We start from the raw sequence: 143649 nt of genomic DNA on the forward strand, positions 1-143649 counted from the left end.
TATATTTGAGAAGCTTAGAAAATATAATTATTTTAAAGAAAATGGAACAGGGGTTTGGACTTTAATATAAATGAGATATTAAAAGATCAGTGGGAAATGTACGAACATTATATAATATTTTATTTATAGTTTATAATATTCTAAATATATTGATTATACGTATAATATTCTATTATAGGACGTGACGACAAAGTAGAGGGATGAGCAGTCCCTCGTGAAATCGAAGCATTTTGGAATTTAAGTATAGCTAATTGGATTTATATATGTAGCTATATGTGTAGTATTGTATATATAATATATATATATATTGGTTTCTTAGATGTGATTATGAACTTGGATTTATATTTATATACGTGGATTATATATATTGGTTATTCATATATTTAGTTGTGGAATATTTATTGGATTACCTTAATATCGGTGAAATTGCTTCTATATGTCATATGTGTTTGTAATGAATGGACGTGAGAGTGGTATGATTGTGTCTGATCGTAAACTTGATTGTTGCATAAATTCGAATTGAGAAGTTATCACTAAGTGAGTAGGTATTATGGAGAAAATAATGATGAAGTAGTGATATTGCCGTTGTAACTTGAAATAAAAGATGATGCTTACCTAGTTGGGAACACAATCAATGGTTTATGATAATGTGATTGATCATGACGTGATTGATGATGTGATATGAAAAATATATGAATTAAGTTAGGTACCATGGCGCGTAGGGTACCGGGTTATTCTAGGCAGCGGAGAATATCCTGTGTTGTTAGCTACACACTGGGATGGTGTGGGAATACCATGCTTGTTGTGATGTCTTGTGTTGATATTGTTATACACTAGAGTAGAGAGTGTGGGGATATCACATACAACAGGTATCTTGTCCTGTATATGATATGACGTTGATGAGATGATGATGGCCAGCGAAACCATTGACTGATGTACTCCAACTAGAGTAAGTAGGACCTGTAGTTAATAAATAATAACGTCAAATATTATGTTGTGGGTTGGTTTACAATTATGGGTATATATTATTCCTTATATCTAATGTCGCTATATGACAATGACTGTTAGTCGATGTGATTGCTTGTACGTGAGTTGTTGCCTGTGTATATATATAGACTGATTAGCTATACTTAATGAGTAGGCAGCTCATTCTGCAACGTACATTTTAGAAGATAGGTCATACTGACTAGCTACATCGGACTTCAGGCCGTGCCGTGGTCTTTATTAGGTGGGTCAGAAGTAACATCTGAAACCAAAGTTTTTGTGTTAAATATTCTAGTCTTTTATCGGGTTTGTATTTAAAATTATGGTACTACTTTCCTTGAGGTTATGTAGATGAGGACATCTGGTGAGGGTAAATATAAATTTTTGGTGGCATCTATTATCTTTTATGATATATATATTATATTGATAAATTAGAATTTAAGTACATATTTTGACATTAAGTGGGGGGATATCTCAATTATTGTAAAGGACGTTTATGAGCTAACATGTCACATGACAATCTTGTTCTATGCCCTAATAGACAAAGAAAGAGAGAAAAGAAAAAAAAATACTTTCAAAAAAAAAAGAGAGACAAAAAAAAAGAAGAAAAAGAAAATTCTCTCTTTGAAAGAGAGACATAGTTCAAGTCGAGAAAAGTGGGACATGAAAGAGCATGAGATAGATTAATTTTGAAAAGCTTGGATTCCTACATCTATTACTTGGTGCTCTAATTTAGTTTCTTGGATCTTCACCTCAATTTTTTCCTAATTCTTCCTACCCCTAAACCAAAGCCCCATTACAACCAAAATATAAGACCTCTTGATTCAAATGTGTGCATATTTATAAGTGGTGGAGATTTTGGTGTATAATGGTGAAGCATTTTCATAACAAGCATTTGAGCGAAACACTCAACAACCAAAAATACTCGAGAGATTGGGAGATATGAGAGCATAGTCCACTTGTTTTCCATGCTTAGTTTTCATGAAGATCATCTTGTGAAAACTTGTTTGAAACTTATTCAGTTGTCTTTTATCATATGATGTGTCATTCTTTGAACACTTAACTAGATTCTTGCTTGTTACTTTCGTTTGCGATCCATAAAGTTTAAACTTCTTCAACTATTTTATCTCTATTTCTTTGCATCGAGGACGAGCAAAGGGTTAAGTGGGAGGATATTTGATAGGATCGCATTTTGTGCTTAATTTATATAATATTTTAGCCTATTTTATGACCAAATGCTCCTAATTAAATATTATTTTGCAGCATTAGGACAAAAGAAATGAAAAATGAAGAAAAGCACCAAAATGGAAATTTAAACAAGACTCAAACTCAATTTTTGGCAAGAGTTTGGAGCTGCTTGGGCTACCTCTGATGAAGGAAGAGTTTAACTAGGATTAGAATTTTATCTCTATAAGTCTTTTAGTTCAACTAGGAATCTACTTATAATCCTAGTAGAACTAGGTATCTAGCTATTATAAATAGGTGATGTAATTCACTTTAAGAGACAACTTTTGAACTCTTCTATTTCTCTACGTTTTTATATTATTTTGCTTTTCATGCGTTCTTCCATGAGCATGTCTAGCTAAATTTCTCATTCCGATTGAAGATTTGGTGAACGCTTAAATCCAACGGGTTGTGAGATCTAATTTATGCTTTCTACTTTTATTCATATTGGTATTTGTGTTGTTCTCTGTGCTTTTATTACAAATAATCTGATTTATTGTCAAGAATATTTGCCTAGCCAATTGAACTTTCAAATCCGTAATTGATTGTTTAGTTCGATAACTAGTGGTAACACAACATAATTGATTATGTAGAAGTTTTCGATTATGTTGTGGGGAATGCACAATCTAACTTAAATAAATCCTCGTAGGAATTTATTGGTTAGAATTGGACCTTTCTAGTTCATAATGTTGTCGGTAAATTAAATCTTGAGGACGTTCCCAAGGTTGTTTACTGATTAGGGATTTAGTCAACGGACGTTCCTTGACTATCCACAAGGTAAGGAAAGGTGAGGTTGTTAGGTCGTACCAATGGCCATAACCAATTTATCTATCATGAATAATTGTTATTTTTGCATCTATGATCAACCGTGGAATTAAGCGTGATCCTGTCTTTGACTGGAATACTCTTCTCTTATATTTATCACTTCTAATTTTATTAGCTTTTTAGTTTTATTCTTATTCACAATCAAAACTCCCCCTAATTATTTTCATTTTTGAAGGATTTTATTTTAAAACCAATCTCTGTGGATTCGACCCTACTCACACATCTACAAAAGTGTTCGTAGGTATTATTTTTGGTGGATTCGACACCCATCAGTCACCAGCATCTTCAAATGGTCCTCTTTGGGCTCGCCATCTTGCTTTTGTGGAATCTCTATTTCTTTGTTCTGACTTTCTTTTCTTGGCGTGCCCACACTTAGTGTCATTTTTGTCCATGTTATTTGCTGCAACTTCTTTCTACTGCGAAAGACAATAGCACTAGTGTTTTGTTTGGGATTAACAATATTTTTGAGAAGGTAACTTACCTTGGGATTCCAATCGACTGAAAAATGACGCCAATTGACTTATTAGAGATTCTAGATTTTGAATGCTCATTTGACTGCTCTGTTGAAATTGTTTCATATTCTAATGAAGTTGTTGCATACTCTTTTGAAGTTGTTGAGTGTTACCAATTGGCGTTTTCACGATATCTTCAAGAGACGTACCTGATTTAGAGTTGATGGAGGGGGTAATGCAGGCGGCCTATATTGAGGCTTCTAAAAGTTATAAGGTTGGGCACCATAGCTCAAATTCGGGTGATCCTTCTATCCAGGGTTGTAGAAAGGGTCATATCTCCGTTTTTGTTGTCCGAAAAATCCCCCCTATGGCATCAACTTGTTTGGTGGGTGGTTCTTGAAGTGTAGGGCACATGTCAGTGGCATATCCCAATAAAGTGCAGATGCCGCAAACCGTGACCTGTTGAGGCTTCCTTGCAACAAGTTTTTCAACAAGAGAAGTGACTTATTTAAATGATCATCGAAAGAAGCCATGCTTTTCTCGTTACTCCTTTCGAGTGGGTCATCATATCTGGTCCCAAACTAATGTGTATTAGGCGCTATGACCGAGATTAGATTGCATGCTCCGGTGGGAGTTTTGTGAAAGGATCACGTGGTATGGCTCAGAAATGCACTAGCGGAAGCGATAAAGCATAATGCGTAATAACGAAAAATAAACGCGAGAATTAAAAGAACTCAAAGGGTGTACCCTTGAAGTTCTCGGGCGTTCGATGTGCTAAAATAAAAACATACATGGGGTTGATGTAAAAAGCATCAAAATCGAAAACACAAGGGGGGAAAAATTATACCTTCCATTTTTCACAATCGCTTGAATGTCCTTCACTTGAGGCTCCAATGTAACCAGAGTTGGAATATTTATGTCCTCTTTGCTAGAAGAGAATGAGAGAGAAAAATGTACCAAGTGCATTGAAAGAGAGGGGCACCCGAGAGCATCATGGAAGAGGAGGGGATTTTTCTTTTGTGTAGTGTAATTATGATTATAATTATTTTCTAAATAATTACATGACAAATATATATATATACCTTTTTTGATAATTAAGAATATTTCTAAATACATTCTATTATCGATATATTTCTCTTTATTCCGAATAAAAGAACCCCAAAAATGGCTAGAATTGCACTTTCCAAAATTACAATTTGCTAACCATTTGTTTCCTTTCATGAAATTTTCCATGGGCTAAAAATAATAGGTTTGGCCGATTTTTACCCTTAAAAATACAAATGAATTTTTATTTAAATTCAATTTAATAAAAATTTAATTTTATTGAGCCCAATTTGTATTTAATCTAATTAAATATATAAGCCCAAATTATCCTTAATATTTAATAAGATCCAACTTATTAAATTATAAGGACAAACCCAGATATAAATTAATGCCATTAATTTATTCTTGGGCCCTTTTTTATCCAATGAATCTCTCTTTGTAAGTAATCCAATTACTTGTGGAATTAATTTCAAATTAATTCATTGTTCCTTTCTAGTGATTTGTGTGTGACTCTTTAGGTTCACCTTTCAACTAGACTTGGGCTAGTGTCTAACACCATCATTAATTAAATTTAATTTAATTAATAATTCTTGATTAACCCTTAATCAAGAAAGCCCGTTACCATGGGTGGCCGTCTAGCAACAGTCCATGGCACTAGAGACTAGAGACTAGGTGAATTATCGTGTGAACATTTAGGCTCTCGAGTTCATACGGGTATGGTCCTTCTATCAACTGTCTCCCAGCCTTAATTTAGGGCATGGAATTAGGTGTCGGTTCTCATCCTGGACTAGGTGTCTATGCTTAATACTTGAGATCACGTTGCGCCAAGTTTTTCGACATATGAACCTCCTTTTTCTATTCGATCAACAACTATCACCACAGTTTTATAGAGTGTTAACGCATCTTCAAGTGCATAGGAGATACCTCTATCATATACTGATAGGGGAAGGATCCTCTTTTTGGAACTCACCATCCTCGTTACATACTCCGAGTACACTGGATAAGGCTTATGATGATCGTGTGTGACACAGTCACCTCTCGCACAGACCCAAGATGCAGTCATCATATGAACGTACTGTCGTGATTCCTCAAGTTTGAGTACTACTCTCGTACTATTGGAGCCGGATAATACCTACCAAGCCTCTAAGACTTCCATATGACGATCCCCCGTGAGTCAATTCAGTCAATTGACTACCTTGTCAACTAACCCACTAAGTTTGCATAGACGTCCAACGTCTGTCACCAATGCAACACAACGCTCATCCAATGAATCCAATACTCAGTGCAAGTCTCAGTAGGACTCTCGATGCCTAGTCTCAAGGCCCTCAACTTGGAATATTTTAGGCAAACCCTCAGAAGTTGGTTTCAAAGCCTCTATCCAATGTGCAGCCCAACCACATAGGTTATTAAGTGGTCTATGGGCATCTATTATGACATCAAACCAGTGCTTGATGTAATTTGCTAATCACAATAGATACATGTGCCAAAGATGAATACTTACCATAATCGTTGGGACAATATTGCTTGAATAAAGATTGTTTGAATGGTTCTCAAAATCGCCAATCTAATTGGCTTTTGGTCACTTATTCCAATATTTTGTTGAACAAGGCACCTCTGCTTGCCGCATCCATCAAATTTTGGTCCATGCTTGATAGTCCTTCATAGAAATATTGGATCAGCAAGTGTTCTTGGATTTGATGGTGAGGATAGCTTTCCCAATTGTTTGAATCTTTTTGAATATTAGAGAAGACTTTCTCCTGCGAATTAACATGTCCCACTAATCTCCTTCCAGATTGTTGTGGCTCGTGAAGCAATTTTTCAAGAAATTGTTTCTTCAAATTGTTCCAATTCATGATGGATCCCAAGGTAAAAAGTACAAACAATCCTTAGCTTGATCGGTAAGAGAGAAAGGAAAGTCTCTCAATTTAACTTGCTCTTTGATAACCCCTTGTGCTCACATACCAGAACAGACCACATAGAATTCCTTCAAGTTTTTATGTGGATCTTCACCTGCAAGACCACAAAAGGTAGGAAGTAAATGAATAAGTCCATATTTTAGTTCAAAATTTATCTCCAAATTTGGATATTCGATGCAAAGTGGTTGCTGGTTCAGATTAGGTGAAGTCATGTCTTTGATCATCCTTTCTAGAATTAGGCCATGGTTTCTTCTTCGAATTTACTAGAAGACTCCACTAAATCCAATGTTAAACCTCTCTCTTCCTCGTAAGAAGTGGATGCCTCTTCGGTTCGTTGTTTGGTCTCCCAATGAAGTCTTTGTGATGCCTTCTCGATCTCGGGGTTGAATTCTAGTTCACCTATACGAGAAAATATTAGCACCAACAATGAGTACAAAAAAAATTAAGTAATAGAGAAGAAATTAACTTAAAAACACTAATTCCTGACAACAACGCCAAAATCTGATGGGTGCTAATACCACCAAAATTAATTTCCTAAGAACACTTTGGAGACAGTGGTGAGCATCTCGATTCCACACTAATTGGTTTTAAGTGGGTTCCTTCACAAATAGAAAGAAGGGGATTTGATTGTGATGAGAGTAAAAAGACAAAATTAAATAAGATGGATAGATATGTTAGAAAACTTCCAGTTAAAATCAGGTTTATGCTTAATTCCACTATTGATTCTTGATGCAAAAATGCCAATCCTTTTAACACATAAATTAGTTATAGCTATTGGTACAACCTGACGACCTTACCTTTTCTTACCGTTTCATTAGCCAAGGAACATTCGTTGACCAATTTTCTAATTAATGAACAAACTTAGGAACGTCCACGAGATATGATTCACTAACTGCATTAAGAAATAGAAAGGCCTAATTCTGACCAACAAAATTCTTTATGAAAATTTATTTAAGTTAGATCATGCATTCCCCATAACATAATTAACTACTATAACATAATCAACCGTGCTATATTGCTCTTAATTATTGAACTAAACAAACATTTACGAATTTTGCAAGTTCAATTATCTAGGCAAACATTCTTGATAATGAATATCATTCATAAATATCATTCATAAATCAGATAATATCTAGGCAAACAATTACAGATTATTTGTAACGAAGTATAAAAAATAACATGAATACCTATTAAACGAAAGTGATACGCATATATTAGATCTCACAATATTTGAGAATCAAGCAATCACCATAACTTTAGCGGAAAAATAAAAAGATTAGCAACACATGCTAATAGAAGAATATATCAAAGTAAAGTAGAATTGTATTAACAAATCAGGAATGTATTCAAAAGAGAGGATTAAAGATAGAATAAGAGATAGTCTAAGAGGTATGAGATACTTCCCTATTTATACTATTAGCATCCAATGAACTTGGACACAAAAGTGCGGTAGATATATGATTTCCCTAAAAAAGTTAACTAATCAATCTTTTACTCCAAGCAATCATTCCAAACAGAATCTTACTAAAATCGTCCAGCAACCATTCCATCTTCATAGCGAAAATTGCTCCTTTCCTTCTTCTACAGAGTTAACTATAGCATTAAGCGTGGACTCGTCTAGTTGAGTATGCAAATCTTCCACAATTTAATCCTCCTTTCTTTAAAAGTCTTCAAATGCTACTTTTGGCACAAGTTTACCATCTTTGCTTCCCGTTAAAACTTTTATGTTGAATATGCAATAATACTATATGATTAGGAGCATTTAGCTTTTATAACAAGACATTATCATCATCAAAATATGGAAAACTATGTACTCATCAAGTGCATTTATTAAATGTAATCTATATAGTCCGATGTAGTGTTTAACCGAAAAATTAATGAATTTGACTATTTAAATTAGTGATTAATTAAATATAATATTTGAATTAAGAATGTTATAGTTGATTAATTGAATTACTTGATTTGCTAGATTTAATCATTATTATAATCAATTTACTCAATTTCATCGGGTTTATCAACCAAATACTTAAATATATGTACTGGTATTGATTAGATTTTATAGTAGCGAGAAGTTAAGAAATTTATAGAAATATAAAATATTAGATTTGATAGATATTATGGTTATATAAAAGGGAATATGAGATCTTTATAATAATTATTAGAAATATTATCAAGAATGATAGCTATAAAACTAAGAGGGGTTTGATAAAATAAGTTTTTATGAACTAATTGATAAATTAGATATATATATGGGGGAGCATAGAATGTCTAGTTATTTAAAGAAAAAAAAAAGAAATAGAGGTTTGAATTTTGATATAAATCAAATATTAAAAGATTGGTGGAAAAAAACCGAATATTATATACTATTTTATTCACAATTTACAGTTGAAGAAAGGAGAGAGAGCAGCATCTGGACATCCTTGTATAGAGGTCCTTGACAACAACTTGAGAAGGAAGGAACTCACTATTGTTTGTGTTTACAATAGTGCCATTGTCTTTAAGTTTTTTATTAGTGTAACTAGCGTTTTTGTTTCGCCTTTTATTTCTTCACTTATAGAAGCATGTTAATGTTTTTAACGCTTAGTAACTTTACCAGCAACTTCTTTGCCTAATCTTTATTTCTTTTAATATTTTTTCATTACCGAATTAGTGAAGAGCATAATATAGATTTAAACATAAATATGGCACAAGATCCTGAAGTATTGAAAGTTCATCCCTCAGATAATCCAAGCATGAGCCTAGTTTCCACCCCTCGGTCGAGATTGCTTTAGGAACAAAAATGAAGCTTAGCTTCATAAATGGAAACACAAAGAAACCAGAAGAAAATGATAATACCTATGAGCAATGGATAAGGATCGACTATATGGTTATTTCTTGGATCTTGAATTCAACTCCAAGGATATAGTTGAAAGCTTTTTATACACAACCATAGCTAGGGAGTTCTGGGTAGAACTAAAAACACGGTTTGGAAAAGGAAATGGTCCAATGGTTTATCAACTGAAAAGGGAAATTTCCTCCATTTACCAAGGGACATTATCTGTCTCAGCATACTTTTCTAAATTGAAAAGACTATGGGATGAACTCGTTTGCTTGACTCTGTTGCCTCATTGTAGTTGTGGAGCCTCCAAGGCAGTGGCAAATGTCAACTAAAGATCAACTTATGCAATTTCTTATGGGACTAAATGATTCTTATGATAATGTCAGAAATCATATTCTCATGCAAGAACCATTACCTTTTGTTAGTAAAGCCTACTCAATGATCTTAAGAGCTGAGAAGCAAAGGGAGGTCAATTCAGAGCCCTCGCATATAGACAAACTATAGCTATGCAAGAGGGAGAGGGAGGTAACTTCACAAGACCTGGGAATGCCACAGGATTTTAGAAGAAGAAAACTACAACTGAAAAAGAGAGCTCAAATGTGTGAGCATTATGGCAAGAATGGACACACCAAAGAGGGTTTTTTCGAGATTCCTGGATACCCTGATTGGTACAGGAATCTGGTTAAACAAAGGAGAAGCGATGGTGCCGAATACAAGCAGAACTCTTAGATGAAGATCATGCACAAAATGCAGTAGATGAGCTTGCTATTTTTGAGATGATAAGGACTGAGATTCAAAATACATGGGAGATAAAGAATCAATAGTAACTGAAGTATAAGGCTACCATGAATTCTCTCGTAAAATTCTTGTTAATTCAATACAAGACTAAGAGAGTAGAGGCTATAAGAAGATTAGATGGAAATCCAGTATACAAGGCTATAGATTAGAGAAACGAATGAGATGCAATACTGCATTATCAGTTAGTGTATTTTCTTCATCAAAAACTCTCTACAACTCTACACTTGATCCTAGATCAATGAGAGTTTGAGAATTAGAGGGATGAGAGGGAGAGAAAGAGAGAGAGGCCGAGAGTTACAAGCTTGGAGAGGGATGGAGTGTGTGTGTTCTCTACACTTTTCACTATGTGTGGTCAATTGAAAATGAAGATCACACACATATATGCTTTGTATGGGAAAGTGGAAATGTGTTTAAATTATTCAACATAGAAAACCATTTCATATTCGATCAACAACTGTAGCTCGCGTCTCCAAGTGCACAAGAGATACCGCTATCACATACTGACAGGGGACGAATCCTCTTCTTGAAACCCACCATCCTCACACACATTCTGACTTCACTTGACAAAACTTATAATGATTATGTCTGTTACGCAATCACCTCTCACCAAATCCAAGATACAGCCATCATGTGGACATGACTGCCATGATTCCTCAAGTCTGAGAACTACTTGCATACTATTAGAGCTGGAGAATTCTAGTCATACCAATCAAGCATCCAAGATATCCATATGATGATTCCCCGCTAGTAAATTCAGTCAATCGATTAGCTTGTCAACTAACCCACTTAAGTTGCATAGATGTCCAACGCCTATTGCCGATGAAATACGACACTCATCCAATGGATTCAATATTCAATGCAAGTTTTGATAAAACTTTTTATGCATAGTCTCGAGGTTCTCAACTTGAAACATTTCAGACCAACCATCAGAAATTGGTTCAATAGCAGCCATCCAATGCGCAACCCAACTATATGGGTTATCTAAATGGTCTGTGGGCATTTGTTGTGACGTTATTCTATGTCTAACGTAATTGGTAAACACAACAGACACATATACCAAAGATGAATACTTACCATATTCATTGGGGCAATATTACTTAAATAAAGATCGCTTGAATAGTTCTCAAAACCGCCAATCCAATTCGATTTCTGGTCACCTATCCAACAATTTCCCACTTGACCTTAAAGCCAACTATCCATGTTTATCAAGAACTAATCTAATCATGAGCAATCTGCTATACCAGCTTGGTCTCGTGGGTCTACTGTAATTTCTGCAGATGTGATGAGGTCCAACCGCACGCCACATCTTCTTATCATCGCAGATGAGATCTCGGGCCTTTTGAGCTAATACCATAGTCTAGTTGTCATCTCCAAAGGTGACCACTAGCTTGGCAAAGCTAAGTACCACATCTAACGATTTGATGCAACTTTTCAATCCAAACAACTTTTAAAGTTGACATACATTCAACTCTCATAATCAAACTCCTTGTGGTACTCCACTTGGAACCTTTACAAGTTACCATATCACCATGAAGCCTAAACATACATTCGTTTTGAGACTAAAAATTATTCATATGATGCTGGAAGCTATTATCGCTATAGCCTTCCAGAATAAACTCTTTATTAATGTGCTTCAAGAATATTTCTTCAATCATTATTCAAGTATTAAAGATAGTTCTTTAACAGCTATATACTGCCTCATTGGTGCACACCCAATACTGCTGCTATGTTTAAAAGCATATACAACATTAGGTTTAGCGTTCCGAATAGCATTCTCATGCTGCCTACAGTAGAGACTTAGGGCATGTAAAACATCTAAGCTCCTCATTGATCTACCATGACTGAGTCTTGGACAACTTAACCCTATATGGGAATCTAATTCCTTTATAGAGAATTTACATGAACAACATTTGGGTTTAGTGTTCCATAGCATCCTTCTATCATTCCAAATGATAAAGATGTTTTAACACCTCAAACACTAAGAACACAATTAAGCTCCCATTGACCTTCCACCTTGTTCTTGACTAAGTCATGTACCTCATGAACTTTTCAAAATAAATATTCCAGAAACCGGATGCTCAAACCTAGTTTGAACTCCATGCGGATCTTATGGCTCCAAGCCATTTATCCAAATCGATGTCCTACATCGCTTCTTCTTGTACAGTCAGACTCAAAAATTCATACCTTTCAGGTGACTAAAGTTTTCTTATCGTCCCTTTCGGAGAACTAGAATATAGTCAGTAAAAATCTTGATTACAAATGATGTTTTCATTATTTTGTAATGAACCTGCACAAACCAGACTCCAAGTCTAGTTTGCCTCCCACTAGTCCCTTGACGTATGCAGGACTATCCCTCATACTCAAGAACTTTTGTAGGATGAAAGCTTACCAATCCATACGAAATATGGTGTCCGGATCACAACTTCAAAACACCATTCTTTATCAACTCGGAAATTTTTCAAAAGTCTACATCTAGATGGGAAAAGTAATTCATAAAACACTGACAGAACTATGTCCAATCAAGGTTAGATTTCTTCCTCATGAGAGACAGTTCAACATCATCTCTTCCAAGAAGAATTTCTCTAAGTGAGAATTACATTCTCATCAAGATACTTCAAGAATTCTAGCTAAATACACACCACCTCGATCCAATTGTAGGGTTTGAATCCGCAACCAGTTTGGTGGTCCACTTCAAGTCTAATTCCCCGAACCTTTCAAAGGTCCTTATACTTGTGAACCCTCCACTGGTATTGTGTATTTAGTGACCTACAAATGTCCATTTGGATCCAATCCAACAAATTGCTTGGCAAACATACTTTGTCCCACAAAGTGTTTCACGATTTTCTTCCTTATCAGGAAAGATTTATAAGCTAGTAAACTCAAGTTGCCTATTTCTAAACTCTTTAAATCTACCAACTTACTTATCCTAACTAGAGGAATATGGCCTAGCTCATGCATACCATTTTCTGTAAGTGTTGATTCTTGATTATCCGTTCAGCCATTTGTTTTGAGCGCACATAATCCAATCATGATATGGAGTATAACAATTTATAACTTAGCAGACTTATCGTCAAATAAAAGAATTTATTGATCAAATTTATAGTCTAACTTGTTCAACAATAGACTAATGAAAACTTTGATCATGTTGGGGTTATACAATTATAGTCTATCCTTACATGATTACCAATAGCTAAGTCCATTTAGCCCTATAGCTTTGGCAGCAATGGCCCTGGCATTGCCTAGTTTTGGGACTATCTGTCATAGTCTTTTACTCCTTTGAATTTCTGCAAACCATTTTCAGATATGAGCTTCTAAAGCAGGTATCAAATACCTAGGAGGTGAACTAGTAATCACATTGCTCATAACAAATGCAACACCTTAGGTGGAGAAGAGTTCACGACACTCCATTCCAATGCCCCTCAGCAATTTATGCAAATGTCATTTGCAATTCTTGACTGCTGAACCATCTTCATGTTTCCTTTACCCTCGTCTAGCAAGGCAACAAGAGCACTCAAAGCGCTTGCTGCGACCGACTCTGTCTCATCCTTCTTCCTCTTCCAACATCCAATACCCTTACCTTTCTCTCTTGAGGTCAAAGTCTTCTTAGACCCATTTATAATTCATGATAAACAGGTTGAAGGGGACTAAAGGATCACGTCAATGTACATCCTTTTTTCAAGATCAACATTGAGGTCCTTGAGCTTCTCTACAAAGGATAGCATCTTAACCCAATATTCAAGTATAGACTACCCTCAATCATCTTGGTTCCAAAAAATGCCTTCATTGTAGTATATCAAATATGCTAGTTCGGTGCCACATAAATTTGTTCACATGGAGTATTATCGAGCCAATAGTGTCGAACCTGTCATACTGTTTTTGTATCTTATTGGTCAAGGAAGCAAGTATGATGCTGCAAACCTTCTGATTGTCCTTATTCCTTTTCCCGAACGTCAAACGTTCTTTAGGCAAGGACCCATTTCGTGAATCTTATGGAAGTGGCTTATCCATGACACAAGCCAGATTCTCGAAATCGAGACAATCCTTAAATTTCTCAGCCAAATATTTATAATTTGTTCCATCGAATTTAATTAATCTCAAAAATGGTGGTAAGTGGATCTTAGATATACATTTAAAATGTAAAGCAGATTATAGTATTGTCTTCAAGTTAAGACTTGGTCTTTTAGTTATTAACCCCTCCCATTATTTCTATAAAAGCCCACCACTCTCAAGTGTGGTTTCGAAAAAACTATTTTCTAGTGAGCTTGGGATCCACAAGCACAATCTATCATTCTCTGTTTTTACAATTCATGTGAAAAAATGCTCATGGGAGGTATCCAATACTATTCTCATCCCATGAATTTTAAAATATTTTGCCTCACCTTTTCACATGATCCCAAGGACTCCAAACAAATCATGCTACTCATTGTTAGGTCCAATCTCAACCAAATCACACCTCAACTATTGCCCCCAACAACTTGTGAGACAGGAAAACAATGAGTGTGTTCCATTATTCACAATAGGTCTATTCTAAATGTGCCACGACTCGTGAGACCACTTCGGGTGGCGGCAGCTTTTTCACCACATTGTTGTGGATGGAAGGCTTGGACATATCAAAACTATTTTGGTCCAAGTCCAATGTGGGCCTAACACTTTAACTTGGTCTAACCAACTGAGAGTTTGATTGAGTATATAGACTGATACCTCATCACATTAATATTTTGCATGCATAAATATCAAATATTTAAAAGCACTTAGAGTAAATGCGCCGCATGCAAATAGACCTAGCATACTCCTATTGAATTATCATGAGCCCAACTTATGGGACCCACTGATCCCGTAGTGGGTCTATGATTTGTATTGGGTGGCCCTACATTATTACAAGTTTATTACCCATTATCAAGCTAATAGGCCTTATAATCTCTTTTGGATCTCCTCATGTTTCTGCCTTGGGCCTCCGTCCACCTTGTGCTCTCTTCTACGTAGGCTTGCTTTAATTACACAAAATAGTACCTCAGCAAAATTCCTATCTACTCTCTTTACATTCGAAAAAGAAACCTAGATCAAAAGTCTGGGGGCAGTACATAGATAGGGAGGAAGAGCAAGCCTCATTATTTCAAGGTATAAAACGAGAGATGAGAAGACAAACATCAAGAGACACACAGGCCCCACCCAATAGAAAATAAAATACATACATGAAGTCATGAGCTTAATGATCAGCCGTTACTAATTCAATTAACATCTAAGCAAAAGTATACCAAATAATCATGCTAATCACATATAACACATACCATGCATTATATAACCTATGATATCCAATATCTTAAAATTAAAATTATATGTAAAAAAATACAAGTTTAAAATTTCAATTAAATGGACAATTGAAAATTTGCATCCAATGCACAAAATATACCAAATTTATTAAGCAATTTAAGTTCAGAAAATATCCAATTTAATCCAAAAATTAAGTTAGAAAAATTAATTATTTAAGAAAATATGCAGAAATCCAGAAAATTTAATTTTTCCAAAAAACGGCAAAAAAAACGACCTAGTCCTTCAGCCATCAGCCCGCAGTGCACACAGATGGCGCCGCGTGCCATGTGCCTGCCTAGCCCGATCACTCGCGCAGTGCCCTATTCTGGCCAGCAGTGCGCTGCTACAGTACTATTTTCAGATTTTTTTTGCATATTAAACTGAAACAAAATCCATGTATTTATAGAAAATCCAATTTTCTTAAATACACTAAATGTCCAGATAATTACAAAATTAAACAAGTTAATTTCAAACATCAATGACCAAGATAAAGCAATAAAACATGCTTTAAAATTCGGTAAACATGTTTTTCATGCTCATCAAATAAAAAACACACATAATTTTATAGCCATACATCGAATCAGGCTCTAATACAACTTGAAGGGATTGGTTTGGGAATGCACAGCAGAAGCGCGGGAAAAAATTAAAAATAAAAAAGTGGTACTTAAATACGCATAATAAAATTAATTTCTATGACCATCCAAGGGGTGTACCCTTGGTGTCTCCGGGCGTTCGATGTAGCAAGCCCAATTCTCTACAATTAATAAAGCAAGCCTAATTAGACTAATTTAAATAATTTAATCTTCTGCTATTCATCCAATGGATCATCCCATGTGTAAATAATCTAATTAGTTACATCTTTTAGAATTAATTCCTTGTCTTTTCACGGTGATTTGTGTGTGACTCTTTTGGTGTTTGTTCCCATTATGAACTAAGCATTTATGGTTAATACTTGAGACCGCATTTCTCTAAATTACTCAAGATAGAAAATCATTTTCTATTCCATCAACAACTATAGCTACAGATTTGTGATGCATGAATGTGTTTCCAAGTGCATAGGAGATATCGTTGTCACATACTGACAGGGAACAAATCCTATTCTTGGAACCCACCGTCCTAACTACATATTCTGACTGTACTGCACCAGGTGACGCAATCACCTCTCACCAGATCCAAGATACAGCCATTGTGTGAACATGACTTCCATGGTTCCTCAAGTCTGAGGATTACTTGCATACTATAGGAGTCGAGAAATTCTAGTCGTACCAATCAAGCCTCTAAGGCATCCATATGATGATTCCTTGTGAGTCAATTCAGTCAATTAACTACCTTGTCAACTAACCCGTTGAAATTGTATAGACGTCGAACGCTTGTCGCCGATGAAACATGGCACTCACCCAATGAATGCAATATTCATGCAAGTCTCAATAGGACTCTCGATGCACAGTCTCGAGGTTCTCGACTTGAAATATTTCAAACTAACCCGCAACAAGTTGGTTCCATAGCCGTCATTCAAAGCGCAATCCAACTACATGGGTTATCTAAATGGTCGATGGGCATCTGTTGTGATGTTGAAGCGATGCTCAACATAATAGGTAAGCACAACAGACACATATACTAAATATGAATACTTATCATATTCATCAGCACAATATTACTTGAATAAAAATTGCTTGAATAGTTCCCAAAATCACCAATCTGATTGGCTTTCTGATCACCTATTCCAACGCACTGAGGAAGAGATCAAGGATGTCAAAAGATATTGCATTGGCTTTTTACTATCAAGGATCTAGGGAGTGCAATCCATCCATGATCACTGTAGAATTAAGTTTACTACAGAAGCAGGTAGTCAAGTTCCCAACCCAGAGGTCTATCAAAGGTTGATTAGAAGGTTACTTTACTTGAGTTTTAGCAGAACAGATATTTCACATGCCTCGCATCAACTTAGCCAATTTATGTAGACCCCTTGCCAACAACATTGGGATGTAGGAATGCATCTAGTAAAATATCTTCTCCAAGATCTACAAGTGCACATTGCCAGGCCTATCCCCTTTCTTTGTGACAATAAAGCAGTCTTACATATAGTTCCTAACCCTGTCTTCCATGCACTAAAGACCTAGATATAGATTGTCATCTTGTTCATGACAAGTACAAGAATGGTGTTTTAGCCCCTTCCCATGTTCCCTCACCAAACCTCTTTCAGGTCCAAATTTTCTTTCCAAGTTGGGATTGGTCAACTTATTACCAAGTCCCAATTAAGGAAGGGGTGAAGAAAGTTGGGAGAGCAACAGTTGAACATCCTTGTACTGAGGTCCTTGACAGCAACTGGAGAGGGAAGGAAGTCACTGTCATTTTTGTGTTTACAAAAGTGCCATTCTCTTTTTACGTTTTTATTAGTGTAACTAGTGTTCTTGTTTTGCCTTTTATTTCTTCACTTATAGAAGCGTATTGCATTTTTAAGGCTTAGCAACTTTACCAATAACTTCTAACTGACTTCAGAGCAAACAAGAGCTTTGGAGCTACTTCTTTCCTTTCAATCACTTGCAACTAAGTTTCTAGTCAGTTAGTGTCGGTTTATTTGTTGAGAAGTTAACTGCGAACCTGTATAAATACTGAAAGCTCCTCCCTGTATTTTTTTAATCCAAGAAATTTTACTATGAATATACTTGAATATTTGCCTCATTTCCATGGATTTCTTTTGTGGTTTTAATGTTTCCGCTTCTTTGCAATGATATTTAAAATATATCGATTATATGTATTATAATTTAGTATACGATCCGAGGATAAAGAAGAGGGTTGAGTTGCTCCTTAATGGATGATTGTGTTATATTATATTTTATTGTTGAATGGAGTTGAACGAGGAAGCTAATGATGAGTTTATTGTTATTTGAGATTAAAAAAAAATAATTTACCTAATTGGGGAACATTGTAAATGGTTTATGATGATATGATGGTCAATGATGATGATATGATATGTGATGTGGTAAAAAGAGAGAGAGAGAGAGAGAGAGAGAGAGACAGAGAGAGAATATAAAGCTAGGTACCATGGCACATAGGATACCGAGGTATTTCGAGGAATGACAATATCCTGTGGTTATAGCTACATACTGGAGTAATGTGAGGATGTCATGTTTGGTATGATGTTATGTGTTGATATTACTACGCACTCGGATAGTGTGAAGATATCACATTCAACGGGTATCTTGTGATGTATATGATATGACATTGATTGAGATGATGATGGTGAGCAAAACCATTAACTGATGTGCTCCGATTAGAGTAAGCAAGGCCCTAAGAATATAAACAATGATCTCAGATATATTGTACTACAGATTGATGTATGATTGTGGCCTTGATTATTTTGTAGTGTTCTAGTGATTCTGTATTGAATATTTGTTGGTTTGTGTCATGACATGAAATTTGTCTTATTTTATGTATCTATGCACAAATATAGAGTAATTAACTATACTTATTGAGTAGGTAGCTCACTCCTTGCCATATTTTTGTCAGGAGATAGATCACAAGGACTAAACACATTGAATTTTGAGTCGTGTCATTACTCTTATTAGGTGGGTCAGTCGTGACATCTGAAATCTAGAGCTTGGGCTATGTGATTATTAAATATACTAATATTTTGTCTAGTTTGCGTCAAAAATTTTGTACAACTGGATATTTCATTATTTCCTTTTTAGGTTGTGTACATAAATACATCCATGGAAAGTAAATGTGAACTTTTGGCAATATTTATTATTTCGTATGACATTTATATATTACACTGACAAAAAACAGAAATTATTGTATTGGTTGAATAAAAATTTCATAAAAAATGGGTCGTAACTAAAAAAAAAAGGGCATAATAATTAATGGTAATTATATATAGTACCATAGGGGTGCTACAAACTCCCTCTCCAATGCTTGGGGGCATAAAACTTATCAACCCTATGATGGGGAGAGAAATGGAAGATACCAAGTTCAAACTTTTTAACTGAAGACAGGCGTAAAAATTCCTGTCTCTGGGTGAGACTCTGTGGTAGCTAAATAATTTGCAGAGCCAACAGGAAAATGTAAAGAATTGGCAGCAAGTTGGCTCAAAGGAACCCTAAAGACACGAGAAACATAGGTATAAAAAGGCAAGATGGGGAGGCGAAGACCATCCTGAACTGGACGGTGAAAAATCATAAGCAATTTGGTGGCGGAAGTTCTGGCTGACTATCGGCATGGGGAGGACTATAGTGAAACACTCTGGGATCCTGTAATCCTCCTTTAGTCACAAGCATCCACGTCCCTAAAGGTTGAGAGCACCTATCTATCAAAAAGGGGCTAGTGGTCCTCACTCCCTCACCACCTACCAGTAGTGGCTCCTCCGCCCTATTGGCATCTTATCCAAGGGCCATCCTCTTTTCCTCATCCTCTCTTAAGGAGACCTCCCCCTCCATTCCCTCGCAATCCTCCCCTCTATGTCGAAGGGCAATGGAGTTGTACAACAATTGCCCACTGTAGGCTCCACTTTCAGGTCCCTCTATTGGAGAATGAACTTAGGTTCGTCCCTCTCAAGGTTGTCTCTAAGAGATCATTGCCTGCGGGAGTCTCTCCCACAAAACATATGCACTCGTTAGATGAAGCCATTAGAATCAGGGAAATCCTCAAAGCTGGAAATATAAAAACCAAGAAAAGAAGAGTGAAAGAGAAGCACGGTAATAGATCAACCACAAGAAGAGAAATAATATACTTACGGGAATAATAAAGGAAGAAGGGAAGTTGCTAAAGCTCTAACCTTCTCTCTTTAGATCGTGGGGAAGATGAAGGAAAAAGAGAAAAGCAGCAATAAGGAAGGAAGATGGGTTTTTAGGCTGTCACAAACCCCCAAGTGCATATCCAGATAACCATCTACAATTGGAGGTTACCCTCAATTGATGTCCACTCCGCCTGGAGGTTCGTGCCCACGCACTATCATGGCATTGTAAGCTATTAAATTCAACTAGCAAAATATATTTTTCAGAAACCACACTCATCCCAAGAAATGCGCTTGTTCTCCTACTGGGCAGGGAATGGACCAAAGCGAAAGCCTGGAGGCATACCCCTAAGGCAACGTATACACGCACGAAACACTGGTCTTTTAACCATTCTATTGCAACACTAAAATTCTCCATTGCTGTATTTTACTCAATTTTTATTCTTACAACTGCTTACTGACTTGAGCATAGGAATACTAATGTATTTTTTACAAATTCTCATTAAAGACTTGTGAAAAATCAGGTCCAATGATCTCAGGTCAGACACGATCCAAACGAGCAACTTTTTGCTCGCATTAATTATATTAGTTAGTTCTATAATATACTAGTTATCATCGTACGCGGTTCCTGCGAGCATATAAAAAAACTTTGTTGTGAGATGATAAGAAAATTAAATTTGTTAAAAGAATAAATTATAACAAATATGGAGAAGTAAGAATGAAAGAGAAATGTGGATATGTAGTGGGTAGTTAAGAGAAAAAAAAATTATAAAATTATTAAAAAATATTCAGATTACTAATTTGACCAAATATTTTAAAAGAGAAGAAATGAGATGAAGGGTAAATTGGGATAATTTAAAATTGATACAATCAAAAAATTTTCTTTCATAATAGTATAGATTAATTATTACTCCTAAGAAGAAATAACTATAATGTATAATCAATTTTGAATTAATTATATATTATAGTTATTCGGTCAATAAACTTAAACACAATGCAACAAGCCACGTGTAACAAATTTTTCAAATTTTTTAAATTTTTATTAAGGACCATTTCATATCTTTTTTTATATTTATTTTCAGAGACATATGAAGTATTAATATCGACGTAAAAATATATTTCAAAATGTTATGAATTTAGAGAAATTCTAAGTTTATTGGCCTATCACTCCTAATAGAATATAAAGTAAAATATATATGTATTTCTCCAAAATCACTTCCTTATTCTCTCCAAAAGCTATTTACAAATGGAATACATGGTGATATTTATAGACCACCAAAATTGTGGTTACAAAATACACCATAATTATTATAATTACAAATCATAATGGGGGATACAAAAGGGTATAACATAATTGATATTAAAAATGAATATGAAGAGGTGTATGCATTCGTATATACATATCATATATAATACTTTCCCTTGAATACATACCTCTTTATCATATACATCCTGCCTCATTAAAAATCTTGCCTGGAAAAATCCAATGGGATAAAAACCAAGGCTAAGGAAAAGAGTACGGTTGTATAATCTCCCCCTCAATTGAAGCAGATATCTTTCAGGTGTCGCATGCCAATATTATGTACGAGTTGTTTGAACACCTTTGTTGGTAATGCATTCGTAAATAAATCTGCTAAGTTCTGACTTGATGAAATTTGTTGAACATCAACTTTGCCTTCCACTTGAAGCTCGTGAGTGGAGAAAAATTTTGGTAATATGTGCTTGGTTTTGTCGCCTTTAATATAACCATCCTTGATTTGGGCGATGCATGCCGCATCGTCTTCATATATTACTATGGAACTTTTCTCGATTGATTCCAGTCCACATGATTCATGCACATAATGTATTGGTGATCTAAGCCATACACATTCACACCCAGCCTCGTATAATGCAATTAATTATGCATGATTTGATGAGGTAGCTACCAAAGTCTGTTTGGTTGAACGCCATGAAATAGCAGTTCCACCATATATGAATACATATTTAGATTGAGATATAACTTTATGTGGATCAGATAAATACCCCGCATTTGAATAACCAACTAATTTAGTTGTTTGGCATCATCATGCCTTTCAAAATATAGTCCCATGTCACTTGTTCCACGTAAATAACATAGAATATGTTTAACACCATTCCAATGTCTCTTTGTTGGTGTTGAACTATATCTTACTAGTAGATTAACTGAAAATGCTATATCTGCTCGGGTATTATTAGCAAGATACATCAATGCACCAATTGCACTGAGATATGGTACTTTTGGACCCAAAATCTCATCGTTATGTGCTGGAGGACGAAACGGATCTTTATTAACATCAAGCGATCGAACTATCATAGGTGTACTCAATGGATGAGTTGTGTCCATATGAAAACGCTTAAGGACTTTTTCTATATAGTTCGATTGATGAATGAAAATTCCACCCTTATTATGTTCGAACTGCAGGCTAGACAATACTTTGTAGTGCCTAAATCTTTCATCTCAAACTCACTTTTTAAGTAATCAGCTGCTTGTCGAATCTCTTCAGGAGATCCAATAATATTCAAATCATCAACATACACAGCTATGATTACAAATCCCGACTCTATCCTCTTTATGAATAAACATGGAGTTATTTGACTATGGCAAAATCCTTTCTTTATTAAGTACTCACTAAGACGATTGTACCACATACGTCCTGATTGTTTTCCAGGATCTTTTCAATTTGATGGAGTACATATGACGAGACTTTGACTATAATGCTTCAGGCATTTTTAATTCTTCTGGAATTCTCATATAGATATCTGTATCCAATGACCCATACAGATATGCAGTTACCACATCCATGAGCTACATTTGTAGCTGTTCAATTACTGATAAACTGATCAAAAATCTAAGTGTGGTTGCATCCACTACAGGTGAATATGTTTCAGTATAATCAATTCCGGGCTTTTGAGTAAAGCCTTGGGCCACAAGTCTAGCTTTGTACCTTACAACTTCATTTCGTTCATTGCTCTTGTGTATAAACACCCACTTATAGCCAATAGGTTTGACATCTTTTGGTGTTGGAATTATTGGTCCAAATACTTCATCTTGTATGGCCTTTTTCCAACTTTTCCAATCATTTCGATGTCTACATTCCTCCATCGTCTGAGGATCATTTTCATCTTCATCCATGATTTGGACGGCTACAGAATAGGCAAAAATATCATTCATTTCAATTTCTTTTCGATACCAACCTAAAATGTTATGAGCATAATTAATAGACATCTCGTAACTGTCATCGAGATCTTGCTCATTACTTTTAGAGTCATCAGATAAAACCACTTCAGGGATTTTATCCTTAGAGACACTAGAGGTCACATTAGCATCGTGATTAATTGAGACGATATGTTCCTTTCTCTTTCGAGGATTTGCATCTTTAGAGCCAAGTGGTCTATCACGCTTCCGGCGTATTTGTGACTCAGATGCGTTTGATTTATTAAGAATCGCTTCAGGGACTTCTAAACGAGCTGGAACATTTTCAGACGGAATATGTGATTTTGTGACCTTTTTGGTATCTATCAATGCTTCTGGTAGCCTATTTGCAACACTTTGCAAATGTATGATCTGTTGAACTTCAAATTTACTATCATTTGTTCGTGGATCCATAAAAGGCATAGATGTTGCATTTTATGTAATATCTTTCCTTTTAATCTCGTTATCTACTCCCTAATGCCGGGAATACTGTCTCATTAAATTGACAATCCAAGTACCTAGCAGTGAATTGATCATCGATCATTGGTTCAAGGTACTTAATAATTGAGGGAGACTCAAAACCAACGTAAATTCCCAGTCTCCATTGTGGCCCCATTTTAGTTCGTTGAGGAGGGGGTATCGGGACATACACCGCACAATCAAACACCTTTAAATGAGATATATTTGGTTCTCTTCCAGAGACCAATTGTAATGGAGAAAATTTACAGTAACCGGTAGGTCTAAGACAAATTAGAGCCGTTGCATGCAAAATTGCATGCCCCCATGCCGATGAAGGCAATTTTGACCTCATCAATAAGGGTCTAGCTATTAATTGTAACCGCTTAATTAACGACTCTACCAGGCCGTTTTGAGTATTACATGAGCAACTGGATGCTCTACAACTATCCCAATTGATTGACAATAATCATTGAAGGATCTAGAAGTAAATTCTCCCGCATTATCGAACCTTATCCTTTTAATAGGATAATCAGGAAAATTAACCCTCAATTTAATAATTTGGGCTAACAGTCTTGCAAAAACAACATTTCGTGTTGACAACAAGCTTACATGTGACCAACGTGTTGATGCGTCAATCAACACCATAAAGTATTTAAATGGCCCACATGATGGTGTTATTCCGCATATGTCTCCTTGAATTCGTTCAAGAAACATAGGAGATTCTACATTCACTTTTGTCATAGATGGCTTTGTAATTAATTTTCCAAGAGAACAAGCCGAACATATAAAATCACTTTTAACAAGGAACTTCAGGTCCTTTAGTGGGTGTCAATGTGAATTTTCAATCATCCTATACATCATTGTTTTACCTGGGTGGCCAAGTCTATCATGCCACAAAGTAAAAATACTTTTATCAACTAACTTCGGGCTAGTGATACTATGTGTTTCAACGGAGCTTATCAATGTGCCATATAAACCAGAACTATATGTTCTTATTCTTTCTAAAACTTGCTTCTGGCCAGTTTTATATGTTGTAAGGTACAAATATTCGATACTATTTTCATTCATGGTTTCAATATGAAAACCATTTTGTCGAATATCCTTAAAACTCAATAAGTTTCTTTGTGATTTACTAGAATATAAGGTATCATTGATATGTAATCTTGTTCTTTCAGGTAGCAAGATAGTAGCTCTTCCGGAGCCTTCAATAAGATTACTAACTCCTGAAATAGTACTCACATTTGTTCTTGTCATTAACAAGTTTGAGAAAAATTTCTTGTTTCTCATAATTGTATGCGTAGTGGCACTATCAACAAGACAATGTTCCTTGTCATTGAGATTTGTAATAGCTTGATCCATTCTATATAAATGAAATAGACATATAATAAGTAAAAGAAAAACTTCATTCATAAAATATAAAAGCATTACTAGATAAAAGAAATACCCTACAAATGAAAGTAAACATAACTAAATAATGGAAACATACTAATAACATTTGGGATAAATCTAATCAACAAGCATGTCGAAATCCTTAGTAATATCACCAAACTATAAGGGCAGCTTAGGCAGATTTTAATCATCGTTTTCAATAGACTGGAAAAAATCTGATGCATCCATGTGGGTATTGTCTGAAATTCCAACCTCAACAAGATTAGTCTCAACATCTTTACCCTTTGCTTTCATAGAAGCCTGGTATATTTTGACCAGATGTTGTACCGTACGACAGGTACGGGACCAATGTCCAGACATCCCACATCTATGCAAAGATCTCCATTTGTAGTTTTCTCTTGTTGATTCTTTGCCTTGTTTTCATTGTTCTTCTGAATATTGGGATTAATCTATGTATTGTGATGATTTCCACGTCCATTACCACGACCACGACCATAAGAATGGTCCCGTGGTGAGCCATGGTAACGACCACGCCCCTTTCATGAAGAAATAGCATTTGCTTCAGGCAATGCCGCTGAAATTTCAGGACGTGGTTTGGAACCAGTAGGTCGGGTGTGATGGTTATTCAACAAAAGCTGATTATTTTCTTCTGCAACAAGCAGGCATGAAATCAACTCTGAATAGGTTTTGAACCATGTTCCCTGTATTGCTGCTAGAGTACAAGGTTGGATGCATGAAAAGTAGAAAATATTTTTTCCAACATTTGTTCATCCGTCACATCTTCTCCACATAACCTCAATTTTGATACAATTCGAAACATTTCAGAATTATATTCAGCAATCGTTTTGAAATCTTGTAGTCGCAATTGTATCCACTCATATCTTGCACGTGGTAAGATTACAGTCTTTTGATGGTCAAATCGATCCTTCAAATTTTTCCAAAGTTGGAAATGACTTTTGACTGTTAAATATTGAGACTTCAGGCTCTCATGAAGATGATGACGAAGCAAAATCATTGTTTTAGCACAGTCTTGCTCAGAAGCAATAGTATTTTCTTTTATTGTATCTCCCAATTTGCTACTTGCCAAATGTAGTTCGGCATCAAGAACCCATGATAGGTAGTTTTTTCCAGAAACATCAAGAGCAACGAAATCCAATTTTGTGAGATTGGCCATTAAGCTACAACAAGTTAATATGCACTTTTAGCATAATATTCAACATATACATATAAGTAAAATGAAATGTATTACACATGATATAAAGTAAAAATGACATAAAATATTACTAACATTAAGTTAATATAAATTACCATGTAATTATTATGAATTATAATGGCATGTATACATGGAATTAAATATATTTAAGTTTGGCTTAAATCTTATAATGTTACAAATAGCAATTAAAAGGTATTCATGCCAAAATTATTTTCTTAACAAATAAATTTTGTTACACATAAATATATTAGCAAAACATGCAAAATACATACATAGGCATATGAAAGAAAACTATGTAGGTAAACTAAGTTAATAAAATTAACTTCAAGTTAGTCATATTTTAATAACAATAGCTATACTATGTTATCGAAAAATTATCATGAATCAAATAAACGAAGAAGTATCGGGCTTTTTGATCAAGCCATTATCTCAAAACACTTCAGGTGGTGAGAAAATTAAACATTATATTTATCATCGCTTCAGGGATGATATTGCACATAATTGGTACAAAATATTTCACCTACTACTGGAGATGATTTTAAATCATTACTTACTTCAGGAAGCAATGAAATTTTATTGAACACATCCACTTCAGGGGATTAAATCAAGAATTATATGCCTACTTCTGGAAGCAATTCACATCCACTTTAGGGGATAAAATCAAGAATTATATGTCTACTTCTGGAGATAATATTACATCCACTTCAGGGGATAAAATCAAGAATTTATATATATAAATATATTTATTTCTACTTCAGGAGACATTAAAATATATATAATATAATTACTCATATTTTATTATGAAGAATCAAGAATAAAAGTAACTATGATATTATAGAGATAAACAAACAAAGAATAAAAATTATACTAGAAAAAATTAACATTCTACCTTGATAACTAGTATATTATAGAACTAACTAATATAATTAATGGGGGGAGTATTACATATAATATGTATACATAATACAAAAACATTTATAAGTTTTTTAATTGGCACAAAATATATTTCAAGACTCTAGTACTATTTATTTCTTGGGGGTGGGGGTGGGGGGTTGGCACGTGCATATCGCGTGATAGAGCTATAGCAGTTGAAATGTGGCGCGAAAGGGGAGTCTAGAGGCATTCAGACAGTTGTATCTATCATTCTTGAAATTACTTACACTCCTGATCCTGAAGCCTCGCTCTTCCTTACATTTTCATTCAATGAGTCCACGCCCAAATTCATTTCCCCCGCCCCAAGAAACCCTAATTCATCCTCCCCCGTTCTTTTACGGTGGGATTCTTTTCAAGATCCCCGTTTCTTCTTCTTTCACCCGGAAGAAACCCAAAAAAATTAAAAATAAAAAGAAGGATTGTTTCAACAATTTACTGCATATAGAATCAGTTGATCGAGGTAATTCTGGTTAATGAATTACTGTTTATCATTGTCTTTTTTATCGTGGGCCTTGTTTGGTTGGCTTGATTTTCTCATGTATTTTTGTTTGGTTGTATGATTTTTGATGGGTTTATTCATGGATCATTTGCCGTTTGATGTTCAGTTATTGAGGCAGAAGATGATGGTTGGCGGTGTGGATCAGACTGATATTAGGCGGCTTCATTCAGAAGTCTATTGGTAAACAATCAGGAAATTGCTTAAGGTGAGGTTGCTTTCTCGACTTTTGTTTCCATCGTTAACTTTTTCATTTATCATCGTTTCAATTTGCAATGACAATCCGTTTTCTCTAAGGTTGTGATTTTTCCGGAGGTAGGATTTGGAGTTAAGGAGATGGCTTCATTTGCAATGACAATCCGTTTTCAAATTATCATGGATATGAAATCCACCAAAAATATAGCTCAAAATGAGTTCTAAAAGATTTCAAACCAACTATAACTTGAAATAATTCTATCAAGCTCAATTAATTGTTCTTGTGGATCTAAAATCATTACCTCCCGAATCTTTTCTCCAAATGCAACATAAATTTTTAAGTTTAGAACGTGGAAAATTGCTAAGTTGTGCATAATCAGGAATTTTAAAGAAGGAAATGAATGCTGGAAAATGAATTCTCACATGGATAATTTTTGTGAGAAGAAAGTGGATTGACTTTTGTGCATCAATAATCTAAGAGTCCCATATTTTTAGTTTGTGTCAAGCAGCAGTTTGTTAAATAGAATCCTTTTGTTATGAGTATGAACATGACATTGAATACTCTTAGTATTAAATTCTACGACAAGATATGTGTACTTAAATGGTTATACTCTTCTTCACTTCATGCGAACATACTGCGAGTGGCATTCTAAATTGTGAAAAATGAAGAGGAACACATTATTTAACTACATAACGAATACACTAGTGTATTTTCTTTCGCCTCGAGGGAATTCTTTCTGATTTCATTCAATTCATGTCTTAATCTATTCCAGTGCCCTTCCATTTTTCCTGACTCTTTAAATTGACCATTCTTTAATTGCTCACATGCATGAATAACTTGAATCTCTTCTGTTCTTTCAGTCAAATTGATTTGACAATCCCATTTTCTCGAGATCTCCTCTAAATATTGTGTGATGGTGAGATTATATAGTTTATGTTCTTATGTTTCATGCAGTTATGGACGATGAAGATGCACAAGATACAAATTTAAAGCCAACCACTGGTGCTTCTAAAACTAAACATGTGTCATTCACAGAAGTGGTTTCAATTGTCAATCCAGACCATGATTGTGGTAGCAGACCACATTCAGAGACTAATCGAAAAGGCATTCGACATGGGTCAGCCCAAATTTCTAATTCTTCAAATGCTGTGTTTTCATCGTTGTCAAAATCTTCCTCTGATGATCCTGTACTTCTGAAGTTCAGAGTACAAAACAACATTCCCAAGCCCAAATCATTGTATAAAAATGACAAACTTGATCTCTCGAGTGAAGCCTTGAACAAGTTGGAAGAATCTATTAGCGGGTCACAAGAATCCACCACCTCACAGTGTTCAGATATCACCCATGAATCTTCAAGTTGTGTGTCACTAACGCTATCCCCTCCCATCCAAGTGATGGAAAGGGGTGGAGGTTTCGATCCTGACAGGATTCCTGATTCTATTTTCAGTGGACCATTGTCAACACCAACTGACTGGAGTGCTGCTTCCAATGACTCGTTATTCAGCATTCGTATCGGGAACACTAGTTTTGCAGGGGATTATACTCCCAGGATCGGCGCAGACTTCTGCAAATCAGGGGAATTACCCAAATCAGGAGAAGCCTCCAAGTCTGGGGAACTATGTCAATCTGGAGAACCTTTTGAGGCTCAGGAATCATGTCAGTCTGGAGAACCTCACAAGTCCAAGGAATTGCCTCAGTCTGGAGCTCTTAACAAGTCTACAGAATCATATCAATCTAGAGAGCATAGTGATCTGAAAAGGTCCGGTGAGTTGGCTAGGTGGCGAACATCCCCAACTACTAAAGGAGTAGAGGCTGACAAGAACATAGAGATGGCAAAGACTGTTCATAAGGATATAAACCCTGGAGAAAGAGGACTGGCAGATGGACCAGCCAATGATGTTCCCAAGGCTCTCATGAATAACCAAGTCGAGAGAAAAATAAGAGAGTCCATGGATTCTTCTAGAGCCAACTGTCATTCAGATAAAAGTGAAATCAGTAGCTCCTCTTGTGCTTTGCCAACGTGAGTGTCATTCTGTCTCAAACAATTATATCAGTTTGTATAATTTATATCTAGTGCATGCTTGTTTGTAATTTGACTTGCATATCTGTGTTCCATGTCCCATTGTTATGCAGCAATATATTAGTAGACATGAGAAAATTAGATATATCTCGAATCTACATACCAAGGTTGCTCCCATGCTCATAGCTTCTTAAGTGTGTATATCTCTTACTCTTTCCAAGAACTTCTCAGCTGAACTTAACCAAAGAAGTCTACATAACTACATTGTTATTTGTGAATGACGAAAACTTTTGTGCATTCCAGAAAGAAGAAAGCTTCATGTCTACTTTGCCATTTTCCTGATTGTTTCCGGGTATCCTGTTGCTGCAAATGGTCAGCTTGCTCATTCAAACGGTGTCTCTGGCCAAGTTGCTTCAGGAACTGCTTGAGCTGGAAACATTGTTGTTGTAAGTGGCCAAGCTTCCATTGCAAGTGTTTGTCCTGGTCAAGCTGCCGTTGCAAGTGTTTGTCCTGGTCAAGCTGCTGCTGTAAGTGCCCGACCTGTCCTAGTTGTACATGCCCAACCTGTCCTAGTTGTACATGCCCAACCTGGCCTAGCTGTACATGCAAACGTCCAAGCTGTACATGGTCATGCTGCTACTGTTGGAAGCGTAAACCAAAAGGATCCATTTCAGATTCCTCTTCCATGTATGCGTCTCTCCTCTTCTTCTGTAGTATCATTTTCAGAACTAGGAACTGATGTAGAAGCATATCATTATTTGATCCATGCTTGTTTGTTCATGTACTGGTGTAGGAGTAGCATAGATGTGAACTTTTACCACCCCTTAAAATCTTGATTACAAGCATGTTGAAACAGTTTCTTTCAATGTTACTACAGTTTGCCAGGTGGGGGAATAACCACTTCTAAAAAAGGAAAGCCAGAGAATCAGCAAACTATACCACCAAAACCCAAGTCGTCATCCAGAAGGCAGTGCTCTTGCTTTACGTGTTCGTATTCTTGTTCATGTTGCACATGCTGGTCTTGCTCGTGCTGCTATTAAAGAAGTGAGAGTTTTAGCATGCCTTCTCTTTTTAACACATTCTTTTTAATAGGTGCTTCTAAAGTTATTGAACGGATTCATGGAACAAACTAGATATTGACTGGGCTTATTTGTAATCAAATACCTGTTTAGTAGTCCAGTCAACTTGAGGAGTAGAGGTGACCGCTTTTTCCCTATGATAGATCAATTCACAATCCTTTTGTACAAATTGCTGGTAAGAAGTAGTCAGTTCTCTTAGGGGAATTGAGTTGTACATTTAATCACCAGCACACTTGCAGCACATTTCCTTCTCCTGTAACTATGATTCTAATGCAATACCTTCTATTTATATTCTGTATTATAATATAAGTACTGGCAACAATCTTCTTAAAATTTTACTGTGTGAATAGATAATCGAGCCAATTGAATCTAAACGAACCTAGTTTCGGGGCAATGAGGCACACGCATATTTTGCGAAATTCTTGGATGGACTCGGTTTAGCTTCCCTGTTTCTGTTTCAATAATATTGTTCATAATCCCATAATGACAGCCACTCAGTGAATTCCGTATGAGCATAGTAATTATTTGATGAAACGTTCTACGTAAATATTTGCAGACCGTGTAATTTTGGTGACGTAAGTTGAAAATCATGAACCTTTTTGCTCACTATTTTGTAAGGATAGTTTTAATCTAGTTCTGCATTCATTTTAAGCTTTCACCAGACTAGGGTATAGTACCGTGGTTCGACATGCATTTCGTGCCCTGCACATCGTATATTTATTTACTTCTCCTTTCCAGGCAAGTATTATTGTATTAATCTTCACGCGGTAGTAGTAAACAACTGCAGAATTCTTGAAATCCTGAATCAGATTCTGGTAATCAGGAGAAGAAACATGTGACTGAGTCACACAAACCTGATGTCTTTACCCTATTACAATAATCTAGAGAAGATTACATGCCTGAAAAAGCAGCAGCATTTATGAACAAGAATTACATGAATGAGGTTGCAAGAATACGTTTCTCACTTCTTCCCATAAAAAGAAATGCCAGAATTTCAAGACTGGCTGAAGTCACAAAATCTTGCAAGATAATCTTGAAAGAGATTACTGCAATAAGCTCAGAATTTCAGAAAGCCAGACATTAATGCCATTGTCCCACTTTGCATATGGACTCCTACGGTTACAATTGGTTACCATCTAAAGGCAGGAAAAACAATTTCACCTTCCTTAAAAAACACTCAAGTTCTATAAATCCTATGTAAATATATAATCCCTTCACAGGGTTGTAATGATTTTGCAGTTCTTGCTTCTTACTGATGATAATTACTAACCTTATGTGAATATGAATCTGTTGAAAATTCCAAGATTTTGAGAATAACCCACGAAATTAGAGAAAGACAGTTATCATCAGATGAGTGCATCTCCTCAAGATTGTACTACTAGTCAATGATGCATCCAATGATGCAGATTCTCAACCTTGAGGAGTACGACGTCGTTTGGGAAGGGGCCCGAAATTTAAAACCTAAATCAGCCGTTACGTTCAGACAGTTAGTCCACGTGTGAGGTATCTTTGTCATGCCACGTGGACCAACAGATGGGATGACTTCAACACTCTGTTCGATTCTAACAAATGCCCGCCTAATGCTGCACCGATTTGCCCACAAGGGGCCCATTGATGGTGGCCAAAAGTCTACTTGAGGACCCACCTTCTCACGTTAAAATATTTGGGAAAAAGATTGTTTGGGAAAATATAGTAAGCCCACAAGAAGTAACAGCAATCTGCAGAAGAAGGAGAAGGAACAAAAATCTTCCTCTTTTTGCTAACACTCCAAGGTTTTTCTGCTTCTGAAAACCCGAAAAATCTTTTTTTGTTTTCTGCAAGAATTCTTGTTGATACAGAAAGAGACAAAAAAAAAAAGAATTCTTGATGATTTACAGATACTAAAGCTTTTGTTTTTTGAGATTCTGTGCTGCTGCTGCTGCTTCTGCTTCTTCTCTTGCTTTCTCTTTTCTGTCTTTTTCTGTTTCAATTTTCAAGATTTTGCTGGAAAAAGCAGGCCATTTAGTTCACATTCTTGTCCTCCAAGGGATAAAATTTTCTTTTGCTTTTCAGGGTTTTGTTCTTGTTTCTTGAGAATTTTGAGGGAATGGTTTTATTGCCTGAAATGGGGAAGGAGGGGTCTGTATTTTCCGCTTCTATGGATTTGCTGTCTTTTGTGCTGTTTCTGTGCATTTTTTCATCAGTTTCCGGGCAGTTCTCTGATGAAAGAATGAGTCTTCTAGAATTCAAGAAATCGGTTTCCGACCCATATGGGATTCTAAAAAGCTGGAATGCTCATAGCTTTAACCATTGCACTTGGTTTGGAGTAACGTGCAATTCAAATCTCAGCGTCTCAGGGCTGGAAATTGGAGGTAACATTTCTCTTTCTCCTTCTTGCTCATTGAAATCAGGCTTAGCGTTGCATGGCTCTGGAATAGGAAGAAACTGCTCTGATTCGTCTGAAATAAATGTAAAGTTGGTGGGGAGAATGTCAGCTGTTATAGGAAAACTCACAGAACTTAGGGTTCTGTCACTTCCATTCAATGAACTTGTTGGTGAGATTCCTGTTGAAATGTGGGGACTGAGAAATCTTGAAGTTCTTGATCTTGAAGGGAATTCCCTTGTGGGAGATTTCTCAAGTTATGAATTCAGTGTTCTGAGGAAATTAAGGGTGCTTAATTTAGCCTTTAACAGGATTTCTGGGCTGTTTCCACCTTCCCTTTCAAAATGCAGCAGTTTAAGGATTTTAAACTTAGCGGGAAACAGAATTAATGATATCGTTCCTGGATTCGTTGGCGGTTTCAGGAAGCTAAGAGTTTTAAATTTGTCGTTTAATAGGTTGGTTGGCTATGTTCCAGGTGAGTTGGGATATGATTGTGCGAATCTAGAGCATTTGGATTTGTCGGCTGATTCCCTAAAGGGGGAAATTCCTCGTGCTTTGGGAAACTGCAGCCGTTTAAGGACACTTTTGCTGTCATCAAATTCGTTATCCGGTGTTATCCCTAATGAGCTTGGAAAACTCCAAAACCTTGAAGTTTTAGATGTCTCAAAAAACAGTCTACGAGGTCCTATCCCCGCGAATCTTGGAAATTGTACTAATCTGTCGGTTCTTGTTCTGTCAAGTCACTTTAATGCTCTTCAGCTAAACAAGCATCCACGTGGAGAAACGTCTCATGGGTTTTCTGGTGAAGCATTCGATGAGTACAATTCCTTTCAAGGTTCCATTCCTGATGAGATTACAGCACTTCCAAAACTGAAGATTATTTGGGCTCCTGGTGCCAATTTTGAAGGCAACTTCCCAAGAACCTGGGGCGGTTGCAACAGCATATCGATGGTAAACTTAGCTCAAAACTCTTTTACCGGTGATGTTTCTGGTTTGTTTACAGGATGTGCAGATCTCCAATATCTTAACTTGAGTGCCAATAGGCTGACAGGGACATTGGACAAAAATCTTCAGGTTTCTTGTATAACAATGTTTGATATTAGTCGGAATCTGTTATCAGGGCCAATCCCAAATTTTACTGCCTGCCGCCATCTGCCCTCCATCAGAAAGAAGCTTGTCCCTCCATACAGTCCTGCTGTTGCTTACTTGTCATTTTTCTCATATAAGATGCTTTCTGAAAATACATTGCCCTTTTCCAGAGCACGGCCTTTAATGGTTCATGATTTCAGTCAAAATAAGTTCAGTGGTTTGCTTCCTGTACTTCCAATTGCCCCAGAGAGATGTGCAGGGAAAATTCAATATGCATTTCTTGCTGGTGGCAACAACCTTGCTGGATCATTTGGTGAAATCTATTTTCAGAAATGTGATGCATCAGCTATATTGGCTTTTAATGTGAGCAGGAACAGACTTTCTGGATCAATACCAAAATCCATTGGGGCTCTAAAGTCTCTGGCTGTGCTCGACTTGAGCTGGAACAACTTGACTGGTCAGATTCCAAAGGATGTTATGAATTTGCAGAATCTGGAGGTTCTTCTGCTCAACGGCAATCAGTTGTCGGGAGAGATACCTTTAAGATTGGCAGAAATGACTTCCCTTCGTTCATGTAACCTTTCCTACAATGATTTTCATGGGATGCAGATGATGAACAAGAATATGAGTATCTGTAGCATTGATCTTGGCAACCATTGTCTTACCTTAACTTCAGTGTTCGTATCTGCTCCAATAATACATCGGAAAAGTGGTAAGAAGCCAAAAAGGCATGTGCTTCCCAGACCAGAACATCATTCTAAAAGCAGAAGTAGTGGACTTTCTCTCTTTAATGTGGCACTCATAATATCTGCCTCAGCTATTATTGCGGTTTTTCTGGCTTTCTTGGCCCTATTTTGTTACACCAGAAAGGGGAAAATAATTTCAAGAATCGACATTCCTGCATCACCTCAAACTGATAAAGTTACTGTTTTCAACAACATAGGTGTACCTTTAACGTATGAGAGCATTGTTCAGGCAACTGAAAATTTTAACAGAAGAAACTGCATCGGAAATGGAGGATTCGGCTCTACTTACAGAGCCGAAGTCGCTCCAGGAAACACCGTGGCGGTCAAGAGACTCACTGCTGAAAGGCACCAAGGCGCCCCACAGTTCCATGCAGAGGTCAGCATTCTTGGGGGGATCAAACACCCGAATCTCATTACTCTGATAGGCTACTACGCCAGTCAGGCGGAAATGTTCCTGATATACAATTACCTTCCGGGAGGAAATTTAGACCGGTTCATCCGCGACAGAGCCAGAAGAGGCTTTAACTGGAGCATACTTCATAAGATTGCCCTTAATGTCGCCTCTGCACTTTCTTATCTGCATGACCAGTGCAATCCACGTGTTCTGCATCGAGACATCAAACCTAGTAACATATTGTTGGACAATGATAACAATGCTTATTTGTCAGACTTTGGATTGTCAAAAATTCTTGCAATTACCGAAACACATGCAACTACTCGTGTAGCTGGAACTTATGGATACATAGCTCCAGAATACGCACTGACAGGCCGGGTATCCAATAAGGCCGATGTTTACAGCTACGGTGTGGTACTGCTGGAACTAATATCAGACAAAAGGGCTCTCGATCCCTCATTTTATTCGCATGAAGACGGCTTCAACATTGTCTCATGGGCTTGCATGTTGCTAAATCAAGGTCAGGCAGGAGATGTTTTCACAGCTGATTTATGGGAATCGGGTCCTCAGGATAAACTGGTGAAGATGTTGCATGTGGCCATCTTATGCACCGTTGAATCACCTTCTGCAAGACCGACTATGAAGCAAGTCGTGCAACGGCTGAAGCACATCCAAGCCTCCTAGCGTCTAAGCTAAGCAAAGGAAGTCTATAATTGACTAAATAAAAGAGACTTTGAGTTGTAGTTCTATCTGTCATAGTGAAGATGGCCAGGTATAGCTAGAAGATTGCCTTTAGTCCAACAGTATTTATGAAAAGATTTGACATATGCGACTGAAAACGTCAAATGATCAAAATATCTCTCAATGCTTGTATCTGATTCCTTCTAAATTTTGACATGAACTCAAATGCATGCCATGATTGCGTATTATAGGTTTTTATGCATCTGTTTCTTTATAGTTTGATGCTAATCTATGAGAAAACAACACGAAGCATATACCTCTGACACTCACGAACAACGCCATGCAGTAATACAGAAAAGTTTGTTCATGTTCATCTACAACAAGACAAAACTTAACAAACAGATTCACAGAACAGACAACATCATATTCAAGCCAACTGCTATAAAACAGCATATGTGCTTTGTGGCATGATTTTTCTTAATCTTTCTACAGTCATTATGGACTAAAATTCTGTCCCTCATTCAGTTTTTAGGTTGCCCTTTTGAGTTCATTTTTCTTAGTATAACAACCAAAGACACAAGACACGACCAAGTATACTACTAGACTGAAACCAACAGTGGGGGTCCTTAGCTCAGTGGTAGAGCATTTGACTGCAGATCAAGAGGTCACCGGTTCGAACCCGGTAGGGCCCTCTATGACTCCATGGCCCAATGGATAAGGCGCTGGTCTACGGAACCAGAGATTCTGGGTTCGATCCCCAGTGGAGTCGCTTCCCTTTTTCCTTCTTTTCTGTCTTTTTTCTTAATTTTCAGGATAATGATTAAATGTCTTGAGTCTATACAATCCCATGATGTCTGTTGTTACCATGAACCAAAGCACTAAACTCATCTGCACGCTCATAACCCACTAATCGCTTTGACAAGAATTCGAAAATTGATACATGTGGCTACATGGGATTCTTACCACTAGGCCACAGAGTTTCTTTTTGTTGTCTTTCTCAGTCTGGCATGTTTTTGCAATACAAGAAAACTACATAAACCTTAACAAATAGGAATAAGGATCAAGAAAGGGAAATCCCTTTGAAATTTCATGTTAGAATCAGTTGTTTGCTGCCTCAAAACACAGTACTCAGGTTAGTCAATGCACTGACGAAGGTTGAGGCTATTCATTACTAGCACAGTAGCTCTCCTCCACATTCCATCAACACAATCTGCAAAGATCATCCAAAACTTTTCTTTTTTATATGATTCCCCATGGAAACATGAGTATCAATTAGTTTCGGAAAGAAAGCCAAACTCAAAAATGGAAAACAAAAAGCCGCTACTCTCTAAGAATGTTCACACGATTTGACTCCTCGGTTTAGACAATGGCATGCAGACAACTGCGATTACAACAGGGAAGAAGAGTTTGGGTTTACAACAATATGCTTGAGCGGGTGATCCACATCGGTACCACCTGCATGCTTGACAAACTCTGCCGGTGAGTGGAAGTTGCCGTGGCATACACACATTATTCTTACTTCTTCGCCTTTTCCGTATTTGTACAGTATTCCATCGACCCTTCTGCCGTTGGGTCCATCACCTTTTGTGAAAACACAAGGCATATCCTCCATTGAGTTTGTCCCGACTTCCTTCCCTCGGGTTCTTGAGGCTTCAGGTCTCTTAGACGGGCTGTCCGTCTCGGATCCTGTCATTCTGCTTGTTTGTTCTCTTGTTCTCTTGTCAATACCTCGGGTTCCAGAAGAGCCGAGTTCCTGACTGCCGCCTTCTTGCAAGGACTGGATGCTGGCAGGGCTGAGCTCACTGCTGGATCCTGAAACATGTATATTATAGCATAAATCTCAAACAGATGTTCAGCGAAAACTCACGAAACTGCAGTCCACCACGTCTTTCCATATAAAATGAAAATCTCCTAATTAAGAGTAAGGAAGATAAATAAATTTCCATGAACTTGTAAATGTGATATGTGTATATATGCATACAGTTATTAATTCATTATACATATAACTGACATTACAATAGTACTTTTAATCAAAGGAATTAATCAAGAAGTGGCCGATGCATTTGAAAAAGTAGCAGAGGCAAGTGATTCGGTTGGCTTCTGAACTTCTAATAACCAAGTATTAGAAGGTTTTTAACCAGTAGCATAAATAGACGGCCATGAACTATTAATCCGTGTACGTAAAAACATACCAAAAATAAGTTGATTTGTCATAAATGTGCTCTTGATCCACACTAAGCATATCCTAACTACATTCTCCAGTTCAAACTGCAACAGATGAAATCATCAATTGACTAATTCATAAACCAGATTACTAGCCTGCCATTGATCAACAAGAGTGTACTGTCTAAGCTAAGCCCTTTCAACGCATGCATGCACTGCTTTCGCCAAAACTTTTCACATACTTGACTTCTTGTCTTAGGGTTAAGCTGACAAATTAGTTAAATGACAAGACGCAAACACGTAAACCGTCCCTTTCTAGAACTTCTGTATAACCCTTCAAGTTCTTCCTCTGCTAATCATCTTTCACTTCTGTGCCAGCTTCAGAATCTATTGATTCGGTGATATCTGCTGGTGAGTTTGTTTTCTTATTCCACCAGCAAGTATTGTGTTTGCTTACCAAGAATAAAATTTCTATTAGTTGGGTGGTCTCAGTGGGTGAATTTCTTTCCCTATCTCTCCAGAAAGCTTCTTTTATGTTAGCTTTCCAAGACGAATCTTTTTCAGTAGACATAACTGGTTCAATTATTCTGCAGCCGGAAATCCAGCCAACGAGGATTAAATGAATCTTAACTTCCCAGCAGAGAATGAAAAAGCACACTTAGTTCCTGGAATAAGCTGAGGGACACTTATGACAAATTGGCCAACAACTTAAGCAGTAAGAGATTACTATAGCCTGATGTACAGTACCCGAAACTAGTATCTTAAATCGGAGGCCAAAATAGTCGATGAACCAACTCATTAATTGACACTTTGCATGGCTGAGTTATTAGGGTCTGTTCGTATGCATACTAAATGTTTTACAGGAACACATTGAACTGCTAGCAAGAAAAATACATTTAGCAAAACACATCAATTAATCCGGTTGTGTTAAACTTAACATCCGTTTCATGCAATGCAACCTACCCCACAAATTGAATGCCTATGGTTCTCAAGAAACATGTTTGAAGTATCTGCTGAATAATCATAGATGGTTAGGACTTGGTGTCTAATCTCTAATTGAAATAACACCTAGAAAGCAAAAGGTGCCTTTCTGTTACTCAACTTTCAGTTGCTTTTCTCTTCCAATTCTCACCCAAGATAGATAAGAATGTGCAAGCCACACAATGAACCATCCAACTCCTGTGGAAGCCAATCCTAACTGAAATGTTTCCTTCCAACACATGCAAACTTCCATTTCATAATATGAACTACACCGCCAAAGTAGCAAATGTTACCATGCCTGTTTCATCAGTTCAACCTACAAAGTCTCTCGAGTCACCTGGTGCCCATATATTTACTAATTACAGATTACAAATCCTTGTGGAAGAAACTATATTTTTTCCTTGGAAGTTTCGTAGCTAAGGATCTTACTGCCTCTTGATTAACAGAGAGTACCCAAACGCAAGAAGACAGAAGCAAAACATGGTAACTCCAGGAGAATAATCACACAACATATATGATACGAATGGATGGCATGATCATTATAGTTGAACCAAAGAAAGCAAAAATCCTTAGCAAATATGACTGGATATAGAAACTTAAGAATTGATCCAGACAACATTTGACATTCATTTCACTTAGTCCTGCCATGAAATTCAATAGTCGAATGCACGCAATTAGATTTATCCAGGTAAGTAAATTTTTCACTGAAATACCTTGTAGAGTTTTACTCTCCAAATCCGACACACTTGAAGAACTTCCCCCTTTTGATTCCACCGAACCTTGGGACGCCGGTTGCCCAAGCCCTTGTATCCCACCACTACTTCCCACATAGCTTCCCTTTCCTTTTGCCAATGCTGCATCAATCCCACTTCGAAGAATGGCCTGACTAGCAGCAGCAGCTGCCCACGAAGACAACCCAAATTGTGACCGGAGCGATGAGCCTGCCCTCTTAGACAAAGACTTCTCCCTATCCAATCTCTCCCTCAAATTCACCTCAATTTCCTTCCTTTCCTCCAAACTCAAAGTTCCACCTGCGTTTCCACCCCCTTCTTTATCATTCCTCAAATTCCTTTGCTTCTCAGACCTTCTCCTCTTAGCCTCCATTCTTCTCAAGGTCTGCAACTCCTTCCTCTTTCTCCACTCCTCCTCCGTCTCCACAGGAAGGGAAGAGGTCCTCGCCAAGCCCGAATACACCACCGGTGCCGGTGCCACGAAATCATTATCATCCCTCACCACAGGCAAACAACTGGCTACGGAAGAAGACCTCACCAACTTCTGAGAACTCTTGTCCACACCAAATCTTCCCCCCAATGACAACCCAAGATTCAACTCAATCTCCTCATCCTCCTCCTCCTTCACTGCCTCCTCATACTCACTAGCAGTACCCATAAACCTCTGCAACAGGTCTCTTGAAAGCCTGCTGTTAGCTGAAATATCCAAAGAAAGATTCTCCATTTCTGTTGTTCTTACAATGTTCTTCTTCTTACTATCTTCACCATCCCCCATAGGACACAGAAAGAACCCAGCTCCCAGGTACACTATCCAAGCATCTACTTCAACTACATGGATATTTATATGCATATTCAAGCACCCCATGATCTGATTCAACCAAGCCCAGATGTGAAAATCTGATCTTAAACTGCATATTAACCACCAAAACTTCCAAGCTCAGATTTTATGCAAAATTCGAGCAAGAATCCAGTCCACGCAAGAAACTCAATGAAAAAAATTCTTGAAAAATAAGAGCAGGGAGCTCCAAGATTCAGACCAAAATCAATAAATCCACGGCAAAAGAACAAGAAAAGAAATCTGGGCTGTGTTACACATAGCGTAGACTTGAGCAAAAGTCAACAACGAAAGTCCCAGAAAGAAAGGGGAAGACAGACATTGGAGAGAGAGAAAGAGAGCACAGATGTGCGTGTCTGTGTGTGTCTGTGTGTGAAGATGTACTAGTACAGTAGTAGTAGTAGTAGAAGCCAAGTGATAGAAGAGGAAAAGAGAAGAAGAGAGGGGGGGGGGGGAGAGAGAGAGAGAGAGAGAGAGAGAGAGAGAGAGAGAGAGAATATGACGAAAATAACCTTGTGAGGAGGGGATTGGTAGGAAGAGAGGAAGTGTTGGGAAAGGACAAGTGGCGGAAGATAGAGAGAGAGGAGGACGACACGTGGGTCTGTCTGACTCAAATTCGCCCTTTTTGCTCCTCTCTGATGATGGACAATGCTATGCTATGCTGTGCTTCACTTCACTGAACCAACCATTTCTATCCACTCTACACCTGTCTTTCCTCACCACGATTCATCATCAGACTACACACACTAGGCTTGGAAAATGGTGTATTTAGCTCCATATATTTTATATATATACATATCAGACATCGTATCACACGTTATTCAGTGCGTAATAATATTTTTATTTAATATAATTATTCTTTTATATTAAAATTTATTATCGCCTTACAACCTCACACCCAAAAATTATTTAATAATTTTTTTAAATACATTAAATTATTAATACATATTACTCAAATTAAATTAAAAATTGACACTTTATACAATATATGTTATATTTATAAGGATGATTATATATACATTCAAAAATAAATATTATTATGTTATTTCAATTTCAATTAACAATAAGTTTAAACACAACGGGAGTAAATTTAATTTCTGAGTCCATGTAATTGTATGGAATTAATTTTTTAAGGAACTTGATCGAATAGTTAATTCAACATGAGCTGAAAAGTTAAAGGGTATTTTTGGTATTATAATAATTTTAGTGTAGTAATATTATAATAATTCTAAAGGGGACCGTTGTGATTGAAGAGAGTGGGTAAAATTGAAATAATTTTAAGGGTATTTTAGTAAAATATAATTTTTTGTATACGTGGTATCAAAACCACTCTTTTGTAACTATAAGTCCCATTCTCTTTATAATAGTACTAGCAGTTATGGCACACCAATCCCTCGTGCATATTAAAATATAAATATAATCACTTTTGTTCGAGAATCAATCGTAAAAACATCTAATCTGAATCCACATGAGATCAAAATTAATCGAATTTATTTTAACTAAGTCCAGAATTTTATTACAACTTAAACGGTTGTTTTTTTATCTATTTAAATTTGATGTATATGTTGGTAATATACGTTTATTTACAAAGTTAAAAGAGTAATTTATATATATATATATATATATATGTCATAAAATAAATACATACACCCTACCACAGTACATAACTCCCAACATCACTATAAATACTCATATCATTATTTTTTACACTAGGTAACTATTTGTTGTGCCGAAGGTAAAATTTTCATTTCATCCATTAACTCAAATTACAACCACATCAAAATTCAAAATCTGAATTTTCATTTAAAAAAGAAAAAGGGGAAAAGAAACTCATTATATTTGTAAATCTTATATAATTTTTAATTTATACTGTTAAAGGGACCATGAATTAATATAAGGGTCTTCCGAGAAATTATTATTCTATTAATTTATCAAAATTATTAATTTAGACCTGAAACTCAAGTCAGGATCGAAAAAAATTATTATTTTAGAGAAGTTTATAGAGGTTCTCCTGTAAATTTCTTGTGAACGTATCCGATACGAAAAAAATAACATGAATAGAGTAGGTGATGTAATTATTCATAATTTTAATTTATTAGGAGAAATTCATTTCACAGTGTTTCGGTTCATTTTTTGAGTGTTTTGTTGCGTTTTGTGGGGATATAGAGAGAAAAAAATAAAGATAAATAAGTATGTATTAGAGATAGTGTATATATTTGGATTTATGTTTAGAGATAATTTAAAATAAGTATTGTATGTTTGATATTAAATTTTAAGAGATAAAAAAAGTTATTGTTCATTGTCAAATCATGTCTCTTTTATATATATATATAAATATTGTATGTTTAATATTATATTTTTTAGAGACAAAGTATAATAGTATATTATTCATTGTCAAATTATATTTATTTTATATTATATTTATATATGTGTATATATATTATATATAGAAAATCAAAAATTAAAAATTCACACAAATAAAATTTAAAATAAAGTAGACAAACATTGGATGTATTTTAGCACAAAAAACCGAAACCAAACAAAGTAAGAGTGTGAGAGGGTGCATAGTAAGAGGGGTGGAGTGTGGTCCATGATAGCAGTACCCAGGTGAGAGTAAGAGAGAGAAAGCGCATTCGTAAAGAAGCGACGCGTGTCGATGTCGGAAATAAGGACACGTGCCCTGGGGAGAGAAGCAATGAATGGAGAGCCGCCACGTTGTTGAAGCCGCAAACGTTGTCTTCTTTCTACACCAACATTAATAATTCAGTCCCCCACTCCACTCACTTGTCTCTCTATGAATAGTCCAATGGACCACCAATACCATTTATCTTTTCTTTTCTCTTTTTTTGTTTTAAAAAAAAATGAGTTATCGTGCTATGCAATATTTTCGACCATTATTATAATCAGATAAATATAATATAAATTTAAAAATTAAAATTAATATATAGTTAAAAGTCGATTTAGTGATTAACATGTCTGAAAGGAGAGGATATGTGTTAGTATATTGGTCGTTAAAATATAAAGATAATTATACTTCTCTTTCCTGAGATTTTGTGTAATTACATGTAAATCTATTGTGGTCTGAAAAGTTACATATAGTGCTCATGAGGTTTGCTTCCTTCTAACAAATAGGTTCATCTGTTGGTCAATATTCATTGAATTTATTAATATTAACTGGAAAAAAAAAATGAATAAAAATCGATATTTATCGTCGATTGATTTATTACCGACTTATTACAGTTCAAATAGATCTTATGTGATTAAATTACTATTATGACGGTGGAGATATATCTCCTAACATGCATTAACGTGTGAAGATGTATAAGGGTAATTTGATCATAAATCGATTTATTTGATCCGCAATAAATCAGTAACAAGTCAGCAGATGATAAATGTGGATGTTCATCCATTTTATCGGAGTTTATATATAATTACACCAAACCTCAGAGGAGGGAAGTGTAATTATCCCTAAAAATATAATGTGAATCATTTAAAATAAATAAGTGATTATATATAAAAATATTTAAGGATACAATTAATATTCTAAAATTTAGCATCACAATATTCGTTTGATGAGAAATAAAAAGGAATATCGAAAATTCGAGTGGCTGAAGCTGAAGCAGCTACTTTCGAAGTAACAGAAAGAAAAGCAACGACTGGAGTGGGAGAGTCAGAGTTGAAAAGAGGATTCCTCACTTCTTTCTCTCATTCAAAACCGTGCATGAGACTTTCATCTCACACGGCTCCTAAGTGATAAAAGAAAGAAGAACTCATCTTCTTTCTTTTTTTATTACCTTCCTCGCGTATGTATAAGACCGAATCCATTCGATTTCTAAAAAAGATTACTAATCCTTAACTTTTCGAGGAATCCTTCATCAGTGGTTGTGAATGACTGATTTTTTCAATCTTTTCGACCTTGGTTCCGTAGGAGCAAGTCAGAAAAATTGAGAAATAGAACCATTTTAAGTTAAACAATATATTATTATTATGTTCATAAGAGTTCAAAGTTTCTATTATTCACATAAGATAATTACAAATATCAACAAAAAAAATATAAAAAAAAGTTATTTTTTTCGTTTAAAAAATAGACTAATTTGACAATTTTACAAACTTTAGAGTTTAGAGACTAAAGTAATAAAATAAAATTTATTGACCATTTTACCCTCCAAAGAGCCAAAATTTGGCAGTATTTTTGCCTGAAAATGATCAAAGGGACAAACTGAGACAGAAATTAAAATTTAAGAATACTAAAGTCGATAAATGAACTTGATAGACTAAAGTGATTTTAAACGAAAAATATAAGGGATCAAATGTAGCATTTACCCTAACAATGGCTATAAATAACTTTAGGAGCAATCTTTCCTTTGGGAATTGGAGCCTATATATATGTGTATATATATAAGGTTAATTACACTTAAAATCCATTTAAAAATAAAAAATTATATTTTTTCTCCAAAAAAGTTTTGAAATTATACTTACACCCCCTCTAAAAAATTTTCGTTTATACCCGATCCTCTTCTATTAGGATTTGGATGAAACAAATTAATGGTAACAAAAAAAAATTATATAAAATTTTTATTTTATCCCTCATTTGACCTTTTCATATATATATTTTTATACTTATAAAGAGATAAATGTGATATATATATATATGGAGTTTAATATCATTATATTTATCTCTTTATAAGTACAAAATCATTACATGAGAATGTTGAATGAACAGTAAAATTCAAATTTATGCAATTCTTTTGCTAACGTCATTTTTCATTCCAATCCTAATTAAGAAAGAGGATTAGGTGTAAATAGTGAATTTCGAAAAGGAGTATAAATATAGTTTTAAAATTTTTTTAGAAAAAATTATAATTTTATATATATATATGAAGCCTAGCTAGCAACATTTGATAGGTAGATAAGGACTTGGGTGACAATTAGGTCTACTTAATAATAATTATCTTGACATTCTATATGTTTTAGGTCTATATATATTATTACAAAGAGTATGATTTAAAAATTATGTTAATGTCTATGATTATATTTTATATTACAATTTTTTTTGTGTTTAAAGATTTTAAATATAATGAGGTATAGTATAATTTTTTAAAGTTCAAAGTTTCGACCCAGTTATCAGATTTATTCATTTATTGCCACTGAATTAAAATGCATTGTCTCTTAATAATTTGTGTACGTAATAACGAACAGTGCTTGATACTGGCATGCATTCGTCAATTGTGATTCGATCTTTTGTTGCTAGGCATTGTTTATATTAGCTGCATCCGCACTATTTTATCTTGAAAATGCGCCTTTGTCGTCAATACAAAGGGAAAAGCGGCACTGTTTCATAAATTTTTCATTTGCTGTCAATATGGGACGAGAGCTAACTATATCCACCATCACCAGCCAATTGAAGCTTTTTCAATACTACCATGAAGCTAATAAAAATCCACGATTATTTATTTATTTATTTTTTTTAAAAAAATATTAAACGACCACCTCATCCAAAAACCTAAGTGGTAAGAGAGCATAATAATTTAATATTTATATTTCAACCAAAAATAAATAAATAAGATCACCACTTAATTAGTGCTACTTAAGTTCTTGATCATTAAGGTTTCATAGTAAGAAAACACTTAAAATATGATTTGATGTGAAATGATAATCAAATGTTAGGGGTTTGGTCCTTGGATTGGACACGTAGTAATGTCATCAAAATGGGTCTTTTCCTACCTTTTTTAACAGCTCGATAAAATTTATCATAATTACAAATACTTTTTCGTTATTCGAAATATTATAAATACCCATATAAAATTAATGATTGTATAGCAAGTACCCTCTAAAATAAAATATCACGATGAAGTATTCATCAGACAATCATTATTTTTAAATATTATTTTTTAAATAATAAAATAATATTTATAATTATAACAAATTTTAAGTACATCTTTAAAATTTATTAAAAACAAAATGGGGGCCAAGAATTGTGTTGGCCTACACAATTGAAAAAGGTAGAAGAAGGTTATCATTTTGATTCTTTTATGTTGTAATAATTTATGGTGTAGCTGTCACAATGCAGCTGGTAAGGTAACATAAATTGGGTCCTACCCTTTCAATCATTACTTCATCCAAATTTTTGTAATAATTAACCTTCTCTCCTATTAAAAAAGCTAAATTTATTTTATTGTTATTTAAAAAAAATTAAAATATTCTCTTAAAATTAACGATCGTCTAATAAATACCCATTTGCAACAGCCCATTACAGAGGTGATCTTATTTGTTAAACGACTGTTGATTTTTGTTGGTATTTATAACTTTTCAAATAATGATGGACTATTTATAATAATGACAAATCTCAGAAAAGCTCGTTGTGATTTACCCTATTAAAAAATTTCATCCCCTGCAAATAAAATTCAATCTCAACTAAAAAATTCTAATATTTATGAATCGTAATAAATTATTTACGTCATTTCTTGCTCCTTCTTGAACACTCACAAGGTATGAAAGGAACAATCAGCTCAGTGATCGTTATTACCTAACTACATAAATTTTCTATTGCAGTAAAATATTCAATTTGATTATTTATATAATTTGATCCAAAAAAAAATATTTTCTATTACTCACTTAGGAGATAAATAAAATAATAAAGAGATATTACTTCTTATATTAGTCTAGATTCTGCCCCTGCTATGCTTTATATATATATATATATTAATAATTATACATAATCGTTGTTGATAGATATTGATGCTTCTTAACTTACTTGAATATTATAAAATTTATCAGGGTACTATGTACCTAATATTTCTCGATCATATTTAGAAATTAATTTTTAACCCATAAAAAAAACACGTCTATATTCTCCGTACGTTTGATATTTTCTCAAATTACACGTATGTATTGTTTTTTTAAGATAAAATATATATATATATATATATTAAAAAAAGTAGTTCTTTGTATTGAGTATATGAAAAAAAAAAAAAAAAAGTAGATGAAAAGTGAGGTATTTTAGTTAGGTACCCTTTTCAATAAATAATTTGAAAACGGGCACTTTTTGTGATGATTTTTTTTAATTATTTTTTATTTTTTAAAAAAGGGTAGTTGTTGTTGTTGTTGGGATGGGAAAGAGGGGACACGTCACTGACAAAGACAACAAAGGATTCTCCAAGAATAGAGCCACGTGTAGAAAAAGGGCATACGAAATTACGGAAAGGGACAGGTGTGGGGCCCACGATGGAGGACGACGTGGCCAATTAGGGTTTGGTGGCTACCAAGAAAAGAAATTGCCCCTAATGGAAATGGGAAATTCAGAAATGCTTTTTCCATGATTTGGTAAAAAGTGGAATGAATGTCCCACTTTTCTTTTTACCTGTCACATTATTTTTATGTGTGTATATAATAAATAATTTTTAATATTTTATAAATAAAAATAATATATATATATTATTATTTTATATTAAAAAAGAAAATTAATTTATTAGTTATGCTTGAATATAATAAATAATATTATATATTTTACAATATATTATGAATAAAAATATATATATAAACCGACACATCATGTTTTAAAAAATAAAAATAAAAGAAAGTAAAATAGCAACAAAGAAAAACAAAAATAAAATTTAGGGTATTATCGGTATAACAATAAGCATTTTGGAAATGAACTTTCTACAAAATTAAATTACCATTTTAAAACACTATAAATATTCCCAAATGGGCCTAACCACTCTCGGCCCATTGGGTGAGGTTCAGCCCAAATGCACAGAAACAGAGACAAGGTATGCAAGTAGAAGTGAACTAAGAACCATTTTAAGCCAAATATCATTTCAAAATGCTGTAGTTCAATCACTGTGTTGCATCACATAAATATATATTTCTCTGTAGGCATATGGGATTTTATGCAGCTCGATACTAGCGATCCCGACTGGCCTCCCTCGACCACTGATCGGAGGGCCACCTGTTGTGTCGACGACCCCTAGTTTGGCCCTTGTTGTGATCAGCCCGGTTTTCGTTCTGAAACCTACTGTTGTCCCTGGCTTGATTTTCCCGTCCCCTGAAATTGCTGTTCCGGGATCCAGCTCTTGTTGGGGACCGGCCTCCACCGTTGTTGCCTGCAGAGCCGGTTTGAAAATAACTATGTTTAACCAAATTGCTTGAGAAGTAGTTATTTATGTCGATGCGATTACAGAATTACACCATTATGCAGGCATTAAACGATTAGCTCACAACATCCACTTACCTCGATTGGAATATGATCTCTTGTAAGTGATATAGGCTTCTTTATCACCAAACTTAACATGGTGAACCTGGAAATAATTAAATTCTGTCACTGAAGTTGAAGAATCTCGAAACTGATCTAAGAAGACGGGATATTAGGGACTGCGAAAACATACATGATCCGAAAGAAAAGCTGAAAAAGTAATTACAAGTAGGGAAACAGAAAGAAACTATGAACAGTTTGTACAATAACTTTGCATAAATATCATGGGCTTAGCTCGTTCAATAGTGAGATTAAGTACCTCTACTGCACGACGAGCAGAATCTGCAGATTCAAACTCTACAAACCCACAACAGAAACCATCCTGGCAAAAGATGCTGAATCAAGTCAAGGAAACAAGACGCGAGAAAATGAAACATGAGATACTTTGAATCTGATACAAAGCAGACCTCATGTCTTCTAATCTGGATTGTATCTGCATTTCTTCTAACCGGCCCAAATTGTTTAAGGACGTCCACGATTCCTTGTTTAGTTATGTCATAAGGCAATCTTCCTATATATATTCCTCTAGCTGCTATAATGTGAAAGAAATTAGTCAGTCCAAAGGGTATAAATCATAGCTGTGTGCAAGTTCGATTAGGGACGGAGAATAACCTTCTGAGTAGGCACTATTATTAGGTGAGCCATTGCCAGGCGGAGCTGGATTAGGTGAGACTTTGTTTGAGGGAGCTAATGCTTTGGGGACGGCACTGGTGGGAGTTGCTGCTTTTGGTGCACGGTCAACGAGCGGAGGTGATGCTTTGGTTGTTGGAGAAGCGACTTGTTTATTAACATTTGAAGCAACTCTTGCAGTTCTTGTTGAAATCGCAGGCGTCTCTTTTGCCACCTTTACAGACACCAGAAAGTTTACTAAACATGTGGATTCATAGAATAATAAGAACAGGGATCTTGATGATAACATTGTACAACACACCATCGAAGCATAGGTGATTTTCTGGGTAGAATTTGAAGCTGGTGCAGCAACTGAAAGCACTTTTTCACTTAAAGCCGGCGCAATTACTGAAGGCACTTTTTCATCTGAAGCCGGTGCAACAACTGAAGGCACTTTTTCATTTGAAGCTGGTGCAACAATTGAAGGCGCTTTTTCAGCTGAAGCAACAGAAGATGTAGAAACAGCAACTTTTGCAAATGTTTCCTTGGCAACAGGAGGATCAAATGATTCCTTGACCTGTCCATTTTCTACCGCCTTGGTACATATGGATGTAGGGCTATCAGAGACAGCAGAATGAACTGGAAAGGGCAAGGAAAAGTTATGCAGCAAAATGCATAACACAGACAAATTAAATGACTTGCAGTAATCACTAACCGAAGAGTACTATACTAATGAAGGTGGAAGATTCTACCAGAACTCTGCATAGACGGAGCATGTTGATCATTTATCCCATCATAATCTGCAGGAGCATTGGCTGTTGACAAGAATACATCAGAAACTCGAAGAATATCATTCAAGACAAAGAAACCTTTTTCTTGTTTGGCCAAAAAGAAGGTCTGACTAAAATCCATTTTCACGTTATCCTTTCGAGTCAAAGAACCAGTTACTGCAACTATGACGCCTCCCTCCACAGACTCTTGGGCATCTGTAGTTTTGATCTCCGCAGAACAATACTTGTAATCAGAGGACATGATCTTGTCATTAATTCCCTGCACCAAATTATTAAGGCAAATATTTAGGTCGAGTGATCTAATAATTACAAGAAACAAAAGTTTAGTAATGTCGTATGCCTTTCAGTACCAAAGGTCACAATTCATTTAAATATATCTGAGTCAACTGAAAATAAAAGTTGGTGATGCATTTCCAAGAATGTGTGCTTATTATTGATCTTTTGCAGAAGAACAAAATAAATAGAGCTAATTACACAACCAAAAATGATTAAGGAGATGTATCCATTGATCGTGGCAGGACGTCCAGAGATACGTACAGATAAGGTTGTCACAGGTTTCAGAACACCATCAGATCCTGGCCAGCCTAGTAGGCTGGACTCCTGATAAAATTTGTGGACATTCTCTGGACATTTATTGAGGATCGCATAATATTGCTTCACAAAAGCATTCGCAACAACCTGAGGAAGCATCTTAACTGCCATATCTGTTAGAAAAATACAACTGGACACGTTATTATAAGAAAAGATGCTCAGTTACGAGTAATTAGTTTTATATTAAAAAAGTAATATGCCATCTGTCATGAGGATAATCCTCGAACGACAGAGATAAGAGATTAAATGTGTAACGAAACTGTAATATGAGCGCGTGAAGACACGAGCATGCAAACATGTGTGTGTGTGTATATATATATTTAGAAACACAACCGAAAATGATCAGGACAGGAAACTCATAACTAATCACCAAACAGTCCTTTTCCTGATTCTAACGAGAACCCCACAAAATTCAAGTAGAATTTGGAATTTAAAAGCAACAAAAGACCAAGTTTCACGTGCATTAAAAGTTAACTTACGGTTGGAACAAAAATCATAACCAAGATAACGAAATTTTGTAAGCTGGAAAGTGAAACAAGACAGAATACAATAAACCAACCTAACAGTGAGTCTTCCATGGAACTCATACAATTGGGAGGAAGATATTCTCATGGAAACCAATATTAAAAAGTTGTGAAGAACTTCATCCAGAACAAAAAAAGATCGTAGAAAATATACATACATATAAACAAACAGATAGACAATGGCCATACAAAAGATTGATCAATAGCTGGTAGAAAACAGCATCATCCAATATCTTCAAAGGGAGGTTATTCATGCTTTATGAATCGGGTTATTAGGCATATCCAACACCTTCACTGAAAAGTTCAGGCACGTAGCAAATTCATGTTACTAAGCAACTAGTCAAATGCGAAGTATTTAAAGTGAACTCCTTCTTGGGCATAACAGAAGAGACACCAACTCGTTGGACATTTGACACTTTGAATTTCAAACCCTTCACTATTCTAAATCAAACAAAAGAAAAAACCCAAAACAGATCACGAAACCGGGTATTGAATCAATCAACAACTGATAAAAAATTAGTAATCCAAAGGGCTATCAATTTTCTGAAGTGTACACATTGATGAACCCAATAAACATGATGACCTGGAAAAATTTTACCGCCACAACACCACTGTGATTTAATTTAAGAAATGAGCCAAAATTGGTTGATAACCAAGTCAAACAAGTTCAAAGAGATATAAAGTAAGACACCGATTTCAACCCACAAAACATGCATCAAGAGAAGATAAAATCTAATGAACATGAACATTTGATCCAGAAAACACATTGACTCACCCAATATTTTCTCCCAAGAAATCAAGTATATCCCAACAAAAAATCTCAATCTTCAAGCAACCAGAATTCAGTTCAATCCAGAAACACAAACGAAACACCACAACAACGTGAAAATCCATGCAAGTAAACGAAAACCCAAAAACCAGCAAATGTACAAGAAAATAAACTTCAAATCAAGTGTTCATCCACATTCCACAAAAATGGAGACATACATATGCACTAAAGACAGCCAAGAAGAACACGGGTTTTAACTCTGAGAAGTCGAGAACCAGAGAGGGAAACAAACCAAGGTCTGAGAACTGAAATAACCCAAGATTCGGCGAACCCTTTTCAGAGCGCAAAGGAAGAAACTTTTCGGACAAGAATGAAAAGCAGGAGAAGATGAGAAAAAGGGTGCGCGATTCTTAGGAGAGTGAGTAATAAATGCACCAAATTCAAAGGGTTTTAAGGAGAGAGAAAGAATCCAAAGGCGGTTCCAGGCCATCATCTCTGACTCCCAAGTCCAATATCACCACACCGGAAAGGAATTGGTTTCCTTTCCAGTGTAAAGCACCGTTTGGAGGGAACTTCTGTGGGTTTAAGGCCGCGTTTGGGTGATTCGCTGGCGCTGGGACCCCCCTGCAGATTTGGTCTGGGCCCCACTTTTCTGAGATTTCTATGTTCTTTTGTAATAATAATAATAATAATAATAATGAATTTATATATACGTGGAAATTATATATGATAAATAATTGGACTCAACTACTCTTCTTTTTCTTTTTTTTTTTTAAATGTATTTGTTACTGTAATAATGTGATTGGATTTTAAAAGGGATTTTCCATGCTTGACCATATCCTCAAAATCAATATCCACATTGCTTGTAAATGTTATTTTGGTTTAGATTTTTATGGATTTCTTGATTTGGATTATTATTTTCCTAAAATATAGTCTTGTGTTTGGAAATGGGTTCAATTTCAAGAATTCTTTTAAAATTTTTAAATTAATATTTATATATATTCATTCAAAATTATTTATTTTTGCATTGATTTTTTTTTTACTGTTTTATTATACGCATAACATATGGTATTTAATTTCTTATATTCTTATTCTGATCCGATTATTTTTGGGCTGAAAACTCTCACAGTTGTCCTGATAATCATTCTGATTCTTGTCGTACTGTAATTCAGTTAGTAAAATCAGGTCAATGGCCTATTTGAAAATTTTGATGCCGCTCATGTGAATTTGTATCCACACGAGCTATGAATCGTTACACAGTCGCATGATGGTAATATCATCGGTAATCTATCAACTTATAACTGATGTATATACAAATTTACATTGATGAAATCACAATTTCCTAATCCCTAATTAAATTTTAGGACACCTAAAGAAAAATTCAAATTTCAACTTCCCCCAAACTCAAAAGTTGTGCATCAATGCAAGTAACAATAGTTGTCCACATTAATGATGGGGGGAGCCTATTTTTGTCATTTCCTTTCATTGTCCCATAAAAAGGGTTGGTAGGTGAAACATCTTAAATGCATGTATTGAAGTTTAGTTGTTTGCCTATGAAAATTATTGATCGGGCCGAGATTTTATGAATAAGTTTGAAATTATATTTTTACATTAGATTTAATATAGAGGTATTTATCTTATTTTATATGAGTTATTATAATCTGATACTATTTTAGCTCTATTTATATATCGACTGAATCATGTAATTTATTACTGTTCTTAGTCGTATTGATGTATCGGTTGAATCGACATATTATTAACAAAAAACTGTTCATTGGCGCATGTGGTACATTCAGATGTGTGTATATAAATAATTAAATTAGTTGTTTAAGTAAATTGTTTTGATTCGTCTTTTTTTCTTCAAATATTTATCTGAATTTTCATTGATGCCGAAAAATTAATTTAGAATATTGTGTTATGAGCGGATAAATTACAATTAAGTATTTTATTTCTTATTTAAAAAAAAGGGTTATTGAGAATGAAAGAAGTTGTGTGTAAAGTAGTGATGTGGAGATTGTTGAACGTACGATCAATATAAGAATTTTAATGCAAGCGAGTTTGAAACAACAGTGAGTATTCAATTAAATTGTTAGATTGTACTACTGACTCACCCTTCATACCATAGTGATGGTTGCGTATTTGACATTCAACGAGGGATAATACTGTAATTATATATTTTTATTATAAATGCTGGCTCCAACTCCTGTAAAATTCGAAAATTAGGTTACAATGATTTGCTATCATACTAGAGGACGACCAGTTGAAGAAATCAAATTAATGCCTTTGTATTGATATTTAATTTTTATGTATCCGATTGAAATATAATAATGGAAAAAAATAAAAATTGGTAAGAAAATATAGAATTAGAAAAAATAGTTGTTATATGCTGAAACACCAGAAATGCCATTTTGAGTATAGAAGGAAGAGTATATATAGTCAATTAAAAGAGGGTAGCAGGCAGCATAAGCCATTTCTTTAGAATTCCAGAAAATAGCCCCCGGCGAGGATCGAACTCGCGACCTTTCGCTTACGAAGCGAACGCACTACCACTATGCTACGGAGGCAACTTGTTGAGCAACATTATATGTAGTTATTTTTAGTCTAATTTATTATAATCCCCAATTCTTCAATAGTTTTAGGGTTCCGTATTGGCAGGAAGAAAGGAATAGAGTTTGGCTGAATTGAGACTTCGAGAGGGGAAAGCATGTGTGGGATAGCACTGATTATTTCCGGAATTAAAATTGATTTATCTCATTTAGTTCCCAGTTGCACTTGTCCGTCTCCTCAATTTCAAGAGGGGGTAATTTATTTGATTCTTCTTCTTCTTCCTTTTTTTTTTTTTTTTTGTGAGTGTATATGTGTGTGTGGAGTTTCAGTATTTAGATTGTTGATGTCTCCTCCGTGTTTCTAATTTGTGTTAAAAATCCAGTCTTTGTTCTCAGAAGAGGACATAAAAGAAGCTTTACAAAGGAGGGGTCCTGACAGCTTAGGAGCTAAGAAAGTTTATCTTTATTCAGAAGTATCAGATGATGAAAGCAAAGACTGCATTGTGCAATCCTTTGTTCAGAAAGAAGCGGCAGTGGATAATGGTTGTGGGAGTGAATTGCGTGGGGAACTGCGATTTATTGGTGCAACGTTGCAACTTAGAGGAGTGAATCCGGTTGTTCAACCGTTGACTGATGCATTTGGCAATGTCCTTGTTTATAATGGTATAATTGATGTTTTTTAGCTGAATTATTTGGTGGTCTACCATTTCAGAAGTTTTCATATTTTGCATTGTTCTTTTGCAGTGTGAGTGCCCCATTGTTAGTTGATCGGATGTTGTGCCTTTTTGTTATTGAGCAGCTTGTAGCGATTGTCAAGAGAATTCATAATGCATTATGTTGTTTTAATAATCTGGATAAACACTTCCAGTCGGTCATTGCACCACCATCACCAGTAAATGGACTTCTCTAAGTGCTAAACCGCATGAAAGATTATTTCTTGTCGAATAAAGTTTGGGAGACAAGATATATGAATAGAATGACTTTAGATGGGCTAAGGAACTGGGATGAAACTTAGAGATTTATACTCATTTACCTTAATTCTTTTTCTAACTATTAGTTGATCCTACTTATCTAGCTTTCCCTCACCCCGGTCATGCCGTCTTGGCCATTATAACATTTTTTTCCTGGTCGTTATTACTTTGGTTTCTTGGTTTAAATGAATATGATTTGTTGCTTCTCAAGTTTCTGTGAGATGCATGTCGGTGGGCTTTGACTTGTTCATGGATCACCATAGTATTCTTGAATCAGTTTGAATACTTGCAGCATTGTACCCTATCTTGTCATCTTCAATAGTGCCCTTGAACTCTTTTACGGATGAGTACAATCTTTTTTTCTTTGTAAATGATTATCTTGTTTATTAGTTTAATATGATGATTTTTAGGTGAAATATTTGGAGGGATTAATTTTAGCCGTGATAGCAATGACACGGAGGTTCTTATGCAATCTCTGGGGCAGTGCTGCTCATGTATTTCCCATGAACACAGTAGATCGTTTTGCCATTTTGGAGAACACCAAAAATCTGTTCCAGAACTTCTTTCAACAATCAGGGGACCTTGGGCTTTGATCTACTGGCAGGTAACTTTGCGTGGTAAGTTCCTTTGATGATTCCAAAAAAGTGCTAAAACTAAAGCGTTTACTATTTTTGTTGGCTGCTTCAGCTTACTTGTTTGGTGCTTGTAGGATAGTTCAAAAACATTGTGGTTCGGTAGAGATGCTCTTGGAAGGAGAAGTCTTCTAGTTCACTGGCCAACATGCCATGATTCTCGGCTGCTGCTATCATCAGTATCACCACTTTATTCTTCTCAACAGCAATATGGTACATACTGCTTAGTGGATATGTCCTTCTTTTTTTCTTATAATTTTTGTCTTGCATTGTTTGAAAGATTTGTGAACAGTGGAGTCATGTGTCCATTCCAAGAAGTGGATACCTATCACATTTTGCGCAATTGAATTATATCTGTATTCTGTAGATAAAAAAATTATCCCTACTTCCTCAACGTCATATGTCCTTAATGGTAACGCTTATTGATCTTGTATCAGCACCATATGTATTCAGCAACCGATGTGCAATTAGTACATCTACATTTATTTGCTACACATTTCACCTAATGTAATCTTCTCTGACTCGCATAGAGCCCATCTTTGCAGTCGGCATTCTGTTCTTAGTATATAGTAGTTTAGGAGCACCTCCCACTGACACATTTTTTTGGATCTCTAAACAGATATTAGTGATGAAAAAGGAAAAGTTGACGTGGATTTCTGGGAAGAGCTGTCCTGTGGTGTATATAGTATCTCAATGTCTCCTTCAGAAATGGATGGACATTTAATTGGAAAACTTAAGAAACATGAGTGGACGGATTGTGAGCTAAAGGAGTTGATGATGTGGGAGAGAACTTCTATTGAACCTATACCTGAGAATTTAAGTGATCACTGCACAAAAGTTCCAACCATGCAGCAGGACATGCTTTCAAGTTGTTCATCTGAACTAGGTCAGTGTCAAGCCACAAGGTGCCTGAAATCACCATCTAACCCTTTCACTTTTACATAATTCCTTGTGGTCAAATTCTATTTTGACTTATTCATCATTTATTTCTTTCTTGTAAATTTTTATATGGTATATCTTATAAATTATGTAGCATACTGTTTATTGCATTTTTGTTTGATTAATCACCACAGGGTATGTACAAAGTGCACCTCTAACAACATCTCATAAAGTGATGATGGCTTTGAGAGAATCTGTCGTTCGGCGCACCACGATGAATAGAATTTACCAGGTTTGTGCATTGCCAATAACCCTGTTTAAAATTTCCATCATAATGTAAGTATGGGAGGAGGTTCCTCTTGGTGCAACAAGCAGAAGAATAAAACATTATTTTCTGTAATAGTCTTGTCCTGTTAAGCTTGGTGCAAGTTGTCACGTCATGCTTGGCTTACACATATGATGTTTCATACTGGTTATGGTTCTAACGGCGTTGGATGGGATTTTGCTCTAAAGGGGACAATGTTTGGAATGTTTTGACATAGGTTCCCTTGGATAGGCTGCTTGCTTCTTTAAACAGAATGCTTTCTGTTTTCTTTTATATGGATTCATTTAGTTATCTGTTATTTTTTTATTTACACTTTTAAGTCAGGTTTACTATTCTTTTGACAAATTCTTAAGCCTAGTTTGGTTTATTATTGCATTGCATCCTCAGGCTTTTCCGGTAAATCAGAGACAAGAGAGATATGCTCCAGTAGCAGTGCTGTTCTCTGGCGGTTTGGATTCTATGATTATTGCTGCATTACTGCATCAGTGCATTGATTCTGAGTGTAAGCACTATAATAAAGCTTCAGCTCTCCTTGGCTTTCCATGCACCCATCTACCTCATATAGGATCTTTGCAAGGCTGTTTAACTTTAGATTAATTGAAACTCTTGGCTCATGATTTATCTGCCAATGCCCCTTTGCAGAGGCTGAGCTTTGATGATAAACAGGAATGCTCATTCATAACATATATCTGCATTAACCTTATCCATATTGTGTTTTCTTTTGGGAAGTTTCATTCCAAGGTTGTATGTTCTGAAACCTGTGATTGCAGATGATATTGATCTGCTTAATGTAAGCTTTGATGGAGTATCAGCACCTGATAGAATCTCAGCGAGGGCTGGATTGAAGGAACTTAAAAAAATTGCACCTTTAAGGAGGTATGCTGGTTATACTTTTAATGTTTCAGATGTTATTTCTGTTTAGTACTTAGAAGTTAGAAGTGCTACATATGTGTTAGAGCGCTGGCTGCCAATTTATTGAAATACTCTTGGTTATAGGTGTAGGTTCGATCTAAACTCGGGATGCAATATTCATAAAGTGTTAAAAACCAGAAAGTGTTCAAGTTTCTGGATCAGTTGATAAGCTCGACAAAAATATTTGTTTCTGACTTATCTTCAAATGTGACTTTCTGTTAATGGACTGGATTAGTGGTTGCCATTAATCCTTGATACGAAAGTAATTATATGCACGCACAGTTTCTATTCTGATACAATACTTATTTTTCCGATTGCAAATTTACAGATGGAACCTTATAGAAATTGATGCTGATTTACGAAAATTGACCTCTGAGACGAAGCATGTTATGGCACTTATCAATCCTGCTAATACCTACATGGTATGTCTTTTGTTAAGGTGTATTTAAGCTTGGTTGACGATTCTTGTTCTTTGAAACTCTGCCAACATGTTTATATTAAGGATTATATATATGCTAGGTTGCATACTTGCAAACTTGACTATATTCTTCAAATATTGTTAATTTACTAATGCGTAATAGTTAATTCCAATTTAGAAGCAGCATGATAAACGAATCATGTTGCCTGGTATAATTATTTAACAATCTCCTTTCCTATCATGAACAACTAAGAGAAAAGAATAAGTCGAGAACAGAAAAGGATAACCAGTAAACTGTATTCCATAGATTTTCCTGACTGCAATCTGTCGGTGTATTTTCTCATTATTCAGGACCTGAATATAGGCATAGCACTATGGCTAGCTGCTGGAGGAGATGGCTGGCTTTATGAGGAGACAAGCAGCAATGGTAGGGCGCAGTGCTTGCGTGTCAAGTACAAGTCTGAGGCCAGGATTCTTCTGGTGGGTTCTGGTGCTGATGAACAATGCGCTGGATATGGTCGGCATAGGACAAAATATAGAAATAGAAGGTGCTCTCTTTTGTTAATATAACGGAACTATCTTTATGTAATCCGAATGTCTCAACAATATTATTTCTAACATTTCCCTCAATGTGGCTCGGTCACGAGCCTTCCCCAATATTTTTTGTCCTTCTTTTATTGTCCTCTGCTCTTGTTTGGTTTTCCTTTTTCCTATGTTTCCAGTTATTCTGAAACTCTTGTTATAAGTCGTGTTGATATGTATTTTGTACTTTCATCTTGGGTACTTTAGTATGCTCACCTTTCTCACTGGTTTTTCTTGTGTTCGTGCTGCTTCAACACATGTATTGTCAGTTGGCTTGGGCTCCATGAGGAAATGAAATTAGACATGCAGAGGATTTGGAAAAGGAACTTAGGGAGAGATGATAGATGCATAGCCGACAATGGCAAGGAGGTGTGAAATAACTTGAATATACAATTTTAATATTGGTTGCAATTGTCGTAAATTGTAATCAAAACAATATTTAATATTTGATTATTTTCTACCAACAGGCGAGATTTCCATTTTTGGATGAAGATGTCATAAGGACTTTGCTTGATATTCCTCTATGGGAGATTGCAGACCTTAATCAGCCAAGTGGAGTTGGTGATAAGAAAATTCTGAGGGAGGTATGCCTTTCTTTGTTATTACACTTCTATGAATCATCGGCATCTATTCTTTCAAGAGATTTCGACAACCCTTTGGCAGTTCCTGTTGCATTCACATTTCTACCATGCTATTGCAGGTTGCACGCCTACTTGGTCTGAAGGAAGCAGCTTCTCTGCCCAAACGAGCGATTCAGGTACAGAATCATAGGCTTATTTGTCCTTATTTGTTTTACAACCGCACCATCTTTTCCTATCTCTTCAAAGGTCTAGATGAGGTTTACGCCTTTTTCTCCCGATTCTAGTTTTCATCATTCTTTTATGCTCGTACTCCCTTACGCGTAAACATGAGTTCAGTTTCAAAGAAAGCTGCTCATACCACCGTCTATGCACAGAATTGCTGCCTTAAGGGTGAAAATAGCTCAAGCTCCTAACATTGTTGGTTAAGCGTTCTCTTCCCTTTTGAACGCAGAAGGAAATTGATGAAAACACAAACTAACATGCCATTGCCGTGTATCTAACAGACGCCTTCTCGTGCAAAATTGGCTACGTTATCAAAAGTCTTATTCAAAATTATGTTCGCTTTGCAGTTCGGCTCCAGGATCGCCCGGGAATCAAACAGGAAAAATTTCGGAAGTAATCGAGCAGCAAACCAAGCCTCTGCAGGAAGTGTGGTGATATATGGATCATCAGACTAACACTGCCGGCCGCAGCCTGTTTGTCTGTCTGTCCGTCTCTGGGGTTCCAAAATTGCCTGTCATTCAATTGTCTGGGATATGACCATATTGTCACCAAGTATTATGGCTTTTGCTTTTGATTTTTTTGGTTTTTTAGTTTCCCTTTTCACACTCACTCATTTTATACCCAATATTCGAACACGAGACCTCCAGCAGTAAACCTCGAGCCTCAAATCACTCACGGGTTGATTTTCTCTTCGACTACAAATAATACCCTAAATTTGTTTCGACTAATTATTTTGATTTGGAGACATCGGTGTTTTGAGCTATTAAGTTAGGGTCTTATTTTTTTTAGAAAATAAAATAAAAATTAAGGAAAAAATTGCATTTTTAGTCCTATATGATAGGGTGTTTTGCATTTTTAGTCCTATACGATAGGGTGTTTTGCACTTTCGGTCCCCTAATTTATAGACTTAGCACATTTACTCTTGTAAGATAAATATTGTGACATTTTTGGTCCCATAGATTAAAATTATTGCACATTTGGTCTCTCATAGAGTATTAAGTTTATATCTTATGGACCAAATTTGCTATAATTTTATCTTATGGGATCAAATGTACTACACTTTTATTCTATGAAATTAAAAATACTACAATATTTATCATATGGGATTAAATATACTAAATTCATAAATTATATAACTCAAAATGCAATACGCCTTGTCGTGTGGGATTAAAAGTGTAAATTCCAAAATTAAGTATTCAATAAAAATGGATTCAATTTAAACAGGTGTTATAAATAATTGTATGAATTTATAATATATCAAATTAACGTTTCAACTAATTAATATGATACCAATATATCATTTGCATTGTCATCCTTCAACTTATAGCAAAATATATTTATAAAAGAATTTATGTGTAGCAATTTGCATTGTCATCCTTCAACTTATAGAAAAATACATTTATAAAAGAATTTACGTATAGCACGGGTTCTACGTTAGTTAAATGATGCAAATAAAGATGACATTATGAATCAAAATGGGATGAAGCATGAAAGAAATTATTTGCATTGTCACCCTTCAACTTTGGAGTCTCACATTAACTTGCTCAAATATTTCATTTTTGGGTTAATAAGACTCTTTTTTAAAATATTAAATTATTCTTTATCTTAAAAAATCACACTTACATTCTTCGCAAAAATTCTTGATTTATGTTTGACCCTGTTCATTTATTTGGAAGAAAAATGCTGATGTAAGTACAAAATTTTCATAAATTTTTAAATTTGCCTATTATTTAATATGTTCATGTATATATTTGTACTTGTAAAATAAATAATATATATATAAGGAGTGTGATTAACATTATTATATATATATATATATATTAATTAATTGAAACCACTCGGGGGTGGATGGACTTTTTGAAGTCCCCGATCCCTTTTTATTAAAATTAAAAGGTGAGCAAATTTACAGCGGAGAGTGCTGATTCCCTATCATCTCTAAAAAAACTGTAAAATTAGGAATACTACTCCCTTATAAATATTCGCCCAAAGCAAAATGAGGAGTACTACTTCCTTACAATAAATCACAAAAATATAAATAAGGAGTACTACTCCGTTACAAAAGTAAGACTAGCTAAGATGATATACATCATTATATTTTTTCATTCATAAGTACAATATTATTATGTAAAAATGTCAAATAAGGGTTAAAGTTAAAAATTTATGCAATTTTTTGGGTTACTGTCATCATTTTTTATCCAAATCCTAAATCGGGTGTAATAGATAAATTTTTTAGAAGGAGTATAAGTGTAATTTCGAAATTTAAAAAAAAAATTATAATTATGTATTTTTTAAAGGGGTTTAGTGTAATTTCATATTTTCAGATAATTAGCCTATAAATTTTTACAAAGTGACCCCATTCGAAATTATTTGCTCAAAGAGCGGAATACTGAAATCTAAAACGTACATAGAATTGTAGACGCTCCGCCCTATAAATACCGAAGTCTGAAATTGTTCGAAGGTCTACAAAAAACGCACAAACACAGCTCTCTGCTTCGGAATGCCTTCAATGGCTTCCAATACCTCCGACAAAACCAAGCAACTCAACGGAACCAAACTCGACTTCTTTGGCAGGTTTTTATGCTCACATTCGTTTCAAATAGTTATTGTACTTTGCTTTTCGATTGTTGTTGGTTGGCAAATTAATGTCATTTGTTAACTTGAATTATTTCCCAGGAGGCAAAAGATTGAGCAGCATAGGAAAGCTTTGCCAATAGCTACAGGTAATTCTCTTTTAATGTTTTTACTTAAACCGCTTTGCTTAGGAAGTGTTATTTTTTTTTTGGGGTTTGGGGGTGGGGGGGTGGGGGGGGTGAGATATTGTGTTGTGTTGGGTTGTAATAGATGTAGAAAGTGTATTTTTTTTAAAGTAAACGCATGCTTTATGCTTCTGATTGACGAGTCTCTGGGAGGTGGAGCAGAGTTATGTAGAAATATTGGACCAAAGTGATTTATGTGCACTTCATGGGCTTGCATTATGCAGAAAGTTTGAAAGTTATTCATATAGTGAAGAAAGAGAAAGCATAGTACATTAGTAATGTCTCAAATGAGTTCTCAATTTGCAGATGTAGATTACTTTTTCTTGCCCTAGGATAATCGTGGATTATTAGTGCAGTTAAATTGACTTGCATTAAGTTTGAAAGTTATTCATAGAGTAAATAAAGACTCAAGTAGTAAGTCAGTTGCTTCTGCCATGAGTTTTCAATCTGCAGCTGTTGATATTTCCTGGCCCAGCAAAAAAATTGGATTTGTATATTCTTTACTCTTTCAAAAAGACAAGTTAAGAAGCATTAGGGTATCGTGTATTGATCTCACACCGTACCCACACAAGAACGTATGTTTTTATGATTGTGGATTGTAGGTTAAGTTCATATATTTTGCTGTTATCACCATTAATTTTCTGGAACCGTGTCTCTTTCAAAATCTTTACATGACTAGGGTTTAGGGTTTAAGTGAGTGTCCTAGAAGAGTTCCAGAATTTACTATTTTTTCACCTTCAAACTTCGTTGGCGTGCAGTAGATTTTATCCTGTTTGCTATGCATGTTTGAGACATTATTTCATTTTGCTGCTGTTTTAAACTTCTGATTTCCATGATATGAATTTTTATCTACTTGAATTGGCATTTGCATATCATGCAGTTGAAAAGAGACTTTTGGAGGAGGTCAGCAAGAATGACATACTGATTATTGTTGGTGAAACTGGTAGTGGGAAGACAACACGTAAGTTCTATATGACCATAGCTCTAAGTGGATTTTCTTGTCGGATTTATGCTTAATAGCATATTGCACTTCATTTAATGATAAGATTGAGATACTCTGTGTACGTTAAGTTCTAGGTTATGTTACTCTATATCAATGCGACATGGATGTTGATGTGTGTACCTCTTAAGGTTATTGTAATGTAATCAATGGTAGTCACTAAAGGAAGAAGGTAGTTGTTGTTTCTTCTCTAATTAATAATCTATTGACTGAAGTTTGCCACCATGGATGTACTCAATGCCCAAATTTTCATGAATGGCGAACTTGTTGATCTGTCTTCTTGTGGTATTCCTTTCTGCACCTTTAGTGCCAATAGGTATACAATGTTCCCATAAGGTACGGCCTACCAGGTAGCTTCACCAGTGACTGGTACCTTATCCACAATGAAGATGTGAGTTGTTAACTTGGCATATTTGGCCTTTATCTAGTCCTTATAAGAAAGTATGTGTTTGTTGGTTTGGTTAGCTTGCCTACAATATAATAGCTCTCGACAAGGTTGTATGGTGTGAGAGCAACCTAAAATGGAGATATTAGGGTTCAGTGTATATTATATATGTGCAATGACATGCATGCATGTCATTTTGTGCTTAGACTGATAAAGTTAATTTACTCATATTCTCTAGGACTTCCAGATATTGGTAGGCAGCCTTATCTCAGAACAACCTAAAACTGAGATATTAGGGTTCAGTGTATATTATATATGTGCAATGACATGCATGCATGTCATTTTGTGCTTAGAATGATAAAGTTAATTTACTCATATTCTCTAGGACTTCCAGATATTGGTATGCAGCCTTATCTCAAGTTGTAACAGATTTGTCTGCCTATGCCCTTATCTGCGGAGTATTACTTATTTACTTTGAGTCAGAACATTTCATCTATATGAAGTAATATTATTTTGACAGAGTTACCCCAGTATCTATTTAATGGAGGGTTCTGCCGGAATGGTGGTATAATTGGGATAACCCAACCTAGACGTGTTGCTGCTGTAACTGTCGCAAAAAGGGTTGCTGAGGAATGTGGAGTAGCATTGGGCCAAAAGGTTGGATATGGCATTAGATTTGAGGATGTAACCTCCAGCTCAACAAGGATCAAATACATGACAGATGGCTTGTTACTGAGGTAAAATGAACATGCCTGTTTGTATGCCTCTTTACATGCATCATGTTAATGCAAAACCATAGGCACAGTTGGTTCCGTTTTTTATGTCAGGGCAGTTGGTTTCTTGTATGCAAATTATGTACATAAAATAGTAGAATATACGAGACTCCTGCATGGATCTAGTTATTCTTGGACAAGAATCCCTCTACAAACTAACTGATGATGTTTGAACTACAACTACAGGGAAGCATTATTGGATCCATATCTCTCCAAATATTCAGTTATTATTGTGGATGAGGCTCATGAGAGAACTGTTCACACTGATGTATTGCTCGGTCTGTTGAAGAATGTACAGAAAACAAGGTCTCTAGGTTCCAGTGACGTGGTACATAATGGTCATCAAAAAGGTGAGAATGGGGCAATATTGGAAAAAGAGAATGATATCCAATCTACCAACATCCTCAAGCACAATCAAGGCAAAAAGTTGTCCCCGTTGAAGTTAATTATCATGTCTGCCAGTCTGGATGCAAAAATCTTTTCTGAGTATTTTGGTGGTGCAAGGGCTGTGCATGTCCAGGGGCGGCAATATCCTGTTGATATACTATACACTCATCAACCTGAAACTGACTACATAGATGCAGCCTTGATTACTATATTTCAGGTTAGAACAACTAGTCCTTTTTAATACAGATTGCTCAATTTATTGCATGAATCGCTCTTAACAACTTTTTGGCTGACTGAGTTGTGATTTTCCTTTGAAAGACAAGCATACAAAGGCCAGTTTGCTATCTCTTCCTGCAATTTATATTTTCTGGGTTAAATTTTACATAAGGGATTGCATTGTTTTCCTTTAATTGCTTTTATATGAAACTCTGGAGTACTTTTAGAAAAGAAAGTGAAAACTTGGAAGGTTAAATATAAGAACTTAGCTGCCTTGGTATAAAAAAATTGAAGCATAAAAGTATCTTTTACCATGAAAACAAACAATTGATATGCTCTATGCCTTAAAAGTCCGGATATTTTGAAAAGTGAAATGCAACATAGAAGAAGCATTATAGACATCTGACTGCTACAGGAAAATCATGTTCTGTCCCTGCTCATAGGTTGAAGGATAGTTCCTTAGGTCTATTGTGCTTGTATACTTATTTTTCTTTCCAGCATCAGTTTGAGATTTGTTTTTCCAGTATTATATTGTTAAGGTTTTTTAGTTCTCTCCCAAACTATATTCTCAGGTTCAGTGTAGAGTTTTGTCGAATGCTGTTAATTCTTAGTTGAGTAAATTTTTTGACAAGCTCCACTTGTTTTTAGTTTAATTATATGGTTGGGCCTCATTGTTGTGTATTTATATTGTAATACTTACTTTTTTGTCGTTGAACTTCTAGATACATCTGGAGGAAGGGCCAGGTGATGTTCTTGTATTCTTGACTGGCCAAGAAGAAATAGAATCTATTGAGAGGCTTGTCCAAGAGCGCCTTCCAAAGTTACCTGAGAGTAAACGCAAGCTTCTGGTCATTCCAATATTTGCATCTCTGCCATCAGAGAAACAAATGAAAGTTTTCATGCCTGCACCTGTTGGGTTTCGTAAGGTTGATCTTTTCCCTTTGCTTGTCCCAAGATATGCTATAAATAACTTCTTGAACTGAACACCTAGAGGCGTATGAAATTGTATGGATTAATACTCTATAAATGATACCCATATGGATAAATTATTTGAAAAATCAACTTGTGTTTTTATGGAAGACAAAAGGCTCTTTAAATCTGTTTTGATCTGATAGTTTCCACCATCGTCCTTTGTTGAATTATCTCTGAGGATCTGTTCTATAGTGTTATTTGTGATTCACCTATTTAAATTTTTGATGATACATAGCGTATATGGTTGATAAGTCTACAATCATGTAGACTAAATGTTCTTACTGAGGTTTACTATTTGATCGTTCATGAAATTCTTATGGACAAAAGCTGGAGACTGAGAAAATTCTTGGGTTTTATTTGGAGTCTGAGCATTTCCATCCTTCAATAATTGCTCCTCCTTTTTTCCTCTGTATAGGGTCTCATCTAGTTGATATTTCTAATTATAAGTTGTTGCTCTTCTGTTATATAGGTAATACTAGCAACCAATATTGCTGAAACATCAGTAACAATACCAGGAATCAAGTATGTCATTGACCCAGGAATGGTTAAAGTACGCACATATGATGCTTCTACAGGGATTGAACCATTGATCATTGTTAAAACCTCAAAAGCACAAGCACTTCAGAGAAGGTACTGCAATTGGATTGATCCCAACATAATCTTGACGTGAATAAATTTATGCTTGTAAAGAGTGTTGCAGATTTATTTTTTCTCTCTGAAAATACAATGGTGGTTTATTCTATCACCCCTTTTTTCTCTTTTCCTTGTGGATAGTTCCACAACTTCTGGACGAATGAGGTGCTGAATAAGATATTTATTATCTTGAAAATCATGCAATCATTTTGAACCTTAGTTAGTCTGTTTGGTAGAAGATGTCAGGTAAATTAAAGAAAATTGTCTTATGCCATTCAAGAATCTTCGATGACTTTGTGATCAATAGTGGGTAATGAAACGAATGAGGTATCTGAAGTAGGAGTAGCTTAGTTACACTTTGTATATTGGAACCCTGACCCCCTTCCTTGCACTCAAATTGTGCGGAATGACTTTATTTTGTAATAACTGGGGTTTGCATATCTGGAAGCTTGGTAATAGAAAAGGTAGTTGGTAATAGTGAAAGGGCGTGGTTGACCTGTCTTCAGCTTTTCTAGATAAAAGAAAGATACAAAGAGCCAATTTCTTTTATCAATATCTATATTCTAGTGAAAAACTTTAACAATTTGGATGCAGTGGGCGTGCTGGCCGTGAAGGACCTGGGAAATGCTACCGTCTTTATCCAGAGAATGAATTTTACAAGCTCAAAGATTCCACAACACCAGAAATCAAAAGATGCAATCTTTCAAATGTCATTTTGCAGCTTAAAGCTTTAGGCATTGATGATATTGTTGGGTTCGACTTTATTGAAGAACCAGACAGGTGATTGTGACAGCATGGAGCAAGTTTTGCAATATGCTGCTCTCTATTGTGTATTTCTTTCTGTGGTTTACTCTTCAGTGATTATCCGAAACTATGATCACCACACCCCACCCCCCCTTCGGGGTTAGTTTGCATATATTGGTATATTATATTCATACGTGAATCCGTTTGTACAGGATGGCTATTATCAAGTCAATGGAGTTGTTATTCTTGTTAGGTGCTCTTACAGACTCGAGTAAATTGTCTGAAGTTGGTCATCAAATGGCCAGGCTTCCTCTGGATCCTATTTATTCTAAGGCTCTCATTGTTGCCAGTCAATTTAATTGCTTGGAAGAAATGTTAATAGTTGTTGCAATGCTCTCAGTCGAATCTATCTTTTATGCCCCCCGGGAAAAGTTGGAAGAGGTAAGCCTGCAGCTCTCTGCTTGCAACTTATTCTTGTACTAAATGGTGAATCCTTCAAAATGATATTCTGGTCTGTTCGCAAAACATGCCTGAAGAGGACACTGTTTATTTTACTCAAAACATGAGATGATAGCAAGCAAAGAGTCTGATGCATTGGGAATATTGCATGTATTTGATGAACAATATCAGTGTGTAAAGAATAAGCTTCAGTTTATTATTCTCGTTAGTGATCTTGCGTTCTTTTCAAAACCTAAGCCTGCTGTAGATCCAGTATTCTATCATGGTGAGGAGGTATTGGCTTCATTTTTCATATATAGTGGCGTGCTTTTAGAGAAATACAAAATGTTGCCAGATGGTTAAGGTCTTTTAGTTTCTCTAGCCAAAGTTGAATTTACTATCTTAAGAGGAATCCTGTTCTATCTTTTAGAACCCCCTCGAGATGAGGTTGGATCAGGTGCTTCTTTTGCTAGTCAATCTAGCTGCTACATTGGTGATGTCATTATTACAGTACATTTAGCTATTTTGTCTCCTACCTTGTGAGATAACAATAGTCTATGGTGATGCTGCTGTACTAGCTAGCACCACAGTGCAACTGAAAACTCTTTCTAATGGTCTAAATGAAATGATTGAACGTTGAATAGCTTATTTGCATATGTTGTTGGAAGTTGGCAATTTGTCATGAAGTTGTGTGCAGATGGTTCAATCTTTTGTCCCAAGCTAACTATGCAAATATAACCATAAATTTTTATGTTTATATAACATTCGAGTTGGCATAATGGAATTTCTATCTTTACCCCAAACAACTGGTTTTTCTTATAAGTTCATTTTATTCTTGCTATATTGGTGTGCTGCTGCTTTACACTGTTGAGACTACTGATGTGTTTCTTAGTTCCTTACAATCATTAGCTTTGAACTGATACACTTCTGCATAATGCAGTCACGAACTGCTTTGAGGAGCTTCTCAAGTCCTGAGGGAGATCATTTGACATTATTAAATGTATATCGTGCTTCTGATGAGTTCTTGGAGAAAAGCAAGTTAGTAAGCAGTAAAGAAAAAGCTGAAAAAAATCTCAGAAAATGGTGCAAAGAGAATTTTATCAATAGCCGCTCCCTAAAGCATGCTCGTGATATCCACAGGTTTGCTATGGTTTCCTTGGCATACATAAAGCAAAACTTATAATCATTCTGAATAGTTACTTTCCTTTTTCTTTAAAATGCTTCTGACAAAGGTGGTGAGATGATTGATACGGATTCATGCAGCCTTTTAGTTCTAGTTTCACAATGTTATGCTGATTCTTTCCCTTCTCTACTGGGGAAAAACGACTGGAACCTTGTTAACATTTCTGTAGTACATATATCTAATTCGATCTTTTGCTCTATCTGTAGTCAAATACGGAGAAATGCTGAACAAATGGGTCTTCGTGTCACTTCCTGTGGAGATGACATACTTTTGCTCCGCAGATGTCTGGCTGCTTCCTTTTTTCTTAATGCAGCTCTGAAGCAGCCTGATGGTACTTACAGGTAACTGTTTAATTCCACTGGGATAATGGCATCTATTGAGATGTCAAGATGCTGAAAATTTATCAGTATGTGGATCTCTGTCTTGCAACAGCAATTATTTGATAAACTTTACTCACATCTCAATTCTTGAATTCATCAAATGACAGGGCTTTGTCAAGTGGTCTCATGGTGCAAATTCACCCTTCCTCTGTATTATTTCGGATGAAACCAGAGTGCATAATTTTTGACGAATTAGTCCGAACTAATCAGAACTATGTCCGCAATGTTTCTAGAATAGATTTCTTGTGGTTAGCTGAGCTGGCTCCTCAATGTTATGCCTTGCAGGAATAGATCACCTCGTTACATGAAATACATTGGTATGCCTATTAAACTGAGTACTTTGGGGAGAAAGATAGCTCAAAGATTAAGGGACATCTTCCAGTCGACACTAAGGTTTACTGATTACTTTGCTTTGCTGCGGCAGCAAGGATGGACTGCAAATATGCCAGTGTTTGCCATTGGAGGGGATAATGCATCAAAACTCATAGACATTGAATGAGCCGTAATTCTTGGAATTGCGACAACTCAAACCACATTTTCACAAAATGGCAAGCATTTGATGGACTTCTAGATGTGATCAAAGTTGCCTGCTTTAATCCATTGCAAGGATGGGCAAATAGACGACTCAAGTGCATTTGATGATGCCATCTTTTAACAGAGAATATAGCAAAGCTAGTTCTTTGCCGAGTCACTCAATGCAAATTGCTTGAGGCGAAAGTGGAAGCATCTGTTTATTCATTCATCATCTGGGGAATAGCTTTGTGGTCGTTCAAATTCTCCAGCTGATTCTATGCCATCACCTTCTCCTGGCAGCAAACTCTTTTTCCTTTCTCCATTTTCTGTACGCCAAGTACAATCGACTCTGATCCACAAGCACGAAACACAGTTTCTTGTAAGAACATACATCTCAAGTCATCATTTGTTTTTAGTTCGAGCTTGATTCTGAAGTCAATCAACGGTAGCAGCGAATGTGACATAGTGTTGTCATAGGTAGTTGTACAAGATTTTTGATCTGGTCTAGTCTTTTACTTATTGATGGTCTTGCATTTAGAGCAGAGCAAATATCAGAGAGTGGAAGTTTCATCTGTCACAATCTCAGTCAGACTTGTATATTTTTCTCCTGTTATGTTGAATGAAGAACCTGGAACCATTTAATAAATATTGTATGGAAACTGGCTTATCTGGACTCTCATGTAATTGTCAATGATGACTTTTCTTGCATCAACTGTATTATATTTCCTTCCTTTGGGTGCACCATTTGGACAGCCATCCATTGGAAAATTCTTTTATGCAAGAAGTGTGGAAAAACACCAAAATGATAATGAAAATAACATCCAACAGTGCTGATGTAGTGTAGTTCTCAAATTCGAACACGTGCCAAGATAATAAATCCGACTTCTTTCATTTATTCAACATGAGAATACAAGTCCCCAACCTTTCAACAATTATCTAATACCAAAATTAATTGGCCCGTTTTAGAAGTCTCCATGCATCCAATTAAACATTCACACACACGCACACAAACTCTGATCATTATGAATGTGTTTTCTCTATATATAAACGCAGGAATCATCACTTCAGACTCTTAGACAACAAGAAACTATGGGAAACTCACTTGCATGTTTCTCTCCAACACCAACAGCCAAACCATCATCATCATCATCACCTAAGGACCTTCTTCCTCCATGGCTTTCCCCCTTAGCCACCAGCAGAAAATCCAGAAGACAGGCCTCTTCCAAGTCGAAAACAGAGGTCGTTTTCGATGATTCCTACATCAAACAACAGGCCCAGATTGCCACCATGCTTTATCACCACCACTTGCAGAACAATGGTGGCGATCTTCTTCTTCATTTGGAGCGCTCGATATCGACCAAGAGCCCTCCATCTTCTTCCAAGAAGCAGAAGAGTTTGATCAGACGATCGCGCTCTCTCTCATCTTCTAGTCCTCTGTCTACTTCTTTGCAGCTCCTTAATCAGGTTGACACATTCAGAACCTGTTCAAGTTTCATTAGTCATATGTATTCTCATTTTCATTCTGACATAGTTTATGTTACAAAATTACATTATGTTTCTTGGCTTTTTTCTTGTTTTTGATTAGTCTTCTGATTGTGTATGTTGTTTACTCAACCACTAAATTATAGTTTCTTAAGCATATATACCAGCTCTTGAAATAATAATTATATCATTATCCTTAATTTTTTATTGTTTGGCCATTTTTAGAGGTTTTACTTTTCTTTCATTGTGAATATTCAGATGAAATGAAAGTTTACTTTTCAGGCAAGAAAGCTGACTCAGTGCAATAAAAATTTTTTGACTTTGGGAAAATAATGTAATTATCTGATAGCATATTACATCAAAATGAATATGACTTCATTTCTGATTAGCATTGTCCTGCATAATTAAGTGTAATTATGTCTTGGCCCCACAATTGTTATAACATTTGTTGCATAGTTGACTCTCACAAAAGAATAAGGAAATAATTTCATTCAAAATAATTTTTCTTCGATATCCCAGTTCAAATTTAATTATTTTATTAAATAATACTCTGTGTTCCATTTAATTTTAGGATGCAGCAGAAAGTGGTGGTGTAGCAGAGAGCAAGCATTTTGTGCTGGTTCATGGGGGAGGTTTTGGAGCATGGTGTTGGTACAAAATCATAGCACTCCTTAAAGAAGGACAATGTGAAGTTGATGCCATAGACCTCACTGGTTCTGGAGCTAACTTCTGTGACATAAACTCCATCACAACTCTACCTCAATACGCCAAACCCCTCACTGATTTCCTAGCAAATCTTGCTGATAACAAACAGGTATGTTATACATTCTTCTACCTCTCATCTCTTCTGCAGATATATCGTTTTCTAACGTCGTCTAAATCAAACGTAAGAGCTAAAACAGAAAACTATTACTCTCTCTATTTCGTTTTAACGCATCCAGTTTGAGTACTGCGTGCAGAGTCTAGAGACTGGAAGTCAGTAGTATCATATTTTTACGTTAACGAAAAGGGTTTTATCCATCTCAAGCTAGAATAAATAAGAATGATAAATTTCGGACAGAAGGAATATGTATTTGCTCCCGTTGAGCTTAATTAGTTTATGGTAATAACAAAGTAGTTGCTAGTGCAGGTGATTCTGGTAGGACATGATCTTGGTGGAGCTTGTGTTTCCTACGCAATGGAGCTGTATCCAACAAAAGTTTCTAAGGCCATTTTTGTTGCTGCAACTATGATGAATAATGGCCAGAGTGCTCTTGATGTCTTCTCTCAACAGGTCTAAAAATAACTAGTGTTATGTACTGCAAATCTTGCACCAAATTGCATGATTCTGAAATATTTTCCAGTTCAGATGTCACTTGAGTGACTGTTTTGTGTCGTTGCAGTCATGCCTAAGCGACATAAACCGACGTGCTCAGAAGTTCCTGTATGCAAATGGGAAGAATCGTCAGCCAACTGCTATACAATTTGACGAATCACTATTGGAAGACTTCTTGTTTAATCGAACCCCTTCAAAGGTACCATTCTGCACCTAGAGACGGAGTCAGTAACGAGCTGAACTGTAAATTCTTGATAGTCTTGCCATGTTGATCAATTATGAGAGTCTTTGATCTTTGTTCTTACAAACTTGTATATGTACATTGATCCAGGACATTGCATTGGCATCGGTGTCCATGAGGGCAGTACCGTTTGCACCTGTGACAGAGAAGCTCTCCCTTTCTGCATCAAACTATGGCTCCATCTCAAGGTTTTACATAAAAACAGACGACGATCTTGCCATTCCTCAACCCCTTCAGGAGGCCATGATACAGTCAAGTTTCCCTAAGCAAGTCTTTGAGCTCAAAGGTTCCGATCATTCGCCTTTCTTCTCGAGGCCTCAAGCACTGCATAGGCTTCTTGTAGAGATATCAAATCTCCCACATGAGTAAAATGTGAAAATGGGGTCATTAGATGTGATCAAATTTGATTCAAACATTGACACAAGGCCAATTGTAATGTTGATACAACTTATAAAGGAAATTAATGTAATTTCAAAACTCTGAGGGGTCAAAGTGTAATTGCCCAAAGTAGAGGGGTGGGCGGAGAAATTATCTCATGTGGAATCTTTATAGAAGAAATTAATTTAATTTCAGAATTTAGAGGGGGTGAAGGGTAAATCACCCAAAGTAGAGGGGGTGGTGGTGTAATTATTTCATGTGAGATCTTATCTTGTGACTTGTCAGTGAAAATAAATATAATAAGTACAATTAAATTTTAATATATGCAAATGGGATCTTGAGCTAATAATTTAATTCTTAGTAGTAAACTATTAAGAAGTCAAACTTTTTATTACATTTTTGGCAAGTACACTTTAATTATTATTAAATAAGCGATTTAGCACTTCCATAGGTATGCCTGATTTCAATTTTCTTGTGGCTGTTTAATTTTCAACTTCCAAGGAAAAATCTGTACTTTTTATTTGGTATAGATTTTCGTGTAAGATGAAAATATATTTAAATTTATTAATTTTATAATAAATTATAGTGTCAAATTATTATATTTTTTTACGTATAATCAAATATATTTTTACTTAAATTACTGCTCTTATTTAAGTACTATTTATGTCTAACAAGAATTATATTTGCTTTGCAATATTACTCTTCAAGATGCCATGCAAGGGGCAAAAAGGGCAATTAACAAAATAATATTTGCCACTACTAAATTACTCATGCATTAAAAATGACATAGCAAGGTGATAATAATTTCAATATCTTATTAATACTAACTTGAAGTTTTATGAAAGGACATGTTTGCCCTTCATAAAAAGAAAAAACAATAACAAGGCAAAATGGCAACCCAAAAATCACAACACTTAGCAATCCAAAACAGGGACTGGGATTTCCCAAAAAAAAAATAGAAAAAAGAAAAAAAACGCGTCGAAGCCGGATAGAGGTATGTCTCAGATGTCCATGTTGGTTGGATTATTATGGCATACTAAGTATGCTTGCAGAGTTCAGTTCTTCCTCAAGATTCCGAGCCTCTTGCGAAAATCTTCCTCCATGAGGGGAATGCCATCGCGCAACTTGATCTTCGGCTCCCAGCCTAACAGCTCCTTCGCCTTCGTTATGTCTGGTTTTCTCTGGCGAGGATCATCAGGAGTGTTCTCCACTGTCATGATCTCCACTTCTGGATTGATCATCTGCAAGGTTACAATCATTTCGTGTTAAATTCAGAAAGCTGAGAAATGAGGACTTGGGCTGTTAAATTTCGCGATAAGAAACTGCGTCTTGATAGTACTTTCGATATGGTATGACAGCAAAATGTAGTACTGATCGACTGAGCACAAATAGATATTAGGAAAACTTAGGCTCCCAGATGGGCTTCGTTGAGTATAACGAGAATATGGTAAAAAGTTATGGAAGTTACCTCCTTTACAGTCTCTGCGAGCTCAAGCATCGTAAATTCACCTGAGAGAGAAATATTGTCAGTGACAACTGACGTAAAAGTAAATTTTGGGGTGGAAGTTTTCATGGAGAGGAAAAGAGACAACTAGATGGAAATGAAACGCATTGAAAGTAAGATTCTGACAGTGAGGTAATGATGTTATTGACCTGGATTGCCAAGGTTGATTGGTCCGGTGTTGTCTCCTTCCATCAGTCGAATAAGACCATCAACCTTCGCCGAAAACAAATAGAATGATGTCATAAGAGGTATTATTATGAATTTCTAATAGCAAAGCTAAAATGAAGTGAAGCTGCTGCATACCATATCAGAAACATAACAAAAGCTCCTTGTCTGAGTTCCAGGCAACTGAACAGTCAAAGCTTCGTCGCTACATGTTTTTGACATGTAAGAAAGTCAGTCACAATCATTTTAGGTGATTGATCACAACCAAGCTTGGAATTTTTAATGAAGATTGCTAGCAGTGTGGCCAGAGAGTATTACCGTATTGCTTGAGCTAAGAAATTGCTGACAACCCGACCATCATCAATATTCATCCGGGGTCCATAAGTGTTGAAGATCCTTGCAATCCGTATCTCTATTGAAAATTTAACAGAATGTTATTCGCTGGAGCACCATTTGAGATGTACTATATAAGTAGTAAAAGAGAGGCTAATACCGATTCCATGCTGCCTATGATAATCAAACATCAAAGTTTCTGCTACTCTTTTCCCCTCGTCATAACAACTCCTGACTCCTGCAGTTCCACATTAAAATAATGTGTCAAACGCTTCTTAGACGTAATAAATAAATGCTTATGTCCCAACGACATGGGGAAATTTATGTTCCTACTCTCAGCAACATAGCAATACCTATAGGGTTCACATTGCCCCAGTAATCTTCAGTCTGAGGATGCACAAGTGGATCCCCGTATACCTCTGATGTGGATGTCAGCAAAATCCTATTCATATGTCACACACAGTGAATAAGGAGATCCAAGAGAAACTATGACAAAAACAAAAAGAAAATTGGACAGGTTGCCAAACCTTGCTCCTACTCTCTTGGCAAGTCCCAACATGTTTAACGTTCCAATTACGTTAGTCTTTATTGTCTGTTGGATTCAAAGAATTGACGTTAACGGTCATTGCTCCATCGGTGAAGAAATTATGTTGTCAAATCGTGAAGTTTACGAAACTTAGTAATTCTGAAACTATAAAATGTTCTTCTTTCTCATATTGGAGGGAAAGAAGTGTCAACGCAAATGGATAACCTCAGTGTGCGTGTGTGCATGCAAGAGTGTAAGAGGGGGGGGGGGGAGAGAGAGAGAGAGAGAGAGTTTCGTCTCGGGACTGGCCTTCACAGGATTGTATTTGTAGAAAATTGGGGAAGCAGGACAAGCAAGATGGTATATCTGATCAACTTCAACTAATAAAGGCTCTGTGACATCTGCAAAGGAAAAAGGATTAATAAGTAAACAATTAACATCGGCGTTCCATGGAACAAATTCTCGTTGCAGAAACCCAAAGTTTATAAGCTTAGAAAAGTCTCATTCTAGAAAGATTCCTTCACGAGATGACGAGAGCTAAATCTTTTAAGATGCTTCCACCCTATGATGGCCCTATCAAGTAAAAGTTTCATAAAATCCAGTTCGCTTTGCATTTCCACGTTATTTCTCTTTTGAGTTAAAGCAACGACCTTCTATGGCCCCATATACATGTGAGAACCACATCCTCACCATATTAGATTCTAAACTAAAAACATCCGGATAACTGATGAACTGCAAAGAATACCTACCGTGTCGAATAAGCTCAAATCGTGGATGACCAATCCATTGCCTTAGGTTGTCTTTAGAGCCGGTAAAGTAGTTATCAACAACAATCACCTGAGCAAAAGCCAACAAACAATGTTAGTTACATGCACATATTGCGGAAACCGTTGCTAGTGCAAGAAAAGCTTACTTCGTTTTTCTCATTTTCCATCAGTTTGTCGACCAAGTGAGAGCCAATGAATCCAGCTCCACCAGTAACCAAGATTCTCATGTTTGCCTGTTATTAAGTTGTTAGTTGGTGCTGACATCGACAAAGACCATTGTATAGATATCTATAATCGGATGCAAGAAGTGGCGGAGAAAGAACAATTATGCAAAACTTTTATAGAACTACTTCTGATGAATAACGAATAATGAGAGTTTCCTGACGAAAATGTATTTCTGATGCCTAGAAAGTATGCACTCTGAGTTTTTCCATAATCGAACAAATATCCTTATATTGCATTAGACGTGCATAAAATAAGGCATATCAAACAAGCAGAGCATGCAACCCCCCCTCCCCAACCCCATAAATCAGTCCATGCTCCTCCTCAAGCAAACGGCGAAATGATACTTGTGATGTTACAACATCAATGTCTCAGAGTGAAATTAGATCAACATTCAAATTCTTCTTTCCATTTGCTTACTAATATTTTGTTGCAAATCCTTGTCGATCAGACCCGAAGATTAAAGGAGTTTCCTCGAGATGAATACAAGTAAAAAAGAAAACACTGTTCGACTGAGGACCAATCATCTCATACCTTAAAGAACTTTGCTCTCCTCAGTGGTGAAGGCTCGGGAGGCGGCTTGGAGGTGACATGGTTCGGTCCATTTGACACTTCTTTAGCCATTATAAATTGCTTCTTCAGTTGCTGAATGCAAATACCAATTAGGTCAGTATAACAATCAAGTTCAGACCAAATACAATACAAACAAAAGATCAGCATGGCTCATTTTCAAAATCCTGTAGATTGGTCCAAATCATCCAGAATTTAATGTACGATCTGGAAAAGGAACTGCTTTATTTCCCATTTTATCTTTAAAGCAAACAAAGGATTGCATCTTATATGCCATATATAAGATGGAATAAAAACATTGATCGCCGTCACAAAAACAAATGGAGAAATTAAACGAAAACATAACTTGAACAATCTACTCACAACCTTTCCCTTTCCGTGCAGAATTATCGGATTTTAACACTCAGAAGAAGAAACCAAATTCTCTTAAATTAGTAAGACAGCTGAAAATTCAAATCTTTTTACAGCAAATTAGGAGAAATCAAATCAAATCAAATCAAATCATATCCAATCACTTAAGTAAAGAAAAACGGTTGAGTCCAGACAACATTCACAATTTCAAGAACCCAGAAGAGCAACCAGCATAAAAATTAAGTAAAAAATCACAACCCAACAGATTTCAACACTCGAAAGAGGCAACCAAATCTCTCTTACTAGTAAAACTCCAAAAAGATCCAATCTTTAAAGCAAATACAGATGAATCAAACTCTAATAAATTATTATTATTATTACTTAAAAAAAAAAACAAAAAGGCAACAGTAAAATCTTCAGCACCACAAAAGCACCATAATCCCAACCCAGAAAAGGATTTATTTCTTCACCAAATCACATTATATCCCAATACAAAGCAGATAAGTGGGAATTGGGAATTAATTTACTGAAAAAAGAAATCTTTGAACAAAAATCAAGCGCTGTGATCGTCACCTCTTACTTGTATTCTACTTATCACTGGAACTACAACTTCTTCTCCAACTCCACTCTCAACACTTGCAAACACCTCAACTTATATACTGCACACAAAAACCCAAAAATTAAGGACAAAATATTCAAGTAATCAAATGAAAAATAAATAAATAATGGGAATGAACAACAAAATAAAAAAGCATGGCTCGCAGAAATCATTATGTTATACCAAACGTTACCAACTGGAGAGAGAAACAGAGACAGACAGAGAGAGAGAGAAGAATCGTCAAGATTAAGCAAGATTACAGCCAAGCATCTGATTCAATAACATATCTTGATTATATATATATATATATATATATATAAATCAGCGTACCTTAAAGGTCACTCCATGCCAAGACTCGGGCAGAAGCAGAGGCAGAGGTAGACATGGAAACGGAACCTTAAAATAATGTATTTGTGTTGTAAAATACTACTCCCTATATATAAATATTTTTCTTTTGGTAATTACTGAAACTCTTTTTCTTCTTTGAAGAAAAAGGAAAAAAAAAAAAAGGGTTGTGATTTAACTGGGTCGGCGTAGTTACGTGCCCTCATACATCGTTGACTTTTTTTTTGATATTGGCGAAAATTTTAGGGCAAATCACAAAGATTTTTCATTATTATAAATATTTTTTATTATCTAAAAGATTATAAATAATTTCTTAATATTTACGATAGTACGACCAGTGCCCATATAATGGGCTCTTAAAAAACAATATTTATTAGACGATTATTAGTTTTAGAAGGATATTAGTGATTTTTTAAATAGGATAAATTATAATGACTTTACCTGAAATTTGATATAATTACGAAACCCCCTTATTGTTTGAAAAATTATCAATACCTCCTAATCTTAAGGGTTGTGTAACAATTAGTCCATTTCTTTAGTGTCTGTTAGGTTTTCATCTATTTTTTATGGTGAATTAAACAAAATATCCTTGTAGACTCAAAATTATAATTTTATTTATTTTTTTAAATTAATTTTTTATTGAGTTAGTGAATAATTTTTTTTTTATAATTTTTCAAATATTTTCATTCATCCCATTTATTTTTTTTTATAATTTCATAATTTAGTTTTTAGAAAAGAAAAAAATAGAGTAAGGGGGTATAGTTGACAGTTTCATACTTCCTTCCAATAATTACATAATTTCATCAAGTATCAAGAAAGTACTTGTAATTTTTCAAATAATAAGAGGTATTCATAATTATGTCAAACTCAAAGGAGGTCGTGTAATAAGTAAATTAAAGGTTAATATAAATTTCCACTCAAAGGAGGTCGTGTAATAAGTAAACTCATTATTTGGAATGTCTGAGGTATAGGTAAGCTGGAAAAACAAAAAATCTCTCAGATATACTTTCTGAAAACAAACTTGACATGTTAATATTACTTGAACCCTTTGTACAGCTAGACGCCGTTTACCTTACTTGCAAATTTGGCTTCCATTCTGTGCTTACTAACTCTAACAATAAGATCATGTGTTTTCTTAAGCTTGGTGCTGACATCCAGATTATCCAAGATCACACACAATTTTTGCATGTTAAATTCAATTCAGGAGCTCTTCCAGAGGACATCTTCTGTACTTCATCTATGCCAAGTGTTACAGAACTCCGAGGAGAATCCTTTGGGATGAATTGACACGAATTTCAAACCAAAACGTACCATGGCTCGTTGGAGGGGATTTTAATGCTATCTTACATCCGAATGAAAACCAAGGTGGGGATATGAGAAGAAGGGAATCCATGGATGACTTTAACGAGATGATGTTTGACATCAGCCTAATTGACGCTGGGTTTGAAGAGGAACCCTTTGCTTGGACAAACAACAGAGTTTGGAGGAGATTGGATAGGATTTTCTATTCCAAGGAGTGGACTGAAATCTTCAATAGCACTGGAGTCTCACATCTCCCCAAAAGGTTCTCAGATCATCACCAACTCCTCATCACTGCTGCTAAAATAGAGGACAAAAAACCTTCTTCCTTCAAATTTCAGAATATGTGGCTGAAACACCATACCTTCCTAGACACAGTCAAGCAATCTTGGTGCCTCCCTATAGAAGGATATGGGATGTACAAGCTACAACAGAAAATTTACAGAATTAAGGAACTATTCGAACAATGGAACAAAGATACCTTTGGAAACGTTTTCACAACAGTCAAAGAGGCGAAACATTACGCCACTGAAGCGGAAAAAAGATTTGATAGAGATCCCTCTGAAGCCAACCTTATCGACCTCAAGAGAAGTAACACGGTTCTCGTTCACGCACTCACAATTGAATTTGGATACTGGAAGTAAAAGAGCAACTATAAGTGGCTCGAGGCAGGGGAAAGGAACACAAAATACTTCCACTCATTAGTGAAGAAAAAAAAGGATAAAGTCCACAATGCACAGAATCGTGGAAGAGAACCAAGAAGTTACTACCGGCCCGAATAAGAGAATCTGCTACTACATATTTTAAAAATCTTCTCTCTTACAATCCGGCTAGCAACAATGCCCCAAAATTCCCATTTCAATTCCCCCAAGTATCAGAAGAATGTATTCACAGGAACGGTAGTCTACAAACAGATGAGGAGATTAGAGATGTAGTTTTCAGTATTGAGAAGGATAGTGTAGCAGGTCCGGATGGTTTTTCATCAACATTCTATCAAGTATGTTGGGGTTTTATTGCAACAGATATTAACGAGGTGGTCAAGGACTTCTTTTATGGCACCCCAATGCCAAGGAGTTTCACAGCCACAACAATCGTGCTCATCCCTAAAGTCGATTCTCCTCAAACCTGGAATGACTTCAGACCCATCTCCTTGTGTAATGTCACCAATAAAATTATGTCTAAGCTGATTTACAACAAGCTTTACCACACACTCCCGGACCTTATTACACCTTCACAAAGCGACTTCGTTCCGGGAAGACTTATTGGTGACAATATTTTAATGGCTCAAGAGATGATTCACCATCTTGACCTTAGATATAACAAAGGCAATCTGGTTATCAAACTTGACATGTCTAAAGCATATGATAGAGTCAACTGGAATTTCCTCCTTACCGTCTTGCAAAAGATGGGTTTCCCGCAAAGATTCTTCACACTCATCAAGCATACTATCCAAAACTGTTGGTTTACTGTTCTTGTTAATAGAGAAACAACAGGATTCTTTAAATCATCCCAGGGTTTAAGACAAGGTGATCTACTCTCCCCAGTTCTCTTTATTCTAGCAGCAGAAGCATTCTCAAGAGGCCTCGATCTCCTCTTTAATGAGAACCCGGGTATGTTCTATCATACTAACTGCGAGGTTAAGATATCACATCTCTCATACGCCACTGATGTTATTGTGACGTTCGTAGAATTTTGTACGTAATTGGAAGACTAATTAGTAATTATTAGAAATTTAAATTTAATTAGTAAATAAATTATAGATTGAATTTGGGATATAATAAAACTTGTACGGATTAAATTGGAGTTTGTTATAATATTTGAAAGCAAATTATATTAATTAAGAAATTTAGGAAGGATGTAATGGGTATTTGAGAAAAGTTTAATTAAATAAATAAAATAATAATAATATTATATATATGTAAATAATATATTTATAAGAAATAATATATATGTTAGTAGTAATATAAATATATATATGTATATATATTAGTAGTAATATAATATTATATACATATATGTATGGATTAGAGAGGGGCCCACCAGCCCACCGCCTCACCCTCCTCTTTCTTTTTCTTGTTGTACACACACATACAATACACACACATAATACATTACACGCACAAAACACAGTTAAGAAAAAAATTGCACTCTCCTGTCGCAGAAAAAAAACTAAAAAAAACAGAGGTACGCAAATTTCTATTTTAATTTATATTAATTAGTATAATTATATTATTTAATTACTCCATTTATTAAATGTTTTTTATATTGCGCGATGTACTATTTAATCGAAGAATTTTATGATTTTGGCTATTTAAATTAGTGTCGAATTAAATATCACATTTGATATAAAAATGATATAGTTGGGTAATTAAAATATTAGATTTATTAGATTTAATTATTATTATAACTAATTTACACAATTCCATCAGAATGATTTATTATTGCTTAATTAAATTGTATAGCAACGATAAATTAATAGAAAATTCATAGAAATATTTTGAAAAGTTATATTTAAGAAATATTATGTTATTAAAGAGGAAAAATGAGGTTTTCAGTGGTAATATAATTTAAGAATGTTATTAAAAATGATAGTTATAAATATATAAGGGGTTTGATTAAGTGAATTCTTATGAATTATTTGGTAAATTAAATATATTGATTATACGTATAATATTTTATTATAGGACGTGACGACAAAATAGAGGGTTGAGCAATCCCTCGGGAAATCGAAGCATTTTGGGATTTAAGGTAAGTATAATTGGATTTTTTTTTTTATATATATATATATATAGTGATATGCTTAGTATTGCATATTATATATATTGATTTCTTATATTTGATCGTCAACTTGGTTTTATATTTATATACGTGGGTTTCGTATATTGATTGCTTATATAATTAGTTGTGGGTTATTTGCTAGATTGCCTAACATTGATGAAATTGTTACTATGTGTTATGTGATTGTAATGTAAGGACATGCGAGATATGATTATGTGATGATTGTATAATTGATTGTTGTATGAAATCAGATTGGGAGTAATTATTATAAAGAACAGAATGATGATCGTGAATTGAGATAAAAGATGATGCTTACCTAGTTGGGAACACAGTCAATGGTTTATGAAAATGTGATTGAAGATGATGTGATTGATAATTGATATGAAAAATATACGAATTAAGCTAGGTACCATGGCGCGTAGGGTGCCGGGGTATTCTGGACAGCGGGGAATATCCTGTGCTGTTAGCTACACACTGGGGTGGTGTGGGGGTACCATGTTTGTTGTGATGTCCTGTGCTGATATTGCTACACAGCTGAAGTAAAAGAGTGTGGGGGTATCACACAACGGGTATCCTGTGCTGTATATGATATGATGATGACCGGCGAAACCATTGACTGATGTATACCAATTAGAGTAAGTGGGGCCCTTAACTAATAAAAGATAATGTCGAATATTGTGTCATGGATTGATTTATAGTTGTGGTATGTATTACTGCTTATATTTGATGTTGCTATATGACTAATGATTGTTAGTCAATGTGACTGCATGTACGTGAATTGTTGCCTGTGTATATATATAAACTGATTGGTTATACTTATTGAGTAGGCAGCTCATTCCTTGCCACGTACTTTTCAGGAGATAGGTCACACTGATTAGCCACATTGGACTTTGAGCGGTGCCGTCGCCTTTATTAGGTGGGTCAGCCGTGACTTATGAAGCCAGAGTTTTTGATTGTTGGGTTGTTAAATATTCTGGTCTTTTATCGGAATTTGTGTTTTAAGTTGTGGTATGATTTTTCTTGAGGTTGTGTACATGAGAACATCTAGTGAGGGTGAATATAAACTTTCAAAGGTATCTATTATCTTTTGTGGTATATATATATATATATATATATTATATTAATAAATTAGAATTTATTTTACGAGTTGAAAGAGAATTACTTATAGAATAAGTTCTGATCAAAGAAAGGATGAAATAGTAATAATTAAATGTAGCGAGTAGGGGGTGCTACAGTTATCCTGTTCACAAATTGCGAGGAAGATAGTTTGATCAAGCTTATGCAATTCTTGCGAAACTTCGAGGAATCCTCCGGGCAGAAAATCAATCATGCTAAAAGTGCCTTCATTCCCGAAAAAAAAACTAACCTGGTGGCACATCAAATCAAACATATCACTGGATTCTCAAGGAAGGTACTTCCCATTACTTACCTTGGTGTTCCTCTTTATAAGGGAAACACAAAGAAAATTCTTTATAAAAATCTGATTGATAAAGTCAGGGTCAAGATTGCGGGATGGGAACACTGCCACCTCTCTTATGGGGGTAGAGTTCAACTTGTCAAAACTGTGCTCTCTTCTATGCCAATCTACCTCCTCCAAGTACTGAACCCTCCGGTGGGAATCATACAGAAACTCAAATAAATTTTCGCAAAATATTTCTGGGGTAGCACAACGGAGGAACCTTCGAGAGATGATCGCAACATTCTCTTATAAACTGTGGTGGAGATTGAGGCTCAACAATTCTCTATGGTCTAAATTCTCCACAAGTAAATCCTGTGGAGGATATTTTCCCACGCTTTCCAAAATCTTCATGACTGACTCGAGTATCTGGAAAAGACTCAGTAAGATCTAAACAGAAGCTCAAACCAATATCTTCTGAAGCCTGGGGGCTGGGACTATCTCTTTCTGGCATGACTGGTGGCTACCGGAAGACACACTAGCGAATATCTTGGGCACTCACTGCAATCTTCATGTACCCGTTAACTGATTCTGGAACAACCATGAGTGTGATGTCAACAAATTCCAACAAGCCGTGCCACAACACATCATCGAATTGGTCATGGAAGTTCCTATTACTGATAGCAAAACTGTGACGCCCCAAATATTATAATACATAATTGTAGGATTAATTGGTAAATTTTCGTGAAATTTAGTTAATTAGCCACTAAATTATGGGTCATAATTGGAATATAATAACACTTGAATGAATTAAATTGGAGTTCATTATAATATTTTGGGACAATTTTTATTAATTAAGAAAATTAGGAAGGACGTAAATGATATTTTGAGAAAAGTTTAATTAAATAAATAATAATAATAATAATAATAATAATAATAATAATAATAATATATATGCGTAAGTAACATATATATATATATATATATATATAAGCCAAAAAGAAAAAAAAAGAAAGGAAGGAAAAGGTTTGGGGGTGGGCCCTCACCCACCGGCCCACCCCCTACATATATATATATATATATTTATATATATATATATATATATATATATGAACCAAATTACACAATCTCACATTTATAAAATTTGCAATTTTCCTTCTCTGTTCGACAATCCGCGGCGGGAGGTAAGTTTTTATTTTAATTTCTATTAATTTATATAATTATATTATTTGATTAGTTCGTTTATTAAATGTTGTTTATACTAAGTGATGTACTATTTAATCAGAATATTTTACAAGTTTGGCTATTAAAATAATGTCAAATTAAATATCAAATTGGATATAAAAATGATATCGTTGGTTAATTAGATTATTAAATTCGTTATATTTGAATATTACTATAGCTAATTTATATAATTCCATCGAAATTGTTAACCAAATATGCAATTATATGTATTATTGTTCAATTAAAGAGTATAATAGCGAGAAATTGATAGAAAATTCATAGAAATATTCTGAAAATTATATTTAATAAATGGTATGTTAATAAAGAGAAAAAAAAGAAGATTTATATTCGATAGAAATGAAATATAAAGAATTATTGAAAATTGTACAAATGATATTCAATCTTATATTTAAAAGAAATTATAATATTCTCGATATATTAATTGTATGTGGTATAACTCATTATAGGATACGGGGGTGAGGTGAAAGAACTGACAATTAGCGATTGAGTAGAAAGAAACATTGTGAGGTTGAGGTAAGTAAATAATTAGTATTATCTATATATGTATCTTTAATTGTGATTTTACTGTTATCTGAATTTGTGGTTCATGCTGATATGGATTTATTTGAAAGTATATGAGTGATGGATGATTTGATTTGATTGATGGTATTGTGTACGTGGAATGAGAAAAATACGTTAAAATATTATGTTTGTTGTTTGATGTGTTGTGGATGTCTAAATGAGAATATATGGATATACTGTTTTACGTTACTAGTTGCTTACAAGAATGGTGATATGTGAAAATGGGGGAGTGGTGGAAATTGAATATATATTGTGGCGTGAATACCCCTTGACGTGTTGAAAAGCCTATAAGGCGAAATGAAATGAAAAGAGCTTTGATGCGATATGAGAAATAAATAAAATGAAAAGAGCTTTGATGCGATATGAGAAATAAATGAAATGAAAAGAGCTACGATGCGAAATAAAAGAGCTATGATGCGAATTGAAAGAGCTATGATGCGAAATGAGATTGATGAGCTGGCTGTCAAGGGGATTCACTTAAATTTATATGACAGTGAGATTGGGTTGACGGGAAAAATACGATATCACCTTCTGGTAAGCAAACTAGGAAAATGAAGGTTTAATTGATTATTTTATTGTGAGATAGCTATGTGATGTACTACAACTGATTATGTTGAAATTTAATTGATTGTATTCCATACATGTTGCCTACTTATCTCATTTGGGCTGTGTTTGATATACATATATAGATAGGGCTAGTTATTTACTTACTGAGTGCCAGACTCATTCCCCTGCTGACATTTTCTTTCAGGAATAGGCTTTGAGGTGTCTGACTGTTGAAGAATAGGTCCACGCGCTATACTCAGGCAGGTCGGGCCAGTATGCAGTTTTCTCCTCTTTGTCAGTTAGAGTACAAACCACATTTTGTTTGTACAGAGAGAATATAAGCGTACGGATTACTTGTGACGAATCACCTTGTGGTGGGTGATATGTATATATATATAATGTTGTGGGTTGATAATACCTACTATGATGTGTTGGGATTACGTATGCAAATTGATTAGATGATTATGTGCAAATGTATATGTATGTATACAGGGATTACTATAAGTATGACGTTTAGGGTAGATATAGCCCTTGTAGCGAAGGGGGTGCTACAAAAACTGACTTTCTACATTGGAAAGTTTTCAAAAATGGAGCGTTTACAACTAAATCAACTTGGAATGAAATTAGAAGCCATCAACCTCCTTAGGTCTTCTACCGTACTCTCTGGTCTAAATTGATTATCTCCAACATTTCAATGTTCGTCTGGAGGTTGATCCATAACTGGGTACCTGTTGATGAGAGGCTTAAGCAGAAGGGGATCACAATGGCCTCCAAATGCTACTGATACGAAGCAGAAGAAACCATACCACATCTTTTCTTACATAATAATAAGTCTTTGGAAGCTTGGGGCTATTTCGCAGCCAAATTCCAAATTAATATCCCCCAAACAAATAACATCACCATTCTCATCCAGTCCTGGAAAAATAGAATCTTCAGTAAACCACACATAAGAGATATTATCCCAATCTTGATTCTCTGGAACATATGGAAGCTCCGAAATGATGCTAAGCACAGGGGGGTCGCATTTAAGGTCAACACCATTATTCACAAAACACTGGTGTATTTGCATAACCTCTATAGAAGTGGGTTATTAGAACCTGTGCACGTGCAAGGGGATTTTTTCGCTGTTAAGACTCTCAATATCCCCCTCCAACCGAAGACTAAGCAACAGAAAGCTACTATTGTCTAGTTGAGGAAACCTCAAGAAGGGTGGTACAAACTGAACACAGATGGAGCCTCTAAAGGTAACCCAGGCATTTTCGGCGCAGGCGGCATCCTCAAAGATCATCTCGGTCAAGTCATCTTTGCCTTTCAAGAACCTCTGGGCATGAGTTCTAACACCCAGGCTGAACTTCGAGCTATACATAGAGGACTGAAACTATGCATCAAAAAGGGATTTCATAATATTTGAATTGAAACTAACACAATGGTGATTATCAAGCTCATCTCCACACCACAACAAGGGACATGGAACCATCATATTGTCCTTCAAAGGATCCAGAATCTCCTGAGGCAAATAGAGTATAACATCTCTCACATTTTTAGAGAAGGTAATCAAGTGGCGGATTTTCTGGTTAATTAGGCATGTACATCTCAACAACTTAGCATCCTCTCCAAGGCATCTCACAGGTAAAGCAAAAGGTATTATCAACCTTGATTATTGCGGTCTCCCTCACGTTCGCTTCAAAACTGTAGTTGATCCCCCCTGAGTACTTCTCTTGATATCGATTACCTTAGTTCCTGTTACTACATTGTTGTCTGCTTACGATTGTGAATTTCTATCTGTTATAGCTTATTCTACTACTTGTGGTACTGCATTGCTGTCTGCCTATGGCTGCAAATTTCTATCTGTTGTAGCTGATTATATGTTGATGTTTGTTGCAAATTTCTGTCTATATTTCATGCCTGATACTGCAGGCTTCATGGCGGATATATTATGCTCATATTTCTTGGTTGTATTCTTTGGAACACTCTTACCTGTTTTTTGTCTTGTTAGCATGCTTGGGCTGTGCCCCAATTTTGTGCATATATAGTTATTGTTTTGATGCTCATCTTTTGACTTGTTTACCGTGATTTGTTGAGAAAGCTGAGGTTCATGTGACAAATGTATAGTTAGCTCTCCCTCACTTGTTAATGGTGTACTACTTTAGTGGCAACTGTTGGATTGCTTGTATAGCTTGATTTGTAGGGCTTGTTGGAACTGATGATTTGAGTGTAGTGGCAGAAACTTTCTGACACATTGAATTATCGTCTCCAACTTTGACTCCCATCTTAGCTCGTTTCACTTTTGTAAGGGAGTAGTACTCATGGTTTATGCTTTTGTGATTTATTGTAAGGGAGTAGTACTCATCGTTTATGCTCTTTGGTGAATATTTGTAAGGGACTAGTACTCCTTTTTTTACAGCTTTTTAGAAATAATAGGGAGTCAGTACTCCCCGTTGTAAATTTGCTCGTATTCTAATCTTAATAAAGAAGGATCAGGGACTCCGAAAAGCTCCCCCCACTCCCGGGTAGTTTAATTAAAAAAAATCAGTTAATTTTCACTAACGGAGTAACCTATTTGTTAGACGGCAAATGTCAGTGGTACTAAATATAATTTTTCAAATCACAGGAAATTTACGTGTAATTACATCAAATCTCGAGGGGAAGGAGCGTAATTATCCCTTTTTTTAATACCAATTTTGGGCTTAGCGATGCTACCTAATTGAGTTTGTACTCATATCAATCCCAAATGATATCATCCATCATATATTAATCCAACGATTTACAATTCATTTGGATGCAATTCACATGAATAACATAAAATTTCCCATCTATGCTTAGTTTCGAGAATTGGCCCCTCATCACGGACATTGAGTGCTTGGAGATTGCACAGGCATTGCCTCAGATCCATGGGGGGATGATCGCATCATATGGCGATTTGAGGCGGGATGACCTACAGCCCAAGCACTTTATCGATTATTGGAGCCGCAGGGGCCCAAGGTAGGCTGGGCTTCACTAATTTCGGGTTCCCTAAAGATTTCTGGCATACTTTCATCCTTTGGCTCGCTATTATGGAGAAGCTATCCACGATTGTTAGACCATGGTTATCACACCTCGATGACTGTGTTCTATGTGATGAGGGCGCGACAGAGACACATATTCATTTATATTTTCGATGCTGATATGCTCGACGGTGCCTCACAGTTGTTCGAAGGGTTGTTCGATTCGCCTGGCCTAACCGAGACTGGCCACAGGAGGTTGATTGGGCTGCGCGAAAATAAAGAGTGAAACACATTGTCTACATGGCTTATCGTACGCTCATTGCTGCATGCGCATATCATGTTTGGAGAGAATGGAACTTGAGACGGTTCGAGCAGACTCAGCGACCGCCATCTATTCTTGCCATCCTCATTGTTGAAGATGTTAGACAGAGGATCCTTAGTAAAAACTTATCGCACTCGATTAGTTCATATGCTTTATATAGACTATGGCGTATCCCTTAGCCTGTTGATGGAGAAACCAACCGTTGATCACTGTTGTATTGTTGTACTTTTTACTTAATGAAAATTATATTTACCAAAAAAAAATATAAATTTTTATTTAATTTTTTTTATTAATATCAGCAAATTCAGTTAATTTTCACTAACGGACTGACCTATTTGTTAGACGGCAAACGTCAGGGGCACTAAATATAATTTTTTAAATTATAGAAAATCTACGTGTAATTACACCAAATCTCTAGGGGGAGGTGTGTAATTATCCCTTTTTTTAGTACCAATTTTAGGCTTAGCGATGCTACCCAATTGAGTTTGTACTCATATCAATCACAAATGATATCATCATAATACATTAATCCAACGATTCACAATTCATTTGGATGCAATTCACATGAATAACATAAAATTTCCCACTATGCTTAGTTTCGAGAATTTATTAATGCCCATAACACTATAGTAAATGCATATTGATGAGGTAAGTTGACAATGGAATTACCGCTGTAAATGATTTGAATTGAGTCAAACATATCATTGTTTATTTTTATTTAAATTAATATTGAACTTAAAAATTTGTGCTTGATTATAAATATAATTGAGCTGAAATGAGTTTTAATTAAATTATACATAACTCAAATTCAAATAATTTGATATTTTTTAGTATATTTTATTATTTTTGTACTAATTGATCACGCATAAAAATTTATTGAACAAAATATTTTGTTCAAGTTTGGCTTGGTAAGTTTGAAATTTGAATTCAAATGAGATATACTCGATCGATTTTGAATAGTTTGGTTTATTTTTCAACCCTAAATGGAATGACTTCTAGTCAAATATAAATTCTTACGAAAATCACGTTTGTTCTCCCTCTTTAAAAAAATGAAATAAATTACAATTTATCCCCCCGTGATATGAAAAACGTGCAAAAAAATCTTATAAAAAATAAAATATCAAATTATCCTTTGTATTTTAAAAAATGAAGCAAATTACCCCCTATCTAAACCATTGATAGGGCGCAATTTGCTTCATTTTTCAAAATACGGGGGCGGATTTGCTAATTTTTTTTCTCAAGGGTTTATTTGCTCATTTCACATATCACATGGGATAAATTGCATTTAACTCTTAAAAAAACACAAAAATTAAATTATATAATTTATATAATTGATTAAAACAAGATTATAGGTGAAGAAGTCATAGTAGGAATCATTAAGTTCTTCTTTTTATTCTTCTTTTTTGGTCATTACGTCGATTCAGTCAATACATTAATATATTAAATAATAAACAACAAATTATAATAACTACTGATTTAATCAATGTATTAGTATGACTATAAATAGATTACAATAACTAATGCTATAAATACTTACATAAAGTAAGATAAACATCCACATATTTGATATAATTCAAACTTCAGACCTCAAATTTATTAACGAGACCTCAACCACTAAACTAAGATATCATTAAGTTCTAAGCATCGCTTTTTGCATATTCCTCGTGATTTTGTGAATTATGTCCTACTAACATTATTTATATTATATATTAAGGAAGAACACCTCATTGATGACGTCTCTCCCTTTTTTTATATATTTTTTACATTTAATTTTATTGTTTTTAATTTTTCATCTAACTCCCTACATTTAATTTTTCATCTAACTCCCTCCAATAGTTTTTTCTTTTCTTTTTTTAATTTTTATTCATCTTTTTTTGTTATAATTTTTTAATAAATTTAATATTAACTTATTATTTTATATTTTATTTTAAATTTTTAGATAATAAAATTTTGTAAGTATTTCATTTTAAATGATATTTATAGCAATTGTACACATATAGAATGTAACATAAATTACTGGTGCAAATATTTTTTTCCCCATATGTTGCACATCTTGTTCTTTATTTTTTAATTATTTTTTTTTCCCAACAAAAGTCAGTTCCAAGTTGGTGGGAAGTTCGGCACCAAAAAATTTAGCTAAGGGACATAAAGTCTCACATGCATCAATTATTTTTTAAGGTAAATTACAAATAATTTTCTTAAAATTTCGATATAATTATAAATACTTCTCGTTATTTAAAAATTACTAATATCTTCATAATTTTAACGGTTATCTAATAGTTAGCCCAATCTGTTCGTCTCTATTAAGTTTTCATCAATTTTTATGGTGAACTAACCAAAGTGCCCATGTATATTATGAATTATAATTCAACTTATTTTATGAAATTTTGTATGGACTAAAATGAATAATTTTTTTTTACAGTTTTTAAAATTTTTTCATCCACCTCATCCAATTTTTTTATGAATTTTTATTTTTTTTTAGAAAAATAGAGTATAGGCAAAGTTGACAATTTCAGACCCCCATATACACTGCAAGAAAATATGATATTAGTGACAAACTATCAAGTGATAATTTTAAAGTTACCATCAATAATATATATTAAGTGACAATGATTTTTATCTTGTCACTATATAATTATTAGTGACAAAAAATATGTATAAAGTTGTCACTGAATACAATTAGTGACACATCTATAGTGACAACTATTAGTTGTTATTACTAGATTGTCGCTATACATGAGTCACTAACTGTATTTAGTGACAACTTTGTGCATATTTTTTTATCATTAAATTCATGTTAATAATAATTTTTATAAAATAATAATGATTAATAAAATCATGAAATTTCTTACTGTGATAAAATAAACAGTCTTGTCACTAAATATATATAATTAGTGACAATATTAAAATTGTCACTTGGTGTTTTTCGTCACTAGTCTTCCATTTTCTTGTACTGTTAAAGATTACATAATTTCATCAAATATCAAAAGAGTAATTTTTTAAAGAATGAGATTGTATTTGTAATTATGTCAAACTGTAAGAAGCTCATTGTAATTTATCCTTATTTTTATTCTATTATTTGTTCAAAGGCTCTTTAACAATTATGGTTGAAAAAATAATTAAATTACTCAATATTCAATTTGAGCTTGATTTGTTAATTTAACAAATCAAATTTAAAATTAATTTTTTTGTTTGATAATTTTTTAAGTTCGACTTAAACTCGATTCGATTCTCAAAATTAATAATAATAATGTTTGAAAAACATCAAAGTGTTCGAGCTTGCCCCGCGCCCTATTTAAAAAATCTCGTTCTTACTTGATTTGATTATTAATTAAGTCAAACTCAATAATAATTCAAATAAATTTGAACAATAATGCGTTGATTTCGACTCGACTTGTTACCGCCCATAATAATAATTAATTTATTGTAGATGCTATGAGATGGACATTATGTGTACATTAAATTAAATTACGGCCTACTTTATTTGAGTTTTAAATATGGCATATGCTAAGCATATGCTTGACTAAATAAACATCATTTCAAAAATAAATTTCAAAATATTATGATAGGGGAATACAATAAACTTGCAATTGGACAAAAATGCCCTCAAAAAAATAAGAAAACTATCCAAATACTTCACCGTCCACGTGCTTTTAGCTGGGTCGGAGGTAGCCTAGCCCGCCTGACCTGCATGTATAACCATTAATTTGGTATTTATCCGACGGTTGCCTCTGTTGACACATTGCCTGTACGGATTCTGACATATCAATACATATAAATATTTGGAGGGTTTATTTGACATGTATGTGTTTATTACTCGAGATCATATTGTGATATTCTTATATCTCGAACCCTTACAGACTTAAGTTTTGAAAAGTTATAGTTGAGGGCCACCTCAACTAGCCTAACGATTAATGTGTGCAGACCAACCAACACTGATCCAATTCGAGACACTCACCAAACCTATATTTCGAATCACTACCAAGTCACCATTCAAATCAGCTCTAGGTGTCAGGGGACCTCGACCTAATTATAATATGTGTGACATCCGTAGAATTTTTCACGTAATTGGAGACTAATTGATAATCATTAGAAATTTAAATTTAATTAGTAAATGAATTATAGATTAGATTTGGTATATAGTAAAACTTAAATGGAATAAATTAGAGTTCGTTATAATATTTGAAAGCAAATTATATTAATTGAAAAAATTAGAAAGGACGTAATGGGTATTTGAGAAAAAATAATTAAATAAATAAAATAATAATAATATATTTATAAGTAATAATATATATATATGTTAGTAGTAATATAATATTACATATATATATATATATATATATTAGTAGTAATATAATATTATATACATATATATATGCATTAGAGGGAGGGGCCCACCAGCCCACCGCCTCACCCTCCTCTTTCTTTTTCTTGTTGTACACACACATAATACATTACACGCATAAAACACAATTAAGAAAAAAGTTGCACTCCTCCCTGTCACAGAAAAACTGAAAAAACAGAGTTACGTAAATTTGTATTTTAATTCATATTAATTAGTATAGTTATATTATTTAATTACTCTATTTACTAAATGTTGTTTATATTGAGCGATGTACTATTTAACCGGAGTATTTTATGATTTTGGCTATTTAAATTAGTTTCGAATTAAATATCACATTTGATATAAAAATGATATAGTTGGTTAATTAAATTATTAGATTTGCTAGACTTAATTATTATTATAGCCAATTTACACAATTTCATCGGAATGATTAACCAAATATGTAATTCTATGTATTGTTGCTTAATTAAATTATATAGCAATGATAAATAGGTAGAAAATTCATAGAAATATTTTGAAAATTATATTTAAGAAATATTAAGTTATTAAAGAGGAAAAATGAGGTTTTAGTGGTAATATAATTTACGGATGTTATTAAAAACGATAGTTATAAATATATAAGGGGTTTGATTAAATGAATTCTTATGAATTATTTGGTAAATCAAATATATGTTTGAGAAGCTTAGAAAATATAGTTATTTCAAAGAAAGTGGAATAGGGGTTTGGACCTTAATATAAATAGAATATTAAAAGATTGATAGAAAATGTACGAATATTATATAATATTTTATTTAGAGTTTATAATATTCTAAATATATTGATTATACGTATAATATTCTATTATAGGACGTGACGACAAAGTAGAGGGTTGAGCAGTCCCTCGTGAAATCGAAGCATTTTGGGATACAAGGTAAGTATAGCTAATTGGATTTATATATATATATCTATATGTGTAGTATTGTATATATTATATATATTGGTTTCTTGGATGCAATTGTGGACTAGGCTTTATATTGTTATACGTGACTTTCGTATATTGATTGCTTATATAATTAGTTGTGGATTATTTGTTAGATTACACTAATATCGGTGGAATTGTTATTATGTGTCATATGTGTTTGTAATGGTTGGACATGAGGGTGGTATGATTACGTGATCGTATAACTGATTGTCGTATGAAATCAAACTGAGAGCTATTATTGAGGAAGTGATTATTATAAAGAATGGAATGATAATCGTGAATTGAAATAAAAGATGATGCTTACCTAGTTGGGAACACAGTCAATGGTTTATGAAAATGTGATTGATGATGTGATATGAAAAATATATGAATTAAGCTAGGTACCATGGCGCGTAGGGTACCGGGGTATTCCGGGCAGCGGGGAATATCCTGTGCTGTTAGCTACACACTGGGGTGGTGTGGGGGTACCATATTTGTTGTAATGTCTTGTGCTGATATTGCTAAACAGCTGAAGTAAAAGAGTGTGGAGATATCACACAACGGGTATCCTGTGTTGTATATGATATGATGATGACCGACGAAACCATGGAATGATGTACTCCAATTAGAGTAAGTAGGGCCCTTAGCCAATAAACGATAACGTCAGATATTATGTCGTGGATTGATTTACAGTTGTGAGTATGTATTACTGCTTATATATGATATTGCTATATAACTAATGATTGTTAGTCGATGTGACTGCTTGTACATGAATTATTGCCTGTGTATATATATAGATTGATCGGCTATACTTATTGAGTAGGCAGCTCATTACTTACCACGTACTTTTCAGGAGATAGGTCACACTGATTAGCCACATTGGACTTTGAGTGGTGCCGTCGTCTTTATTAGGTGGGTCAGCCGTGAAATCTGAAATCAAAGTTTTTGATTGTTGGATTGTTAAATGTTCTGATTTTTTTTCGGGATTTGTGTTTTAAATTGTGGTATGATTTTCCTTAAGGTTATGTATATGAGAACATCTAGTGAGGGTGAATATAAACTTTCGGAGGTATCTATTACCTTTGTGGTGTATATATATTATATTGATAAATTATAATTTATTTTATGGATTGAAAGAGAATTACTTATAATTAGATGTAGCGAGTAGTGGGTGCTCAATATGATGTGTATATACTACTGGGTTTGGATTTTTTTTCTGATGAGAAAGTTTAAAAATACTAAAAAATTCTATTGTTTTCCTCGAAGTTTTGGTGTAATACTTTATAATTATTTTATAAACATAAGTGGCTTGGTTTTGAAAAAAAATAATAGAAAAACTGAATTTAGTGATATGTTAATTGACAAAAAACTATCATTCCAAACTATAAGAATTAGTGGGGTCTCAAGTAAGTTTGTCTCATTTCATTTTTCATTGGTGGGATTGGCAAAAGTTGAAGAAATTGTATTTTTCATTCTATAATTTATGACTATTTAATACATTTTTTGTCGCATGAATTGCAAAATTTTTCTTAATAATTTCATAAGTTATAAAAATATTTCACTAACAACGACATGCATAGCACATAGCATTTTCTGTCAAAATATTAATGAAATTTGATGAAATGATTAAGAATTTTTTTTTTTATACATTATAGGATCATCAATAAAAAATTTATTTAATTAATGAGACGAAGAGTATACTAACGCTAAAATGAGAACAAAAAATGAAATTTCTCCGAAAAAGTTAGAAATTCTTTTCTGGGTTTTTTTTTTTTTTTTATATTTCACATTTCTTGAGGGGTCTACAAGTTAAATAATTACTCTAATGCACATATAAAACGTGAGAGGAAATCTGTACGTATCTGTACTTGGTACGGCCTCTGTGTCCAGACAGGAAACCTCTATCGCCAGTCAAAACATGCTCGTCCCACTCCGACTTCATCGCTCACCGCCGACCATCATCACTCCATCTCAAGAAATTCTTCAATCCACCACATCTCTCTCTCTCTCTCTCTCTCTCGCGCGCGCGCGCACACACACACACACACAAACACACACACACACACAAACACGCTTATCTATTATGTACCTGTCTGCGTAAATATACTGTCTGAATTTTTGCTTAAGGGAAGTCAATTGCTGATTTCATTTGTGGGCTGTGATGATGATGTAATGGTTTTAGAGTAGACTCTTTTTTCTTTTTTGCTTATGATCATGTAGTTTATGTTGATGGGATGTGCTTTATTATTTGAACTGATTGTTCAATTTTCATTTTGCGGTTTCAATTTTTGGTTAATTTACTGAGTTGAGATGATAAAGAATTCGTCTTGCTGAGTTCTGGATGTTTGTGGATTTTCAGCTGCTTTTTATTTAGCATTTGCAATTCGGTAGAATATCAAGAATTGATGCATGGAATAGAAATTGGATTTCATTGAAATTAAGCTTTCTATTGAATGATTGGGATCTTACCGCATGCAGGCTATTGTAGTGATTCTCAAGTTAAACATTCACATTTTCAGGATATTCATGCTTTTAGTTGAACATTCAGTTTGGATTTAGGGAAAATCTTTGTCCGGATCAGGTTTGTTGAACCAAACTAATTTCAAAGTATGTGTATCACACTTACTCTGTGATTGATCATTTTTTCTGAACTATACACGTATCACGCTACAAGTATATTGCACTTGCTAGAAGATTGGTTTAAGTTCGACCAAGTTAGGTGCTGGTTAGAATTTCCTTGAATTGTAGGAGGGATATAGTTCACTTGAATAGAAACTGTTTGTGCTATATTTTTTCAGTATAAACTTGATTGTGTTCTCCTTCCTGTAAAAGTATGCTGACCGGCAGGAGCTTTTATCAAAAAATAAAGATGTTAGTGTCGATCAACTGCTGCTGATATTTGGTTTGGTTCCAAAGGCTTTGCTCTGATTGGTTTCTTGTTTGAAAACTTGGACGTGTAAGTCGACCGTAAGGAAAGAACCTTCAGCAAAGCCTAATGGCACTCCTCAGCCAGTAGATGTTAGCAAGCAGGTTGCTGCAGGCATTCATAGTAGCACAGCAAGCAACATCCAGAGTTGGTCAAAGTACTTGCAATTTCATCACGGTACATTTCCAATCAAACAACTGTTTCTGTGCGTTAGCAAGAACGTATAAATTAATCTCCATGAACATGTATTACGCTTGCAGTTGTGAATTAACCAATGGTAAAGAATAGATATTTGAACTATGTGAGAATAAGAGTGTGTAAAAAGTTGAAGAAACCACAATTATCTGCCCTGTCATGCCCACGGTGTACATTGACAATTTTGCATACACCGTTGTAAGGTTTAGGTGGTCATGTCAGTTTCCAGCAATTCCCCTGACTTCCCTGTGTGAAATGCTTCATGTTGCACTTGACTAAAAATAAGTGATGTGTCCCAGGACCAACCATCAATAAAGGTCCATGCCGCCCCGGAGGAGGTTCTTTGGTTTACCTGTTTGGTGGTGATAGCAATTAAGACATCTGGGGAACTGATGATGAAGTGTTTTTTGTGAGTTGATGTAAAACCTCAAATGATATGGTCGTCAAATGCTTTTACCGTTGTGTTTATGGTCGTCAAAGACTTAATATATGTATTCTCAAATGCAAGGGTTGCTGTCTGAAGATATGACAAACTTTTGGATGCAAAAACATCAATCAAAAGGATCAATTCATTTTTAAAACAACAAAGTAATGTTCTCCGTTGTATCTTATGCTTTTCTAAGTTTTATGCTTGAAGATGGCGTAGTTATGCAGTAATACCACTTCTGTGCCTGCACAAACCACCCAACCACTGAAAGCTTTTCAAGTTAAGGCTTGTGTAAGGGCAAAGGTTAACTAATCGAGTTGGAAACGAAGCACTAAAGAGTATTCCAAACAAAAAGACGGAGGACAACAATCTGAGTAGGGCAAAATGTCAATTCACTGAATATTATGTTGTAAAATTACCAGTAGAATGGATAAAAGGACTTACATATAGACGAGCTTTCTGCTACTAAGCTAGAAGCAATCTTCTCAACATAAATGTACTATCTTTATACAAGAAAAGTTTTTGTTTTATTTTAATTTCAACTGAAAAGCAAGGACATACCAGGATGGAGTGCAACCAACGCATTATCAATCTCAGGTGGCAGTTTGTTGCGGGGGAGGAGCAGGGATGATTCCCCATCTTCGACGAACATCTTCCAAGTCATCCTCAAAATGGCGCTCATAATACACACACATTAGATCAGTGCATCTCATACCTGCCCGAAGAGCCCAAGGGAAGTAATGTTGGTAGAATAGTTTCCTCTGCTTTTCACTGAATCTAGCAGTACCACCCACAACAGATAGGGCGCACATTGGGAGCAGCATTTGCTCAAATTCTATAACCTTCAATGCTGATTCGCCAATTAAATTGGTAGGTAGCCCAAAGAGAGTGTGCCAGAAGTCATGCACCTCACGAGCACGGGTTGCAACATAGGCTACTTCTTCTGTTTCCATGAACCTGACTGGTGGTCTATCATCTGGGGAGAAATTCCTGGATCCCATAAACTTTGCATATGCAGCACCAAATGTGTTAGGTGGAAGGTCCCATGCATGGCCAACATTAGCAGATATAACACGAGGACGCTCCAATAGTACAGCCTGCAATGGAGAAAATAGGAGGTTAATTCCATCAACTGCGATTACGAAAAAGATGTATGAAGGAAACAATACACTAAGGCACCTAAAATTTCAATTAATTCTCTAAATTTCCATGTGCTCTTACATGGATGTTCAGAAATAAGTGCTTGCTTTTAGATTAACCCCATCTCCACACGATATCTAAAAGCATCTTTCAACCTATTATGACATTCAGCAACCATGCCCATGCTTGCTCAGATAGTATGCTGTAGATAACTAACAATCAAGATCCTGCAAGCTGGCATTGTAAAATTGTATACAAAATTGCCTAGTGTTATCTTCCACATAGCCAACTATTGCTCCAAACAGAGAAACTATGGGCAACATTGCAACCAAATGTTTCAAGAAACATCCTTGATGCCACTAATGCTGCTTGACTTTAGTTCTAAGGCCAGAACACACATTCAGAAAGTCAGTTAGCTAAAACTTTTTCATCTCCGAATTAGATTTCCATAAAGTCCAATCAGTTGATGAATAAAAGCAAACACCCAATCATCATGAAATGACTCACAAATATATGTTAATTGCTGCATTTAAGTCAGTTGGTAAACCTCACAAGCAGCAAGTCATGACCGAAATATAAAAATGTAAATGAAAAAAGCACCCGAGAAACAAAGTTCTTTTCCTCATAGATCATAGTGCAAAATCAAAGCATAATCAATAGCATGCTAAGTATTGGAGTAAAGGAAGAATCATCTCCACTCTGTAATAATAAAGGTCCATTATGCAGGTAATAATCAAAGGCTTACCCTTCCTTCTGGACTCCTCTTCATCCTTTTGAGCACACTTTCAAATGCAGGCTTTCCAGTTGTCTCCCCCAGCGCAGCTATCAAATCAGCTCTTCGTGGATCCAACAATGCTCCGACAGCTGATCCAACTGCAACGGCAGCGCGCTGCCATCCTTTCAGCCGAACTCGAGCACCCTCTATCATTCCAAAAACTATCTGCTGTAATTTCACAAGTAAGTTCATCAGACTCAAAGAAAATTAAGGTATAAACTAGGGCTGTCAATGAGTCGAGCTCGAATTTCATTTCTATGGCTCGAGCTCGAATTATGTATAATGAGCTCGAGCTCGAGTTAACTTCATTCAAAACAACAGCAAAAAATATCGAAGAGCAGCAAAATCAAACTTAAGAGATGCAACGGAAACCTGTTCGGTTCGTGCTTGGCCGACACCATAACAATCACCCACCTTATTGCATACGACGGCCTGAGATTCGTTCAGATGGCGGAGGAAATGAGGTCGAAAAGAAGGCGCTCGAAGAGGAAGACGTCGCTTGTCGGCGAGTAACCAAAATAGATGGTTGACGGCTCAAAATGTTCGCCGTGGAGAGAGGAGTCGAACGGTGGTAGTCCGCCGGCAAATGGACCCACCTCTTTTGGTTCCGCGACTTCGCACCCCTCGTCGCGCTTGATTCTTCTCCGCCGCCTGTGGTCGTTCTTCGTTGCTCTGGTAGGTGAATTTGGGGTTAGAATGAGATTTGATAATTGGGGGAGAAAGATTGGTAGATGGATTTGGGGTTAGGCTGGATTTCGAATTTGGGGGAGAAGGAGAGCGGCGATGATGGGAGAAGAAAGGTCGGTGGATTTGGAGAAGAAAGAGGGGAAGAAGGTGTTTTTAATAAAATCATTTGTTTATATAATTCTTTAATAAAATTATATTATTACAAATATATAAAATATTATTATTTTAGTTTTAAAAAGTGGTATCATATTTTAATTTATTATTATAATTATTAATATTAATTAAAAAATAAACATAAGTTATTTTTTAAAAGTTGTTGATCTCATTATATACAAAAATAATAATAATTAAGAGACGAATTTCTTAAATCAAAGTATAAAATAGCGATTGATCTCATTATATATATAATAAATTATTAATAAAAATAATTAAAATTATCAATCATCATTAATTAGTATTATTATTGTATTTAAACTAATTTATGAGAATCACCAAATTTTGGCATTAATTTATAAGTATTAAAATAGATTGGATTTTGCATACTATGTTATAAATATACCAAAATATAGTATGATATTTTAATTTATTGTTATAAATATAAACTACTAATTAATTTAGTAGTAATATAATTTATAAAATATATCAAAAAAAATTCATACTGAACAATTTAAAATTGTAGAAAAGTATCTATTATCTAGAATAATGCAATTGAAATAAATAAAAAAAGTTATAGTTGAGGTTAATATATGTTCACAATCTGCAATAAATTTATATATTTTTAAATATTAGTATTATATTGATATAACTATCATCTTATATTGTTGAATCACATGGATTAATCAGGTAATCAAAATTCAGATCAAACCGTTAGATAGGACCAAACTCACAGAAAAATACATTTGGTAAAGTTTTAGACTTATTGGATATACAGATGTCGAGATATTGTACTTGAAACATTAGGGTAATCATTTGAGACGATGTATATTTGAATCGAGCCATGTGATTTTAAATCATACAATCTGATATGATCTAGTGGACACAGTCTTGTATGTATTTAAATTTAGTATGAATCGGGTGCCCAAATTTTAAAATATCGTAATTATTAATTAAATTTTTTGGTCTCATTATATATATAATAAAATAATAATTAGAATCTTTTGAGCTCGAGTCAAGCTCAAAATCGAGCTAACTCGACTCATCTGCCTATAAACAAACCAAAATAAAGAAGAGAAAAGTCACAAGGTAGTCAATTGTTATTGATATTTTTAACCAATATATGTTATTGGGTTTTTTGCAATTTAAAACCCTCTGAAATTAGTCCACTATGAAAAAAAAAAACATACCAATTTATCTCCTTGTATTTTTTAAAATAGACGATTCATCCCCCGATATTTTTTAAAATAGAGTAATTTTCCTTCCTATCTAATAAGGTAAATTGCTTCATTTTATAAAATATAAAGAGTTATTTTGCTTTTATTTTTTTTTTCATAGGGATAATTTGCACATTTACAATATCATTGTTTGCATTTGTCCCATGTGTGATCATGCGGCAGAAAATGAAATGAACGGAGAAAAAAAAAAAAAAAGAACATAGTTTTAGCATCAAAGTCATGCACTAAAAAAATCAATTGCAAAATTTACCATTTACAAGTAGAGAAATCAATAATGTTCAAAATCAAATAAAGAGAAATTACAGCGTAAAATTTGCTGACTCCACCTATAAGCTCTCCCCTTCAGTTAAATGTTTCTTTCTGATAATTACATAGCAGAAGAGAGATTTTGCCTCAATTTTTCCAAATAATTAAATCAGTTGATTATTGAGCGACCGGTAAATACAAATTCCCTAGTTTTTACAATATACATGCCATATTATCAACATACCCAATCTCAATTGTCACGGATGCAATAAGTGATCCGGCTTAGAAAGATATGACCTTGATTAGTGATTTTGATCGTACCAAGTCGTCCTCCTAGATCTTTGATGGAATCTCAGGATCAGAGAAGTGAGTTAGGCTAGTCGAGTTCGTCTTGGACAGACCTTCTAACGCCTAAATTAGTTGGTAGTGTTGAGATAGATATATACGGGCTTAAGTAGTTTTCCTAAAACGATCGAATATAAGTTATCCCTTAACGAATTAGACATGATGTATTTATAAGATTAACATCGGCTGTGGGGTGTGGCTATGTGTCACAATCCTGGACTCCCAGCCTCCAATCGCACGGTCCAACACTATTCAAGTGTCCAGATCGTATGGCGGATGAGCCTCCACGATCCTAGTCGCATATCTTGCACGCGGATTCCTAATTTCTGTGGGATTTTAGGCTTAAAAGGCATATTTTTAGTCGAAATACCCTTTTTACTCTTTTAATAATTCTAGCCTCATCAATAAGATCCTCCAAAATTGTATCAAAATGGGTGTTGGAGACAATTGGCGACAGATATTGCTGCAACAACAACGACGCTGGGCAGTGGCAGGTACAAACTGCTCTGTGTTTGATTGTTTTCTACAAGAGTTATAATCAGTTTTTATTTTCCCTAAGTACTTTTTTTTTAAAAAAGGTTTGGATCAGTTTCGGATCATGGGATCAATTTCGGGCCGAGTACAAGTAACACTTGGATTTGATTTTGCGTCGGGTCAACAACTCTAGTTGGGTCGGATTCACATTTATAAATTGAGAATCAATCCCTTGTTATTATCTATACTAAAATAAGAAAGAAAGATCCCCTAAACTTACAAATAATTGTTAAAGACACCGTTGCACTAATTTTTTATAAAGTCAAAAATATCGTTCAACTGATAAGATAATTAACTGATAGATTAGTTTTTTTCTTTTTTCTTTTAATGAAACATATTGGTTTATATATTATACTATTATTTATAATATTTATATTTCAATACTAACCTATACTAATATAAAAAGAAAAGCCACTCCACACTCACAAACGGCGGTTAATGATACCATCGCACCAATTTTTCATGATACCAAAAATACCCTTCATGATAAAATAACTAAACTTATCCTACTTTTCAGAATTTAGATTAATTGATAATTTTTTTCTTTTTTTTATTAATGTAATGTACAGATTTATATTTTACTCTTATTTATAATATGTTTTAAAGCATGAAATATTAATTATTATATGCACGCAGGAACAACGTGCCACAGAGGCTGGTATAAAAAAATGGCCCTCCACACCTACAAATGGCGGTTAATAACATTGCCGCACCAATTTTTTGAGAAGACAAAAGTGCCATTCGACTAATAAGATAACTTACTTATTCAACTTTTTCATTAACTTATAATTAGTTTTTTTTCTTTCTACTTTCTAATTAATGTATTGTTTTATATATATATATATATATATATAATATTTTAAGGCGTGATATTAAATGAACATAGAAATGGCGTGCCACAACTACTAGTATAAAAAGAAAAAAACCATCTCCATTCACAAATTGTGGTTAATGACTCCGCTCCCTAATTTCTTGTGAAGTAAAAAATGCATAACTAACTGATAAATCAGTTTTATTTTCTTTTTTTAGTAAATATATTGATTTATATATTTTATTATTATTTATAATATATTTTAAAGTGTGAAAGATTATTTATTATATGCACGCATGTTACAATGGCTAGTGATGTTAAATTAGAACAAAAAATTCAATCTTCTGATATACTAACAGGTTCATTTTAGTAAAATATTACTATAGTTTAGTAATAGTTAAAAATGGAATGTGATTATACCGACAATTTTGGTTCCAACTTCATCAAGAGTCAAAATATTACGTTGGCATATTGATTTTTACATGATTTCTGTACAATCTTCCTTGATGATTCTATAGGTGTCGTTCATGTTTTATTATTTATATTTATTTATGTTCAAATCAATATAAAAAAGAAAGATCCTCCACACTCATAAACAGAGAGGGTTCATTTGATCTTACCTCTCAGCCTCTTCATATTTTTCTGAATAGATGCTTGATAACATGAATCCTTCAATTTGTCTTTAAGGAAAGACATTCTCCCTACAACTGAGTCTAGCTGTCCTTCAGGTACTTTGTATGATTGGATCAACATTTTCCTCCATAGACTGCATATCTTTGCAAAGAACATTGGAGCTCCTACTTTTATTGCTACTTCGCTATGGAAGAAATACTTAAGAAACCAATAGATATATTCATCTATTGCTTAAATACTTCTTTGTTCAAGGCTGAAGAGAGCTTGTGCATATTCTCTAGCTTTGTTTGCTCGAATTCCTTCGAATTAACCATCTCTGACGAAGTGTATCATGATAAGTCTTCCTAGTCGGTCTGCGATTGCACCTTTCGAGTCTCCAGCAAGGATGCTGACTTTGGTATCTTTTGGGGTATTATCCCATCCGATCTTCACAGATCCCTTCAAGCTCAACTCCACAAGTTTTATGAAGTTTCCTTTGTCGAGTTCTAGGGTAGTTGCTGCTATCTTAATGGCTGCAACCCATTCAGCTATCAATTTCTCAGTATTCCATGAAAACTAATATTAGTTTCCTTCTTTTTGATCAAAATTATATTCCTCATGCTAAAAGATTCACACGATTCAAATAAAAAAATTCACAACCAATGACATTCAACCACAGATCCACAAAAGTTCACATCCACCAAAAATATTGCAAGTTGAATAACACTATAAAAATAAAATAATTACATAAATATAAATAAATTAAGAAGCTAAAAAGATGCTTACATAGATACAAACAAAGAAGTGATCGAATTAATTTCTTTTCCTTTTTCTTGACCTTGGCTTATTTGGGTTTTCAAACCCTAGAGAAAAAAATAAAAAATCGAGACATGTGAGTTTGGATGGGGGTTTGATGGGGGGCTCGCATAAAATGGTCATAAGAGAACAATGATTTTGAGGGTTTTTCTAGCGGGTTTTCTTGAATTTTTGTGTTGTACCCACCTCCATTGCTGCTTCGACTGAGGGTCAGAAGAGAACAATGATTTTGAGGGTTTTTTCTAGCGGGTTTTCTTGAATTTTTGTGTCGTACCCACCTCCATTGCTGCTTCTACCGAGGGAGCATAGGGGCACCATGAGGACTCATCACTTTCGCCGCCTAGAGTCGACCATCCTCCACAACGAACCCCACATCTCTCCTTCAACGAGGCTGCGAAAATCCTTAATTTTATAGCTAATTGGTGAAGGAAGATATGTCCGCTTCCTCAATCGGAGCAATAAACCCAAATATAAGCACTTATTGGTCCCCTTTTTCACATCGCCCTCCAGCATTGGTACAAAATCCTAACCCTTCACTCCCTCTCTGATGCCTTTCGTCCTCTTTCCTTGCTTTTTCTTCTCTATTTTTTTGGGTTGAGAGAGAGAGGAGAGCGGAAATGAACATGGTGTATTTGGGGAAAATGGTGTGTTCGGATTCAGAGAAGAAACGGGAAATGAACTTTGGTGGGTTTGGGGAGAACGGTGGGTTTGGGAAGACACACACGAACATAGAGGAATGTGTATTTTTAGTATTGAGAGAGGGTTTTTGCAATTTGCTTTTAATATTGCTTCACTTATGTATATAAACTATGTTATAAATATACCAAAATATAGTTGAAATTTTAATTTATTGTTATAAATATAAACAATTAATTAGTTTCTCCAATTATGATAAGGTGGAAGAAATAAAAATACAACTAAATAATATTGTTAAAAGAATATATAAGGATCCTAAACTAAATGATAAATGAAGACACATGATATAATTGACTATGAAATTTTATTTGAAAATTATTCAAACATAATCGATTTTAGTTCTGGATCCCTAGCTAGAAAAGAAATTAAGGAAGAATTTTCTGAAAAAAGATGGGAACGCTTTAGAAAATGATTTTTTAAAAATTTCCCACCTGAAAAATAAAATAAAATTTCAAATCAATTCTATAAGGAGTTATTCATATGGAATAAGAAAGTTACCTTTGTTCCTTGGTTTATAACCAAATACTCAAAACAATATTTAAATGTACTAGAGAGAAAATATTTCTTAGAAAATGAAAAAATCCTAAATAACGTCTTTACCCCTCAACAGCCTTTCAAAATGAATTCAAATGAAATAGAGATTAATTTTAAAGCATTTTCTGAATTAATTGAAGAAGATACTTTAATAGTTACAATCTCAGAAATAAATGAGTTATTAAAAAAGTAAAATTATGCCAATTTATACTTAAATGTTATAGGGGAACAAATTATGAAATTAAATAATAAGATTGATAAGATTATGGAATGGCAATAAGTATTCGCCAAAAGAAATCAACTCAAATAAGACATTAGTTGAAGAAACAATAGGACAAATTATTGCGAGACCCTCAATTCAACCACCCCCTAGATATTATAGGTTTTAATTTAAAACTTATAGGAGACCTAGAAAAATTTTTGGATCAAAAATTTAATACTCTAAAATTAAATACTCTAAATAATGACAGAGATTCTCAGGATTATAAAGTTGAATTCATGGAGGAAATTAACAAATTAGAAAAATTCGCTAGGAAGCCAATGCAAACCAAATTTTATTATCTTAGACCAACACCCCAAGATGTTCTTTATGAAGAACAAGAGATAATTGACCAAAATAGTTATAATGGAAAACAAATTTATGAATGGACATTGATGGATTTACAGAAAGACAAATATAATCCTATACATAAAATGATGATGTATAGTACTATCTGTAAAGGAAATAATAAATACGATAAAGCTATTGCTAAAATGATCATATCAGGATTCACTGGCCAATTAAAAGGGTGGTGGGATAATTATCTTAGCCAAACTGATAAAGATGAAATATTAAATACAATGAAACTTGAAGATAATATCTCAGAGGAGAAAGCAATTTATACATTAGCTATAAACATCGTTGAGCATTTTACAAATAGATGGTCAGATAATAGTGAAAATATTCAAACACTTCTACAGAATCTAAAATGTAAGAGATTAACTTCATTTAGATGGTATAAAGTTTTAGGAAATGGATCGGGTTAAGATGGACAACAGCTGGAATATGAAGGCGATAAAAGACACATGAATTTGTTAACCCAGTTTGGATATAAATCCTACGTCTGGGAGCGATACCAAGCCAGGAGAAAACACTCAAAGAGGAGGAAAATTGAGGAGTACAACACACACACACTTGTATGCAAGTCTTCACCACACGTGAAAGACAACACTCACCCTCGTCTCAACTCTTTCTTTTCTCTCTACTCTACTCTACTCTACAAAACAATGCTAATAAGAGTAGTATTTATAGCCATGACTTATCCTTTTCCAACTCAACTTAGGATTTCTAAGTTGAATCGGGTTATCCTTCTCCAACTCAAATTGGGATTTCTAAGTTGAATCGGATCATCCTTGACTTCTTCAAATCAATCTTCACAACTTAACAATCTCCCACTTGAAGATTGATTAGTTTTTCTCCACTTCTTTCTTGGTACCGCCGGGTTTTTCCACTCTTGTCATCAAGGCCAGTCGAAGCCGTACACAGCTTCAACTTCTCCATCGCAACCGCCTTGGTCAGCATGTCCGCAGGGTTCTTTTCTCCTTGGATCTTCTCCAGCTGCAGTGCCTTCTTCTCCAGAAGTTATCGGATGAAATGGTACTTGATCTCGATGTGCTTTGTCCGCGAATGGAACGCGGGATTCTTTACCAGATGGATCGCACTCTGGCTATCGCTGTGAAGAATCACATCTGCCTGAGGTTTCCCTAATTCACCCAAGAAGTGTTGCAGCCAAATGAGCTCCTTAGCCGCCTCAGTAACTGCCACGTACTCAGCTTCCGTTGTGAACAGTGTGACAACCTTCTGCAGCTTTGAAACCCAGGATACGGCTGTACCGCCATATGTGAACACGTACCCTGTAGTGCTCCTCCTTTGTCATAGTCACTCCCTGCAAAATCAGCGTCAACAAACCCAAACAAGGTAAGCTTGCCCTTACCAAACACCAATGCTCGGTCCTTAGTACCCCTTAGGTACCTAAGAATCCATTTCACAGCTTCCCAGTGCATCACTCCTGGATTGCTCATAAAACGGCTAACTACTCCCACTGCATGTACTATATCCGGTCGAGTACAAATCATAGCATACATCAGGCTCCCAATTGCTGAGGCATACGGTGTGACTCTCATCTTTGCACGTTCGGAGTCAGTCTGGGGCGAATCACTGTTGGATAGTTTGAACTGATTTCCCAATGGCATTCTAACCGGTTTCGCATTTTCCATCTTGAATCTGCATAATACCTTCTCAATATAATCAGATTGAGATAATCACAATTTACCAGTACCTTTGTCCCTTGTGATTTTCATGCCCAATATCTGCCTTGCTTCGCCAAGATCTTTCATGTCAAACTTCCTCGACAACTGATCCTTGAGCCTATTGATCTCCTTGACATTTGATCCTGCTATCAACATGTCATCAACATACAGGAGTAGAATGATAAAAAACTCATCGAACCTCTTCACGTAGCAGCAATGATCAGCATTGCATCTAGAGAAACCTATCTCTAGCATGAAGTTGTCAAACTTCTTGTACCACTGCCGCGGAGCCTGTTTTAATCCATACAGGCTTTTCTTCAGGCGACACACCTACTGATCACCTCCATTATACCCCTCTGGTTGTACCATGTATATCTCCTCCTCAAGATCCCCGTGTAGGAAGGCTGTCTTCACATCCATCTGTTGTAACTCCAAGTTCTCTGCCGCTACCATGCTCAACACAAGACGAATAGTAGTTAACTTGACAACAGGTGTAAAAACATCAGTAAAGTCAATACCGTATCTTTGTTGGAATCCCTTGACTACGAGTCTTGCCTTGTACCGCTTCTTCCCGTCTGATTCTTCCTTAATTCGATAGACCCATCTGTTCTGTAGGGCCTTCTTTCCTTTTGGGAGCTGACACAATTCCCATGTGTCGTTTTTCTTCAACGAGTTCATCTCGTCGTTCATCGCAAGCTCCCACTTGCTCTTATGGGCATCGTTGACTGCCTCTGCGTAACATTCGGGTTCCCCACAATCAGACAAAAGCAAGTAATAAAGAGAGGGGGAGTACCTATCTGGGGCCCTTCTCAGCCTCGATTCTCGACCCAGTGCCAAGGGTGTGCTGCTTTCAGCAATCGGTTCCTCCAATGCTGGTTCTGGCTCTATCTCCGTCTGTTCGGTTTCGTTCGTCTGAACTCCCACTGAATCTGTATCTGCTGGTCTCATGATCCCGGAATTTGAAATGTCGAGATCAACAAATTTCCTTTCCTTCTTGTCATCGTCCGGGCTTACCTTCCTGTCATTATACATTACATCCTCATTAAATATAACATTCCTACTGCGAATTATTTTCCGGTTTTGATCATCCCAGAATCTATACCCAAATTCATCAGTCCCATACCCAATGAATGTACATTTAATCGACTTAGCATCCAACTTAGTCCAATCATCGTTCAAAATATAGGCTGAACAACCAAAAGTACGTAAGAAAGAAAGATCCACTTTCTTACCACTCCATACCTCTTCTGGTATCCTGTTGTTCAACGGGACAGAAGGCCCTCGATTGATCAAGAAAGCAGCCGTGTTGACTGCATCTGCCCAAAACATCTTTGGCAGTCCGCTCTTCAATCGCATGCATCTCGCACGCTCATTCAGTGTTCTGTTCATCCTCTCAGCAATGCCATTTTGCTGAGGTGTCCCCGGGATTGTTTTCTGCATTCGGATTCCATGGTCGGTGCAGTAATTCTTGATACCTTCATTGCTGTACTCGCCATCGTTATCCGATCTGAGACATTTCACTTGTAGACCTGTCTCATTTTCCACTAGTGCCCTCCATCTCCTGAATGTGTCAAAGGCATCAGATTTCTTTTTAAGAAATACACCCATACCTTTCTAGTGGAGTCATCGATGAATGTCATGTAGTACGTTGATCCACCAAGAGATGACACTAGTGCTGGCCCCCACAAATCGATGTGAACAAGCTCCGACTTTTCTTTCCTCGGAGTTCTTCTTGTGGTCAAGAAGCTCACCCGCTTCTGCTTTCCGAACACGCAGTGTTCACAATGACCCACCTCTACCGATTTTAACTCGGGTAACCGTCCTTTCGACTTCAGTACGTTCATTCCTTTCTCGCTCATGTGACCCAAGCAATTGTGCCACAGGTTAGCCTGCGATACAGTTCCTGCAAAGGGGATGTTTGAACTGGATCCTCCCGCCATGTAGAGCGTTCCCGACTTTAGTCCTCGTGCCAAAGTCATTGCTCCCCGACTGATCTTCCACTTCGCGTCTCCAAACGTCGTGTGGAATCCATCACTGTCTAGCTGTCCGACTAAGATCAAGTTCCTCTTCAGTCCTGGTATGTGTCACACCATCTCCTTCTTGCCCTTGTTTTTCCCCCTGGACTTTGACCTTCCACAGTATGTACCCCGTGTGCCAGGTCTCCCTCTAGACTTTGTATGTAGTGCAGAGCCAGATGATCCACCTGTTTGCCTTCTACGGGTTTCCTCGTTCAACATCATGTCCCTGATGTTGTCAAACTTCATCTTCTCCTTCCCAGACGAAGTGCTTACCGAAGTAACAACCACATCCCAACTGTCAGGTAAAGATGAGAGCAAAATTAACGCTTTTACCTCATCGTCAAACACGATATCCACAGACACCAGCTGTGTCGTGAGTTAGTTGAAGTCATTGAGGTAATCGGCCACCGACTTCCTCTCCTCCATCTGCAACCTGAATAGTTTCTTCATCAGCATGACCTTGTTTATTGCTGAGGGTTTCTCGTACATATCGGCAAGAGTCCGTAGGACTTCCTTCGTGCTCTTTGCTCCCTTCACATGATAGGCGACATTCCGAGAGAGCGACAGGATTATTGCGCTCATCACCTTTCGATCGAGCACCTTCCATTCTTTATCACTCGTCTTCTCGGACTTCTCTGCAAGTGGTTCGTACAGGTCCTTCCCGTACAAGTAGGCCTCCATCTACATACGCCAGAACCAAAGTTGGAACCATTGAACCGTTCGACTGGAAAGTTTCCCTCCATCTTAACTCCTTGAACCAGGCTCTTGATACCAGTTGTTAGGAAATGGATCGGGTTAAGATGGACAACAGCTGGAATATGAAGGCGATAAAAGACACACGAATTTGTTAACCCAGTTTGAATATAAATCCTACGTCTGGGGGCGATACCAAGCCAGGAGAAAACACTCAAAGAGGAGGAAAATTGAGGAGTACAACACACACACACACTTGTATGCAAGTCTTCACCACACGTGAAAGACAACACTCACCCTCGTCTCAACTCTTTCTTTTCTCTCTACTCTACTCTACAAAACAATGCTAATGAGAGTAGTATTTATAGCCATGACTTATCCTTTTCCAACTCAACTTGGGATTTCTAAGTTGAATCGGGTTATCCTTCTCCAACTCAACTTGGGATTTCTAAGTTGAATCGGGTCATCCTTGACTTCTTCAAATCAATCTTCACAACTTAACATAAAGATGTATTTCTTAGTAGAGTTATGGAACTCCCAAAGTCAAATGATTCTCATTGGAAGTCTAAATTTATAGATGGTCTCCCTCATCTTTTTGCAAAAAGGGTTAGAAATGTCCTAAGAAAAGGAGACCTGCACATTAATTATAATCAATATACTTATGGGAGGTTAATTGGAACCTGTATCCAGGAAGGATTAAATTTATGCAATGAAATTAGATTAGATAAATAAATTAAAAGACAAAATTTAACAGAGAAAAGCCAATTAGGACAATTTTGTGCTCAATTTCGGATGGAAATGAAACCATTCAATAAATCAAAAATCTCTAGGAATAGAACTTTGGGGTTTAAGGAAAAGAGGTCAAAAAGAAAAAATTTAGAAAAGAAATAAATAAAGAAAAAGACTTAGCTAGAAAAAATAAATGAAAGGCTAAAAATAATACCACAAATAAAATAAAAAGATGTTATATTTGTGGAGAAACAGATCATCTTGCAAATAGATGCAAAAACAAAAAAGTAGAAAGTTAAAAGAAGATATAAAAAATATTAAAAAATATAATCAGTCTCTTACTAATAGACTTGAGAAGATTGAAATTAGCAAAGATAATGAAATAAGAGAAGAAAAAAGGAAGATTTTTTATCCACTTTGAAAATAGTCACTAGTAAAAAATGGAATGTTAAAATTGATTTTTTAATAAATAATAATTTCATAAAAATATTTACTGCTCTTATTGAAAGTGGAGCATATATTAACTGTATTAAAGAAGGTCTTATACCAACTAAGTATTTTGAAGAAACGACCCACTCTTTATCATCTGCCAATGGCCAAAAACTCAATATAAGCTTTAAAATTCCAAAAGCTTACATATGTAATAATAAAAAATATATTCCAACAAGTTTCCTGCTAATAAAAGATTTAACAAATGAAATTATTCTTGAAACACCTTTTCTTAAAAAGATTTTTCCGATAAAGAATATTAATGAAAAGGGTATAATAGGAACCTTTGATAATGAAACAATAAAACTTAGAATTATGTAAGAATGAAATTAATTCCCTAATTAAGAAAAAACTAATTAGGTCCTCAAAATCACCATGGTCATGTACTGCATTTTATGTTAACAAATATGCAGAAAAGAAAAGAGGAAAACCCAGGCTTGTGATAAATTATAAGCCTTTTAATAAAGTCTTAAAATGGATAAGATATCCGATAGGATCTGTTAGATAGATTACACAGGGCAATAATTTTCTCAAAATTTGACTTAAAATCAGGATATTGGCAAATTCAAATAAATGATTCAGATAGATACAAAACAACATTTACAGTCCCATTTGGATATTATGAATGGAATGTTATGCCATTTGGATTAAAAAATGCACCTTCAAAATTTCAAAATATTATGAATGATATTTTTAATCAATTCTCTAATTTTATCATCGTCTATATTGATGATATCTTAGTCTTCTCAAATAGTATCAAGGACCATTTTAAGCATTTAGAAATGTTTAAAAACTTAGTTATCCAAAATGGTTTGGTATTATCAAAATAAAAAATGAGTATTTTTCAGACAAAAGTTAGACTTCTTGGACATCATATTGAAAAGGGAGAAATTATACCCATTAATAGAAGTATTGAATTTGCAGATAAAATCCCTGATAAAATCATTGATAAAACTCAATTACAAAGATTTTTAGGCAATCTAAATTATATAGCCCCATACTATAAGAACCTTGCCCAAGATACAACAATATTATATGATAGGCTTAAGAAGAATCCATCATAATGGACTGATGAACATACAAAAGCAGTTAGATTAATTAAACAGAAGGTAAAATCATTACCATATCTAACTCTTGCTAATCCAAATTGAAAAAATATTATTGAAACAGATGCCTCTAATATTGAATTTGGAGGAATACTAAAACAAATTGATGAAAATATGCAAGAGTACTAGTTAGATTCCATTCGGGGAAATAAAAAGCAGCCCAAAAAAATTATACTACGGTTGCTAAAGAAATTCTTGCTATTGTAAATGTGTATTAAAATTTCAAGATGATTTACTTAATCAAGAATTCACCATTAGGACAGATTGTTCTGCTGCTAAATTTATGTTTTATAAAGATTTTAAACATGATGTTTCTAAAGAAATGTTTGCTAGATGGCAAGCACATCTTGCCCCATTTAATTTTTCTATTGAACATATTAAAGGAGAGACAAATAGTCTCCCTGATTTTCTATCGAGAGAATATATTGATGGAGATGAATCCAGATGAATTTGGAAATGAAATGTTTAGAGGGATGAATATTTCCTCGAAATTCCAAATGGTTGGATGGAAGAATTAGTCATAGGAGAAAGATTCTTTATGAATGGGGTCCATTGGCCTATTTACCAATGGAAATTTTGGGATGAACCAATTGAATATAAGACAAGATTAAAAAGAACTCAAAAAATAATCAAAAAGCGAATTGATAAAATCAAGAAAATAATTCTGACATTCTCATACAATTTTCAGATGCAAATGTCACTGCAGAAAATCGTATTAAACAATTTTGGATAGCAAATTTGCTATACCATTAGCAAATTGCTAGCCTTTATGCTGGCTAATGAATTATCTTTATTTTTCAGGAATGCTCCCCCAAAGGGGAAGAGGAAGAAATTCCTCCTCTAATCAAAGAGGAGGTAGATTTCGAGCAGGTGATATTGTCAGACATGGAAATAGGACCTTAGTAAGGGAAAATATTTCCGGAATTAGAAAATTTAATAACATCCCTGAAAAAGAAAATGAACTCTTCAAACAGTTTCTTGAATTTAAAAAAAGGAACATAAAAAATTAACAACTAATGAATCATCAGCATCTTATGCAAAAATGGTGCAAGAAGATGAAGATGAATTAATTAATTACAAATTTAGTGAACACCACGAGGTAATTATTCTTCTTGAAAATGATGATTTGAGGTGGGAAAATGATCCATGGTATCTAATGAAAAGGTACCTTAATGTTGCATCTTTTTCAACAGGGTCATATAAACCTATGGCACATTATGAATGTATCCTTAAGGCAACTCAGAGTGTTGAAATTAATCATACATTTTCCAGCAATGGGAAGGAATTTAATTATTAAAAAGCAATAATTAAAAAGTTTATCACTGCTGTAGAGTGGGGAATTAACCCATTTAGGGGAAAAAGAATACTTTCACCCAGAATCAAAAAGTACAATAAAGTTTAATTACTGGGACTATGTTGAAGCATTTAATAAAGCTTTTCTTTATGAAAATTATAAAAGAAAACATACATGATTTTTAAAAATTTGCCCATTGGTTTTCCAACAAGAAATACCGAATTGGGTATTCCAATGGTGGATAAGTTTTGGTCCATTAATTTCTATTCTTCCTGAAATCTTCCAGGAATACTATACGGAATGGCTAAATTATTCGCCAAAAACAATCCAAGCAGAAAAATCGAGAAAATGGATTGAAGGAATGACTTCTCTTTATTTCTTTATGGAATTCTCTATCCCATGGATCTGGAAGTGGCTACCAGAAGTAGGAATTACCCTACAAAAAATCCCATACATAAAAAGGAGGTATTGTTCAAAATTTTGGAACAAGTTGATGCAAATTGATACCGAGACCAAGAAATACTATGGTCAAGAAATTATCAATGAGATGGAAGAAAAATTGCAAGAATATAAAGTTCTTGTAGAAAAAGAAGAGAATCAAGTACCCAATCCTTTTGAAAATATCTCCCAAAGAGTTCTGAATAAGAAAGGGGTAATCACAAAAAAATAAATAATTGAGGAATACCTCAAACAAATGCAAAATGATCTAAAAAAAAAACTTTCGGGAATTGCTTCTCCTATGGAGACTTCAAGCAAAACTGGAGAAAATAATTTTCTTGTCTCGCTGGAGAATCTCAGAATCCATTGGAGGAATTTTCTCAAGAGGAATTTCTTGATAATTTATTTAAAGGAATTCAGGTGACATTAAAAGGAAAATCAAAAATGAAAATTTCAAAATCATGTGAAGATAAAAAAGACCTCAAGCAATCGAAATCGGAATCAGAAGAAAGCAGCTTCTCCAAACTAATGAAGAAATAAGGTGACATCAGAGCAAGTCAACAGAATTGACCAAATGACACGTGTTAACAATGAAGTGACACTTGGCAGATGAAGGCCATGCAGACGTGAAAAAATAGTTTCAAGTCTGGACCATATGGTTATTAATATAGCCCCTTCTCCCCTTTTTTCAGAGAGCCCTCGGAAGTCTTCATGTGTTGAAGCAGAGGCACTTGTACTTGTAATTCCTTAGTTATATAAAAAGTTTTATTTTGCATAAGAAGAGATACAAGCTACCTATGAGTTCTCTTATTTAACTTTCTGCATTTGTTACTTTCATTCTTGCTTCTGTTTTGCTTAGCCTAATGCAAGGCTAAATTGAAAAAATAAAACTTAAATACTAAAAAAATACTTAAATATGAAATATATAATTGATACAAACAACACAATATATATATATATATATATATGTATGTATGAAGGTCATGTTTGTGCAGGCTTCAAGAATGCCACCTCGTCAAAATTGCAGCATTTGTTTTCCTTTTTTCTCTTGCTTTCTTGGAAGTAAAGAGTATGGGCTCCCCAAGGAAAGGGAATTCCTCCTCCCTTACCAATTTGCTTCTGCTACATTTCTTTCCCTTCGTCTCTTTTTCTTGATTTCTTGCCATTGCTTAGACACAAAAAGGGTTCTTTATCAAAATGGAAAACGAAGGAATCAACCATTATGCCAATCATAGTGGTCACAATGGAAAGTCATCAATGAAATAATGTTCTGCTTCTTGTTTTCTTGGATTTCTCTGCACAAGAACCAGAGGAAGTGGAGGACCCAGATTCTTGAAGGTCTCATTTGTAAAAACCCTTCCCACCATCGAACCCTTGCACCTACATTTCTCCTTTCCCCCCTCTGATTACTTCTCAGTACAAGAAAAGCAGGCGCAAAAGAAGGGTTTTCTAAAAATCCCTCCAAAACAGAGAGGAAAAACCAACAGAGGGGTTAGGGTTTAGTACCACTGGCGGAGAGTTTATTACTCCAGTTGATGGAAGCGAAGATGTGTTTCTTTCACCAATCAGCACACCCAGGAAAAGCGGCATTGGAGGTGGATGCGACACAAAAATCCAACAAAGAAAGCCCACTGGTAAAAACCCTCAAAACTACTGATCGCTTCCCACCATCAAACCCCATCCATACCCACATGTTTCCACTTCTCGAATTTTTTATCTCTTTTATTTAGGGTTTCAAAAGCCTGAGCACTAGAGAGGAAAAGTCAAGAAAAAAGGAAAAGAAATTGACTGTTACAGGGAACTTGAGGGGGGAATTGTTGGTTGCTTGGTTTACTGTTACTGCTAATTTTTTTCTGATAATTACTTTGGTAGGATTGATTACCTTGAGAACAAGATGGTATTTATCTGGTGGTTTGTAAAATTACTATAGAGCACGAGATTTATTTGTTTACTTCTTTTACTCCTCTCTGTGAGAGTATTAAAAAACTTGATCATTATGTATAAAAAGTTGGATAGCCAGTTTTTGTGCTACTGATAGTGCAAGTATTTATTGGAGGTGAATGTTCATTTAAGGTTATTCAAGTTTCTATGTGATTTGTCTCTAATCACAGAGACGTATAATACGTTAGACATGGTGAATGATGTTTCTATCGTCCTTTGTTGCAGATGACAGTCCGTGATGCTTTAAATTCAGCACTTGACGAAGAAATGTCTGCTGATCCCAAAGTCTTTCTAATGGGTGAAGAGGTGAAGTTTTTATTGGTTTGAATGAGAGAAAAAAGTTCTTTCTATGTTGTTGATTTGTACTTTTTGTTCTAATAAACTTTTTGACATGTTTTCTGTTGTTATTTAGGTTGGTGAATACCGAGTTGCGTATAAGGTGAGTGTCAATTCAATTATCACCTCAGGTTTAAGGGAAAATATTGGTCTTACATACTAGTTATTTACACATGTTCATTAGATCTCTAGAGGGCTTTTGAAGAAATATGGCCCTGAGCGGGTTCGTGATACACCTATCACCGAGGTAGGATTTGGTCGTGTAATCATGAATTGTTTATTTGGATTGAGTGATAACCATTTAACGCTCAACCATATAACACTGTTCCAGGCTGGATTTACCGGTATTGGAGTTGGAGCAGCATATTTTGGTCTAAAGCCTGTAATAGAGTTTATGACCTTTAACTTCTCAATGCAGGTGAGCATTTCTTTGCTTCAAGTGATGTTTTGGTTTCATGGTTTTGAAACTTGGAATTATTTACTTCCACTAATACCTTCCTTTTTTAAAATTTCATCTCCGCGGCTGCAATTTTTTGCTGCAAGTGGCAACCCTTTTTTTCCTGCTGTTATCCTGGACCTTGATACATTTAAGATTCTGTACTGCTGTTGCACTTCCTATTTCATGGCTATTCTTTCATAATACAGCAGCTCTGGGTTTGTGTTTTGTTTTAAAATGGTCAATGGCGATGTTATCTCAAGATACACAAGCTCAGCCATGGAAAGAACTTTACTGTGTTAATTGTTGGCAAACATTAATTTGGATATGTCCTTGCTGGAAAATTTGAGAAAAAAATTTCACTGGTTGCTGCATTCTTCTGAATATAGATGCCACAAATCACCTTTGGTTAGTCATTTTATCAATGAGAATAAGACTGAACAATTCAGTGTCAACCTCGCCATATGTGTGAATGAATGTCGTACTTCGCTTTCTCATTTTCATATTTATGAAGTCAGAAGTTCTCGTAACTCAGCTTTTTCTTTTTTGTTTTTGTCTTAGGGGGTGGGGATTGAGGATAAAGGAGGTTATGGAGGATTTTATGGGTGCAATTTGAGCTTTTCCAATGCTCTGAACATGAAGAGTTTTATATGCATTCTTTAATACAGAAAAATAGAAACAAAAATGGTTACAATGTTTGGGAGGCAACTTACACGGTGATTGAAGGCCATTGATCACATTATTAATTCGGCTGCAAAATCAAATTACATGTCTGCCGGTCAGATATCAGTGCCTATTGTTTTCAGAGGCCCAAATGGTGCTGCTGCTGGCGTAGGTGCTCAACATTCGCAGGTATGAATTCAAACCAATTGGCTGGAAGTCCTAGAGATGTCTTTGTAATGTTTAAGCATGTGAATAGTGTTGTAGTTACATCTTTATCTTGTTATTGACCTAGAGCACTGCCATGCCACTTTGGTCTATACACTGTCCAGTGCTCCACATCCTAAACCAGAGGTAACTCTAGATAAAGTGACTATTTCTGCTGCTGGTTAAGGGAGAGAGAATATAGGACATCACTGACTATTTCATATCTAGCAACTAACATAGGACTAAATGGAAAACCATTGGAAAAAGATCCCTTTGATGGACTAAAATGCTTTATGTCATGCATCTAACCTGATAATTAAGAAATGTACAAGAAGGTGAGGGGGATGCTTCCTGTTCAATGAAGCTGACTTGAAGTAGCATGTTCCAAAAGAATACAAGAAAGAATCCTTCATATTTGGGGAGCACTAGAAGGTAGGATACATGAGTAATCGCACTTGTATTTACGAAGAAACTCTCAAATTGGGAAAAAAAAAAATTATTTGTCGTGCTTCTTACCATCAGGCTCTGGCCTATGATGTATGCCAGCCAAAAAGTTCTATTAATGGACCATCGTATGATCAAGTTTAACCACAACAGTATTCCAAAGCAACTAATTTTTATCTCCAATAGCGGAACATGTGTTACTGTTAGAAGGCCCTTCGTATTGATAGGGAAAGTTGGTCACTGTTTTGAGTTATACAATGACCTAATAAATCAATATTTACTTAGACTAAAGAATTAGCTGTTTAATACCCATCTTCAGTCATTCCCTGCTTGGAGAAGAATTTGATTGACATACACATAGTCATTGCAACATTTGGACATTTCTTGCCTTGTAAACCGAGTTTGTGTCATTTGCAGTGCTTTGCAGCATGGTATGGTTCATGTCCAGGATTAAAGGTATTGGTTCTATATTCTTCAGAAGATGCACGAGGCCTGCTGAAAGCTGCTATAAGGGATCCAGATCCTGTCGTGTTCCTTGAAAATGAATTGTTGTAAGTTGTATGACAGTGATGATTTTCACCAGGCCTACTTATGAATGTAGCTTGGCATCTGTACATAATTTTGTATCAATCTTAACTTGTGTAAAATTTTTTCCTTGGGGGATTAACTTTTCTTGTATAGATATGGAGATTCATTTCCTGTCTCGGCTGAGGCCCTTGATTCCAGTTTCTGTCTTCCTATTGGGAAAGCTAAGGTATAACTTCAAGAAGGTATTATTGTGACAATAGTCAGGGAATTAATTTGTTGGAATGTGGATGTGTGGACACTGAAAATTATTATTTGGGGGTTGACAATTTTTAATGAACACTGAAACTTGTGAAGGAAGTTAGTGTCTTGAGAAAAATATGCGAATTATCCTGTAGTAGCACTTGAATTTTCTGATTGTTGTCTTGTCTTATCCCTTAGATTAATAGGAATTTTTGGTATAAATCGAGATAAGTAGGTGAAACTAGCACTAGTGGCATATTAAAAAAAAAATTGTGTGAAGTATGTTCCATTGACCGCATCAAATAAGCAATGTTCAAGAATCAGCACAAAAGCCTTTGTGTGAGCTTTTGGGCCAAAGCACTTTCATCTAAATAGTGCTCCTACATTTCTTTTGATTGAGGGCATCAAACTTAGTGTGTCCATTCTAGAACTTGCTTGTGTAATACATTTTGAGTTCACATTCTTGTAAGATTGGTGCATGAAAGTGATAAGGGCACTTAGGAATACCCCATTGACCACAAAAGAGCCTACCTTGAATTCACCCATAGCAAAACTCATTTGAGCCTTGGCTTTTCCTTTGTTGGTTATACCGCCTTATAAGCTTAATCATCCCCTTCTTGATTATCTCCTGAAATGATTTTGAACCCATTCAAGGGGGTGGTGTTGGCTTGGTTGTTTGTTAATTGACATGAAAATGAGTGAATGAAATGAGGTTGCATACAGGCGATGCATTGCCAGTCCCAAAGAAAAGAAAAAAAAGAAATGGGACGAGGAAATGAAAAAGGAGAAACAAAAGATTGAGAAAAAAAGAAGAAGAAAAAGAAGAAAAAAAGAAAGGAAAAAAAAAGATTGAGAAAAAAAAGAGAAACAAAAGAAAAAAAGAAATTGGACGAGGAAATGAAAAGCAAATGATGAAACAGAAAGAATAAAGAGAAGAAAAAGAAGAAAACAAGAAAGGAAAGAAGAAAAGATTCAGAAAAAAAAGAGAGAAACAGAAATAGCAAAAGGAAAAATTGGAGGTGTTTGATGGTTCAAATCGTTTGAATCGAGTTAAACGGCAGTGAGGGTTGGAAGGATAAGCAACTAGGTCGACATCACTCTTTTGAGTTCATAAGCCACAATTCAGCCTATCTTTTGCCACACCTTGTCCTAAACCCCATTACAACCCATGGAAAGACCCTTTGATTCATGTATTAATTTTCATTTTGTTGGTGGAGGAGATTTGATTCACAAGCAAGCCTATGGTAATGACATTCTATGTATTGATTTGAGTGGAACCCAAATTCTTAAACACTTTATGAGTGATTAGAGTGATACCCTTGTGAGAGTGCTGAGACTTGTTTCATTTTATTTTGATGAAGTCAATGGGATACTTGTGTGCTGAATGTTGTGCTGCAAGTGCTTGTGTCAATATTGCTGGCTCTTCTTATACTATTAAGTCATATTAGTGTAGGGGATATACTTGAATGACATGAAAGAAAATTTGAGGATTGCTACTTGGATAATTCGTGTAATTGGATTGAGACATGCTTGAGGACAGTCATGGTTCCGGTGTGGGGGAATCTGATAAGATATATTTTAAAACTCTTATGCATGCTTATTTCGAGTGATTAAGAAAGAATTTATTGCATACTTTAATGATGTTAAGTTACCCCATTTTCCTGGAGGATGGGAGTGGGAGTGGGAGTGGGAGTGTAAGGTAGGTTATAGTTTTTTACACGTTACAGTTGGAAGTTATAGCAGTGAGATTTAACTCTTGTGTTATTGTTATTGTGGTGAGTGGATTTTTGTGTGAAGTTCAGAGCTAGCATGCCTTAAAATTAATGTTGTGTGTCGTCTTTTGCCTCTTTATTTTTGTTCTTAATAATTATTTCACCAATGGGATCAAGAGAAGCCTTTAGGTATCAAATACTACTTTACACTTCTTTTCTTTTATTGTTCATATCTTCTCTTTTCAGTTTCGTTTTATTTAAAAATTTGTTTAATTATAGTCTATGGTTTTAGTTTAGAATATGCTAACTAATATTTTTATTATAATTAGTAAAGATATTAATTTCATATACATTTACATGCTTACAATATGTAAGTTATTTTATTTATTTCATATTAATGAATCAATGAGATGAAAATGAAGTATAAATGCATGAGGATAGAAATCGAATGTTCAGTCCTGATCTTGAGTTAAAACTTCATTCTGTATTGCTTGTGATGAAGTTTCACTGATCTGCAGTTGGTTCCTTCTATGGATCCTTATGCATAGTTGGTAGATTCTGAAACAAAGAGAGCTTGTGAACATGAGCAGGGAATATTTTCATGTGTCACTTGTGGGTTTTTTTGTTTTGCTTGTGTTGCTATTGAAGCAGCTGCTCATTATCTATTGTTAGCCAGTTGCTAAGAATTGGGGTGCTGGTGATGATGACTACAATCACATCAGGCATCCAAAGTCTCCCAACAGAAACCTTGGTTCAGGTATTTTCTCCTTCTTTTTCATGGTCTATTGAAAATTTATCATTTTATAGGCATTACTTTTCTCGTAACATATTGGCTACTAATTCAAAGTTCATATTTCAATGAAAATTTGTGTGGGCAAATGCAGTAGTGCTAAAACAATAGCGTAAGGATCAGGTTTACTCATGTAACGAGCATTAACTACTCTTCTACTTGTCATATTCTATGCCTGATGTATGTCCATATGCGTCCATATGCTGAAAATGATGTGTTGGCTATGCGACCATTTACCATCCCATGAGACTTCACAGCTCCAAAGTTTGTGGTGTGAATAATTAAATGACTCATGTTTTGCATAAAATATGAGATTAGTTAGAAATGGAAAGGGCAAGAAAGTATAATTATACTTTCTCTTTGCAGAATATTAGTATTAGGTACGCCTAGTTTGCTTATGGTGATTTTATGGTACAACATTCAATTTTGAATGCATGAGAATTCTAGTGTTCTTATTGTTAAATCCATTTATGTTGAAAATATGGCTACGACTTGTGATTTGAACTTTCATGTGATCATTTGCAGGGCTGGTAAGAAAGAAACATGTAATATACGTGGTTCAGATTCGATCTCTGTGGCAAAGCATGTGTGTTGGGTCAAGACCCGATATGATTCTTCATCTGATTCAAGCACTGAGCCAAAGAAAGTCAGAGGTATCATGCAGTTGCTGTAGGCCAAGCCCATGTTGCACTATCTCTGACTGCTGTGAGTGCTGAGACTGTAGCTTCTCCTGTGGTCCATGTGATCATGGCAGCAGTGGTAAGACAAAATGGAAGTTTCTGTAAGTGTTCGACAATTAAGTTACAAAATGATTGAAATAAAAAGCATGACATGGAAAATGCCAACATCTAGAGGCCATAGGTGATCCTACTGCAAAAATTAACTCTACTGGATTGTAAGCTGAGAAGGAAATGGAAAAATCTAAGATGTAAAATCCGCTATTACTTGGAATTTGAAACTTGGAATTATTTACTTCCACTAATACCTTCCTTTTTTAAAATTTCATCTCCGCGGCTGCAATTTTTTGCTGCAAGTGGCAACCCTTTTTTCCCTGCTGTTATCCTGGACCTTGATACATTTAAGATTCTGTACTGCTGTTGCACTTCCTATTTCATGGCTATTCTTTCATAATACAGCAGCTCTGGGTTTGTGTTTTGTTTTAAAATGGTCAATGGCGATGTTATCTCAAGATACACAAGCTCAGCCATGGAAAGAACTTTACTGTGTTAATTGTTGGCAAACATTAATTTGGATATGTCCTTGCTGGAAAATTTGAGAAAAAAATTTCACTGGTTGCTGCATTCTTCTGAATATAGATGCCACAAATCACCTTTGGTTAGTCATTTTATAATGAGAATAAGACTGAACAATTCAGTGTCAACCTCGCCATATGTGTGAATGAATGTCGTACTTCGCTTTCTCATTTTCATATTTATGAAGTCAGAAGTTCTCGTAACTCAGCTTTTTCTTTTTTGTTTTTGTCTTAGGGGGTGGGGATTGAGGATAAAGGAGGTTATGGAGGATTTTATGGGTGCAATTTGAGCTTTTCCAATGCTCTGAACATGAAGAGTTTTATATGCATTCTTTAATACAGAAAAATAGAAACAAAAATGGTTACAATGTCTGGGAGGCAACTTACACGGTGATTGAAGGCCATTGATCACATTATTAATTCGGCTGCAAAATCAAATTACATGTCTGCCGGTCAGATATCAGTGCCTATTGTTTTCAGAGGCCCAAATGGTGCTGCTGCTGGCGTAGGTGCTCAACATTCGCAGGTATGAATTCAAACCAATTGGCTGGAAGTCCTAGTTGAGATGTCTTTGTAATGTTTAAGCATGTGAGTAGTGTTGTAGTTACATCTTTATCTTGTTATTGACCTAGAGCACTGCCATGCCACTTTGGTCTATACACTGTACAGTGCTCCACATCCTAAACCAGAGGTAACTCTAGATGAAGTGGCTTTCTGCTGCTGGTTAAGGGAGAGAGAATATAGGACATCACTGACTATTTCATATCTAGCAACTAACATAGGACTAAATGGAAAACCATTGGAAAAAGATCCCTTTGATGGACTAAAATGCTTTATGTCATGCATCTAACCTGATAATTAAGAAATGTTCAAGAAGGTGAGGGGGATGCTTCCTGTTCAATGAAGCTGACTTGAAGTAGCATGTTCCAAAAGAATACAAGAAAGAATCCTTCATATTTGGGGAGCACTAGAAGGTAGGATACATGAGTAATCGCACTTGTATTTACGAAGAAACTCTCAAATTGGGAAAAAAAACAATTATTTGTCGTGCTTCTTACCATCAGGCTCTGGCCTATGATGTATGCCATCCAAAAAGTTCTATTAATGGACCATTGTATGATCAAGTTTAACCACAACAGTATTCCAAAGCAACTAATTTTTATCTCCAATAGCGGAACATGTGTTACTGTTAGAAGGCCCTTCGTATTGATAGGGAAAGTTGGTCACTGTTTTGAGTTATACAATGACCTAATAAATCAATATTTACTTAGACTAAAGAATTAGCTGTTTAATACCCATCTTCAGTCATTCCCTGCTTGGAGAAGAATTTGATTGACATACACATAGTCATTGCAACATTTGGACATTTCTTGCCTTGTAAACCGAGTTTGTGTCATTTGCAGTGCTTTGCAGCATGGTATGGTTCATGTCCAGGATTAAAGGTATTGGTTCCATATTCTTCAGAAGATGCACGAGGCCTGCTGAAAGCTGCTATAAGGGATCCAGATCCTGTCGTGTTCCTTGAAAATGAATTGCTGTAAGTTGTATGACAGTGATGATTTTCACCAGGCCTACTTATGAATGTAGCTTGGCATCTGTACATAATTTTGTATCAATCTTAACTTGTGTAAATTTTTTCCTTGGGGGATTAACTTTTCTTGTATAGATATGGAGAATCATTTCCTGTCTCGGCTGAGGCTCTTGATTCCAGTTTCTGTCTTCCTATTGGGAAAGCTAAGGTATAACTTCAAGAGGGTATTATTCTGTATCTTTCAACTTACATATTAATTGTTTCTCATCAATGAAAGCTTTTTGACAGATAGAACGTGAAGGAAATGATGTAACAGTCAATCACTGCTTTCTCGAAGATGGTTGGCTATGCTCTAAAGGTCTGTCATTTATTTGTGAATAAATTAAAAATTACTCTTAAGACATGATTTACAAGCATGATTTTGCTCTTTATTAAACCCCTGGATAGTTTTAGACTACAACCTCTGAAGATACATTGCCTTGCAAAGAAGCAAGAGAAATCACCTGCCTGGCAGCGATGGTTATGGTGTCCAAGTAATTCTTATGCGTGTTTAGTTGAGTTGTATGTTTCAGAATTTAAAGAAGTGTGTACTCAGAAAACTGACATTCATAACCTTCAATATACACTCCTTATTTATCTGCATCTTTGGGGCATGTACATTTTTTGGAGTTTCAATATGAAATTCACTTATTAACTCTGAATTTTATTTATTATTAATATCTCTCAAATTAGCGTGACAACCTTTTGAATAGTACACAAATGTATTGGGTGGATTTTGTTTGATGATTAATGTAGAAAGATTCATTAATGATGATGGCATCACTTTTGGACTCGTACTAACAACATATGTATTGGAATTTGTTTACGTCCAAACAGCAGCCAAATTATGTATCGTTTCTTGACACCGCTTGCAGGACTTTGAGGTTGATGAATTCTCAAACGAATACCTGAGTTTGCACCCAATGCCATCAACAACAAAAAAGCCATCTTTGCTGGAGGAGCATTTTGAAGCTGTTGAAGAAGAGGATGAAAAGGCTATTGGTGGTTCTGATGCATCATCAGCGAGTGAATTGTCAGACGATGAGCATGAAACACAAAGGCCAAATCCAAGAAGAAAGTACAAGCTCCTAGGTGAGGCACATGTTTTCATTTGGAGAGCAGGAACAAAATTTCGTTCTTTGTGCATGCAGAAGTCATCACATAAAAACAAATTCAGAATGCACATTTACCTAATCAAGTCTTCAATATCATGTCATATCTGCAGATTTTACGAAGTGAAGGATAAACGGCAAAAGAAGGGTTTTCTAAAAACCCCTCAAAAACAGAGAGGAAAAACCAACAGAGGGGTTAGGGTTTAGTACCACTGGCGGAGAGTTTATTACTCCGGTTGATGGAAGCGAAGACGTGATTCTTTCATCAAGCAGCACACCCAGGAGAAGCGGCGTTGGAGGTGGATGCGACACAAAAATCCAAGAAAGAAATCCCTACTGGTAAAAACCCTCAAAACTATTGTTCGCTTCCCACCATCAAACCCCATTCATATACCCACATGTTTCCACTTCTCGATTTTTTTATTTCTTTTATTTAGGGTTTGAAAAGCCAGAGGTGTAGAGAGGAAAGCGCAAGAAAAAAGGAAAAGAAATTGACTGTTACAGGGAACTTGAGGGGGGAATTGTTGGTTGCTTGGTTAGCTGTTACTGCTAATTTTTTTTTGATAATTACTTTGGTAGGATTGATTACCTTGAGAAGAACAAGATGGTATTTGATACACCTCTAAATGCTAGATGATTTAGTTATTGATCAAAATCGATAAACTTACTATAAGCACTCTTTCCATTGTACGCTGCACTTTAACTTGAACAAAGTTTATGACGTAGTAAAGATTATGTGTATATACATATATGTATATATTTATGTAATTTCAACTGCCTTATGACTCATACTTAAATATTGGAACACATATCATTCTTCCTATCAAGTGTTGAGAATTCAATTTCATTTATCTTTCATCTTGCAGATGAAGAGGAAGCTGGCAAAAGTTATTCGGGCTCTGGGAGCCCGACTTCTTGAGGAGGAAGAGCTGAATGAGAATAAGGGAGCTGATGATGCTGATGTTCAGAAACATCAGATGCTAAGAAAACATCAAAGAAAAAGAAAGGTCTCATGAGTGAAGTTCTCAAAGATGAGAGGTTTACAGCTATGTTTGAAAATAAGGTATTTCATAGAGGTTCTGTTTATGCAAAAAACTTGCTTTTCTTGATTGCTGTTGTTAGTTATGATCAACCATGTAGTACCTTGTTCCCAGGGATTTGTAAAATAGTTGGAACTTTAATAACCCCTGGACAGTAAGTAATATAGAGACACTTGAACTTTCATGTTATTGGCAGAAGAAAGAAAAAAAGAGAAGGAATGCTGGGGTTTTGGTGCTTTAACCCTTGTTTCTTCTTTCTTAACCAACCTTCTCTTTCTTCATGGTTGGAGACAGGGGCACGGGTGGAAATAATATTGCTGATTTAAGTGTAATAAACAACAATTGACTGACAGAAGCAGAATAAGTTGTTTTACATATACCATGTGATATAATTTTATGTATCCTTGAGAAAATCTTTTTTCTTGCATTGCTTGTGCACCATAATAAGCTGCTCATAATTAATGTTTCTGCTAGATTTCTCTTTGCTTCTAGTATAATTACAGCTCTTAAGAATGAAAGAGAAGTGTTAAACAGTGCCTTCAATAGTTTTTGCATATGATATGATTTGTGTGCAGCGACTCTCCACAATTGTTATGTTTGAATACTTTCTGCCATTTTGTTATTTTTTAGACTTTGTTGCTTGAAAATTACGTTTATGAAACTTTGCCAAGTTAGCTGATCAAAAGTTGATGCATATACTGGTGTTCCATTCTCTATCACAGGGAATTAAAACAACTGCTGAACTGAGGAGGGAACAAAATCTAACAGTGCCTGTCAAACTTCACACAGTGAGAACGTGTTATAGCTCTTTTTCATTCCTAGTCCAACCTTAAGAAAGAAAAAGGTAGATTCTTGTCATTATCTATTGTGTTTTGTTTTGTGTTGCTATTGAAGCAGCTGCTCATTATCTATTGTTAGCCACTTGCAGCATATTTAATTATTGGGGTGCTGGTGATGATGGCCACAATCACATCAGAGATGCAAAGTCTCCCAACAGAAACCTTGGTTAAGGTATTTTCTCCTTCATGGTCTATTGAAAATTAATCATTTTATAGGCATTCCCTTTCTCGTAACATATTGGCTACTTTTTCTAAACTAATTCAAAGTTCATATTTCTATGAAAATTTGCTTGGGCATATGCAGTAGGGCTAAAACAATAGTGGAAGTTTGTGTGGTGTGAGTAATTAAATGAAACAGGACTATTATAGCTCTTTTTCATTCGTACTCCAACCTCAAGAAAGAAACAGGTCTAATAAACAAATTGATTTTTCATTTATTTGTGTTCATTTCTAACCATTCGTTTCTTTTTGCGCACAGCCTATTGACAAGTAGCCAACGAAGTTCAATCCATTGGTCACAATACTTAAATTTATGTGACGCGCTTTTCATTGATAATTTTTTTATTGGTGATTTTATAATGTTTATTCTTTAATATGCTTTTTATTTGTGTGAACATTAAATGAAACACAGATTGCTTCAACTTCTAACTTAACTCAACCACTTAAGTTTCCTATCTTAATTTTTTTGAAATATATATATATATATATATATATTTGTTTATTTTCTAAGTTACTTCTATTTTATTCTTTTTTTTTACCTTATTTGAATGTTGGTGATATTAGTTGTTTATAGATTTTTTTATTAGTTTTCATATTCAATATATAGGTTATAAAACTTATCATTATTTTAACTAATAACAATTTTTTATTATAGGGGCAATTAGTTATGAGGTTACGAAGGATTAAATTTTAATTTGTATTTATAATTAAAATTTTATTATCAAAAGGTAGTGGATTTTTTATATAATTTGTACAAATATAAGTTTATAAATTCAAATTATTTTTTATAGAATATTAAATTATTCATTTAATATATTAATAAAATTAGTTACTAGATTATAAATTTAAATTAAAATTTTATTACACTACAAGTAACTAATTTTTGTTTTCAAAAGGTAGAGGGGAAACAATATTTATGAGAATGTATTATTTATACTAATTTATTTTATTAACTTTTTTTATTGATCTTATATAATTTGCACCTCTATGACTTTATTTTATTAACTTCAATGAATCTGTAATAATTTACATGTCTTAATAATTAAACTATTAAACATCTTTAACATTAATTAATTTGTTATTTTTACTCGTAACCAAAATTTTGTTTTGAAAGAAAAACAATAATATGATCCTGTATATTTTTGTATTATTTTTTTTATTGTATACAATTTACACCTTTAGTAATTGAATATTAAATTATTTAACAAAAGTAATAATAAAAATTAGTGTAAGTTATTAATTAAAATAAAAAGTTATGAATATTATTGAAGATTTTAAAATTATAAGGCTAATTTTTTTTTTATTATTTATAATTAAAATTTTATTATCAAAAGATAAGGGGCATTATGGGAATGAATAATGTGATTATTTTTTTAATAATTTATACTTATTTAAATTTTAAGTAACTTACACCTCTTAATAATTAATTATTAAATTATTTATTCAATAAATAATAAAATGAGTTACTAGGATATAAAAGTTTAAATTATAAATTATTTTATATTTTTAAAATTAATAGATTAATTTTTAAATTTTATTACAAAAAAGAAGATAATATTTATGGGATTGAATAAATATGATTCTGTATATTTTTGTATTATTTATATTTAAATTATTTTGTTAATTTTCTAATTGACACCACTTAATAATTAAAATATTAAGTAATTTTATTAATATATTAAGAATATTAGTTACTTTGTTATATATTTAAATTAAAAAATTATCACACTAGTTAATTAATTTAAATTTAAAATTGAAGGATTAAATCTTAATTTGTAATCTTAATTTGTATTTATAACTATTTTTTTATTAAAAAAGGTACTGGAATTTTTTTTATATAATTTAAAACAAATTTCAATTTATACATTTAATTAAAAAATTATCAGATTGTATGTTAGTATTGATAACTAAATATTTACCAAAATAGAGGGGGTGTTTGAAGTATTTAGGAAAATCGATAATATAAACTCATAGGTTTTATTTATATTTTACTAATTTAAATTTAAATTAATTTATTAATTTCTTTTGTTGAATCTGTATATAGAATTTAACCTCTCAATAATTAAAATATTAAATTATTTATTGAATATATTATTAAAATTAGTGACTAGGCTATAAATTTAAATTAATAAATTATCATACTTGAATAAATTTTGTTTTAATTTTTAAAATTAGAAGATTATTTTTTTTATTTTTATAAATTATTTTCAATTTCTAAGATTAAAAATTATTTTATCAAAAAGTAGAAGCTATGTCAGAGTAATATTTATGGGATTGCATACTATAACAACATATATATATTTTTTGTGTTATTTTATTTAATTTGTATGTAATTTGCACATCTTATAAAATTAATTACTATGTTATAAATTTAAATTAAATAATTATCACATTTTTATAAATTGTTTTAAATCTTTATAATTAGAAGACTAATTTTTAATTTTTATTAGCAAAAGGTAGAGTTGTTATATTTATGGGATTGAATAATAGTTATATTTGTTTAATATTTTTTATTACACCTCTGAAATTATTGTTGAATAATTATTGTTAATGTATTCACTCTTGTATATTTTTAGAGCAGATTATTTCTTTTTTTTATATAGACTTTTATTACCAAAAGGTAAAGGGTAAAAGCAATATTTATGGGAATTTATATAAATTATATTAATTCTTTTTTTATAATTGCACTTCTTAATAATTAAAAAATACTAAATTAGTAATATGTAAATATAAATTACTTTATAATATGAATTACATTTATATTTCGTGTATTATTTGTATTTTATTATTGGATCTGTATATAATAAAAATTTAAATTAATTCATTGTATGGATTACTTTTTATTTAGGATAAAGGGGGTGTCAAAGCTTTTCATTGAGAATGAATATATGATTATACTTCAACTTTTTTATTGAATCATATATATATATATATATATTAATTATTTATTTAATATATTCATTAGTTACTAGATTATAAATTTCATTAAAAAATTTATCACATTTGTATAATTTCATTTAGAGAGGGTGTCAAAATAATTATTTATGTAAATGAACAATATAATTTTATATATTCTTTTATAATTTTATTGAATTCGTTTATAGAATATTAAATTATTTATTTAATAAATTAATAACATTAATTACTAGATTATAAATTTATGTTAAAAAATTATATTCTTATACTTTTGAATATTTGGTTTTGAAAGAAAGTTTTATTACTAAAAAGTGGAGGGCCTTATATAATATTTCTATAACTTTATGTTATTAACTTTAATGAATTTGTAATAATTACATATTTTAATAATTAGAATATTAAATTATTTACCTAATATATCAATAATATTAGTTGTTATGTTATAAATTTAAATTAAAAAAGTCTTATACTTCTGCAAATTATTTTAAATTTTTAAATTTAATTAATTTATTATTTTTACTTGTAACTAAATTTTTATCTAAATTTATGAGAATGAATAATATGATTCTGTATTTTTTTATTGTATACAATTTACAACTTTTCTATAACTTTATTTTATTAACTTTAATGAATTTGTAATAATTTACATGTCTTAATAATTAAAATATTAAATTATTTATCTAATATATCAATAACATTAGTTGTTATGTTATAAATTTAAATTAAAAAATTCTAGTACTTGTACAATTTTGTTTAAATTTTTTAGTATTAATTAATTTGTTATTTTTACTTGTAACTAAATTTTATTCGGAAAGGAAAATTTATGAGAATGAATAATATAATCTTGTAAATCTTTTTATGATTTTTTATTGTATACAATTTACACTTCTAGAGTATTAAATTATTTAACAAAAATATTAGTAAAAATTAGTGTAGGTTATAGGTTAAATTAAAAAATTGTGAATATTAATTTAGAATTATAAGGTTAATTAGTGATCCCATATACTTTTTTATTATTTATAAATTTAAATTATTTTATTCATTGTCTTTTGTTTAATCTGTATATAATTTAGACTCTTGATAATTGAAATATCAATAATTTAATATATCAATAAAACCAAAAAATTATCACATTAGTATAATTTATTGTAAATTTTTTTGATTAGAAGATTAATTTTTTAGTTACCAAGTACAAATTGAAATGGATAATATGATCATATGTATAATTTTAATTTAATTTATTACCTCATAATATCAATTAAATATGTAATTTAATATAAAGATTTGATAAAAAAAATTAATAAGATAATTTAAATATAAATTAATACAAACTATTAAAAAATATACGAGATCAATAATTCATTCATAAGTATTGTTTTGACACCGTCTACCTTTTGGTAATTAAAATTTAGTTATAAATGAAATAAAATTTTGAATTACTTTATACAGTGATAATTTTTTAATTTAAATTTATAAATTAGTAATAATTTAATATTTAATTATTAAGAAATGCTAATAACATAGTTTATAATTTAAATTATTATAAACGTCATATTACTCAAATATTACTTTGACGTGTTCGGGTAATAAAAATAAAAAATTAATCTTGATAATTAGTAATAAAAATTCAGTTATAAATAAAAATAAAATGTCAAATCTTTTAATAGTAAAAATAGATATAAATTTATTACTTCATAACTATTAATACCAATGTAATTCAATATAAATTAGTAATTAGTATAAATAATAAAAAAAATATACAGAATAAATTTAACAATTAATTAATTTATAAGTTAGAAGTAAAAATAACAAATTAATTAATTTTAAAAGTTTAAAATAATTAGTACAAGTATGAGAATTTTTTAATTTAAATTTATAAATAACAACTAATATTATTGATATAATAGGTAAATAATCTAATATTTTAATTATTAAAAAATATAAACTATTGATTCATTATAGTTAATAAAATAAAGTTATAGAAAATTTATTTAAGGCCCTCCACTTTTTAGTAATAAAATTTTCTTTCAAAACCAAATATTCAAAAGTAACTTTCTTATTCGATATGGCGAATTCTTTATAGAATTGATTTGAAATCTCATTCTTTACTTTAAAATAAGTATGATAAATATTTAAATTAAATTTATAACCCAATAACTCATTTTATTGATATATAAAATAAATAGTTTGCTATATTCATTTCCGTAAATAATGTTTTGATGCCCCTCTAACTTTTCATAATAAAAATTTAAAATAATATTTTAATTTAAAATTAATACTTTAATTGGATAATTTATTATTTTAATTATTAAGAAGTGCAAATTATATAAAGATCAATAATCTTGGGACCATGAATTTAAAACCTCTATCATATGATTCAAATTAATTATATATTCAAATTAATTATATAAATAATAAAAATAGTATAGGATGATATTATAAATTCTCATAAATATTGCTTTGACCCAACCTTTTGGTAATAAAAGTCTATAAAGAAATAAAAAAACTAATCTTCTCTAAAAATATACAAGTGTGAATACATTAACAATAATTTCAGTGGTGTAATAAAAAAATATTAAACAATTATAACTATTATACAATCCCATAAATATGACAACTCTACCTTTTGGTAATAAAAATTTAGTTATTTAAAAAATTAAAATTAATCTTCTAAATGTAAAAATTTAAAATAATTTATACAAATGTGATCATTATTTAATTTAAATTTATAATCTAGTAACTAATTTTATAAGATGTGCAAATTATACACAAGTTCAATAAAAAATTAAATAAAATAACACCAAAAAAATATATGGCGTCATAGTATGCAATCCCTTAAATATTATTTTGACATAGCTTCTACTTTTTGTTAAAATAATGTTTTAATTTTATAAATTGAAAATAATTTATACAAAAATTAAAAAAATAATGGTCTAATTTTAGAAATTAAATTTATTCAAATATGATAATTTATTAATTTGAATTTATAGCCTAATTACTAATTTTAATAATATATTCAATAAATAATTCAATGTTTAAATTAGTAAGAGGAAAAGAAATTATTTAAATAACATAAATTTAAATTAGTAAATATAAATAAAACCTATAAGTTTATTTTTTGGCAGTAAATATATAACTATAAATATAAATAAATAATAAATAATATAATTTAATAATTTATCAAAATCTAATAATTGTTTAATTAATAAAAATCCACTACCTTTTGAGAATAAAAATTTAGTTATTGATACAAATTAAAATTGAGGGATAAAATTTAAATTAATTAGCTAGTGTGATAATTTTTTAATTTAAATATATAACCAATAATTTTCTTAATACATTAATAAAATAATTTAATATTTTAATTATTAAGTGGTGTTAATTATATACATATTCAATTAAAACTAAGTAATTTAAATTTAATTAAAAAAAATAATACAAAAGTATATAGAATCATATTATTCAATTCTATAAATATCATCTGCTTTTTTGTAATAAAAATATAAAAATAATGTATTAATTTTATTACACAAGTATAATAATGTTACAATTTAGATTTTTATATCCTAATAACTAATTTTATTATTTATTGAATAAATAATTTAGCGTTTTTATTAAGAGGTGTAATTTCTATAACAATTTCAATAAAAAAAAGTTAGTAAAAGCTAAAAAATACTTAAAATTTATGAAAGTATAAATTATAAAAAAATATATATATGAAGTCATATTATTCACTCAAATAATATTGCTTTGACAATCCCTCCACCTTTTGATAATAAAAATTTAGTTATAAATAAAATTTAAAAATTAAATTCTAATTCCAAAAAAAAAAAATTCTGATAATTTTTTATTTACACTTCAAGTAACTAATACATATTCAATAGAAAAAGTATTAAAATTTAAATTAGTATAAATAATACAAAAATATGAGAACATATAATTCATTCTCATAAATATCACTTTGACACCCCTCTGGTAATAAAAATTTAAAATTTAGAATAATAGTGTGATAACTTTTTAATTTAAATATCTATATAATAAATAAATATTTTAATTATTAATTGGTAATTTGTACAAGTATGATGAATTTTTAATTTAAATAAAATTTTAATTATTAAATGGTAATTTGTACAAGTATGATGAATTTTTAATTTAAATAAAAAAATATTAATATATTATGTAAATAATTTAATATTTTAATTATTGAAAGTGTAATAGTATTAATATCATAGTAAATCCTCTCCTTCATATAATTGTTATATACAGATTCAAAAAAAAAATTAAATAAAATAATTTAAATTTGAATGTATAAATTATAAAAAAATAAATAAATAAAATGATATTACTTATTTTCATAAATAATATTTTGTCACATTATGTACCTATCGATATAAAAATTTATTTAGAATTTTTTAATATTTTAATTATTAAGAGGTGTAAATATGATCATATGATCGATTTCTAAATTATACTAATGTGATAATTTTTTAATTTTATTGATATATTAAATAAATAATTTGATATTTCAATTATCAAGATGTCTAAATTATATACAGATTCAACAAAAGACAATGAATAAAATAATTTAAATTTATAAATATCACTAATCACATTATTCATCCCATAATGCCCCCTCTATCATTTCATAATAAAATTTTAATTATTAATTAATATAAAAAATTAACCTCATAATTTTTAAAATCTAATATTCACAATTTTTTAATTTAATTTATAACCTACACTAATTTCTATTCATATTTTTGTTGAATAATTTAATATTCAATTACTAGAAGTGTAAATTGTATACAATAAGAAAATAATAAAAAATATACAAAATTATATTATTCATTTCCGAATAAAATTTAGTTACAAGTAAAAATAACAAATTAATTAATACTAAAAATTTAAAAACCAAGTATTAGAATTTTTAAATTTAAATTTATTAACAACTAATGTAATTGATATATTAGATAAATAATTTAATATTTTAATTATTAAGACATGTAAATTATTACAGATTCATTAAAGTTAATAACATAAAATTATAAAAAAGGTGTAAATTGCATACAATAAAAAAAATACAGTATCATATTATTCATTCTCATAAATTTAGATAAAATTTAGTTACAAATAAAAATAACAAATTAATTAATTTTAAAAATTTAAAATAATTTGTACAAGTATGAGAATTTTTTAATTTGAATTTATAACATAACAACTAATATTATTGATATATTAGGTAAATAATTTAATATTCTAATTATTAAAAAATGTAAATTATTACAGGTTCATTAAAGTTAATAACATAAAGTTATAGAAAAATTATATAAGGCCCTCAACTTTTTAGTAATAAAACTTTCTTTCAAGACCAAATGTTCAAAAGTATCTTTCTTACGTAAATTGGTTTGAAATCTCCTTGTAGTGTAATAAATTTTTAACTTAAATTTATAATCTAGTAACTAATTTTATTAATATATTATATAAATAATTTAATATTCTACAAACGAATTCAATAAAATTATAAAAGATTATATAAAATTATATTGTTCATTTACGTAAATAATTATTTTGACACACTCTCTAAATGAAATTATACAAGTGTGATAAACTTTTTAATGAAATTTATAATCTAGTAACTAATGAATATATTAAATAAATAATTTAATATATATATGATTCAATAAAAAAGTTAATAAAACAATTTAATTTAAGTGTAATCATATATTCATTCTCAATGAAAAGCTTTGACACCCCCTTTATCCTAAATAAAAATTAATCCATACAATGAATTAATTTAAATTTTTATTATATATAGATCCAATAAATTATTTAAAATATTACAAGGAATTTAAATGTAATTCATATTATAACCTAGTAAGTAATTTATATTCTTTATCCTAAATAAAAATTAATCCATACAATGAATTAATTTAAATTTTTATTATATATAGATCCAATAAATTATTTAAAATATAAGTAATACAAGGAATTTAAATGTAATTCATATTATAACCTAGTAAGTAATTTATATTTACATATTTAGTATTTTTTAATTATTAAGTGCAACTTAAAAAAAATTAATATAATTTAAATTATTTGTAAATTATAAAAATGGTACAGGATGATATTATAAATTCCCATAAATATTGCTTTGACCCTCTACCTTTTCGTAATAAAAGACTATATAGAAAAAAAATAATAATCTGCTCTAAAAAAGTGTGAATACATTAACAATAATATTCAACAATAATTTCAGAGGTGTAATAAAAAATATTAAACAAATATCTCTATCTTTTGCTAATAAAAACTAAAAATTAGTCTTCTAATTATAAAAATTTAAAACAGTTTATAAAAGTGTGATGATTATTTAATTTAAATTTATAATCTAGTAATTAATTTTATAAGATGTGCATATTAAATAAAATAACACCAAAATATATATATGTTGTTATAGTATGCAATCCCATAAATATTATTTTGACTTAGCCTCTACTTTTTGATAAAATAATTTTTTAATTTAGAAATTGAAAATAATTTATAAAAAAACAAAAATTAATCTTCCAATTTTAAAAATAAAAAATAAATTTATTCAGTATGACAATTTGTTAATTTAAAATTTATAGCCTGGTTACTAATTTTATAATATATTCAATAAATAATTTAATATTTTAATTATTTAGAATTTAGGTTAAATTCTATATACAGATTCAATAAAAGAAACTAATAAATTAATTTAAATTTAAATTAGTAAATATAAATAAAACCAATGAGTTTATATTATCGATTTTCATAAATATTGCTTCGAACACCCCCTCTATTTTGGTATTAAATATTTAGTTATCAATAATAATAAATAATTAATTTAATAACTTATACAAATTTGATAATTTTTTAATTAAATTTATAAATTTAAATTTGTATAAATTATATAAAACTTTTTTACAATAAAAATTTAGTTATAAATACAAATTAAAATTTAATCCTTCAATTTTAAATTTAAATTAATTAACTAGTATGATAATTTTTTAATTTAAATATATAACAAAGTAACTAATCTTCTTAATATATTAATAAAACTACTTGATATTTTAATTATTAAGTGGTGTTAAATATACATATTCAATTAGAAAATTGAAAAAATAATTTAAATTTAAATAAATATAAATAATACAAAAATATATAGAATCATATTATTCAATCCCATAAATATTATCTTCTTTTTTGTAATAAAATTTAAAAATTAATCTATTAATTTTAAAATAATTTATATTTTAAACTTTTATATCCCAATAACTCATTTTATTATTTATTGAATAAATAATTAATAATTAATTATTAACAGGTGTAAGTTCTATATACAATTTCAATTAAAAAGAAGTTAGTAAATTATTCAAGTTAAAATATACTTAAAATTTAAAAAGTATAAATTATTAAAAAAATAATCACATTATTCATTCCCATAATGCCCCTTATCTTTTGATTATAAAATTTTAATTATAATTAAAAATTAAAAAATTAACCTTATAATTTTAAAATCTGAAACAATATTCATAATTTTTTATTTTAATTTATAACCTACACTAATTTCTATTAATGTTTTTGTTAGATAATTTAATATTCAATTACTAGAGGTGTAAATTGTATACAATAAAAAAATAATACAAAAATATACAGGATCATATTATTGTTTTTCTTTCAAAATAAAATTTTGGTTGCAAGTTAAAACAAATTAATTAATGTTAAAATGTACAATATGAGAATTTTCTAATTTAAATTTACAATATAACAACTAGTATTATTGATATATTAGATAAATAATTTAATAGTTTAATTATTAAGACATGTAAATTATTACAGATTCATTGAAGTTAATAAAATAAAGTTATAGAGGTGCAAATTATATAAGATCAATAAAAAAAAGTTAATAAAATAAATTAGTATAAATAATACATTCTCATAAATATTGTTTCCCCTCTACCTTTTGAAAATAAAAATTAGTTATTTGTAGTGTAATAAAATTTTAATTTAAATTTATAATCTAGTAACTAATTTTATTAATATATTAAATGAATAATTTAATATTCTATAAAAAATAATTTGAATTTATAAACTTATATTTGTACAAATTATATAAAAAATCCACTACCTTTTGATAATAAAAATTTAATTATAAATACAAATTAAAATATAATCCTTCGTAACCTCATAACTAATTGCCCCTATAATAAAAAATTATTATTAGTTAAAATAATGATAAGTTTTATAACCTATATATTGAATATGAAAACTAATAAAAAACCTATAAATAATTAATATCACCAACATTCAAATAAGGTAAATAAAAAGAATAAAATAAACATTGAACTAGAAGTAACTTAGAAAATAAACAAATATATATATATATATATATATATATATATATTCAAAAAAATTAAGATAGGAAACTTAAGTGATTGAGTTAAGTTAGAAGTTGAAGCAATATGTGTTTCATTTAATGTTCACACAAATAAAAAGCATATTAAAGAATAAACATTATAAAATCACCAATAAAAAAATTATCAATGAAAAGCGCATCACATAAATTTAAGTATTGTGACCAATGGATTGAACTTCGTTGGCTTCTTGTCAATAGACTGTGTGCAAAAAGAAACGAATGGTTAGAAATGAACACAAATAAATGAAAAATCAATTTGTTTATTCTGTTTCTTTCTTGAGGTTGGAGTACGAATGAAAAAGAGCTACAATAGGATGAATGAAAGGGAGCTATAATAGGATGTTCTCACCGTGTAAAGTGAATCCATGTTCTCACCGTGTAAAGTGAATCCGTGTTGATCGGCATTGGAAGATTACCCTCCTCAGTTCAGCAACTGTTTTCATTCCCTGTCATGTCTTATTATGTTCCTACAAGGCCGTCATCATAAAGTGGTAAAATCAGCAACTGTTTTCATTTCCCGTCAAATCTTATTATGTGGCTACGAGGCCTTGTCAGAAAGTGGTACAATCGAAGAACTTCAAGCTGAGTACAAGCACGGAAGAGCATAGTGTATACCACAAGAGGCATCTATTTTTCAGACGTCATTCCAATTATGAGAAACAAGGCAAGTCACTTTTTCGAGAACTCCCAATACTGACTTATCACTGTTTGGAAGAGACTTCCAAGTAGGAATCCACCTTCATCCCTTGAACTCTCCAGGCTGGAAGGAGCCACCTAAGACTGCCCGAAACACAGCCCATGAACTCTCAATTGAAAGAAACAACACAATCAATGCTAGATAAGTTTTAACATCTACATAATCATCTTCTGCTGATAAAGAGGAACATTAACAGTTTCATCATTTTGCTGTAATCTCATACAATATCTCTTTCTGCATAGAAGTTGAGCAGTTAAGCTTAACTACACCTCAATGTTTGGGATGAAAACAATGTTGGTAAGCCAACTTCCAGATTAACAAAAAAGATTTACTAACCTCAATTTTGGATGGACTGCAAACCAAAAGCTCTACTCAGAAATGTCATCCATGCTCCCAAAGTCTACAGAATCACAGAGAAAATTAATGCATTCTTTGTCAGCAGCACAAATGCATAATAGATACCCAGATGACAAGACCTTTTTTAGAGCTGAAGTGATCAAATTCTCTAGGTCAAGGAGTGTATCCACGAGGTTCAACTCAAAAATTCATGGCAAAAGAAAATTCCCCACCAAGTAAAAGCCAATAATATCTAAAATTGCTAGTTGGCATGCTTAAATGTAAGCTACCAAACATAGAAACCACAAACTCACTAACGAAGATTTTGCCAACATTTTCATCCCCCTATTTCCTTGTGTTGTTCTCCCTTTAATGTACCAGGGCTTAGGCCATACTTCTCCAAAAGATTGACTCCCTACAAAACGAGAACAAGCAGGATTAACAAATATTTCCACAAGGAAATTTGACTTTC

General features: G+C 33.7%; 10 protein-coding genes, 3 long non-coding RNA genes, 3 other non-coding genes and 2 pseudogenes across 41 annotated transcripts in view; 10 read left to right on the forward strand and 8 right to left on the reverse strand.

Moving 5' to 3' along the window:
- Positions 1 to 19092: 19092 nt before the first annotated feature.
- Positions 19093 to 20666, reverse strand: LOC148788352 (uncharacterized). Its single transcript, XR_016065282.1, has 2 exons — positions 20105 to 20666; positions 19093 to 20020 (listed from the first exon to the last, which is right to left on the reverse strand). It is a non-coding gene; the product is annotated as an uncharacterized LOC148788352 (long non-coding RNA).
- A 4679-nt stretch (positions 20667 to 25345) lies between these two features.
- On the reverse strand, positions 25346 to 26336 carry LOC148788353 (uncharacterized; annotated as a pseudogene).
- Positions 26337 to 27518: 1182 nt separating this feature from the next.
- On the forward strand, positions 27519 to 31511 carry LOC110011394 (uncharacterized). The gene is made up of 5 exons (XM_020691444.2): positions 27519 to 27768; positions 27914 to 28012; positions 28955 to 30020; positions 30324 to 30707; positions 30898 to 31511. The coding sequence occupies exons 3-5, from the start codon at positions 28957 to 28959 to the stop codon at positions 31058 to 31060; spliced, it is 1611 nt and encodes a 536-aa protein (XP_020547103.1). The 5' UTR covers positions 27519 to 27768; positions 27914 to 28012; positions 28955 to 28956; the 3' UTR covers positions 31061 to 31511.
- An 854-nt stretch (positions 31512 to 32365) lies between these two features.
- LOC105179820 (LRR receptor-like serine/threonine-protein kinase RPK2 pseudogene) lies at positions 32366 to 36566 on the forward strand (annotated as a pseudogene).
- A 425-nt stretch (positions 36567 to 36991) lies between these two features.
- Positions 36992 to 37063, forward strand: TRNAC-GCA (transfer RNA cysteine (anticodon GCA)). Its single transcript has one exon. It is a non-coding gene; the product is annotated as a tRNA-Cys (tRNA).
- Positions 37064 to 37067: 4 nt separating this feature from the next.
- TRNAR-ACG (transfer RNA arginine (anticodon ACG)) lies at positions 37068 to 37140 on the forward strand. The gene has a single exon. It is a non-coding gene; the product is annotated as a tRNA-Arg (tRNA).
- Positions 37141 to 37588: 448 nt separating this feature from the next.
- On the reverse strand, positions 37589 to 41551 carry LOC105179819 (ninja-family protein AFP3). The gene is made up of 2 exons (XM_011103461.3): positions 40229 to 41551; positions 37589 to 38183 (listed from the first exon to the last, which is right to left on the reverse strand). The coding sequence occupies exons 1-2, from the start codon at positions 41109 to 41111 to the stop codon at positions 37759 to 37761; spliced, it is 1308 nt and encodes a 435-aa protein (XP_011101763.1). The 5' UTR covers positions 41112 to 41551; the 3' UTR covers positions 37589 to 37758.
- A 7314-nt stretch (positions 41552 to 48865) lies between these two features.
- Positions 48866 to 53184, reverse strand: LOC105179818 (nuclear transport factor 2). 3 transcript variants are annotated; one of them, XM_088879403.1, is made up of 9 exons: positions 52909 to 53184; positions 51270 to 51436; positions 50694 to 50991; positions 50264 to 50580; positions 49945 to 50176; positions 49740 to 49861; positions 49592 to 49654; positions 49312 to 49378; positions 48866 to 49183 (listed from the first exon to the last, which is right to left on the reverse strand). In XM_088879403.1, exons 2-9 carry the CDS (start codon positions 51432 to 51434, stop codon positions 48984 to 48986), a joined length of 1464 nt encoding a protein of 487 aa, XP_088735529.1. In that variant the 5' UTR covers positions 51435 to 51436; positions 52909 to 53184; the 3' UTR covers positions 48866 to 48983. The 3 variants fall into 3 exon arrangements, with proteins under 3 accessions (XP_088735529.1, XP_011101762.1, XP_088735528.1); XM_011103460.3 differs by having other exon boundaries at positions 49740 to 49864; XM_088879402.1 differs by having other exon boundaries at positions 49740 to 49864; positions 52835 to 53184.
- A 1924-nt stretch (positions 53185 to 55108) lies between these two features.
- TRNAT-CGU (transfer RNA threonine (anticodon CGU)) lies at positions 55109 to 55180 on the reverse strand. Its single transcript has one exon. It is a non-coding gene; the product is annotated as a tRNA-Thr (tRNA).
- A 78-nt stretch (positions 55181 to 55258) lies between these two features.
- LOC105179817 (Asparagine synthase family protein) lies at positions 55259 to 61355 on the forward strand. The gene is made up of 14 exons (XM_011103459.3): positions 55259 to 55416; positions 55546 to 55825; positions 56544 to 56737; positions 56843 to 56978; positions 57385 to 57651; positions 57839 to 57936; positions 58357 to 58471; positions 58740 to 58845; positions 59210 to 59303; positions 59651 to 59847; positions 60151 to 60250; positions 60349 to 60465; positions 60582 to 60638; positions 61032 to 61355. The coding sequence occupies exons 1-14, from the start codon at positions 55321 to 55323 to the stop codon at positions 61137 to 61139; spliced, it is 1965 nt and encodes a 654-aa protein (XP_011101761.1). The 5' UTR covers positions 55259 to 55320; the 3' UTR covers positions 61140 to 61355.
- Positions 61356 to 63063: 1708 nt separating this feature from the next.
- Positions 63064 to 71755, forward strand: LOC105179816 (RNA helicase family protein). Of its 2 annotated transcripts, XM_011103458.3 has the most exons (13): positions 63064 to 63255; positions 63358 to 63404; positions 64321 to 64401; positions 65346 to 65562; positions 65785 to 66202; positions 66924 to 67127; positions 67643 to 67803; positions 68401 to 68586; positions 68763 to 68991; positions 69929 to 70128; positions 70378 to 70512; positions 70659 to 70868; positions 70976 to 71755. In XM_011103458.3, the coding sequence occupies exons 1-12, from the start codon at positions 63182 to 63184 to the stop codon at positions 70840 to 70842; spliced, it is 2136 nt and encodes a 711-aa protein (XP_011101760.1). In that variant the 5' UTR covers positions 63064 to 63181; the 3' UTR covers positions 70843 to 70868; positions 70976 to 71755. The 2 variants fall into 2 exon arrangements, with proteins under 2 accessions (XP_011101760.1, XP_011101758.1); XM_011103456.3 differs by having other exon boundaries at positions 70659 to 71755.
- Positions 71756 to 71993: 238 nt separating this feature from the next.
- LOC105179822 (putative methylesterase 11, chloroplastic) lies at positions 71994 to 74677 on the forward strand. The gene is made up of 5 exons (XM_011103463.3): positions 71994 to 72528; positions 73118 to 73360; positions 73676 to 73819; positions 73929 to 74060; positions 74193 to 74677. The coding sequence occupies exons 1-5, from the start codon at positions 72154 to 72156 to the stop codon at positions 74469 to 74471; spliced, it is 1173 nt and encodes a 390-aa protein (XP_011101765.1). The 5' UTR covers positions 71994 to 72153; the 3' UTR covers positions 74472 to 74677.
- A 598-nt stretch (positions 74678 to 75275) lies between these two features.
- Positions 75276 to 79997, reverse strand: LOC105179814 (UDP-glucuronic acid decarboxylase 6). 4 transcript variants are annotated; one of them, XM_011103453.3, is made up of 14 exons: positions 79847 to 79997; positions 79499 to 79577; positions 78532 to 78642; positions 77922 to 78008; positions 77758 to 77845; positions 77318 to 77409; positions 77010 to 77074; positions 76836 to 76924; positions 76643 to 76720; positions 76468 to 76561; positions 76288 to 76354; positions 76134 to 76197; positions 75949 to 75989; positions 75276 to 75721 (listed from the first exon to the last, which is right to left on the reverse strand). In XM_011103453.3, the coding sequence occupies exons 3-14, from the start codon at positions 78619 to 78621 to the stop codon at positions 75536 to 75538; spliced, it is 1041 nt and encodes a 346-aa protein (XP_011101755.1). In that variant the 5' UTR covers positions 78622 to 78642; positions 79499 to 79577; positions 79847 to 79997; the 3' UTR covers positions 75276 to 75535. The 4 variants fall into 4 exon arrangements, with proteins under 4 accessions (XP_011101755.1, XP_020547105.1, XP_011101753.1 ...); XM_020691446.2 differs by having other exon boundaries at positions 79492 to 79577; XM_011103451.3 differs by lacking the exon at positions 79847 to 79997 and adding an exon at positions 79700 to 79817.
- A 3268-nt stretch (positions 79998 to 83265) lies between these two features.
- Positions 83266 to 85033, forward strand: LOC148788354 (uncharacterized). The gene is made up of 3 exons (XR_016065360.1): positions 83266 to 83344; positions 83845 to 83908; positions 84796 to 85033. It is a non-coding gene; the product is annotated as an uncharacterized LOC148788354 (long non-coding RNA).
- A 13011-nt stretch (positions 85034 to 98044) lies between these two features.
- Positions 98045 to 99905, forward strand: LOC110011395 (uncharacterized). The gene is made up of 2 exons (XR_002286403.2): positions 98045 to 99380; positions 99698 to 99905. It is a non-coding gene; the product is annotated as an uncharacterized LOC110011395 (long non-coding RNA).
- LOC105179813 (coenzyme Q biosynthesis Coq4 family protein / ubiquinone biosynthesis Coq4 family protein) lies at positions 99428 to 102580 on the reverse strand. Of its 5 annotated transcripts, XM_011103448.3 has the most exons (4): positions 102155 to 102579; positions 101711 to 101908; positions 100387 to 100922; positions 99428 to 99750 (listed from the first exon to the last, which is right to left on the reverse strand). In XM_011103448.3, exons 2-3 carry the CDS (start codon positions 101891 to 101893, stop codon positions 100419 to 100421), a joined length of 687 nt encoding a protein of 228 aa, XP_011101750.1. In that variant the 5' UTR covers positions 101894 to 101908; positions 102155 to 102579; the 3' UTR covers positions 99428 to 99750; positions 100387 to 100418. The 5 variants fall into 5 exon arrangements, with proteins under 5 accessions (XP_011101750.1, XP_011101752.1, XP_020547104.1 ...); XM_011103450.3 differs by lacking the exon at positions 99428 to 99750 and having other exon boundaries at positions 100197 to 100922; positions 101711 to 101905; positions 102113 to 102580; XM_020691445.2 differs by lacking the exon at positions 99428 to 99750 and having other exon boundaries at positions 100197 to 100922; positions 101711 to 101905.
- Positions 102581 to 118459: 15879 nt separating this feature from the next.
- On the forward strand, positions 118460 to 131241 carry LOC105179812 (pyruvate dehydrogenase E1 component subunit beta-1, mitochondrial-like). Of its 4 annotated transcripts, XM_088879772.1 has the most exons (14): positions 118460 to 119102; positions 119635 to 119715; positions 119822 to 119848; positions 119930 to 120163; positions 120908 to 121033; positions 121910 to 122043; positions 127681 to 127753; positions 127834 to 127903; positions 128460 to 128676; positions 128810 to 129035; positions 129563 to 129759; positions 130459 to 130580; positions 130665 to 130747; positions 131054 to 131241. In XM_088879772.1, exons 1-9 carry the CDS (start codon positions 119004 to 119006, stop codon positions 128465 to 128467), a joined length of 852 nt encoding a protein of 283 aa, XP_088735898.1. In that variant the 5' UTR covers positions 118460 to 119003; the 3' UTR covers positions 128468 to 128676; positions 128810 to 129035; positions 129563 to 129759; positions 130459 to 130580; positions 130665 to 130747; positions 131054 to 131241. The 4 variants fall into 4 exon arrangements, with proteins under 4 accessions (XP_088735898.1, XP_088735899.1, XP_088735897.1 ...); XM_088879773.1 differs by lacking the exon at positions 131054 to 131241 and having other exon boundaries at positions 127838 to 127903; positions 130665 to 131047; XM_088879771.1 differs by lacking the exon at positions 131054 to 131241 and having other exon boundaries at positions 130665 to 131046.
- An 11147-nt stretch (positions 131242 to 142388) lies between these two features.
- Positions 142389 to 143649, reverse strand: part of LOC105180286 (pyruvate dehydrogenase E1 component subunit beta-1, mitochondrial-like) — a 14002-nt gene continuing 12741 nt past the window's right edge. For 10 of the 13 annotated variants that reach the window (XM_088879605.1, XM_088879601.1, XM_088879600.1 and 7 more), the window contains 3 exons: positions 143178 to 143592; positions 142760 to 142924; positions 142389 to 142611 (listed from right to left, as the gene is read on the reverse strand). The gene's annotated coding sequence lies outside the window, so the exon portion shown is untranslated. The remainder of the gene's footprint in view (positions 142612 to 142759; positions 142925 to 143177; positions 143593 to 143649) is intronic. The other 3 variants (XM_088879604.1, XM_088879603.1, XM_088879599.1) reach the window with 3 other exon arrangements.

This window comes from Sesamum indicum, linkage group LG4, assembly GCF_026168435.1.
Source record: "Sesamum indicum cultivar Baizhima isolate 11 linkage group LG4, ASM2616843v1, whole genome shotgun sequence".
In the NCBI taxonomy this organism is placed as follows: domain Eukaryota; kingdom Viridiplantae; phylum Streptophyta; class Magnoliopsida; order Lamiales; family Pedaliaceae; genus Sesamum; species Sesamum indicum.

What these genes read in the sequence shown, in the direction of transcription:
- LOC110011394 (XM_020691444.2), top strand. Translation starts at nt 28,957, where the DNA reads ATGGACGATGAAGATGCACAAGATACAAATTTAAAGCCAACCACTGGT. An exon ending in TCCTCTTGTGCTTTGCCAAC is followed by an intron (nt 30,021 to 30,323) that starts GTGAGTGTCATT and finishes TGTGCATTCCAG; the next exon opens with AAAGAAGAAAGCTTCATGTC. An exon ending in ATTTCAGATTCCTCTTCCAT is followed by an intron (nt 30,708 to 30,897) that starts GTATGCGTCTCT and finishes ATGTTACTACAG; the next exon opens with TTTGCCAGGTGGGGGAATAA.
- LOC105179819 (XM_011103461.3), bottom strand. Translation starts at nt 41,111, where the DNA reads ATGGGGTGCTTGAATATGCATATAAATATCCATGTAGTTGAAGTAGAT. An exon ending in GGAGAGTAAAACTCTACAAG is followed by an intron (nt 38,184 to 40,228) that starts GTATTTCAGTGA and finishes TACATGTTTCAG; the next exon opens with GATCCAGCAGTGAGCTCAGC.
- LOC105179818 (XM_011103460.3), bottom strand. Translation starts at nt 51,434, where the DNA reads ATGGCAGTTAAGATGCTTCCTCAGGTTGTTGCGAATGCTTTTGTGAAG. An exon ending in TCCGTCTATGCAGAGTTCTG is followed by an intron (nt 50,581 to 50,693) that starts GTAGAATCTTCC and finishes TGCCCTTTCCAG; the next exon opens with TTCATTCTGCTGTCTCTGAT. An exon ending in TCCAGATTAGAAGACATGAG is followed by an intron (nt 49,655 to 49,739) that starts GTCTGCTTTGTA and finishes ATCTTTTGCCAG; the next exon opens with GATGGTTTCTGTTGTGGGTT.
- LOC105179817 (XM_011103459.3), top strand. Translation starts at nt 55,321, where the DNA reads ATGTGTGGGATAGCACTGATTATTTCCGGAATTAAAATTGATTTATCT. An exon ending in CAATGTCCTTGTTTATAATG is followed by an intron (nt 55,826 to 56,543) that starts GTATAATTGATG and finishes GATGATTTTTAG; the next exon opens with GTGAAATATTTGGAGGGATT. An exon ending in TCAGTGCATTGATTCTGAGT is followed by an intron (nt 58,472 to 58,739) that starts GTAAGCACTATA and finishes CTGTGATTGCAG; the next exon opens with ATGATATTGATCTGCTTAAT.
- LOC105179816 (XM_011103456.3), top strand. Translation starts at nt 63,182, where the DNA reads ATGCCTTCAATGGCTTCCAATACCTCCGACAAAACCAAGCAACTCAAC. An exon ending in AGCTTTGCCAATAGCTACAG is followed by an intron (nt 63,405 to 64,320) that starts GTAATTCTCTTT and finishes CATATCATGCAG; the next exon opens with TTGAAAAGAGACTTTTGGAG. An exon ending in GCACAAGCACTTCAGAGAAG is followed by an intron (nt 67,804 to 68,400) that starts GTACTGCAATTG and finishes ATTTGGATGCAG; the next exon opens with TGGGCGTGCTGGCCGTGAAG.
- LOC105179822 (XM_011103463.3), top strand. Translation starts at nt 72,154, where the DNA reads ATGGGAAACTCACTTGCATGTTTCTCTCCAACACCAACAGCCAAACCA. An exon ending in CTTTGCAGCTCCTTAATCAG is followed by an intron (nt 72,529 to 73,117) that starts GTTGACACATTC and finishes ATTTAATTTTAG; the next exon opens with GATGCAGCAGAAAGTGGTGG. An exon ending in TTGATGTCTTCTCTCAACAG is followed by an intron (nt 73,820 to 73,928) that starts GTCTAAAAATAA and finishes GTGTCGTTGCAG; the next exon opens with TCATGCCTAAGCGACATAAA.
- LOC105179814 (XM_011103453.3), bottom strand. Translation starts at nt 78,621, where the DNA reads ATGGCTAAAGAAGTGTCAAATGGACCGAACCATGTCACCTCCAAGCCG. An exon ending in GCCAAGAGAGTAGGAGCAAG is followed by an intron (nt 76,925 to 77,009) that starts GTTTGGCAACCT and finishes ACATATGAATAG; the next exon opens with GATTTTGCTGACATCCACAT. An exon ending in TCATAGGCAGCATGGAATCG is followed by an intron (nt 76,562 to 76,642) that starts GTATTAGCCTCT and finishes AATTTTCAATAG; the next exon opens with AGATACGGATTGCAAGGATC.
- LOC105179813 (XM_011103448.3), bottom strand. Translation starts at nt 101,893, where the DNA reads ATGATAGAGGGTGCTCGAGTTCGGCTGAAAGGATGGCAGCGCGCTGCC. An exon ending in AGAGGAGTCCAGAAGGAAGG is followed by an intron (nt 100,923 to 101,710) that starts GTAAGCCTTTGA and finishes TCTCCATTGCAG; the next exon opens with GCTGTACTATTGGAGCGTCC.
- LOC105179812 (XM_088879772.1), top strand. Translation starts at nt 119,004, where the DNA reads ATGGAAGCGAAGATGTGTTTCTTTCACCAATCAGCACACCCAGGAAAA. An exon ending in CCTTTAACTTCTCAATGCAG is followed by an intron (nt 120,164 to 120,907) that starts GTGAGCATTTCT and finishes CGGTGATTGAAG; the next exon opens with GCCATTGATCACATTATTAA. An exon ending in TTCCTATTGGGAAAGCTAAG is followed by an intron (nt 127,754 to 127,833) that starts GTATAACTTCAA and finishes GCTTTTTGACAG; the next exon opens with ATAGAACGTGAAGGAAATGA.